This window comes from Danaus plexippus (assembly GCF_018135715.1).
Source record: "Danaus plexippus chromosome 3 unlocalized genomic scaffold, MEX_DaPlex mxdp_25, whole genome shotgun sequence".
In the NCBI taxonomy this organism is placed as follows: domain Eukaryota; kingdom Metazoa; phylum Arthropoda; class Insecta; order Lepidoptera; family Nymphalidae; genus Danaus; species Danaus plexippus.
In genome coordinates, this window is record NW_026869844.1 from 2004146 (window position 1) to 2148324 (window position 144179).

Here is a 144179-nt window from a genome sequence, read left to right on the forward strand (position 1 = left end):
GTAGTCATCAGAAGATCAAAATAAAAGTTAAGTCAGACAGCTGCTTAAAATATTTTCTTCCTCATGACAGAACGTAATTTGTTTGTGTATCGGTAAGTTATCCACATTAATACTTTTTGACGTTTGATAAAAATATTAATACTAAGATTTCTTGGGACAACAAAGTGACTTGTAATATTGATGTTTCAACAAAGTATTTCAAACATTTTCAAGGCAGATGAATAAATGTATATAAAATACCATCTACCATCCATCAAGTTTGGAATTTAAATATTTATAGGCTATGATAATCTCCAAAGGGGTTTACCGATTTTGTTTGAATTAAGTCATAACCACTTTGGACGACACCTTTTCTGAATCTTCTCTCTATTATCAATATTTAATATACTCTGTATATAGCAACGTTTATAAATGGTAAAGCTATATTTGGAAAATATTACTTTCAGTGCATTAACGGCTTTGGAAACATTGAATGGATTAATGATTATACAGCGGCGTGGAATAAACAAACTCTTAATACCAATTATTCACCCATCATTACATCTGTTACAAGATTATTTGTGATTTGGTTTTGCTATTGTGTTAGCTTTTATGGGTATAGAACCATTTTATTTAAAGATATAACAATATATATTAAATTATCTCGTAAGTTAATTTATAATTAGTAGATGTCCGTATATTTAGTAAGCGTTGTATTGACCCATGATTATTCTATAAATAATTTTAACAAGTTATTGTTTGCTTTGACTTTGGTGGGTCGTTGAAAAGTACTGGGGGTTCATTGGATGACATCTCCTTAAAATACATAATTAAAGTGTTAAATAGAGTGATTTTTATACACAAAAATTTTGTTTCATTATTGACTTTGATAACAATTGTTTTCAATGTTTCCCTCATAACTTGAAAGCAATTAATCTAAACAAATATAGATTAACAGAACTGTTTCAACTGTTGTGGCTTCTTATGTCAACTAAAAGTATTGCTAATAATTTGTTTACCTCGAAAACCGCCTCTCATATTAAATACGTTAATACATCAGCAAGAATACATAAAGTTATTAAGGGAACATAAACATCTATTTACGGTGAGAGGTTTTAATAATTTAGTAGCACGAAACAATTTTCCCCACTTAGTTTCGAACAATGTTACTTACAATAATAGGAAATGCATGTTCTTGGGAATCTAAACGCCACAAAGAATCCTAAAAGAAATATAGTTTTAATTAATTCGCACTCCTTTTATGAACTGAAGGCAGGAATGTTCCGAGTCCTAATCAATATTCATGCAAAAGTTTATTCACTGATATATTATGAAGTGAATAAAAGAAGTCGGGAAATTAAATTAAATAATTTTTAAATCTTAATACTTTAATAAGGTTTCTTGAAGTTATTGTAGAAATAGTAAAAAGTAATTGAAATACCTTTTGAAACACGATTACCTGAAAATGTCATAAAACTGTGTTGCCATGTTTATCTCCGGTTTTCAATTTAACTAAAATTTTAATACTTTTAATTGATGCAAGATAATTAAATTTGTTGTAGTAATATTTGTCAACCGATTGAAAATATTAAATTAATTATATAAGAAGTCCATCTTATTACATACTTTAATTTTTTGTTTTATCTTCAATATATTATACTAACGAACATTGAATGTTCTTCGTGTCTGCACATGATCATGTTTTATTATTATAAAATTAATATGTCAACAGTCATGTCTTTACAACCAAAGTACATTCGTTCCAGTTATATCTATGTAATACATGTAATTTAATAAGAAAATAGTTTCCATTAACACTGCCAACATTTTTTGAAGATTAACGGTTAACATCTCTATTACATTTACAACCTGACATCCAGCGGACATAGAGTCACGAAATATTTTATCTCTTTGGAATTTCTGTGATGACAGCGTAACTTGTATATATTATGACACAGGAAACGTAAAGGGGCTTGTCTTCAAAGCTTCTCAATTACATCACATTCACTTTTTCTTTTGACAATGAATCTTTGATTTCGTTGTCTTTGATGTAAAATGTTTTTTATCCTCAATTATTTTAGGGAAGAAATTTTTATTTTTATGAGAAAGGTGGCAAACGAGCAGACGGCCTACTTGATGGGCAATAGTGACCGTCGCCCGAGGACATCCGCAACATATTGCTGTGGTGGCGTTGCCAATTTTGATTGTTGAGGAAAAGGGAGGAGTGGGAATAAAGATATAGCAGGAAAGGGTGGGAACAGGGAAAGGGCAACCGGCTTTCTCACGGACGAGACGCAGCCGTTAAAGGCTACTTCACGCCGATCTTCTATAACTTGATCACAGCTAGGCTCTACCACCTAAAAAAGTAGGCAAATCCGTTGAAATATTTCTATATTCTCATTTTTATATAAACAAAAATAAATGCATTAAATATTTTTCATTTGTTTGTGAGTGTGGCATTCCTTAAATATTGGTTTTGTATTTGAATAGGTTTTGTTACGTACGCGCAACATATTAAAAAATAAATGAACATCGCCGGGGCAACAACGTTGTATGGATAAAATATCATATAACGAGTGACGCCACTGACTCCGCGGAACGAACACCAAGCCGTGTGAACCAGAAAATTCCTAATACCACACAAGCTATGGAATGGCATTGCTATCCTAACATCGGGGCAATCATGTAGCCTTAGGTATTGATTATAAGTTTTAATATGTAATTCTTATTATAATAAACATACTCGTATAAGTAAGATTCGCAGTTTTCCTGGAACCTCTGGTTGCCACCCTATGTAATTGGTTTATTTATTTTAATAACAAATTAAATGAATTATTGAGATATTTGGTTTACTTAATGTTTATCTTGTTATTAAATTAATTGTATTGGTTTATTTTTATTATTTACACTTTCCGTGCTTTAACATTAAACTGCAGATAAACAATATAAATATAGTGTATTAAAATGTTGTTGTCATTGTCCAAACACAAAAGCATTTGTGTGTCCCAAAAATAAAGAAGGTTTTTAATGATCATTAATTAACTATATCCCAAAACCTATTTATCTGCTTAACTCCATATTTTATTCTATGTTAATTAAACTCCTACCCACGGCCTTTAATAACAGGTGATTTAATGAATCAGTAATTTAACATTTGTTCCTCTCTTTACAAATGTATTAATTTATTGTTCCGTTACTTTTGCGATAATTTATCCTTCTATTAATAGTAATAACTATGAAGATTTTGTATTAACATCGCAATTTTATTGTAGAATACCTGAAAATTGTACACCGAATATATGAAGAAACTTAGTTGCGATAAAAACTTATCCAACGCAAGGAGAAATTAATTTTTATAATTACCAAAAAAATATTAAAATTTCAAAAAACCCCAACACGCATTGTCATGAAAAGATTGAAGTGGCTTGCTTAAAGCGCGTAATCAACTATTTTAATCAAATATGGATAAGAACCACCGCAAGAATACTGGCTTTCGAAAAAAAACAGCCAACGGTGCCCTATATGGACAAATACACACGGAGGGAGAAATAAAGAGAAACACAACACTCCAATTTATAAAAATGTTTTCGGTCAAAAATAAATATATCGGAAATTTTAGTTTGATGAAACTTTTATAGTTCATTTATTTTAACACCCTTTGTTAAAAAAAAAAAAACTACTCTTTCTATTTATCTGAAACATGAATAAACTAATAAATAAACAATTCTCCGATAGTGAGTTCTTAGAATTGATGTTATAGTAAAAACAGGTGTGTTTTATAAAACTTACATGAGTAAGGCTACGTACCATTGTGTTATATTATATACATGTATATATATAATTGGGTTTGGCCCGTGGTAAATTAATATTTGTGGACAGTTGTTATGATTTTTATTCATTCTTTTTTAATGTTCTGTCTCGTTTCTACACTTATATAGACAATACATCTGCACTGCACTAGCTATGAAAGAAAGAGGGAATGATAATGTGTGCTTGTACCTCTCAGCCTTGTCCCTCTTTACGATATTCTGTTCTTATCTATACTAACTTACATATATATATCTCAATTTCCATTCGCCCAGCCGGAGCACACTTTTTTGAATGGTATCTTTACATCTTCACAAGCTTATTCCCCAAGTTGAATAAAAAATAATAAAATAATAGTTATCCCTATAAAACTATAATCATGGAAGTAAGTATGGAATTAAGATAATGTAAACATATGTTTATCCAGATATATGGACAATTTAAAGTTAGCTGCTAAATCCAGAGCATTTATGGACTAAGTGCCGCTTTCTTTCAACTCTATTTAAATTTATATATTTTTTTATTATTTGTTAATTTCAATATCATAATTGATGCGATGAATGTAAATAACATATATATATTTATATTTAGTTGCACGGTTTTTTTATTTTAATATGACTAAAAAGGACATCATCATCATCACCATCAGCCTATCGGAGCCCACTGCTGAGAAAAGGCCTCTTCTCACATTGAGAAGGTTAGAGCATTAATCACCACGCTTGCTCAAGGCGGGTTGGTGATTTCAATCTTAAAATTTGAAATTATAAGACCAGGTTTCCTCACGATGTTTTCCTTCACCGTCTGCAAGTGGTTTCTAAACACTCTTCAAAAGTACATATGACTCGAAAAAGATCACATTGGTACATTGGCCAGGTTTCGAACCCGCGCCCTCACGTATGAGAGGCGGACCTTCAACTTCCAGGCCACCACGAATACAAAAAGAAAAACAAAAAAAAATCGACTTAATGTTTTTATTTTAATAAGCATCTTAAGATATGATACACGTATCATATGCAAATAAATAAAATAAAGTTACTAAACTACTAAAATGTCAATAATATCTATATATGTGTAAATTAGCATAACACAATGTACGAGAACTCTAGCGTAACTCGTCTCTAATGTCATATTAAGACGAAATTTATAGCCGTTGAGTCATATCTATGAAGTGTAAGAAACTTTTGTTCAGTTAAATTATCATCTGACGAGGTTGAAAGTCACATTTATCATTTGTACAACAAGGTAAACTAAGATAAACTAAGAGCAATTTCCATCTATTTAGTATTTCTGATAATACTACATACATATACACATAACAAGTACAGTTTCGTATTAAAAAAGTTAAGTATTGTTTTAAATCTTGTATTTTAAAATGTTGAATTTACGACATTAATAATTATAAATAACAAATTTCTTAAAAAGTGTAGCTAACTTTAAACTAAAAAAAGGAATAAAATCTAAATTAGTTCTCACATTTAAGGATTACAATGCCATTAACCGACTTACTATTAAACAGAAAATCTGTCTGTCTATGATTGATGATTACGTATGCTAATTTTGTAACACATAAGCGTCTAAAAGTAAGTATCTATGTTTAAATAACTTTTATCATATGTTTAAATTTTTCAACTTCCTGCAGAATAAATATTATTCCTACAGAATACTCAAAACTTTATTATTATGTTACACAAGTATGGAATTTTACATATAATGTATTTCGTTCACAAGTCAAAGAGACAATTTTCTCAAACATTTTCAGTGTTTTATATTTTGTAAGTTTTAAAAATTGTTTCCTTCTAAATTCACAGTGTTTCATGGGAGATAAGCTGAAATTGTTATATTTATAATCTGTTCAGCTTGGAATAGAAATATTAACAATCTATTTAGCACTTTAGTTTCACTATACGGTTTTAATAAATCAGCGTCGGTCGTGAGGGGCATAAATCAAAGGATGGTGGACGTGGGGATTGCAGGGCTTATTGGCCTTAAGAAATGTATCCGTTTGCCTTTCCCGAGTTTTAATAACGTTTTATAAACTTTTACATTTATAGTAAAATACATTTCGCAAGCAAATTTATATATTTGTCTCCTCTGTGTTTGTTAAGAAACTATTTCTTTGTTTATAAAACAATAAAGAGATATAACACAATGCAAAATTAATTTTCTCTTACTTAGTTTTAAGGAAAGTGATAATAATTAATTTTATAACCTGGTCGGTAAAACATCATTTCTATTGCAGATTTATGTCTCAACGCTGTCCGTTCATTGTCACTAAATGTGGAAATTTTCAGCTCAGTAATTGAGGAGTATTATTTTATATTGCAGTTCTATAATTTGAAAAGAACTAACAAGATCAGGAAATGATATTTCTAAAATATAATCTATAATATATTTATTTATTTCGAATTAAGTATTAAAAGTATTAAACTAACTAGATGTACAAGGACTTTGGACTTTAATTAGTCCTTTGTCTCAACGAATTAAAAAAAAAACTCTAACGAGCATAAATCTTTTCGAACTTGTCTCCACTAATGAGATGGAGTTCCGTAACTCAATTACTTAGAAGAATCGTTTTTAGAGTTAACATTTTTATATTTTATTTTACAAAAGTATTTAAGTAAAAGTTATTTATACACTATAACTGTATTAAAATGTATCATATGACTCTTGTATTTCTAAAGGAAACATTTTAATAAATAAGTATTTCTACTAAAACTTATCTTAGTAAGGTTTTAGTTTATTTTGTTTGAGGTTTTAAATTCATTGTATATTAAAATTTTTATTCGTTAGACACTGTTTTATCGAGTCGCGTTTATGAGAAAAAGTGGAAGCCTCTATTACGTCTTAAATTAAAACCTTTCATGTAATTTCTCATAATGTAGCTAAAATTGTTGCTGTTAACAAAAAACATCTTGACAAAAAATTTCAGTCTCAACTATAAGTATGCAAATAGGCGACACCTGCTCATGAATATAACCAGTTTATTTATAGAGAACTACACGAGAAATAAAGGGGATTTTGTAGTTAGTTTCTACGTAAAGGCTAGCATTATCGACACTAATAAATAAAATTTAAGAGTCTGTTTGTAATTTTAAATTAACAGCTTTTCACTACGCACACAAAAGTGTGATCACAACCGAAATAAAAAAAGCATTTTTAAAAAATATTTGTCTATGTCCCATTGTTTGTTTCAGCTAATCCCTAGAACGGCTGGACGGATTGTGGAAGAAGAGACTCACAATTCGACTTTGTTCAAAGATATCATTATGTTGGCTTTGTTTGTTACGCTACTACTGCTTTAAATCTGGGCTGATTTTCAACAACATTTCTTGAATCGGACCGAAAATAAACCTGAGGTAGTTCCTGTGTCACCGGATCAGGATCTGGTGAAAAGGTCTTCTAAAAAACGAATAAAATATAAGAATGACGACGGGATCAAAAGGGATTAAATTTGCGTGCAGAGGTATAGCCAATAAGAGGATTTATATTAAATTTGAGATTATGAAATTTAATTTCACATAAATACATTTCTAAATATTAAAGCCATGTTGAGTTGAAAGATTAATTTCAATTAAAAATCAAATAGACTATTATTCAAAGAAAATTTCATGGTCATGATCAAGATCTAGTAAGATCTGCAATTTCTGGAATATCGTATGCAATTTACTCTTCATTTAATAAATATAAGAAGAAAATATTAATGTCCTACCAATCATAAAATCAAAATGTTTTCGTTTCGTTTTTTTCTTCGACAACATTTACTTATTCCCTTAGTTGGTTGTATTTTAAAAATAAGTTTTCACTATCTATAGGCCTCTAAAATCAGGTACAGAATGTAATTCACCCATCACGCTGCTTAATCTAGGTAAATGTGTTCCATATCTCAGATTTCGGTGGCAAATTCAAAATTTTACTCAGTGTTTGTCCTCGACTATTCATAGCACTTATTTTCTCATCGTTCTTCTCTCATTTTGTTCTCTGTAAAACATGCTGTCTACATTCAACCTATAAATTTCCTGAAAACCAATTACAAAAAAAGAATTTGCTACCCCGACGCCAAGAATTTCAAGTTGCAATTTATGTAACCTGAAAAATCGGTGTTATCGCTTTAAACAATGTCTTCCCACACAAAATACAATCTGAGTTTTAATAACAATAGTACATGTTGAAGGAACACGAAAATAAATGTGAAATTGTTGAATTTAAATCAAACAGATACTTTTTAAGTATATTTAATACTTTAACAAAGTCGAGTCACGAATAAAGTCTGATGGAAATATATTTACGGAGTGTGAAAGCGTATTAAAACGTCCCACGATCATGTAGATAATGTTTTTAAATACGAGACAAGAAGTATTGTGTAACACACAAGGAAATACTGAATTACATCTGAATTAGGAGTTTGGAATTTTTTTGATTTAACTAGAATGTAAATATCTGTGAGTAATGTTAAATTACTAAATAATAAAGCAACTAAACCAGTTACATATCTTCAATATAAAATAATTAAAAGGCTATGTATAAATATGTTATTGCTTCACTAGGCCCTTGGTAGCAGGAGTCTCATTTATAATAAATAATAACTTACTACTGTCACGAATGTAAAAACCTGTACTCAGAAAACTTACAAAATACATTATCTAAGTTGCGAGATCTACCAAATTAAATCAACAAAATCATTCTTGTTCACACAAGGCTTATTATGTAGAAATAAAATATAATATCAAAGTGACTGATATGAAAACTATAAAGTGTAATAAAAAATTGAAAAAAAAAGTAATTAGGAAACCTTAAAGATTAGTATATTTAAAAAAATATTTATAAAACCCGAGTATTTGATTGGATATTTCTTTTTTTTATGGTATATAGTTCGTTTTTTGTTTCTTTATTTAAAAATGTATCACCCTTTGTACTTATCTCTTTGTATTGTATTACCAACATAAGTTTTGTAAAAAAAGTCTATGTATTATAAAACTGTTCCTCTTTTTGCACTGGTTTTATACACAGTATTTTTAAACCTCTGATAAATAAAGTATATAAAAGTTATAATGTTATAAAAGTTGTAAGAGTTTATTCTTGAAATTTTGTCTTGTCCGAAATATAAGGTTAAATTATAACCAACACAAAATGCGTCTTTTTAAATTTAAGTATTATATTTTCAGAATGCACATTATTTTATTAAAACTAAAAAACTTTTTTGCTTGTTCTAAACAAACTCCAATAACAGTTTAATATTATACAAACTAAAATTTTATTTCATAAGTTACATAAATATTTTCTATTGGGTTTATAGCTTATCCTTAATATATTGCGGAGTGACTTTAATATAGAAAAGATTGTTCTTACTTTCTAATTACATTCAGGTTTATTTGTTTATTTTTCTACTAGTATTTATTTTCTACATTGCCAAAAAAGTTACGTCAGGAAAGACATACATACATACATATGTACATACATACATACATATGTATGTTAATATATTCATATGAGAATTTACAAATACAAGGTTTTTTTTAATTAAAAACATTTTTATGATTGCCATTTTCTAACCCTATTTATTCCACACTAAGGAAATGTGTAAGTAAAAAAGAAAAAATAATACAATTCAAAAACTAAACCCGACGTATCTCACATTCGTCGCCATAGTAAAAAGTTCTCTATTCTAGTAGATCGTTCAAATGACATATGATTCTAATCTGTTGATTTGTGTGGATAATTCTTCCCATGGTCCTTTGTTACTACGCAACTTGAAAAACCATCTCCAAAACTATACGTGTGACATAAAAATCTAAATATATCAATCGTCTTTAGTTGAAATAGGAGTTTAAATTAAACTAATATTTTCAGTTTACTGCGCGGTATTTTATTATTTTTAAACCACATACCCCCGACGTTTCGGTTACTTTGCAGAAACCTTGATGACGGGCAGATGAGATGAGAATGTCTGCCCGAAGACAGTAATCCCAAAATATTAGTTTCATTTAAATTAATACTCGCGTAATAGGAGTTTTCTGCTAAATAAAGGAACAAAACTAAATTTAAACATTAAATATTTCCATCCTACAAAACGCGTTAGTCGAATAAAAATATGACACATTTATGATTTCAATATTAAGATTTCAGCCTGATGGAAGGTGAAGAGATTTAAGTTAAGAAAATATATCAAAATCAAACAGTTTCCGACGCCGTCGCATAGAACAAATAGAATTTCGAAACAAATAACGTTGAAATTGTTGTTATTCCATCAAATACAATTTTCGCCTGGACGATGTAGGAAACGCAGATTTTTCCTATCTCTTAAGATTTATATTTTATTCTTTTATATTGCCAAAATAAATTTATTTCATCATATTGTATTTGTGTAACAAAAGTAAAGTGCTACTTATATTATATAATGATCAAACACGTACATAAATGGCTTCAATTCCTAATCCTCTTTTAAATAGTTTGCTTGCTGATGGCATAAAACGCAATTTAAATAAGATTTTTCACTTTTGTTACTAAAAGTTTCAAACATTAATCTTAAAAGGACATTTTTTTGCCCAGACAAGATTAATTTCTAGATTAGCAGAAATTCACTTTTAAACTCCACACGTAGTCTTAAAAAATAAAAATCATATATTTTACTTTAAAATTCAATTAATAAATTTAAAATTAAGTCTAATTTTTCTATTAAAAAAAACAGTTAAATAGTAATTGTTCTAGCAGTAGCTGAGCTAATAAATCTAAGATAGGACTTACTGCCTTTGTTCTTCCTGCAACATATATTCTATTGAATTCTTCCTTGGTATCTAAAAACTTTCTTTGATTTCCTCATTACTTTACGTTCAGAGCTTCGTGTTTTCTAGTTACACGAGTAAGTTTTGTGTCTCCTCTGTCCATTGTAGTAATACAACTAATACAAACTATATAAACAACAAACTGTAATTACATTTCAGGTGACAATATTGTGAAATATTTTGTTTTTTGTATTTTGATACACTTAAATAAAGAGGTCAAAGTGATTAGGTCACTTTTTTGAAATAATTTAAATTATAGAAGAAAAAAACAACGAGAGGAGAGACATAAATTATTTTGCAATTAAATATTTGTAATATACATGATTTTGAAATAACTGTATACTATTCGTTTCATTTCTTTTACTTGTTTTTAACTTTTATAACATATTATAAGATCTTTTGTTTTTTTTTATAATATCTTATCTTAAAAGATACTATAAAAATTCAAAACAGTTGAAAGAAATGAAATTACTGGTAAACTATGACGATTGGGAATTAATTATTTGTAGTGATTTTATCAACTTTGATAATTTAATTAATAATAATAAAATATTTATGTATAAATACTTGAATGATTTAGATTTTTTCCTTACTTTGAATGTTGTATTGTATTTCTGAACTTTCAATGGTTAAAAAGTATTTATTGAAATGATTTTGGTAATATTGTTGCTAATTAATGATATCGTTAACCTAACTGATCTGTTTTAAGAAAAACAAGTACAGATAAAACTAATATATTCGGATTTTCTACTCAATTTTAAATATTTGACCTAATTACAACCGTCATCCCTTTTTGCTTGCTGCAAAGTAACCGAAACGTCCGGAGTAGGTAAAGTGATTAAAATCACGTAGTAATAAAAAGGACTGGTTCATAGAGATAGCAACCCGAATAGGTACTATGCCATTGTTGTCGTAAAATCGTTCGCAGTTGTGGTTTATGTCTGCACTTATTTGCATCGGATGCGCCTTGTTAAACTTTAGTAGAACAGGTAATTGTACAGGATTTTTTTTTATATATTTGTAGATCGGTTGACAAAATTGCATAGTATAATGGCAATCCAGGCGATTTTTAGTATTTTATTTTAAAAATCTACTAGCGTATTTCACATATTTATATTTATACCCAAAGTTTAAGCTTATATAAAAAAGGATATACTTTATGAGCGCTTGATAAATTCAGTGGTATTTTTAGTTAGAGTCACGAAAAATGCGGAATGGTAGGCAAAATAATGGTTTGGCAAAGAGGTTCTCAGCCCATGAAGGAACAGATACAGTTATTTTGATATATCGAAAGTCTGATCAATCAAACAATTATAGCTCCTTTTTTTTACGAAGCGAAAACTCAAGCCATCACCATTGTGGCTACAGGGGTCGGGATTGGATCACTCAAAAACCCCACAGCGTACCTGATCACCTGTATGATGGTGGTTGTGGTCTTGAAGGCTCGAGTTACCTCAGTACCGATGGCAGGATACCCGCTCTAACGTGGGTTGGTTCCTTCGGACGCTGCCCCTGTGATGACCCCAGGGTGACGTCCTCAAAAGGGCACATGCCGCCGGAAACCCGACAGATTAATCGCAACATGCAACGTATCGTTCTATGGTCAGCAGTTGCCTGCGTATTCCTTATTAAAGGCATACTCCTTGATTAACAGCTAAACTGCAGACCAACCGGCCTTTTGTATCCATCATCAGACCTAAGCACATGAGTTGCCCTAAATACCCACCCTGATACCATTGGTGTAAATATCGTTATACCTCCTATCCTATTGTAGGTATCGGTATGTCACCGATTCTAGTGCAACGAATCTAACATATCTTAAGGTCAGCGTTATCTTGAAATCATCAACTGTTGTAACTAACTATCAAAACTTTATAAAAAGCAAGAAAGCTATTGGTGCAAGTCTTGATAACACCACCCTAGACAACTGGGCTATCGCAAAAAAACCCGACTCGATCGGACATTCGCTTGTCGAGATCACCTCAGTGGATGAATGAACTGATTCGCCAGTATGGCGTTCCACTCGCTATACTCAGTCACTGAACACCAGAAAATATGTCATAATAAATGAAATACTTACCACCTTCGACAGCAGTCCCTTAATGTGTTACGAGATATTATATAAATAACTATGTCAACGATTGTATCACGCTCCTACTATTTCGAACTGAGACAGAGAAACAGCTTTATAGTTACTATAGAAATTTATACTTGGATTAATTTGAGCTCATATCGGATGTTTGATAATTATTTTCCCCTATTTCTTTATTGTGTAAGTGAGGCAACATCTATTATGATGACAGGCTGTCGTTGATCATCGACATATTATAATATTAACATACACTGGAATTATTGCATTTAATGAAAAAAATAGTGAACGGTGCTTAGTAAGAAATCCAAAATGTTATTTAAAATTACGTACACACATATAAATATCTGCAAAAGTTCTGCTTCAATGTGTGCCTTGTAATACACATTCAGAAACTTCTACGATCTGTGAAATTTAACCTCAGCGAAATATGATATTCAGTATTTTAAAATTTAGCGTTAAATTACTAAAAGTGTTCACATTAAAACTCTTATAATCGTAAGTCAAAGTCATTTTCATTAAGTAAAGTAACAGATTTAAGACTCTTCTGTAAAAGTTGGTCTTTAACAATTTTTTATGAACACTTCTGCGCCCTTTAAATAATTCAGAAAAATAAAATCATTTTTTAAACCCAGTTTTAAACTATATATTAACTGACTTATATCATTTCAATGACGATTTAAATAAAGCAGCAAGAATCCATTATGTCAAACATGTTCTTACGAGTATAAAACTCTTTTATTGTTAAATTCCATTAGAAAAGTCTCAATTAATAATATTGGCACATTATACAACTGCTGAACTTATCATTAGGTTTTCTTACAAATATAGCTAGATTGAGTAACAAAATTTTATTATAGTATTCACAAAAATATATCAAATTGATGGCACTACTACGCCATTAAATAGTTACTCTGTGCTTCAATTCCTAATACTGGAAGTCTTACTATTAAAAATATTATTTAATAATTTAAAGAATATCATCTTCAACCTATAGAAGTACAGCCGTAAACACTTCAAGTTAGTCTATTTAAGACTGGCTGCGCGTAAGAATCTATTAATATATACTGGTAGTGCACATATCTAGAAATGAAGATGGCAACGCATGCTGTGTTTAAAGCCATCATCAAATCATATGTAAGATTAGTGACACATGCAAACCATATGACTTTTATTTATATGAAAATTATATATTAAAAAGAGAACATTATTAAGCTGTTCGTAGATATCGACTTAAGTGGAATTGGGAATCAAATAAAAATAAGAATTTAGATAAAATGTCCCATTAGTTGGTAAATATAACGTTTATATTTCATTTTAATATCTAATATTATTTATATAAAATATATTTTAACATTTTTTCAGGTTACGTTTGAAAAATAACGAAATCACACAAATTTCTAAAATATCTTCTCCAACATGTAAATACTGTTTAGCTTATAGTCAACAAGAGCCGCTTCGGAATTGGATTAGCTATTTAGGTCAAATGTTATGTGATCCGGCGTTTGTGAGCAAAGTTGCTCTAATAAAATACTTAAGTAACATATTTATAATACCGCAATGTAATTATTCCTCTAATTTTTGGGATTTTATTAATAAATTAATTGTTATTATTACAATATTAAATTATAATTATGAAAAGTTATTTAGTAACTTTCAGTCACACTCTACTTTGAAACGATTTCAAAGTAATTGTCCACTTGATATAAAGGATGGTCGATATATTTGCGAACACCATATGAACGACTGTATTGATAGAAATTTCTTTCTCATTTAAATTTTAATAACTTCTTTAGCAATTTATTTAATTGTCAGTGTCTTCAGCTGACAAAAAATCTTCAAATGTTCAAGGGCGAATGGCCTTTGATCGTAATAGAATAGACAAGTTACTTTTATCACCACCAAATAACAATTAATATTGTTAAAAGTTTTTGTCTGTTATTTTATTTGGAAAGACTGATTGACAAACGTTTGCAGCAAAAACTAGTAATAGTTTCCTGTTGTTGACATTATTCATTACCAAAAGCCAATGATGCATGTAAATAAAAAATTAAACACAAATATAAATATAGAAGTTAAATACGCTATATATACATATGTACACAATATATATATTCTTATACACAAGATCATAATTGTTTTTTTTTTAAATAATATTGGATACAACTTCACTATAAATTTATTAAATTTACACAAAACTAAAAACAATTTTAAATTAACTACTTTCAACTGTATCGATTTAAACTTATCGTGAAATGAAATCTTAATATAACACAAGTGAAAGATTTAAACACACTCCGGAAATCTACGATCGATCAATCTATCTCACCAACGCGCGTTACGAACGAAAAAAAAAGCCCTGATGTTCTCTGACAACTGCTTATATGTCGTTCGAGTCTCTCCTACCCTCTCATATTCCCACTATATATAGTATATATAAATATATAAATCAATTATTGAAAGTATTAATGTTTTAAATTTCCTCTTTTTTACAATATTCCCATTGTTCTATAAAAAATTTGTAATTTTACATAGTATTTTTTAATGATACGAGTTTAACTTCAAATATTCTTGCAGTAAAAGAAATCTTCAAAATGACTTGCTATTATTGTATCCTTTGCTTTTCCTTAATGAGAGTACTTCGTTAAATTATTACAATTCGTCGCATTTCTTTTTCGTGTTTTTACATATTATAGTAAAAACGTGCACATTGACATTTTAATATTATTTTATTATAAACATATTACATTTTATGATTTATTTCCACTTGAAGAACATACGAATTAGACATAATAACAATAAAGTAAATTAAACAAACATTGCTAAAAACATAAAATAAAAGTTGTAACTTAAATTTTTATTTTTTGACATGTTGGTTGTAATTTATTATTGGCTTTAGTTAATAAATTACGATAACAAATCCAATGAAAAATTATCGCAATATAGCAAGGTGAAATTTTATCACCAGGGAGCGGAGGCTAGTCTTTTCAAAGACGGCAAATAATCTAAGTTCACGGTTGAAAAGCAAAAGCTGCCATGGCTAGACCTCTTCCGCTAATGCCACTTGCCTTAACCAGACCTCCCACAGTACAAAGAAAAGCTTGATCATCGGCTACGGAGCAAACAGTAGTGCCAACCGAGTAAAAAGAAAAGAGTTAAAACTTTCATAACAAAGACTCAGCCGTTTAATCGGTAAGCGTAGGAGGTCATTGAGGCCTAAAATTCCTGTCCAAAACTCTGCAACTTGATTCCCTTCAGTACCACATATTACATTTACAGGGTTTAGTAATACATCCGAAATACTAGCATTTGTAGACTACAAGAGTCTTCAACATTATCAAAATCTGTACTTTTTCAGTCTGTAAAAAGTGATAAATAAATTTGTGAAATGTTGATGTCTATAAAATTCAAATACAGAAAAACGAGATAAGGAAATTGAAATGGAAATAGGGAAGTCATGTCTCCAAACGATCATATAAGTTGTGAAGTGGAAACGTGTTATAATGAAGACCATGTTTTGGTAAAAGGAGTACAGAACGTTCTGCAGCGCTAATGTATTGAAGATCTTCGCAAGGTAGTGGCTCTGGTTAGAGGGGTCTGTCCAGAGCTTAGGTAGTTGTACAAATTTGGAGGATGTTCATGGTCGGTGCTGATATTATAACAAGCTGATTCACTTCTTATTAATCTACAATAAAATAATTCATATTCGTTGTCATTATTCAGGATGTGAACAATGATTATTCAAGCTTGAAATTGACATACAGAATATTGAGAACATAATTCAAAACTGTTAGGCATATAAAAATCTATATGACACATACATTTTTGATATTTTTCACGATACCAGGCATGAAAAAAATAATTATTTATAGCATCACAATTAACACTGAGTTTTTAAGACTTACTTTAAACATTCAGAGACCCTTATCATATGGACATCATCATAAAAAGTTTAAACTAACCTTTTGAGAAACATTAATAGGGTCGGTTTAAGCAATGTGCCAATTTACATTTTGTTTTTCGTACATTTATTAATATCTTGGACATGTGTGTACGTGTTTCGCTGGTTAAGTTATAATTGGTCTCTCTTAATATCAGTGAAACTCGACGAAAGTTATTTGCATGTAAATTCAAATGTTGATTACTTTAATATTATTTCGGTCATTTCGGTGACAGAGATTTAAAATGTCGCATGTAATTTTAATGCATGTATATGGTAGATAGGATCTATAAATTCTCTTTTTAATGCGCCACATACTAAAGAAACTTATGTAAAAATGTTTTATAATAAATAGCATTAGGACACATTAGTTATATACATTTTTACTAAAAATAAACACACTTAAAAATAAACATCCTTTGTTCTTAAACAGTTAAAATGATTATATATTATTAAATATTTTACTTACTTTAAACACGTGTCACATAAATACATATATATTTTTTTATATTTGAATAAATTTAAAAGTCAAAGGTTCAACTCTCGTTAGTGAATATTTCTTATATCCCTCGGTAATAGACTGGACCTTTTGACCAGATGGAACCTTTTCTGTTCCCTTGATATTTTTAGATAAAAGATATTTCATAGAATTTTCTGTATATTTCTTTCATGTTTAAAATTTTTGGAGTATTATGTGATTATATTGTTAAGTTTGATTATAGCACTCGTCTTATATAAATTTAATAAAAACTATTTAAAAGCACCTAAATTTACCGAATCCAAATACACTTAATGTAATATACTTATATATCATGTATCACACTACAAGCATAACAGGCTTACTCTTTGGTGTAGTCCCAGATGCAATAATCTCTTCCCGCCCAGCTATCACTGGTGGTGGACCTGGACGGCTGAGTGACTATCGCCTCGTCGGCTGCCAATGGCACCCCCGACCCTAGAGGGGCCTCAGAGGAGCAGGGATTGCGTTGCCCCACGGTTCGGAAATATCGCTGTGGTGGGCGTTTACTTTTCTCCGAAACGAACTCTTACCAAGATTCACAACTCCCTAACCCTCATTTTCATGCACCGATTATCAAGTTTTCACCACTCGATAGCGTGTTTCTCGAGGAAGGTTTTAGTGTATAATTTGTTAAGTTTTTCTATTTACTTGTGTGCACATTAACAATATTTGTTGAATATTTCGGGAAAACATGAACCTTCAGAGAGCTTTTAACGAAAACGCTGGCTAAAGTCTTTGAGAGATAACAAAATAATATATGGTGGAATTGTGTATCTTATATTGGTCTACAGAAAAGTCCGCGGTCCCATATTTCTATACCTTAAGGATAACATACTATATCCAGTTTACAACTTTTAAAAATTGGCATTCCTATAGCGTTTATTGGAAACATAGAAAATTACATAAATACGGTATTAAGTCTTATCAAATTAATAACTTCGTTTTCAAGCCTACATCAGTATCTGAAAATTACTTTTAAATCATTGAAATCAGGCGTACCATTTGAAAGTTATCATAATATAAGTTCAATATTCCTCAAAATTAAACAGTCTATTTTATATCTTTTGTAAAAAGCCCGTGTAAAGCCGGGGTTGGTAACTAGTTTATAATTTAATAACCAGCGGAAATATTTTATGTTTATCTAAATGAATTTCTGTTATTCCAAATAACTCGCACCAGCCTTGTATGTGATGACTTGAGAAAGAAATTTGTAACAACTTGTACATGTCTAGTATTTTTGGTAGTTTTCATATATGTTTCAGACGAAATAATACTACCTCAATCACATTAATAAATGAACATCGCCGGGTCAACATCGTTGTATGGATAAAATATCATATTACGAGTGACGTTGCCGACTTCGCGGAACGAACACTAAGCCGTGTGAACCAGAACATTCCTGATACCAAACAAGCTATGGAATGGGATTGCTATCCTAACATCGGGGCAATCGTGTAGTCTTGGGTATAGGATATGAGTTTTAATATGTAATTTTTATTATAATATACATACTCGTATAAGTAAGTTTCGTAGATTTCCTGGAACCTCCGGCTGCCTCTATATAATTCAGTAGTTTGTTCTTGTTTGAAGTTACCTTTTATCATTTGGATAGCGTAATACGTGTTACTTGAAAAATTATAAAGTTGAAGTGATAAGATTCTTTATTTGTATACACACAATATTATCAATTAGTGTACCATTTAAGAAAATACCAAAATTTTTTTTTTTTTTTAAGTTTATGAAAAACGAACACTAAGTATATGAAAACTGAACTAATGCAAATCTGAGTAGCCATCAGAGGTTTCCGTTCTGAAAAATGAGCAGAGGTTGGCTGTGATGATGAGATGATAACATAAATTTGTAATTACAAACGTTTATATTTAGAAATAAGTTTAAACTCAAAACCTCACTATAACTTTATAGTTTTCTTAAATTTTTAGCTGCAAAAAAAGAAAGTTGTCAATTAGATTATTATGTACGTAATATTTAGCTAGAAAAAAGCTAATTAATTAACAAAAAAGCTGTAAAACACCAATAAAGACATCTATAGCAAAGTTAAATTACTACTGTTAATACTATTAAGAAGAAACCAATAAAAAAAGACCTCACAACACCCGATCCCTTATTAAATTCACAGAAAACATTCGCTTTTGACAATTTGATAAAAGTATTGAATTTGACTAGTTGTCAAGTACTTAGCAAATTTCATTAGGTACCTACTCTTACTTTCCTATAAAAAGGGGCAGGCACCGACTTAAAAAAAATACATTGTTGGTATATCAAAGTTAGTTTCTTCAAGAAAGAAGTTATGTTTTTTATTTTTTACTTTTTGGTTCTTTTTTATTCTTTCTTAACATGCCTACATAGGTAAGTTATTAACGTACGATTTTCTAGTAGAATTTATTTCATTTTATACTTTTTGTTTGCTTCGATTGGGGTTCAAAACTCGAGAAAAGTGAAATACCCCTAAATTTCATCTCTCAGCACAATTTTCTCAATAAAGACAGTTTCTGGCGTAGACTCACTTACTTGATTAAAATATATAAAACCTTATATCAGACAACGTTCTAACAATACCTTTATTTTTTTTCTTATTTTTAAAAATAAATATCACATGGTTACTTCAACGTCATAAAGTTTTTTTTTTTTAATCTTGCTCACATCCAGAAAAACATGATACGATCACGATCTTAACCAGCTGGTTTGTGAAACCTACTAGCTCGGAGAGATGTCTCAATTACTACTCTAACCATCCTCTGAGTCAAAAAATTAATATCATCAAAGGATTCGTGTTTAATTCCCTGTCGTTGAGTAGCGAACAGTGCTACTCAGAAAATTAAAAAGTTTATAAGATTTCCCTTTATCGACTCAGTATCACATCAAATTAACAAATGCTTCATTAGAACAAATGTAAAACTTGTGTTTTAGAATTCAGTGAAATTGAATTCCATCTCCACGAGTTTAAAAGAAAGCTGATAAATGGGAACAGTCTCAAGTAGTTAACAAAGTACCTTGTGAGTATGGAAAGTTCTACATAGAACAAACTAAACAAAAATTTCAGAAAGACTAAATAAACATAGATATGATTGTAAGCCGATAACTATAGTGACAAAAAACTTGAAACTCTACTGAGCACCATTTCAGCACCGAACACAATTTTAAATTTAACGTGGCAACTATTTTGGACATCAAAGATAATTAATTGGTTTAAAAGAAACACTAGTGAATTGATTCGTATAAAAAGTAATACTACGATAAACCTAAGAACAGATACAAATAATTTAAGTTGCATTTATAATAACATTTTGAAAATTACAGCTAGAATTTGATTGCAGCTGATGTCATTGTGGATGTACTTCGTTATTCTGTGACAGTTGTAGAAAGTTAAATTGTTATAAGGATTTTTTTGTTTTAATTTTATAAGATTCTGAGGAAGTCCTAATAAAAGGACGAAACGTTCAACTAAAATCAACAAGTATATAGTTTAAAATTATTTGTCCCGAATTCCCGTGATCATTTTCACTTATGTTTGTGTTTATGCTTTAATGGACTTGCTTGTTTGATTTAATTTTTTGAGACTTTAATGCTCAAATTAATTTATCTCACCATAATAGGTTGATTCTTAGACCATGAATACATGTATACAGGAAAAATATTAATTAATTAATACAATTATCATGATATCTCTACAGAATTATTATCACTTATTATTTATTATTTTAGTTAACATTAGTAATCATCATTGGTTGTATAATACGTAATTTATTTATGAGTTTAGTGATTTACATTATACAATTTTCATATGCTATATACATATAGCATCGGTCCTCAAACCGACAATCTGGTAACATGTATGTTTGTAGACAGGAATGTGTTCTGTTTATTATTGTTAATTGCTTAATTAATCCTCACCGCAAGATTATGCGGCCAACATAGTGAAGCTCAAATCCCACATATCTACATTACAGGCTCGCGAACATCTGCAATGTATTATTATGATTTTTTCTGTATTTTCATCTAATATCTCTTTCATCTATAATATATTACAATTTTATATTTCTGACTCCATTGTTTGCCCAATTTTCCTACAGTATCAATTTTTAATACAAGCACATTATTAAGATGTCCTTAACAAGAGTGACTAATTTACATTACAGTCAAAAAATATCTTTTTCTGTAATTCAATTTATTCAGTTATTCCCCTTTTGTTAGTGTTTAATTTACTAATAAGTTTAGTGATGTGTGTTATAATTGTTTTTTTTTATGGACCCCTTTTAACGCTACCTTTTTTTCAAAACTATGGTCAGTAGCCGTTAGATAAGTTTGGTCAAAAATGCAAAATATACAAAGATAGCACCCACTAAACAATATTTCGTTGTGTTGAATAAATTAATCAGTATCTTTGTATTTCTAAATTTAAACTTCAATAATTTTTTTAAATTAAAAATATTAAGGCATAAAACTGACTGAATTTGAGACAAACAAAATTATTGTACTTTTATTTACTTTATAATATTAACTCCTTAATCCAGTTTCGCCAGTGATCACATATTTTATAAATAAGCCATATAATTTAAGATCAAATAGAATATGGCTGATGAATTATAGGAAATTCAAAATACCTATAAAGAAATTTTGCATGAAATTACAAATTTATAAAAAAAAAAAATTATAATATTTCAGCAGTAACACAAATAAACATGAAATCTCTCTCAAGTGGCGAATTTTATAGGTCGTTGCAAATAAAACACGTGTAATTCAATTCAACCCTCAATATTTCGTTCTTTTATCCTTATATCTAAGACGGAATAAAAATGAGAGACTGCTCTTAAAATTATCACACTCGATTTAATGTTCTTTAGAAACAAAAATATTTCACTTAAAAAGTTTGATATAATCGTCATATATAATACTACGATATTTACCTAAAAGGGTAAGAGCCACTTGCCATATTTATTCATGTGAATTTAATTCAAAACATTTAGCCTTTTGAATAAATTTCAATATCAACATGAAAAAGACTACAGTAATACATTTTCTTTCGAGAGCGCTACAATAATAACTGAATATGTTTATTTCTACATTTTTAGTTACTTAGGGATGTGTAGATTTTTTATTCCGAAACTTTTAAAAACACGATGATCAAATAAAGATAATAATAAATAAGTTATTATTTTTGGTGTAAAATATGTTGGTGTCGATTTAAGATTTTTTTAATAAAAGTTAATATTCAATTAGACAATAAATTCGGTCTAGACGATAAGCTCCTAAATATAATAAAACATCAGGAGAATTAGTAGAAAGTATAACGAGTAGCACATAAGCTAAATAACAGATACAACTGTAAGTAATTTAATTACTATTCGGAGTATAAAATTCAATGCATATACCAGATGAATGTACCTGAAAGAGAACACTCTCAAACAATTTGAGGAATGAGCAACGTTTGCCATAGAGAGAATAGATTATTTCGAGCTAACAATATGATTTCTCATCAGCCTATGATCTGAAATTTAGAAGTAAAGGTGGTAATTTGTCTGCAGATTACACTTATCACTTCTTCCAAATATAGGGGCTTCAAAGAGTAATAAACTCAATGAGGATATATTTTTTTATAAATGGTTAAATATCTACATGTTTTGGGCAACATATATATAGCTGAAACCTTTTTAAGAGCCCCATATTATCCTGATTCAAAATATTTTTCATACGTTTCTACAACATAATATTTTTTTCAACCATAAATTCTAATTTTATTACCTTCACAATATCTCACGTTCCAAAAATTTCCATTTAGCTGTAATGACATACCAGCTCAAAGCGTATTCACATATTCTGTGTATAACCCAGAGCAAAGTTGTACTTTCTCTGTTTATCATAGCAAACAGTACCTCTTAAGTATATTTTAAACCTGTTATAAATTCTGCATCTACACACAGAACAACTTTAAAAAGACCATATTCCCACGTATTTAAAATTAAATTTAACTTATTATCAACTCTTTTCGAACTGACAGTAAAAATATTTGTTTGAATATAAAAAAAATACGTTATACGCAAAGCCGTTTGTGTCAAGTTTTGTTTAAATATAATGAAGTAAAATTAACTCGGAAGCACTGATTTGGTGGTGATCGTTACTAATTCTAAAGTAGGGGCTTTGGAGCTCTCGAAGACATGGATTACAGAAACAAAACCACGCCTACTTTTCTAAAACTGGATTGAAAGTACATATATAACTAGTAACAATTAAGTCTCACATATTACGGAATAAGAAGATTAACCGATTTATCATTCATAGGTAAGCGTTAGGAACTAACAATATAACGTAACCTACACACAGTGTGATTGTGTCGAAATATATCATTTTAAATTTGATAATTGATGTGAAACTTAGTGGTATGGGAACGATATTTGACGTTAACTAGATTGTGATGGTATTTTGATTAAAAAGTATTATTTAGTACACTATTACTATTATATCTATCTTCCTTTTTCTTCCTTTTTTTATTTTTAGTTAATGGCGTTTCCTTATAGATCTCGCCAATGTCATATGTATTATAACTTAGATACTGTCATAGCTTTTTAATAAAATATTTTATGTACACTACCCAACGCTGCTGGTTTGCATTATTAGTTTTGAAATAGTTAAATTACTCAAATTTAACTTCGCTATCATCATACCAAACTGCAATTATCTAATACTTGGGATATCCTCTTTGAAAATATAGAATCCCATATCCGTGACCACACTGTCATATCCCAAAATGAAGTTCGCTCATAACGTGAGTAGTACGTGAAAAAATTAAGAAATCGTTGGCAGTAGATGACAAATAATAATCAGTTAGTCTAACTGATAGAAACCTTCAATCTTCATCTCGTCTGCTCGTGATCGAGGTGGCAGTAAAGTAACCGAAACGTTGAGTGAAATGCAAAATAATATAATAAATCCCGTAGTATCAAAAATTATAGTTTTACAAATTGAAGGACTAAATAATTATAGGATACGGTGAATCCTATTTACAGCAGAACTTAACTATTTCTTCGTAGTTTATTGAAGATCAACTGCTATTTTGCTATGTTTATTAATGTTAGTGTAATAAATCTGTTTTCATATAAATTTAGAAAACTTACATCTTAACTGAATACAAAAGGTAATTTAAATCAAAGGTTATTTAAAAAACAAACTTTTATATTATCTTTTTACAATGAAATTCACCAAAATGTAAGGAGACGACATGAATCAAAGTAAAGTAAAAAAAAGGAATATAATTATATCACTGTTATGATGAATTAAAAATATGCACCATCTTTATGATTGAAAGATGATTTTCCGGTGATTTCTGAAAGCCCTCCGTCCTTAAATAAATTTACACAAAGAGTCCAGAAGAACATTAACAAAATCCAACAATAGAAAATTACAGGAACCGTTTATCTTTAGAAATGTATTCCTTTCAACCTTGTGGTATCTTTGTTATCATTCACTTGACATGCAATAACATTTGTCACTTATTTTTAAATTAGTCACACAGCTTTTATATGTTGTTTTTACAACTTAAAACATATAAATTATAATCGCTTGCTAACTTTATAAGATAAATGTAAATAACGATATATTAAAATGACATCATACACACCCTTACCCGAGTAATGTACCAAATTTGTAACCCTGTTAAAGATTCGAAATATTTCCGAAATTTGTTTACCTCTATAACCTACCTTTAATAAATAACATATAATAACCTTCCTCTCTTTTTATTTTATCTAGATCTAAGTTCTCGAAAACTAATGTACACTTATTTTATGAGAATTCAAAATCAAAATTTAACCTCAATTTTTTACAACCGCTCGATATCTGTGGCTTTAACGAATACTCTAATAAAATAGTTGGTTTTATATTACTCAACTCAGCAGTCAGTTTTCGAAGTTGCCAATAACTATTTTTGAAATTCCGAACAATTTTCCATTAATAAATTCACTTTGATTTATATACTCAATGATAATAGATAGATAGTGGAGTGATTTTTCGAGAATCTAAATTATTTAATTCACTTGTTTATCTAAGAATAATTCTCTCCGACAACTATTTTATTCTAGATAAATTGTGTATTGTCTTTAAATGTTAAAGTAGTTTTTGTGTTTAAAAAGCAAAGGTTATTCTTAAATAATATTTATATAGAAGCTTAGTTTCAATATAATTTTTTTATGTATTTTAATAATTTTTTTACTGGTTCTTCACCATGATATGAACATTGCTATATCTCTTACTCAGGTATTAACTTTTATGTGACTATAGACCCTTTAATGGGACTTTTACTATATTATAGAGAAGATTTTAATAGGAATATTCTAAATCGAAGAGCCTTTAACATTACTTAAATATCACCTTGTCTTATCTTGACTAAACATAACGTGAAATGAAAGGGCAATAAAGATTTCTGTAATTTATTTAGTAACTTATATTGGAAAATCATTGTAATATAATATATAACGAAACTTAAGAACGTATTACGCTAGTCAGTCCGTAAAAAAAATTATTTAATAGTTTAAGATGAAATATAAAGTCAGAAGATTTTATGAAAACATTTTGTGAGATGAATTAGAAGAACCTGGATTTAAATTAAGGATCTGAATACCAAAATGAAATATGGCTTAATCAAAATTTTATGGCGCAAAACCTCCATAACGCTCTTAATGTCGGTTTTACGAGTGGAACGAATTTGACGTTATTTACCACCTCATCATGGCGCCTAAAAAACTTTCAAGCTGTAAAAGTATTTTGCCTTATTATATTAATTTAATGTGTGAACTTTCACTATCATTTATATACAAGTTATGTAATTTTAGGTAAGCTTCATATTTTAAAAAAATTATTCACTAAAAGGCTTTGAATGTTTCGGCATAGGTCTCTAAATAACTGAACCAAAGACCTTGATCAATAGGCTCGGAGTGAATAAAATTTCACAATACAACCTTTTTTTTGAACCACTGCCATCTGAAGACGCTGGCAGTATACATTCAGTAATTAGAAGTAAGAACCAGTGTTTGAAGATGGAGAACAGACAGTTAACTTATAACTCAATAGATGTCGCATATAAGTTTTGATTTACCCGGATATATATTTATTATTAACTCTGGCGTAGGAATTTCTATTTCTAACCTAAACTAATTATTCATACTAGACTCTATCCTAGAATTTTTTAACGTTTTTAAGAGATAAAATAGTTTCTGATTGTTTTGACGAAAGACCTTGCTTGGTAGCAGTGAAAACCAAATTATTTTAATATAAAAATATATAACAGATTTAAAAATATAAGTCAAATAATACCTGTTATCTTAATTTAAAACTAAGATGAAATTAAAAAAAAATATATATGAGTGTAACATGCTATTCCATTAAAATTAATATAACATATATATTTTTGATTTAAAGATAACTAACCTGGCACAAACAAACCTCCAAAAATACTATTTATCAAATGAAAACGTGGATAATGATCTTGTTTTTAACAAGTTTTAACTTACAAGTATAGACCTGTTAGGTATAATTTTCCATAGTTGAAAAAAATCCTAATTGCATGATATCATATATAATATAATAAATGGTTAAAAAGTTTTAATAACTTCAAATTAAATAATACCAGACGAATCGCTTTTCACACCGTACATGCATATGCTTTTACGTACACACCCAAATATGTTCTGCATAGAATACCAGTTAACGTAAATGTTTAATAAGTAGACTACAATTAGTACTGCTTAATACAGTTACATTGCCTTAAATCGGAGCTAGTAGCGGCCGTTTCAAAGAGTTTCATTATGAAATGTAAGTAGCAGTTCCGTTTACTTTCCATAGATGGCATTTTTGCTTTTCTTAACAAATATTGAATGTAATTATGAGAATATTTGAATACTCCTATTAAATTCATGTATGAGGAAAGTATTTAAGTGAATTAATTCTCATTAGCATGTATGCCATGCTACCATACTACTTGTTGTTAAATAGTTGAAGTCTTAAAATTTAAAAAATCTTTTACGCTAGTACCTTATTACCTTAAAATATAAAGAAGCCCAGCAAATTGTGTGGTAAGTTCTTGGTATAAGCAACTTAGTAATTGGGGCATACCTAAATGAGGCAGTATTCTGTGGTCACTGTGGTAAAGTTAGACCTCTTCGTGTCACGCCGCTTTAGTGGAAAACGTTTTAATTACCTTTAATATAAATTTAAATTATTATTATATTATTCTATGTTGAAATTATAGGTAATATTGTATTATTTACAATTTTAATCACCGTTTAAATAAACATTGAAAATGACATCTCCTTCAGACGGTAAAGCAATGTAAATAGGAAGATAATAAAATTACAAATATTATTATCTTCTTATTAACATGGGCATTATGATTAATTAATACTCAGGCAATAGCAACACTGAGACTATAAAATATTTTAACCAGTTTATACCAGTTTATTCTATATGAGTATATAGTGAAGAGTTGCTCAAATCGAGAAGATTTTTGGTAACAGATCCATATTTTTGCAGAAAATCTAAAAATATTCCCATGAATATATGTGTGTTTTCTACTGTATATAATTGCCGGAATTCGAAAATATTTCACTTGTCTGTCATTAGTTTTTGTATACAAAGCTTTTTGTAAAAGCTCTTGTTTTGTTTTTGTTTTTATATAAATAAATCAGTTTTTTTTTTAACATAGCAGTAAAATTTGTACCTAAACATATAAAATAAACCATTGTGGAAGTCCTGTGGTGGAATACAATACAAGGATCATCTCTTTCTAGACGTACATCGGATGAGAAATCCACAAATTTAAATTCTTCTATTATCTAATATCAGAGACGCGTCTTCAACTTAAGATGATAACGATTATTTAATTTTAAATAGAGTATGCATAAATTTCTGCTAATGTTAAAAATAAGATCTTATGGAAAGTGATGTATGGTTGAATGTAGATAAATAAATTAAATACGCAATAATTTCATACATGTATTTCTCTTTAATTTTTCAAAATTTTGATATTGAAGTTGACCTTGAAGTACGAAAATTAAGATGTTGGTATTAAATCACCAATATTCACTTCAGCCAATATTAAGTTTCCAACGAAAAGTACAACCAAACTCAGAGTATCCGCTATGTCTTTCTATAAAAATAAAGAAAACAATAGTAAATAAAGAATTAAGTCAGCTTTCGACATAAATATATTATAACGGTAATGTTTTATACATACTAACTTAGAAGTCCATAAAAAATCGATATATATTTTTTTGAGAACACCATAATTGTTGAAAATTTAGTTCCATCTTAAACGTATAAAAAAATATATATTACCTCAAAAAATTCTAACAGCTCCGGTATCAAATTTCTCAAGAAAGCAGCTATGAAATCACTAATCGCTTGATCCTCAAACATCCCAGTGATCATTGGCTAAAACAATACCAAAATAATACCATTAGTTAACAAAAATATAGAAAAAAGTAGGTTATGGACTATACATTTAAAATAGCCTAAATGAAAAAGACTTAGTTTTAATGTTTATTCTGTAATACTAATGTTTCATTCTGTAGTATTATAACATTTACCCGAAAAGCTTCTAATCCAATCTGAATACGACATTCTTCAATTCTTAAGAATATTCCTTTACCAGTGATCCTGAATCCTAGTATGAAGTAACCGAAAATCCTTGGTTTATCAATAACGAGTCTGTAAATAAAAGTTTTTGAAAGAAACAAAATGTGACCATAGTAACAAAGCTATGAGCATTCATAATAATAAAGAAGTGCCCAGTCCTGTTATTACAGGAGGCCATTACTTAGTATAGATAAGACTAAAATACAATATATTCTTAAAATTATCAAAAAAAAATATTTGGTTATGTGTATAGACTATATTAAAATATTTTTTGCATATGAATGCATGGTAACATCGAAATATTTAAGTTTTCCTAAATTAGTATTAAAACTAAAGTTCACTCACTGCATATCTCCTTTCCCATAAATATTTCCTCCGAATACATTAAAAAACAAATCGTAGCTGCCTGTAAAAAATTTAAAATAGTCAATATTCCTTCCCTGTACCTTTATAATTGATTCCTACATCTAATCTTTCTCTCAACTACAAACATTTGTTTATAGTGTATGAAATAATGGACTTTAAAGCTTGCCGCAACTTGAAACTGTTTATCTATAATTAATATATAGATGTAAATGAAAAGCCAGGAACTTTTTATTAACCAATAAGGATCTGGGTAAAGTTTTAGACCAACATTGACTTGATGCCATTGAAATATAACATAGGACTTCATAAGTCAATAATGCTTATTGGCATTCGATTATAAACAGTCAATGCTTATTATTTATTTAGATGTTAATTATATTTCTTACTTGTGTTTACGCTGGCAGCTGGAATTACGAAATTGAAATCCAGTCTTCGACGAAACAATAATACCTGAAGTCTCTCTACTTCAAATGTACTTATATCTTTAATTACTAAATCATTGATGAGCACGTAACTGAAAAATAAACAATTATATAATATGAAACTGTTTTATAATTAGGTTTTTCTTTTTCGCCCGAATAAAAAATTGACACATGTATGTTATCATACTGCATTTTACTATTTATTGACCGTTTTGGGATCAAGATTGAAACCAGAATCCGTTATTAAATTGATTTTATATAACTTATATAAGTTCTAATTACAAAGAATAAAGGAAAATTATCAAATCTCCGTCTCTAACTTAAGTAAACATTCTTTTTGTATTTCATAAAGCATTTCATATGTGTCTGTCTAGGCTTCGAGTAGTTTTTTTTTTCTTCTATTCAAATAATAAAGAAGGACGATGGAAAAATTTACTGCAATAATGTGATTTCAATATATATTTTTTTTATTTTCACATTAAATAATACTGACCCTGAATTAGGAATTGTCTTATCTCCTAAACTAATTTCTTTAATCACTATAGGATCCAAAACCGGAAGACTTTCCGTACCATTGCGCATTATCTGACGAAATCTCTCCAATAATTCCAAAATTATTGATTCTATTGGACCATTTTTTTCATAATCTGAAATAATATCTCAATGACTTACAATAGCTTTCCTCTTAATTTCACATATTGGATATAATGTATCAAATCAAAAATATAAGATTAACTATTAAGATATTTCAATTGATATAACGATTAGTTATTTTTACAAAGAACAAATATGAACACAATATTTTACTGTAAAACGAGTCCTAGAAAACTAAAAAATATGTTTAGTTATAAAATCCTTGTTAAATTAATCTATTTAACGTTATCAAACAGTATCAGAGCTATACATCACCTTGTTGTTATTCAGGTATTATAGACAATCAATAATCATTTATTAATCTGTCAACGGATTAAAAACCACTTGTTCATTAAAAAATAACCTTAATCACTTCACAGTGGAATGTTTGTTATTTAAGCCTGAGCCTTCAATTAATACCTAGTATATATTTTTAACAGTCTTAACATTAGGAATGATATTTACTGAGAGGAAATAATATATATATATCAGCAATAAACACATATACCCAAAGTATACGTACAAAAAAATGTATTTTTTTAACTATTTTGTTACTTTATTTGATTGTTAAGTTATTTATAGAACAAAAATAACAAAAATAAATAACATAAATCTGCTTATATATATATTTTTTTTTTGAGTGACGATATACATTTACTTACAGTTATTTAATTTTATATTTAATATTGAACACTTACTTGACGATGCCAGTTGTTCTTTTAAGTCGTCTGCATTATAGTGTGACAAAACGTCTTTAAGTTCTTCATTACAAAGCCTACTTAGACTGCTTTTTATTACGTTTAAATCTAATTTTTGGATGATCTCCTTGAATTTGACATCGTCGATACCTGTGACAAACTGTTGAGTCGAAGCTTTTGAAAAACCCAAAAATAACACAAAGAGGTAGAGTGTCCTCATTTCAACTAAAAACAGAAGAAGAGTGAGAGTAAATATATCTTTTATAAAACACACGTTTTAAAAGTACAACGTTAAACATATATCTACATTTAATACTATAATCTATTTAAAATCCTTTATTATATTACCTATTATTACCTTCAGTATAAGCGGTCAGCGAAGATGCTAAAAAATGAATTTCACTAATCACCTATCGGTGTGATTCCACGTCCTATCTTTTTAATACATTATTATCTTATATATAATATTGTACAATCGACATATATATGTACATACACACATTATCTGATTGAACATTGTTCGATTTATTTGATCAATGTAAAAAAACATTACAATATACTACATTTTACCCCGTCTTCACTGGCATATTTTAGGTCTACACTTCATTAATGTTTCTAATATTAATAGATGAAATTATTGTAGCTCTCAAATAATAAATTTTGTCTAAGTTGTTTAGTTTTGGATGATTAAAGCTGGATACATAAACACACACACACTCACACGTACATACTCACGCCCACAATCACGCACCAAGCTCTCTGGCTAGCATTCGCGCCCACAATCAGACACCACGCTCTCTCGCTAGCACTCACGCACGCATAAACACACAACACAAACTTTATTTATATATGTCACTCGTAATGACAAAAAAAATAATGTTTGCAAGGTTACATTTTCCAACCCGATCATATATAGTATATTATTTCTGCGATATAAATTCGAATGTATAATTAAATACTTTTTAAATCCCCCCCCCCTCCCCCTCTCGAATAATTTTAACATCGATGTAACTTAAAAAGCTGTGGTCATTTGCAAGAAAATTACAAATTTATTGTTTTATTCGAATTTAACAGTTTACAGAAATTAATATGTGATAAAAATAATCACGTGTGATATATTAGTCATAAAAAAGATTGTGGTTTATTTTAATAATAATATATATTTTTCCTTAATTTTTCTTTTTTAATAAACAATTTAAAAAATGTTTACTAGAATTTTCAATTTTGATTTATGATTTTTATAACAACCTATTTTTAAACGATGATATATATTACATGTATTATAATAAAAGAGATATGTATTATAATGTTCTATATAAAACACCGATTCAGATCTGTAAAAGGTACTATTTTTTATTTGAAATATAATTCGTGTACATATATATGGAAAGAGTGCAAATTAATTTTTTTTATCAAATAAACTGAATTAAGATTAACGACGCATTAAATTATTTTCAAGCAAAAAAAACAACATAGGAACACAAGAACTAAAAAGCAAAATATAATTTTACACTTATGTTCTATTTCCTAATCTACCCTACATATTTTATAATAAATTCGAATATCTGCATAAAATCGACTATACACCTTATATAAATAATCGAAAACAGTTTTCAGTTACTATAAATTCTTATAATATAATTTAATGCCAGATTAAATACAATTATATTTAATTTCTTAATATCTTCATTATACATAGTCGTGCATCTCGTATGAGAAAAATCGAACTTAAGAGTCTGAAATTGACAAAGATGATCGTCTAAAGCGTAAAAGAGATAGAAATACTTATATAAGAAGAAAATGATTTTTTAATTTCGTTTATAGCGGATTCTATTTTAAAAACGTGATTCAGTGACCTTAAGACCAAACAGGGGATGCAATCATTCAGATAAAAAAAGAATTTCTTAAATCGGTCCAGGAGCATTCGAGAAATCGGGGACCATACATAATAAAATCGGATGAATTGAGAACCTGATCCTCTTTTGAAGTCGGCTACTAACAAGACAAAAAAACTTTGTCTTCCGATAGTGAAGTTCGAACATAATAAACCTTATTTAAAGCCTTTACTTAATGTGTATTATGTATGCCTACACATTTTAGGGCTTCGCCTCCATTTTCTTAAGATTCCATAATCAAGTCTCATTGTTATCATTACGGGACCATTTGTGACATTCAACCCTTATAAATAAATAAATCGAAATTTTTTGAAGTTTTCATTCGTAGCACACATACTTAATTCTAATTTTAGACTTATATGGTTTTCTCATGGTTGCCTTTGTCAGAATTGGACCAAATTTAAATGAGATCAAACGGAAAAGACTAGCTTTCAAATAAAAAAAGAATCATTAGAGCCGCTTCGCCCAGTCGAAAGCTATGAAGTAACAAACAAAAAAAAATACACACGAATTGATAACCTCCTCCTTTCTTGAAGTAGGTTGAAAACTACATAGACGTACTTGTATTACATAAAGCACCACGTTTTGCCATTGAATGCTAATGCTTATTACAGCTATCCTGTGTTCTTCTATTGATCTCAATATGCTTTGCTGATATTAATTGTAGAATAAAAATCACATTTTTCAATTAAACAGTTATGGCATGTTCTTTTTATTGTAGGTACATACATGTTAATTTTAGTCATAGACGTGAATATATATGTTAATTCTGGTGTTAGATAATTTTCTTCGATAAATCATTTTATAATCCCAATCCCTCAAAGAGCCATGATAAAATAATATTGCATGCATTTGTACGTGCGTGATCATGTGAAATCAGTGTTATCATATCGCTCTGTTGAATTATTGACTTCATAAAATATATCACAGTAAACACTCCATCATAAGTAAATAAATCATCACTTGTTTTTTGTATCATATCATGAGTAAATAAATAGTTTAAGTGGTAAGGACCAAACACTTGCAATTGACATCTTCATTACTCTTGACGAAATGTTAACATAAGAAGTATATAATCCGATAACACATAGAAGCGTGTAGGATAAACATAATAATTTTTTTTCTAAAAACTGTTTTAAAAAATAAATTTTACAGTACATTTTTAGATGAAGCCATCTCATTAATATTTTATTTCAACGCTGAATACTAAATGAATTTGTAAAAACTCTTTATGACTGTAGTGAAAAATTTAAGAATGTGTTAAGGTTAATTTTTTTCACAGCTGTAATGCATTACTTACTATCCTGCAACATAAACAGTAAACTTGTATGGAGTGTTAAATAAGATAAACCTTAACAATATACATATTTTTATTGTTCTGTATACAAAACACGGTTTTGTTGTTACATAGTGTAAAATTATTGAAATAATTCAATTTATATAAACTTCACTGAGCATTGTATTATGACCATAACAATCCACTAACACAATAACTTGAAAATGTGGTCAAAAAGGTGTCTTACTGACTCCATATAGCGTTAAGAATGATGCTGACAACAGTTTCAAGAAAGTTGTTGATATCGTTCTGCAAAAATAAAAAAAAAATAAAAAAAAAATAAAAAAAAAATTGTCTATATAATGAGAAAATTATTATTAAAAGTTATTTGCAATATACCTTATTGTTCTCCAAAAAGTTAGGAATTCTATTGTTGAGAAAATCGTTGACAACTTCAGATCGATCAGAGCCCTGAAGAACTACGCCGAGATCAGACTGTAAATAAAATTCAAATTGTTGTATGGTTTGGTTACTTTTCATAGTTTTATAATATAGAATCATAATTCATTCAATGGCTTACCTCAATACCGCCTAGACTGAAATTCAGTGAGAGGCTGCGAAGGCTAATACCGCCGATAATGTTAACATTAACATAAAGCTCGCCAGCAAGTCGGATTGACTTTACAGACGCACTGAAAGTAAAGAAAAAATAATTGGCATTTAATTAAATGTCCTAATTAACACCATAATAAGAGATTTTATTTTAAATACTTCGAGGAAGTGTAAAACAGCGATGTGTAATAGGGTAATAGATAAAGCGTAAAAACATCCTGACACTATTTTTAATGAAATAAATAATAAAAAAAATACAATAAGTATAATACCTAGAAGTTATTAGGCAGGAAATGTAGGTTCGTTTTATAAAGTAATTACATCATCTGAACTCGCTTATTTTACATCGATTTTTTAAGTTAGAAATGAATTGAAGATCTTAGTTCTTCTTTAGTTTTTACATCAAATAAATACTTTGTATGTTGGTTCCGTTTTGTTTGACTATTTGATTTTTTTATGTGAACGTTAATTGTTTACTCAAATTGAAAAGCAGTAATTTAAACTCAATATTCAAGTAAATTTAATGGTACAAAGATATTCACCTGCCCTTCAGTCCAGCTTGAATTGGGAATCCAATTACCAGAGCATCGAGGTTTGAGTCACCTAAACAATACAATTATATTTTAACAATGTTGGAATAATTTTCACTTGGTTAGGCTTATTAAAGTGAAATAACTATAAATAATAACTGTGATTCATAAAATTAATAAACTTACCAATTGATAGACCTATTTCTGGAAGAGAAATGACGATGCGGAGTCTATTGAAGATGTAACTGTATTCTAAGACATCGATGTTAATGTCACTGAGACCATAGAATTGAAGATTTTCAATGAATCCCCTTATTACAAGATCACTGGAAAATAAAAACGTGAAGTTATTTTACCAGAAAGCGTAACGAAAATTTTTTAATGTGGCATATTAATATAAATGAAATATTTAGAAGTTACGCATCTAAACTTATTACATAATATTCAATCAATTTATAGTTTTAATTTAAATATAAACACAACTAACATTGTTATTGGAATAAATTCAAAGTCTTGACTTTGAATTTCCAATGGATCTAGGCCTGCACTTTGAATACCAGCTTTTATTCTTTCGACTGCTCTCTGGATCGAGTCTTCCACAGGATTCCTTTGGCTTAACTCATCATTTGATTCAACTAAAAGGAATATTTATTAATGTTACTATTTATTTTACTATTCATATTACAATTTTTGATATTTCAATTATGGCTTGTAGATATTTTTTACCTACAATAACGTTGTCTCCTTCGTAAGGGAGTGCAAAAGCACTTGCGACGACGAAAAAGACAGCGAAGGCTTGTAATTTCATATTTAATATTTACTGTAAAATAAAAAACAATATAATGAGATCTAAGATTTTCGCGAGTATTCATTTAAATGAAACTAGTATTATTCGGATTTACTACGCGGATTTTATTATTTAAAAACTACATAATCCCGACGTTTCGGTTACTTTGCAGCAACCGTGATCACGGGCAGACGGGACACGGGACGGATAAAATCCGCGTAGTAAATCCGAATAATACTAGTTTCATTTAAAAAGCAATATAGTTATAAAAGTCTTAAGATACAGATTTCCTTTTATTAAATACAAATATGAAATATAACACATGAAACAGCAATTGAAATAAGATGTATTTTAAGAAACACCATAACCTTTTATAACATATATTTAATTTAAATGAACATAGGAGGGTTAACTCACCTTAATGTTTAAATAAATGTTCGTGTAAGTGATTAATGTGTTCTATTTATAATAAAAAGTTATCAAATCCAGATAAAACCTCAATAAGTAAAAATACATTTATCTTAATCGTTACTTTTATCTGCTTTAAATAATAACTTAAAATTCCTTTAAATGGAAAACTTTAAATGAAAAAAGTGAACTTCTCTTAATGTCATTTTTCACGGTAGCATAGAACTTTTGTAAAACTGGATATAACTACGTAGGTGTGCATTTTCGTGTGCCAAAACTCTTGGGTTGTCTAAGGGCCTTTTGAGGTTTAACTTTAGTAAAATTTTTTGGTAATTAAAATTAAAGATGATTCATTTCTAACATACTAAAAAATGTAGTTTTTAATTTTTTATTGGTAGTAAGGATTTAAATAACCTAAATAAATGTTATTGAATTCGTCCTTTGTATATTTGCAAAGGTATTGTAGCGACAACTTAAAAATCAAACGGAAATCTAAAAATTAACGAATTTAAGATATCTATTTTTATTTTGAATGTTGTAAGCCTGATAGCATTATGGAGATAAGACTATTGACTTAAATGAAACTAGTATTATTCGGATTCACTACGCGGATTTTATTATTTAATAACTATATAATCCCGACGTTTCGGTTACTTTGCAGTAACCGTGATCACGGGCAGACGAGGTGTCGAGGTCGAGTAACCGAAACGTCGGGATTATGTAGTTTTTAAATAATAAAATCCACGTAGTAAATCCGAAAAATACTAGTTTCATTTAAATGAATACTCGCGAAAATCTTAGATCTCATTATAAGACTATTGACTGTTTACAAATAGAGTCAAAAAAAAGTGTTTTAATCATTTCCACAATAAAAAAATGCTATATTAACAACGCAGAAATCAGTTTAGATTTTGTAATTAATACTGTTCAGGTGCCATGAAATGCTTACTGGTAAAGAAACTTAAGAATTAGATAAAAAACGTAAGAAGTCCGTGCAAACATATTAAAATAAAATTTTATGTATGACAATATTTCGAAATAATTTGTATTAAGTTTCCTAAAAAAAATAAATGTTTATTTCCTTTTCAATAATCTAAGTTAATACCTAACTAAGTAATATACAATTTCTTAACTTGCGCTTGGAGGATGCAAACTTTCTAATAAAAATAAGCCTACACAGTTTAAGGATTTTCTTAATTTTTTTCTGAATTCCATATTCCGGTCTTATTATAATCATGATTAGACCATTTTTTGAAATCTACTCTTATAAATAAATAGATCGGAACTAGTTGTCGTTGAAGTTATCCGTTCATTTGACGCTCACAAACCTAATGTTAATTTTAGACTTATGTTTTTTTTTATGGTTGCCATTGTCAGAACTGGACCGAATTGAAATGGGATTAAATAGGAAGCACCAGCTTTCCGATAAAAAAATCATGAAATTCACTTCGCACAGTCGAAAGTTATCAGGTAACATAAATAAAAAAAAAATACAGACAAATGATAACCTCATCCTTTTTTGAAGTCGGTTGAAAAAGAAATCGAAATTTTTCTTATGTATCTCTGATTAAAACTGGCGTGACTTTCACGAAGAAGGATCAATTATGTATCTTATTAAATAGTGTGTTATATTATCTTTTTTCATTAAACACTGTGCCCTCGTTTTAAATTATATCGTTATCTGCCTGATTTTTTATTAAGACCCGATTGCTCGGTGCCAATCGCTTCATGCGTCATGCGTCATCTGACATTTTTAAATACTATCTATCTGATATCAGGACGTAACCTATATAATCTAGACCTTGGTATTGTTTAGAAAAGGTTTTGGGTCGTAAATTGTTCCATGTTTTTGCTAGTATCTCTTAACGGCTCTCAAAATGCATAATTAAAACCACCCAACATAATTTGTGCATATTAATTTCATACTAGGTATATTACTTTTGAATAATATGTGTTAGGGTAATTTTCGTCATCCTCTCTCATTAACATTACATCAGTTTATGAAGTAGGAATGATCTGAAAACTGCCCATCAGTAGAGTCTAAACTAACCTAGCACCATTTTTATTCTCAATCATTCTTGCGCTGGGGTTGGTCTGTGCTTTGACGATTGGTTTAAAATAATTATTATAGTCAACATTTCATTTCAATGCTAACCATCCAAAGGGATACTTATAATGCCACAATATTTTCCAATGAGTCTTAGGTTACAAGTTAATCCTTGAGTTAGTACAAGGTTCTAGGACAAGGTCCATCCAATCTTAATGACCCAAAGTGTAATTTATGAAATATTTTTTCTAGTTTAGCATTATATATCACAATAAGTTATGTTAATTTTAAAATCTGATTAAAACGGGTCTAGATTTATGTATTTGTGTATTCCATATCCGTGTCCACGTTCGTGTTCTTGTTATAAGCATGTTTATAAGTGATCTTTTTTGCCTGTGTTTGAGTGTCTTTAAAACACACTGTTTAATATCAGTCCTTTATTCTAGCAAAATCCTTTTTAATTTAAATTGATTTGATTGATATTTTATTTATGATGACTGGTGAAATCTTATATCTTTCATTATAAATGATAAATAAATAATTCAGATTCATACTAGGCTTATTAAAAGGGGTGTGTTGCGAAGGACAGTTTGATATGATTCTTACGACTTCAGTCTATCATGACCCCGTACGACGTTGGCAAGCGTCCATAAGATACAGTTTCAACTTTAAACCAGGAAAGCTGTTCGCTTGTAGGCCACTAAAGTGATACATAAAAAATAAATATATAATGGTTTTTCTCGATTTTCATACTTTCGCACATAGGCAGTAACATAGTACGGCCACTTGGTCGTACGGAGTACTGTACAGTTCACGCCACTGTTCTTTTGTAGCTCAAAAACGTTTGACAAACTGCCACCTTTCCTAGAGTCTCTGCGTATGGACCTGAGACAAAAAACAGCTTGCAACCAAACGTTCAGTTTACGCATTCACTCCTGTCTGTTCTCTTTGGACTAACGAAAAGGATAAAAGATCGGACAAAAGCAAAGATCGGACAAAAGCAAAGACACAGTGACTGGACTACGATAAAAAGACTCCAAACGTTACCCTTAAGATTTTTGACATTAAGTATTTATCTCACCACCGGTTGTGGATTGATATTATAACCGCCAAGATAAACCTTATGCACTATAATATGCTAGAGGTGAATAGTATTTGAACAAGTAAACACCCAAGCCCCCTGTACCAGGTTGGCCCATCAAATTAATTTGGTTATCAAGAGCTGGACCGCTGCGCACAAATAGCTGCCAGAAGCCACTAGGGAAAATTGCAGATATCCACAATAATTTAATCATGTGTTCCTACAAATAAAACGCCAAACGTCAATAAATCCAAAAATATATTTTTTTCATACAGGAGCTTTTGATTCTTTCTTATACTTGTTCTTTAATATTTTATGTAAAAATAAGTCTTACCGATCAACATAAAAACTGTAAACAGTGGAACATAAATACTTTAAGAAATGTTTATGAAGTATATTGTCCCTGTATAACTTTAATAGCAATGATTAGGATTTTCTTAAATTATTTCGAATTTAATGTTTAACCTTACAAATATTAGCTTACTTTCTTTTATTTTTCTACTTTCACTTCCTTACATCCCATCTAGTCCATTCTATGCATTTTTTTTTATTTTCATTCAGCACAAAAAAATAATTGTATAACAAGAGTATTTTCGTCCAGTAAAAATGATTTACTAAATTGATGTGCAAGAAAAGTAAGCAATGTTGCATGTTTGTTTCATTAATTTGCGCGAGTAACTATAGTTTTAAATATCCTAATGTTTCAAACCTTTTTGTACCTGGTATGTAAAATTACGCATCATGAGTCTATTTATCTTTGGAATGAAGAACGAACACAATACTGGTTTTTACTGCTTACGAATTAAATGACAATTTTAGCATATGAAACTTACATTTTGCAAACAATTATTTCGCACTTCTTCTTCGTCTTCCTTTATTTTTCTGGTTGGGACGCTACAGTACGTCAAGATTCTTGGTAAACTTTCTTACTATAACAATTTCCCTGTTCTCATTGACGGAATATCTGACTTTCTGAGGGACCGTGGTATACAACTGCTTGATAATGGCTGCTCTATTAGGGTTGGAAGGAAAGTTGTGTTAATTTCAGACTAAAGATTATCTCTGAATGGGGCCATGAGAATCTTATGAAATACAATGCTACCAAAACTCAAGCGTGTTTTTTCACCGCCAAGACTCCGTCAACGTTGACTCCAAATTTTAAAAAGATATCCATGGAATGCTCTGACAACCTTTATTTATTAGATATTGATGTATCCTCGAAGCTTTATCCTGGATTGTTTATTGAGTATAATTAATCTAAGGCAACTGCAAGAAAAAGCGGTAGATTTTTAATCATGCCCCAGTACCGCATGCCGCGATAGTTTCTTTGTCTACACAAAGAATAGATTTGGTGGTGTGAGGACACTGCTATCCCCCCTGAGCTGCCTAATGTCATCTCACTGATTGGGACTCTGTGGGGATGTTTGCAAAAGAACTTACTTACTTACTGTTAACCACAACTTGGCCATTATTAATATAGTCAGCATTCTAAACGCTGGCAAACGCTGGCCAAGCGGTCGCTATTCTCTAAGATATATTTTAAAAGTTGTGTGCAGGAATTGCACGCTTTAATTTCTACATCACCTACACATGAGAGTGTGTCCACCGCCTGGAGCCTTATTTTCACACACCAACAGGTATAGAGACAGTTAAATAATAAAAAATATATAATCAGATGGCTCGTCCAACAGTAGCCATCGTTTACAGTTACGAGAATGATCAGCTCACCTGCTCCCAGTGATTACGTACTTTTTTAATAAGTTCTGGAACGTGAGCCTCTTGCGCGTTAAAAACTCACATTAAAAACTCCCAAAATGTCCAGTTATCACTGTAGTCAAAATTCGGCTAGGAAGGCATCCAATCCTTTACTCTAATTTCCTTGCACAGGCGAAAATTTATTTTGGTTATTACTCCTTGTAAAATTTAATATTCTAAAAAAACAACATATTACGATATTGCTCAAGAAAATTATTAAATAGTGGTTTTCTATTTATGCAGACAAAGTGGAAAGTATTTTTTTTTCTTTGATAAGTAAGAATTTAGATTTCATGATCGAAAAAGAAAAGTAAAAAACAACAATGTAAGGACTTAGTGGCGTTCCGTTGGTGACTGAGGTAGAATTGAGAGCAGCAGTGCGGTGATTGAGCGCCGAGAAAACCGCCCCAGGACCGGCGGCCTGCTTGTTCACGCATGGGTCCTAACCTCGGAATCTTTCAAGCCTCGACTAGTTGGTCTCTTTAGTCCATGTTTCGAGAGGGGCCAGTTCCCACTTTCTTGGAAGACAGGTAAACTGGTCCTCGTGAGGAAGCCGGATCGCCCTGCGGTCTTTCCATCCGCATACCGCCCCATGGTGCTGCTGGATGAGGTGGGAAAGCTCTTCGAAAGAATACTATCGAACCGCCTCGTCGCGCACCCGACAGGCAGGGGGCCGGATCTAGCAGACAGCCAGTTCAGCTTCCGCATTAGGCGTTAGCATAGGACTCGAGGTCACGCTCCATAAGTCCGAGGCCATGAGCTTTTACGGCCAGCGGAATGCACCACCTCCTAAATAACGGCAGAAGGGGTTACCATCGGCGTCGAATCGACGATGACGTACCTAGATCTTGTCCTCGATAGCTACTGGAACTTCGCGGAACACTTCCGACGTTTGGCTCCTAAATTGGAACGGACAGCAATCCCATTCCATTGCTTGTGTGGTTAGTGGCGTAGGTAGCACATGTGTAGCATAGGTGGCACCCGGGGCGGATTTTGTAGGTGTCATCCCAAAACTCAATCAAAACTTGTAAAATAAAAATAAGTAATAATCATTTATGTTTTATTAAAATACAAGTATTACAAATATAAGTATATTATGTGAAAAAAAATAGTATGCTAAATATTAAAATTTCTTCCTTCTAGCTTTGACACTTGCGAAGTCCGAAATCACGTCTTCAAAATTTATACTTTGTGTTGCTTCATGTTCTATCGTTAAAAAACCAAGATTGTTTAATCTGGTTTCAGTCATTGTAGACCGCAAGTAATTTTTATTTAATTTTAATTTGCCGAAACTTCTCTCACATGAAGCAACTAATGCACATATTGTTATAAATCACTTTAGACCGTGACTTGTGACCGTTAGATTCGGAAGAGATTCTGTAAAATCCCATTCCACAATGAATTTAAATATTGCAGTGTCACCCAATTAGACACAGTAGTATTAGCCGCTTTTAAATATTTTCTCAATCTTGGTATTTCTAAAAGGAGTTCTGTTTCTGATACTTCATCGTAAAGGTTAGTAAATTTTGATGTAGCAAAATTTAACTGTTCAGTGTTTGCCGAAAGCAAGGTCTTCGACTACACAACCTCAAACAGTGAAGTTACGTCTTTAATGAACTTTACTCTTGTTTCGAGTTCAATATTGAATCTGTCAAGACATTCTAACATATCCTTTTGAAGTTCCGCTCTATTGCACATTGTTTTGTTTTTAAATATCAATTTATTATGCTCGTGGTACGATGTTATAATTACCTACCTAGATTATTTTATTAGTGGCGGTTATGCTCTCTGCCACAGATTTACGATTTTTTGTAGGTAGAAAGAACTACATCTGATGGTCATAGCCGGGCCCGGGTGTCACCCCTACACGGGTGACACCCGGGGCGGCCCGCCCCTGCCGCCCCCCCTCCCTAGCTACGCCACTGTGTGTGGTAACAGGAATCTTCTGGTTACACAGCTTGGTGTTCGTTCCGCGGAGTCAGCGGCGTCACTCGTTATATGATATTTTATGCATACAACAATGTTGCCCCGGTGATGTTCATTTATTTTATAATATGTAGCGCGTACATAACATGTAATAATAACAACAGTGATATTTTGTCAACAATAGAGATGTTCTATTTACTAAGAAATATTACCCATATAGCTGTAAATCTAAGGCACGGACTTCAAAGGTGATTAGATATAAAGAAATTGTGTATATACATATTTAGTTAGGTATTAAATAAATTTAGTGGAAAGTAAATAAAAATAGTATTCGTTTGTCTACATTAGGTGTTTAGTTTTTTTGTGCAGATATTTAGAATTTATTATTAGAAAATGGTATTTAAGCTAAAAAAAATAAATTGCTGTTTGGTTTTTTTAAGTCCGTTTTTTTCACTTAAAAATATTTTTATATCTTGCCTTGTAGTGTAATTATAAAGTAGGTAGAGTAACTGTTTCAAAACAGGAAGGCCTTCCTTATGTGCATCTCATAAGAGAAAATTTCTTATATCTGTCCAGGAGTATTCGAGAAATCAGGGAACATACATAAAAAAGAGTCCGATAAATTAAGAACCTCTTCCTCTTTTGAAGTCAGTTAATAACAAGGTAACGAAATCTGTCTTCCGACAATGAAGGTCAGGAGTCTGAAATTTACAAAAATGAGCGTCGAAAGCGTAATAGAGAATAAATACACCACAATGTCTTCAATAGTCATTCAGAAAGTGTGAAGAAAAAGTTTCTCAGATGCGCATTTATATAAAAAAAAAATATTTCCTTCAATTTTTTTTTCTAATTTTTTTTAGATTACCTTATTTTTTTAGGATTATAAAAACGTGACTTGGTGACCATAAAACAGCCTGGGAAAGGCAATCTTTCAGACAAAAAAATAATTTCTTAAATTGGTCCAAGCGTATTCGAGAAATTAGGGAAAATTCATAAGAAAAGATTCAAACGAATTGAGTACCTCCTCCTCTTTCGAAGTTGGTTATTTAGAGATTTCGAAATGTGCCTTCCGATATTGAACCACCTTAAGTAATTTCATTACTTAATGTGTATTATGGATGCCTACACATTTCGATGGTCGCTACGTGTAAAAAGAAAGTCGAAAATCAATATTTTTTATTGCATACAATGCTTTTAGACTAGAGAAGGTGTATAAAAATCCTTTTCTATTGCTGAAGTAAAATATAAAGACTTGTTTTGTCTGTGCGATACGTTGTTTATTCCGACTAAGTATCCTGACTTCTATAAAAACCTTAAGTATTAAATAAGTCGAGTCACGTTCTTAATACAACTGTAATGATTGTTAAATATCAGGTTCTAGAGAGATGATTAGGCTGAAACACATGCTTAAAATTAAAATGGTTAATTACTAACATAAGACAACAGAGATTTTTTATGAGGATCATCATAAGATCATTGATTTTCATGAAACAAGTGTACATAGTAGATCTTACAAGTAATAACAATTTTAGTAATCAACATGCCCTGCCATTACAGGCGTACAAATTATATAATTTTATTATTAAAATTTTTATTATATGTTAATTCTATTATTCTATTAAGTATATAGAAGTATTACAAGTATTAAAAAAATATAGATTCAGTTACTTCAGCGTGACAATGTTTCAGACCTATTAATCGGTTGCTAAGAAGCAATCTTCTCTTTTTATAAAAAATAACGTTGTATGTCTAAACCCTGTTTAGTTAACAAAACCCAAACCTGATCGTTTTGTTTACATTACATAGACAAAAGTCATACTCCAAAAGACTAAAACCACGTATGAAGTGATGCGTCTTCATTATAGTATTTTTATATCCATGGTTGTAGATTTCAAAATGTTTAACGTATTTATTTAAAAATAGTAATATAATCCTACATTTTATTTAAATTCTATGCCTAACAGATTTTTTGTTCTCTGCATATAAAAGGGTATCATTGACATGACCAACATGCTTTTATTTTATTATCGGTGTTGAACAGTTTCAATTTTTTTGTCGTATCTATTTTTTTCCAAGAAAATTCAAAAGAAAAAAAAACGGAAAAGCTTCTAAAAATTCATATGTTCCTAATATTGAGTATTCTCCCAAATTAACTTTCACACAACATTAAGAACAATTCTGTAACTGACAAAAATCAGCTATCTCTTAAAATCGATCATAATAATACCTAAACACATGATAGCAAGTCATTGTTGCTAATTACATTTCTTTGTAGATTAAACCAATCTTTATTAAATTATATTTTATAATGATAACTCTGCAACACAAGTTGTGTTACATTATTAACAAAGATAAACTCAATTCGAGTTATCACTGATTTTTCTGTAAAACAAAATATTATTTATAAATACATGTAGGAGAACATTATATTGATGAATGGAAAATGATAAATAATTAAAAATGTTGAAGACGACCATAGTAAATGGAACTGAAAATACAAAAACAAATTCTGGATTTCAAACTTTGGTCACTAAGGAGTGTTTTTAAACTTGACTTGTTTTTCAGTCACATTCATAGCCCTGTGACGATAGTCTTTGTTGATTAATCTTTCAATGAATTCCCCATCCATTTTTTTTGTTAGATTAAATGTCACGAAATGACCATAAAATAACAAAAAGCTGACAGGTCCAGGTGTTATACCAAAATTTGGTATCGTTTTTTATCATTTTTTTTTCATTCATTGAACAGTTGTTTCTGTTTCATTTGCTTCCAGCTACGTTATTTAAATACTGAATGAAGTTATTGATGTCTATTGAATTCATATTTTTATTTTTAATGCCACTTTAAGGGTTATGTTATGTTGAAGTACAACAAATATTTTTTTTTCATTTATTTAAGAATTTAATGTCCATTTCCTTGCCAATGCCATCAAGGATTTTAAGATGATACCTCAATACAATTAAATAAATAACAGAGACGAAACTTCTCATCATTCCATGAGTTTCACCGTGCGGTTACAAGGTTCATCGCGTTTAGGGAGAGAATATTTAACATTACCTGGGACTTAAAGACTCGTGTTAAAGATTCACTTTCATCTTCCAAGCTCCTCTTTCTACCTAACCAAATTTTGAAACGAACCTTCAGAAGGGACTACCATCGAAGTACGCTCTAAGAATGAATTTATGTTAGTTCTGGAAAGGTCCAAGTCTTTCAGTGCCCTGTAGAGAGATTTAGCTGTTATACCTCTCGCTCCTACTTCTATCCGTACAAACCATAAGATCTATTAACATAACGCACTTCAAAATTAGTGAATACAAAAATATGTCTGGTGTGGACGCCAACGCACAAATGGCCTTTGGCATTTTATATTGTTTCTCATACGTATGCATCATTATAGTCCAATCCAAAGTCGCTTTCGGGATAGAAGCTGCTTTAAGGCATTGCGTTTGATTTTATAACAATAAAAATTATAATATTTTCTGATATTTTTTTTTATATGTTTATAAGTATATTATAGTAAAGAGAAAATCTTAAAGGTAAGTAAAAAGAATGTTGTGTAATAACTCTGGTAACTGATACCTAACACTCAACGACATATATTGAAGCTTTTAATACAATACCTATATCAGTGCTATCGTTATTTAGTAAAAAAATAAATTAATTCTTTATTTATGTTCAAGGAAAACGTACAAATTAAATTCTAAGTGAAATGAGCCCAGATACTCTTTATCTGGAATAAAATCTGTTGGAAATAATTTTAAGCCGGATATCCAAACTGCAATGCTATCATCAAATTATTGTAGATTTAGATAATATAGTATCTTTGTTCACACATGGATCAAAATAATGATTTTTACTACTTAATATAAGTAACATTGAGATTCAAGTAAAATTTTTGGTTGAGTTTATATTGATTTCATGCGTGTTACGATTTTAACAGCTTTTCTATTTTTATTTATGTTTACGTGAATCCATAAAATGTAATTAAAATTGTGTTAGTTAAAATCCACCAATATTATTACATTATTAACAGCGTTAACACACATTAGTCGCCTGACCAAACACAGAATCCCTAAGACCTCATCGCATGTTATATAAGCTTCCATGTTAAATTTATATAATGTAAAAATATTTTGATTAATTATAATTAATTGTTAATTCATTAATGATTGTTACTTTTTTAACTTAACTTTCATATAAATTTTTCATGGTCTATATTCTATTTAATTTAATTCAAATGTCAGCATGACATTGCTTTTATGTCCAAAATATAAAATAAATATTTTAAAAATTATCAAAAGGCCGACACGATATTTAATTTTAAGATAACATATTTTAGTTTTAAATAACAGTATTGTTTTAGTGTAGCAATATATGTTGTTAATTATTATAAAATGTATATATCCTATATATATCTCCCACCTAACAATATCTCTCGTCTGAAACTAATATTACTATACTTCATATTTTAATCATAATCAGAAACATTATTTTTCTTATACTGTCTAGCTCTCAAGACTTAATGTTCTTGGGAAAGGATAGGATGGGTCAGCAAACGCGACTTCACAGTAGCATTTGGGGAAATAGAATCACCACATTTGTTGTTAAGAACTGTGACTTTTTCAAAAATTCAATAAATATGCTAGTTTTGTTTTATTCGTTTATTGTAATTTTCGTACCTTTTATTAAATATAAAGTTTATTAAAAAAATTAGTTCTATAATGTTTCACTGGTCATATCAGTAGCTATTAGATAATATAATTATACTGCCTGTCAAATGTTTCTTTGACGCAAATAGCAACAAGAGTAGATATGTGTAATACAGACAATTCTATGCATCACTTATTTTTCTAAGGTATCAAATAATTACTCAATCGCTTGTGCAGATTATCAGTTTTATTTAATCCGTTAAAAAATAAAGTAAAATTTATTTTGCATAAGCAAAAAAAAAAGAATTCAGAAATTATTGAGATTTTTTTATTTATATATCATATAAATATCTTATTAAAAAAGTTCTATAATGCAAATTATAATAAACAATGAAGTAATAGTTTAATTAATTTTAAGAAATTTGTTTAATTTATAAATAATTACAAACTAAAACGATAATTTTAAGCTGCAGGTAATAAAGTAAATGTGTTGTGTTTTGTATCAATTTTTATTTTTATGAATGTTGGGAATCAAATTAAACCAGATAACAATACAGTTTATATTATATATATATATATATAAATATATATATATATATATAATATGATATAATATGAATATATATATATATATATATATATATATATTCAATACAGTTACATATATACGAAGCCAACTTACTTATATAAACGAACCTTGTGTTGATAATGTAATTTTAATAAATTTTTAAATTTTTCTTACTTAATTTTAACAACGCAATTTATTTTAACAACGCAATTTATTTAGCCACACGTACTGAATGAGCTTAATTTTTTTTTTAAATATATGTCATTTAACTAATTTAACAACTATGTAGCTACTCTCAACATACAAGACTTTCTTAAAACTCGATTTAGTTAAAACATTACGCGCATTTTCTTACTGATATTCAACTATAGAAACAAAAGATAAATGAATCCATAAGCCACTAAGCTCTAATAAAAGAAACAAGTCAATTGTTAACGTCTCAAAGTGTTTCATTTCTCCCGGACATACCATTCAACAAATGCAAATAATATAATTGTTTTACATACTGTTATCCAATATTTTCACGTGTATTCATTTAAATAAAACTAAGGTTTTCAGATATACTAAGCTTTTTTTATTATTTTAAAACTAAATACTTTTCTTTTTTCGTTTTTTACGTTTCGGTTCCTTTGCAACAATAATTTTGTCTGGCAAGACCAACTGACACACAAGCAGGCAGAGCGACAGCATCGTGTGTGGGACTTAAGAATTTAAAAATTGATACGCCAAGATGAATGCTAAATTGAATCACCCTCTCTTAGAGGCCATAAATCTACACAGTCATCGCTATTTTATAACGTCATGCGTGAATCAACTGTATCCTTGCAGAATTAAAGTGTGTCGTAATATTCATATTCATCGTTATGCGATGATTTGATAAGACCTACTAAATCGGCACTGAATTCAAAACCGTCAAAGGTCCCTGAATCTAAGTTATTTGTAAAAACAATAGATCAATTTATTATTTTATTGCCTCCGTAATGGTAAAACGTATCCAATACCCCTTTATCGTGACTATTGTACTCAGAATCTTCTATGAACTTTGTAGGTTATTCATGTCCAGAAAAATAAAATTATTTTTAAGTAAAAAAAAATCCCTTCAGAAATACCATATAGGGAGGGACCTGCACTTAAAAAGAAAAAAATAATTTTGCACTTCAATACTGTTTCCTAACCTAACCTATTAAATAATAAATTCTAAATATTTATAAAAATATACTAAACACTATGAAGATAAACTAGCAATATATTTATTTACTTTCCAATAATTTAATTTTAACTGAATATGTATAATGTATATATAATTTCTTAATATCTAATCACCTCGTATTTAAGTGTAAAATTATGTTTCTTTCTTATAATCTTTTTTTTTATTTAATCATATATCGCGAGGTGTGTATGCGACTTTTTCCCTATCTGGTGGGGTCCAGAGCGAAGCCCCGGTGGGGTTTGGGGGATGGAGCCACCCACTAAAAAAAAAGAACGTTTATTTTCTTTTTCTTAGCTTACTTTATTATTTTGAAATATACATTGAATATTTGAAATATACATCTATGGCATTCTCACTGTCACCTACTGAAGTTTGACTTAATAGAATAGCCACTTTAGTCTGTAGTTTTTTTCATGTCCGTAGTCCATACAATAATATTATAAATGCGAAAGTAACTCTGTCTGTCTGTCTGTTACTCAATCACGCCTAAACTACTGAACCAATTTGCACGAAATTTGGTATGGAGATATTTTGATACCCGAGAAAGGACATAGGTTACTTTTTGGCCTGGGAAAAAATACGCATTTCCATGGGAAAATTCAGGTGGGTCGATCGCTTTTACGCTTAAACTACTGAACAGATTTAAATGAAATTTGGTAAGGAGATAGTTTGAGACTTAAAAAAGGACATGAGTTACTTTTGACCGCAGGAAAACAACGCATTCCTATGGGAAAAAATACTTTTCTGGCCAAGGAACGAAAAACAAAAAAACATCGTATATAAAAATGTATTGCAGTAACCTATCTTCTTCTTAAAATGTGTTAACCTTTTTTTTTTTGTTAACGCGGTGAAAGGTTTTATACCTACTCCTCCGTTTAGGGGAGACGGTGGATCTTATGTGGGATTCACGGGCCAGAAGGGCCCATGCTACCCACTAAAACACCAGCGGTCACTCTCCTCACCGCCTGGTGGAACGACGCGAGAATCGCTCAAGGCTTACATCCGTGACGATCCGGCGGCAGGCCGCGAATGGCCACCTTCCACGAGGGCTCACTCCACGTGACAAGGAGCGTCCCCCCGCCTGGTGGCCTTGCTTAATCGCGAGAGGGTAAACTCCTTACCCCTCCCACCCAAGCCCACGCGGATAGTCTCCAACTACCCACCGCCGAGCGCAAGCGTCCAACGACGAACCCCCCCTCCCTCGTGACTGATTGCACCGGTTACCGGGTGGGCGATGGGGTCGTCAAGTCCCGACACCAAACGCGGCAGCCGCGGACGGCCGCCTCCTCCATGGACTGACCCCCAGCCCTGGACCAAGACCCCACAAGGAGGTCAAGGTCCTCCCCCCCCCCCGTGACTGATTGCACCGGTTACCCGGTGGGCGATGGGGTCGTGACGTCCCGACGCCACAAAATGTGTTAACCTCACCTATGACAATCACACTTAGTATGGCCTCATCCCATCTCGGCACAATTCAAATATACGTACTAAAAAGTACAGCTCGGGTTTTTTCATACTACTACACAAAAACCTATCTTATGCTGACGAAGTCGCGGGTAAAAGCTATATATAACTAATTCTGAAATTTACGCGGAGGAAGTCGCAGGCAAAAACTAGTTATTTATAATGAGTTGTTTAATTTCGCAATTGCTAATCAGGATTAACTATCAGATATTCGATTACTTTATTATCGATTTCTACTTCTACATAAATGCACTGCAGAATTGTTTTTTTTTTTTTTTTGCATTAGTAGAAAGGCAAAAACTAAAACAAAATAATAATACATACCACAATAGACATAGATAAGTGAAGATAAATGAAAAATACGTGTTGTACGAGGGTACGATTATTTAATGTTTGTCTCTATTTTTATAAATTTGTTCCTCAAATTGAAAACTATTTCGAGAGCTTAAAAAAATTTTTTTTTTCTGTTAAACATAGTTCAAAAAATTGTAAAGACTAATACTACGATGTTTTAATATAATACAGTTGAAGGTTAAACATTAGATTACTGCAGAAAATTTTGAAATTACATTACCCATGCCTTGTGTTGTTTACTGGTTAAAAATATCTCCCCAGAAATAGCTTACGAAAACCTCCTTAATAAATAAAAGATGCAATCTTTTATTTTCAATATGAGATGAAAAATATATAATAAAAATAGTATATAAAAGTTCTTAGAAAAAAAATTGTTGGCCATCTCACCCGACACGTCAGACATAGTTGGCCTTAAGTGTACGGGATAGATGGCAATTACTAAATATCCCTTTTCTCTTGCCTTTCCTAATATTTTTTGTATGCTTGCTGCTTGCTTTTTTTTTTGATTAACGGATTTAGAAAGCATAACTTTTTAACTCTGTACAATTTTCGTGCAACCACATTTCACAAACTAGACACTGAAGCCAATCTTCAACAAAACGTCTTTGAAGTGACCGTCCAGCAACAATAAAACTTTACCAGGCGGTTAAGCAATATTTTTAAGACTGGTTCAAAATGAATATTGAGACAGTCTTAAACTACTGTTGAGGTTATGTAAGCAGATTTATCGTACATAAACACGCGAGACCCTGCAGGCATTCAATCTTCAAATCCGCTTTTTTTGTTCTTATCCTTCATTATACAGGCCGTTCTTATCCTTCATTATAGTTTATTTTTTTTTAACTTTTTAGGCAAGTACATATTAGGAAATCTAAAGATTTCTTCAAAACTATATTGGGATTTCTGCGTAAATTTTTTTGTAACCAATGATAGCCGGCCCTTCCTGTGCTGTATAGTTAGCTGTTGAGCAAACTGAAAAGCAATCATCCTTAATTCCGTCATTGTGAACGATAAACCACCAACTGGCCCCTTTTTATAGTTGTTATTTTTTCAAGGTATTTCATATATGATAGAAGATTGTATACTTACATACATTTCGCCAACTTTTATATAGTTAATAGCAGCTTTTAATGAATCTTTCTTTGAGCCTTTCTCTCATACTTATTTGGCATCTCTAACAAGAAAATATACCATTAAATTTAAAAGGAGATATGGCCATCTATGCCAAAGTGCATACGGGCATTTCTCCATTTGGTATGGGATATATGGCTATATTGATTATTAAAGTATTAAATAAAGAAATTTACGACCATTTTGAGGTTAGTACGAACACCTGTTTATATAAAGTACCCAACATTCATAAAAGCCACAAGTATTTCATTGAAAAATTACCATTTCAAGTTAATATGAGCCTTTTATAAAATTTTAGAAGTACGATGTAAATTGAATCATTATTTACTTAGATTTAATTTTGTGCGGGGTTTTGATGCCTAGGTGCTCCCAAACACTGCACGAAGCGAACTAATCGCATCACAACACTATCTAGCGAATTTTATTAGAAAATATTTCTACTGTTCACTTTCCTCTTATGGCTATTTCTAAAGATTTTACCTCATATAATAATGTCACTTTTGTTGGAAAACACCTAAAATAATAATAAAAATATACATCAAAATAACATCATGTTCCTTTTTTTAAGTGAAATCACTCAAAATTAAAAGAGAACCACGACATTCCAAATGCGGGACGTTTATGATCTACAAGAATGTTGAACCGTGTTCAAGAGCGATTCTTCTGCAAAAACATGAAAAGTAATATAGAAAACTACATTAAAATATACCCATCATTCCAAACCAACAAAGTTAAACAAATAGAACTCCAATGGTAGCAACATTTACTTCCAAATCTTCAATTCAAAAACTCACCCTTCATGACGTAGGTGCTCTGCCTCAATCTAGTACTGCACAACTTAAAAATATTTTCATCTAAAATTTTATATAAACAACAAATTAAGGCAATTGGTAGCTTTAAGCCCATACCTCCTTGGTGGCATATAATATTGAAGCACAATCCACAACAAACTATTGTCTTTTCAAACCTCATACACCAGATTTAACCCACGAGAACAATTCTAGGATGTAAAACTACTCTACCGACGTTTAAAATAAGCAGGTGGAAAGGCCTCAGGGTACCTCCACAGATCTAAGGAGACTTCAAAAACTTATTATGAGACGTGCTTACATCTCGCAGAATTGAAAGTACAACTATGACCTTTATCATGACTTCATCGACTACTCCAACGTATTTGATTGTGTCAGAGGGAAGGGGAGTAAGACAGGAAAGCATTCTATCCACAATTCTATATAATATCTGGAAAAATAGCAAGTTTTTAATGCCACCAAGATAAGAATTGTGTGAACATTGGTTTTCTCTATTTTCCTCTATAGATCAGAGTCATAGACGATCCGAGCATCATCATCATAATCATCATCATCAGCCTATCGGAAGCCCACTGCTGAGCATAAGCCTCTTCTCTCATGGAGAAGGTTTGAGCATTAATCGCCACGTTTGCTCAAGACGGGTTGGCGATTTCAAACTTATAATTTGATATTATAAGTCCAGGTTTCCTCACGATATTTTCCTTCACCGTCCGTCAGTGGCATCTAAATACTGTTAGAAAGTACATATGATTATGAAAAATCACATTGGTACTTGCCAGGTTTCGAACCCGCGCCCTCACGCATGAGAAGCGGTCCTTTAACCTCCAGGCCACCACGACGTTTTTTCGATCCGAGCCTCAGACAGTAAAAAGATAGATGCGCTGGAAATGTGGTGTTGGAGAAGGTTGCGCCGCATAAAATGGACTGCCTAAAGGAGCAACAAATCAATAATGGGCCAATAAGAGATACGTACGAGACTCTCATCTATATGCTACCGGAGAATTCCTGCATACTTTCATCACATCGCTCGCTCGCTCGCTCGAACCAGATAATCTAGAAAATTTTATTATCGTAGGCAAGGTCGAAGAAAAGACAACGTGGCAAACACCAAGCCGCTGGCATGACCAAATCACGGCTCTAGCGGATCTACCCATAAAAAGCGTTAAGTGAGGCAACTGACAAAAGAAAATGGAAAGATATAGTGAACAAAGTAAAGAGAACCGTTCAGGGACACAACCTTCAGTAATGAAGTAGACGACAGAAGAGAGAGAGCCAATTGAAAATTGAATCACCCAATATGATAATATACAATATCCAAAAAACTTCCACTCGATCGCATGTATCGCATATATTTCCAAAGATATATGCTATATAGCTATAACGAGTAAACATTGCCAAAACATTTATAGTAAAAAGGCTAGCCTTTTAGCTCTAGAGCTAAGATGGATGTAAAAATCATTTGACGGTTAACAAAGCAGTACTAGCCGATGCTCATAAGTGTAAAAGTAAATAAATCACCAACTCATGCCTAGATAAGCCTATGACAAAATATTATTATATTACCAGCAAAGGGATCTACTGACTCTTATACAACGGAATCCATTTTCATACACCGCGGCATGTTTTATGTATAACATTTGAATTCTTTCTTTTTATATAGAACACGATAATGCTGATGTTATGGATTGTATAAACACACGCAATTATGTTTCTAGGTTTATATGATTTCTTAATGTTTAAATGATTTAGTGTATATTTTCCAAATATTACATTTCTTACAAAATGTAATGTCTTAGTATAGATATTAATGGAATAATGTTAAAACTTGGTAAAAGTTCGTAAATGAAGGTAGTATTTCAAATTTTGTGTTGTCTTGTGATTTAAAATGTTTTTCTTATGTTTTTGGAGAAAAACGAATAAAAATAGGAGAAAACGGAAAACTGAACTTCTTTCGTTATTAATTATAACAACTCATCTTTTTAGTTTTTGGAAATGGTATTATACTTTTGGTTTTTGTTTTTTATGACAAAAATTCAAAATATTTTCAAAAATGATATATATCATTTAATATCAGGAATAACTTGAATTAAAAATGATTATTTTGATGCAGGAAATGTACATATATATTGCTAACAAGCAAGTTGTCCAAATGAGTTGAAAAAAAATAATAGATAAACAATAGTTTAGCTCCAAGTTTTAAATAATATTAAATTTGTATTTAATCATGAAATACTAACATTGAATACATTGTTTGCATTTGTATATTCGCAATATAGAATTCATATTTCTATATTCACAATTAGTTTAATCGTTATGTTGTCACGTTGTTTCAATTTAAATTGGAAGTACAAACTTTAAACGTAGATCAATAAAAGATGATTAACATAAAATTCATTTATTTGGTTGTTTTTATAAAGTAACGGAACATTAACAAATTAAAGTCACAAAATGTTGGTAGTTGTTAAGAAATAAAGTTATTAGAAAGCCCAGATGATACGGAGGATGATGCCGACAACAATTTCCAAGGATTTGTTGATCTGATCCTGAAAAAGGTTAAAAATTGCTTTTAATGATTACAATATAAAAAAGGTAATACCATTGTTCTAAGTTTGTCTTACTCGTGACTTATACAAAAATAATCAAAGTTTTGTTTTTCAAGTGGCCAAAGTCATAACCATCTTTACGCAAGTATCGACCAGAGAAAGTATTACCAGAGCTATTTTTCCTATTTCTCACATTCAGAAAATTTAAAAATAGAACCAATCCCCGGAGTGATACAATGTCATCAATGATATAAATTATTGTAATATATTTTTTAACTTTTCTATCGATACGTACCTCCTTTTCTTCGAAGAAATTGTTAACTGTTTCGTTAAAAAAGTCGTTGAACAGTTCGGAGAAGTCCAGATTATTTAATTTAAATGTTAGGTCGGACTGAAAGTAAAAAAATAATAATATTGTCATTACATATTTTACATAATCATAGTGTTTAATTATTATTACTCATTTGAATCAAAATATGGCATATGAAATGTGAAAGGGTTATTGTTGAAATAAAGTTTACAATATTTAAATACTCAAAAGATTAACTTTTCGGTACAGAGAACAAAATATTGGAACACATCGAATATAAACAAACCTCAACGCCACCAAGGCTGAAGTTGATTGAAAGGCTGCGGAGGGAAATACCGCCGATGATATTGATGTCAACGCTTACTTCAGCAGCGACACGGATCGACTTGAGGGATATACTGAAAAGAAAATGGAAGGTGTAAAAATATTAAGTTGTTATAAAGGATTTAAGACAGTAATTCAATAATAGGTATGATTCCTTTACCTGCCCCTGAATTCAGCATCGAGTATTTCGAAGAAGGATAAAACATTGATGTAGAGACCAGAGTCACCTGAAAATAAAAATAAGGTGAAAAATGGGATCATTCAATAATATGTGATTTTTTTATGTATGGTTTTCAACAACAAATATTTTCGTGGATAAATTTTTACAGATGAATAAATTTGGAGTGTTGGTATCGAAGAACAAAATAACTGCTTTTTATTAAATGGATATCGATGTAGATATTTATCGTGCATGAACTAATAACATTCTTTTTTAATTTTTGTCTATTTGTTCCGGCTAATATCTGAAATAGCTGAAATGATTCATACCACTTAGGTTGTCATTGTTCGCGATATATAATTTCTTTTTGTTAATACAAATATAAAAATATTAACTGTCATCTCTTTCACAGCTACTTATGATATGAAAGAGATGAAGATGCATATTAAAGATATTTTTAGGAGTTACAGGCATGCAAGGCATGCAGTGCGTGTTACTGACCGACTTCGAAAATGACTTCTGGGAGAGAAACGTCGAGGTCTAGTTTATTAATGAAGCGATCGTACTCCAGGTTGTGGATCTCGATGTTACTGATACCGGCGTAACGGAAGTTTTCAAGGAAAGCATTGAATTTCAGTCTGTAAGAGAAGAAACAATATAAAATTTATATGGTTTATGTGCGATCTTTTTCAACATCATTTGTAATAAGCCATATTTGTAGTATAAAAATACAAAATATATTCTTACAGAGTTGATTTTGTTGAAGTTTCAGGTAGATTAAGATAGAAAAATCAATTTTATAACATATGAGTCAAAAGTTTTCAAAACTCTAGTATGGATAAGAAAAAAATTGAGAATGATAATTACAAAAATGGTATTTCAATATTGAGTTCGCTGCCCTCCCATTCTACTGGATCCAAACCCAGACCCTGAAGGATGTTACTGATCAGCTCAATTGTCCATTTTATTTGATCAACAACTTGATTCTTCGGGGCCAATTGGTATTGGAATTCATCTGGAAACAAGGAAAATATACGGTTATTGAAAAAACATACGAAACCATAAGCTATAATCTGACAACGGGAGAGAATAGTTTACAAACCTACAACCACCACCTCACTAGCAGCAGGCAACGCAGAAGCGCCTGCGATCAAGAAGAGAACAGCGAAGACTTGAAGTTTCATTTTTATTTTGGTTACCTATTGGGATACAGGAATAAGCAATAAATAAATTATATCGATATATATACAATTAATGATAAAATATGAAGTAAAAACTTTCTAGGATAACAAATATATTAAGTATAACGTGATATGCGTATTGAATAACTTTATCCTTATATTATTAAATACATGTATCAAGTAATTTAACATAACTCACCTCCTGTATCGGTATGCGTTAAGACATAATTTCTTGGAGTTTTTATACGAAAAATTATCTTCTTTTGATAAAACAATACATCTGACAATAATCATCGCGTTGCTTATTAGAGATAACTAATAATAGTCAAAATCTTTATCCTATGATCGAAATGATTATCTAATAATCTTTGGCCTGGATAATATGTTTCTGAAGATTTTTTATGAATACTTTTAAAACTGATTTTTTTAGTTACAACTTACAAAAGAAACGGAGAAGATTGGTAACGGTCCATGGAATGGTAAATGAGTGTTGCAAATTTGTTTCAAACGTGTTGATGATATTTTTTTTAAAATAAGTATTTAGCTATTGCTGTTTGGTAATTGGTGAATATTCGTTATAAAAATGGCAATTCTTATACGTATTTCAAAGTATACCACTACAGATAAACTATAACTCAAAAAAAAATATTAAGTCTGTTATGTGTATATAACTCGCTACGGCAGAAATTGTTGTGATAAAAATCTGACAACAATTATAGTGAAAAAAAAAACTCAAATCGTCTAAATTTTATTTTGCCACTGACTTGGAGTTGACTATTCCTGAAGCATCAGGAATGACAGGGAGATGAATGCTTTACAGGTAAGTCAGAGTATAGAAATTTTCTGAAAAACCCAAATCGTTTTGATCTTCACAATTAGAATCAGAAATAAAAAAGCAAAGACATGACTTATGCCGCCATATGTTTACAAGGCCATAAAAGAACATGTGACTATATTGTATACAAAAATATATCACTGGGATTGGCTGTATCCACAAATGTGACTTTGTCAAGAAAAGTGAAACTAGTTTTGGTGAGAGATTTCCTATACCTTCGCTTTTTGTTTCAAAAACGTATATTAAAAATAATATCTCTTCTGGAGAGTTGTCTCACGTATAGGTTATATGGATTAAAAGCATTCTGTAGGATCAGGATTCTGTGCTATCAGGATGTTACCAGGTATGTATGTATACTGGAAAATTTATTTTTTAAGAAGAATCAACGATAAACTATCTAAACCAAGTTAAGAATTAAGAATTGATGTCTTGAATTTTCTAAGTTATAATATAATGTTATAAATATTTTAATGCCAATATTCATTAAGTATAGGAAGAAAAGAACACAAGCATATAGAAGGAATTGTCTTTCTGTTGAGATTTCGTTTTTTAACCGAAGTCAGAAAAACTGAGGTTATCACTTTGATCTGTATGTATAGTCTATATTAGCATCTGAACAAATGTGACAAATTACGAAGTGTATGTATCTATGTATGTTTTTATGTCTGATTACAACTACAAGTCTGATTTAAGTAATTCTTTTTTTATTATACTAGGTATTGTTTAACTTAGACAATAATTTAAGCGTCATTACAATCGGTTTTCAATATTTTTTGAGATAGGGAATTTTGGGGAAAGTTTTTGTAATTCCATTATCAATCATTATCAGTTACTTTTGGATCATTATACAAAAGTGACATTTCTTGGTATGCATGCGGATCATACAGTTTTAACAGTTTATCGGGATCTTGGTCATTAATTGCCAGGCAATATCCTGATATTGCCCTGGGCCACTTGCCACCTGACCACTTGCCAGGATCCTTTATTGACTGACCTAGACGTACCATACAACATACAACATACAAAAAAAAGTAATAAATAGGAAATGGAATAAATTTAAAAAGAAAATAAATAAAAACAACTTCAAAATTGTACGTAAATAACTAACCTATGTAGACATGTTTAGAAAGAATGTAACAGTATTAAAAAAATAATAGAAACTATAACTACTGTTTTAAATAAAATCATTTTGATATACCAACTCAGTATTTTTTGAGGTGGTTGCCTGCCGTTTTTTATAAGAAAGTAAGAGTAGGTACTTAATGAAACTGGGTACTTAACAACTAGTCAATTTTTTTTTTTGAATTGTCAAATATTTTTTTTAAGTAAAAAAAAAACCTAAAAACACAGGAACTAAAAAACTAAACATAATTTTATCCTTAAATAAAATTTCCTTACTGAACCTACCAAATAATACATTCAAAATATTTCTTCTAAATTTACATAAGGTATGTACATAAACAAACACTATCTTTATTTTCTTTCCAATAATATATTTTATTACCTAACTAAGTATATAAAGTTTATTAAAATCTTATCACTTTTTCAGCTATATGAGTAATATTTCTTAATAAATAGAAAAGTTGCCGGTATTGGTGACTTCTGAAACCCCCTTACTTATTTTTTTTTTTAAACCTTAGTGCAGTTCCTATTTATACTGCTCCATTCGAAGTTTTTCTATTGCAATGTCAATATTTAGCTAAATAATATTCGATCCTAAATCTCGTGGTCTTGTTTGTATGAAGACTAAACGCAATTTTGTATAAGTTTCATACCGATTACTTATTTATTAATTTATCGAGTTTGATCAGAATAAGTGTAGTCTAATTTGGTTTGAGGTCACTTTCAAGCTTTTCCAATTTATAATTCTACTACACTTCTACAGATTAACTAACTAAACACTGATATGTAAAAGAAACTATAAAATGGTAATTCCTTGTGTGATCATTTTCTGTTAGGTGCAGTGATTTATAGTTCAATTATATCCAGGAAATGTTAAGTAGCACTTTCGATATTCACGAGTCTCTTTGTGAGAGCTATAAGACTGTATACAAATAAATAACTAATATCATCTTTGGTACTATCAAGTGCTGCCATTCTTAATTTGTTAATACAATAGTCCAAGCGGGTTATCTCTCAAAACTTGTAAAAATATAGTATTATTATTATTTTATGTTAAAGGCGGCAAACCTACTTAATTATTTTATGTAAAAGACTTGCTTGATGGGGGGTAGTTACCAACCATTAGGTGAGGAGGACGATTGAAGGATAATAACCATCCTATCAAAGAGCACTGCTCTGGGTCTGAATTGAGACTTGAGTTTTGTGTATCGCTGGCACGAGGTCTGGAAGAGCCACCTATCCAACTCGCAGTTGCAAGGTCTCCCTGGACCCGATGCCAATGACACATACTCAATACCTTAAAACTGACTGATGACTCAAAACAGAATGATTAGGCTGATGCAGGACAGAAGGTCACTGTACACATCAACATCTCGCAGAGAATAAAGGGTGGGAAAAGAAAAGGGGCAACCAGAAACCTTTCGCCGAAAAGGGGCAACCGGCACACTCACTTCTCTCAATGGGAACCTTATACAGAAAGAGTTGTGACCAACAATCACTTTACTCAAAAAAAAACCTTGGAATGCTTAATAATTTATTTACACGTCCTTTAAGGAAAATTGAATTAGACTAAGGATAAATGAAATTGCGTAATGATAATTAATCGTTTTATTTTTCAAACATAATTTCAACTATCTAAATAGGTTGGGAATTACATAATACTTTTAATATTGATTAAATTAATAATTATCATCAATCATTGTGTTTCAAAAACAAAGATAACGATCATTCAGACACTTGGTGATAATAATATCTCGATAAATCAATGGACCAAAGGAAATTTCCAAGTTATACCAACAACAAATAATGAAATGCAAATATATTAAATTTTTCATAAAAAAAATACTTCTTACACATTTTTCTCTTAATTATTGACATTCATATGCGACATTTTAAATAATTAATTTGTTCGATTAACAATCTATGAAAAACAGTTACTGATAGTTATCATATTTTAAATCAAACTGATTTGATGCTAATTCCTTGTAATGTTAAACAATTTTATTATTTTATCAAAACACATTATATTGGATATCCGGTAAGAGGACCAGATAAGTTGCAGGGCTAAGCGACTTCATTTAAGTTGAGGTAAAAATACCAACGTGACTTAAATCGCCAGAGATATTGAGATAAGATTGCTCTTGTAAAGGTACCATTTATTTAAAAAAAAATATAAATGTATTATAATCCTTTATTAGGAATTTATATAACACAAACCAAAAAACTAGTTAAAATATTTTCGTTTCAAATATTTTTTTCTTTGTAAGTATTGAAAGCTAAAGTAAAGAACAAATAAAACCGGGCCCAATTATATTATTATTTGCCAATATATATTTAAGCAGAACTAAATTTATGCACCGTATATTAATCCCTTAGATTCTTATTTATTACCTTAACATTATACTTATACCTAATATTTTGTCACTTAACATTTACTACGCACTCCTACAAAATAAGTTTGTTAGGTGAGGTAAACGTACAAGAGGGATCATAAGAAGATTTTCCCGCTTTAAAAAAAAAAAATTAAAAAAAAAGGTTAGGTAAACGACTATCATTTATTTCTATTCTGATTGTTATTTTATTTAAACCGATAACTTATATAACACGGTGATAATAATCGATAACTCAGCAAGTTAGTGAATGAAAAATAAATTTTTGCTAAAAAAAAAACAAATAAGAGTGTTATAAAAACATAGAACTTTAATTATTAGCATGAACAAAAATTCTTTAATAAAATTTTTAATAAAATTAAAGATATTAAAAATTATCATCGCAATTTTCTGTTAATTTTATATACATCTAGATAATACAGTCTACAGTTATGAGCTTTTAGAGTTGTCAAAACTTAAAAAGCGTATTTAAGGGAAAAAGCTGTGTACTGATATAAATTATTTTTTTTTATTTTTAAAGAATCATTTTTTTATCATCTGTAAGTAAAATGGAAGATTGAATTGAAAAACTGTCCTTTAAGTGTATTAACAAGAATCATTTTAAACGTATTGGTCTTTATAGCATTAACCTCTCTGCTCTACCTTATAATAAAATCCTATCAGTCCTAACAACTGCCTCTTTCTAAGGCTGGTCGGAAATTAACTCAAGGAAAAGAAGAAAGCAGCACTCTTTGCTTTTATTTTCGAGTAAGATCCACTCAAATAGAGTAAAACAAAGGAAGCGGTATTACACCGCTTTAAATTGTTCAATTTTAATTACCACTCAATTTTTTTAGATTATTAACGCATGTTGATATGAAACGTGATAGCATACTTTGAAAACAATGATCTCCTTAGTTACCGATCAAGCAGATATCGCTGTAACCAGACCAGTAGAGATCTACTGGTGGTGGATTTACACTTTTGAGGGGAATATTTGAGAGAACAGCGGTGAAATGCTAGAAGTTCCACAGGTCTGGTCCTATTCTGTAATTATTAAATGAATCAATTCACCAGTTCAGTTCGCCTCAATTCGGTCGAAGTTGAAGGAAGCATTGATTATATAACTTTATGAGAAGGATTTAAAAAATCAAATGCACAATTGTAGCGAGAAAGCAGTAACTAATCGGATTTCAACTGCTATTCCTATACCGTTTGTCATGGTTTTGTAATTTAGATTATTTAGTTTAATTTTATAATGTTATTAACATGATCACATTTGGATTAACTCGAAAAAAACATAAAATTAACATTTCGAAGACTTGGTATATATTATAAATTTATTTTACCTTTTTAATATATCTACAACACGTGTTAAATTTATTTGACCGATAAACACACAAAACAAAGAATTCGAATTTGGGTCTGATTTTAAAAATTATCTATCAAGTTTCTTAATTACAAAATGCGATTTCCGGCTTTGCAATTAAAAAGATAAGATAATATTATTTTTCTTATTTCCACGATAGATAAAAGCTGAAACAAAATATAGGTACGTACGTTATGTCACACATATAATTTTTCTACTAATAAAAATTAAATATATGTATCATCATCATCATCATCTGCCTATCAGAGCCCACTGCTGAGCAAAGGCTTCTTCTCACATTGAGAAGGTTAGAGCATTAATCTCCACGTTTGCTCAAGACGGGTTGGCGATTTCAATCTTATGATTTGAAATTATAAGACCAGGTTTCCTCACGATGTTTTCCTTCACCATCTGTCAGTGGTGTCTAAATACTCTTAGAAAGTACATATAACTCGGAAGAGATCACATTGATACTTGCCAGGTTTCAAACCCGCGCCCTCACGTATGAGAGGCGGGCCTTTAACCTTCAGGCAACCACGACTTAATATATGTGTATATGTGTTTTGTGTAAGCGAAAATAATTTATCACCAAAACATTTCGTTTTTACTTGAAATTAACATCAAAAGACCAAATATCAATTTTCTCCTTTGTGTACTTTTTTCATAATATTTCGATTTTCGCATTATTCATTTTCTTTTTTTATTTTATTGTATCCCACTAGCCATTTATACTGTGTTATTAATTATTTATAAATGTATTTTTTACATACAACAGTGTTGTACCAATATAAGGAAAAAATAGTATTAATACTTAATTAACATGGTATAATAGTTTAATTTTAGTATTTTACATATCAATCATCATCCATACATAGTATAAAACAAAGTCCCTCGCCGCGTCTGTCTGTCTGTTCTCGATAAACGGAAAAACTACTGCACCGATTATCAAACAGTTACCACCACTTCATAGCGTGATTCTCGAGGAAGGTTTTAGTATATAATTTGTTACGTTTTTGTATTTACTTGTGTGTATATTAACGATATTTGTTGAAGATGTCGGGAAAACATGAGCTTTTAACGAAAACGCTGGCTAAAGTCTTTGAAATATAACAAAATAATATATGGTGGAATTGTGTATTTTATATAGGTCTACAGAAAATTCCGCCGTGGCATGTGTCTATACCTTAAGGACAACATACTATATACATTTTACAGCTTTTAAAAATTGGCATTCCTAAAGCGTTTATTGGAAAGTTATTTACATAAATACGGTACTGAGTCTTATCAAAATAAATTACTTCGTTTTTAAGCCTACACAAGTAAATTACTTTTTAAATCATTTAAGTCGGGCGGACCATTTGTAAGTTATCATAATATAATGAGATCTAAGACTTTAGCGAGTTTTATTCATTTAAATGAAACTAATATATTTCAAATACTCTACGCGGATTTTATTATTTTAAAACTACATAATCCCGACGTTTCGGTTACTTTTCAGCAGCCGTGATTACGGGCAGACGAGATGTGAATGTCTGTCAATTGGTTCTTGTTATTTATCATTTACCGCCATCGATTTCTTAATTTTCTGGCGTACCGCTCTGGCTTCCGGCAGAATGCGCTTACGGAGTCACGAGGTCCTGCGGTGTGGTCACGGACATGGGGTTTTATAATTTTAAGGAGGGGGTCCCAGGTGATGGATAGATTCCAGTCATCTTCTCTATTGAAATTCGGATGTTTTTTAATTTCAATAGCCTCGCGGATAAACCTCGGTATGTATTTGTCTTCATGAGCGAGGATTTATGGTTTATCAAACCGAATGTAGCGGCCTGGTTTGTCCATTGTGTGTGTACACTTGTACCTATGCTCCTCTTCGTTTGTCCAATATATGATAAGCCACAATCACAATCGATTTTGTATACACCCGCTTGTTACAAAGGAATGGTACTCTTGATTAGTCTCAAGAATTGGCTCACTTTTCTATGTGGTTTGTTAATAGTCTTGATCGAAACCTTCGTCAAGATGTTGCCTATTCTGTCAGTAACTCCCTCCACATATGGTAATATTGCAGGTTGTCGCTCAACTATGGGCTGCTTCAAGTGGTTCTTGCAATGCTGGCGAGGCACGGGCAGGTTGTTGGTGGTGAGAACATGTTTTACATGCTGCAGCTCAGCATCTAGATGGTCCCTAGTGTTTTATAAAGAGAACAGATGAGAAAACCCATGTTAATCACTTTGATCACGGATTTTTAATTCTTAAGTAATTGAAAATCTAATAAAGATAAAAATAAAACTACTGGAGGGTAAAAGAGATCACATTTTTATAAAACATCGAACCGAGTACGGTTTTGGGGTAATTATGTGTATTTGGTATAAGATAACAATCAATGAAATGTTTGCGGTTTGTAAGGAATAAGTAAACATATAGTTTATGACAAGGACAAAGTAGTCTTTAAGAGTCCCTTCCTGGATAAAAGATATCTTCGTTCAAAAACAAAACAATACGTGTCTGTCATAGATGGCCCTCTCATTACATAGGGGCATGAGGTGTTGTGTGTTCGTGTAAAAATGTTGATCGATTATTTACACAAACAGTGAAAATATATTTCATGCAAATTATACATGATTAGTTTATTTAATTTTGTTTTCAAAAATATTTTTTAAATATTTTAATATTTAAAGAGGAATTTCTATAGATTTTGAGAATATTCTGAGTGGCGAGATAAAAATTATCAAAAGTCTGTAATGTAATTAATTAATTATTAACCTTATCAAAAACATTTTTTTCAATAAGACAACATTGCATAGCATCCATCATTTAAATGATAAACTAGCTGATTGTAAAAATTAATTAAGCTCATAGTTGCTTTACATGTAACGCAAGCTTTTGCACTCAGATGTACTCGCGTAAATTATCAGTTATTTCAGCTTTATAGTGGATGTTTTTTTTTTATTTTTATCTAAAAATGTATGAGCCTCGTAACAAAAAAAGGAGTTAGTTTTATCGAACCTAAACCAGGCTAAAGTTTTTCACAGAGAAAGATGATAGCAGTTTTTTCAGACAATAACATAATTGGGTCTAGATTTCCTCAAAATAAACACAATGTTGACAGATGATGTATCCCTATAAAAACAGAGGTTTGAATGGGTTAGGTTGGGAAAAACCAAATTAAAACATCTACAATACTTTTTAAATTATGTCAACAAATTTTCGTTAACTCTTTTATCAATTTCCTGTATTCCTGTAACTAACAGCTTATAAAAATATATATATTTTTAAAAGGCTTTATTGATGTACACAAGATAACAACTGAAAAATACTCTGAAATTAAAATGGCTTACAGATTCCGAAAAGGACTTACTGTGTTTCAAAAGTTGCAATGCTTTCAATAAACTTTAACGCAAAGGGCCTGTCATTCATTTGATTGATGCTGACTTCTCTCAGATTTACATAAAACTTAACAGATAATTCAATTAGGTTATTCGAAGATTACATTGTTCGCAAAAAAATTTAATTTAATTTAAGTTATCACTAAAAGCGATCATTATTACCACCTAATAGATTTTTACTTTATCGGAGTAAGATAATAATTCATATAAAACGAAGAATAAACAATATCATTAGGCATATTGCTATACGGGTGAGTTAAGTTAAAAACACAATAATCATTTTTATAAACTTTGATTTGACGTTTCTATTTCATATTAATCAACAATTACTTTTTTATATCCCAAAAGGTAATTTTCGTACAAAATGAAACTCCAAATCTTCGCTGTTCTCTTCTTGATCGCAGGCTCCTACGCCTTGCCCTCTTATAACGAGGGTGTCATCGTAGGTGTGTAAACCTTATTTAACTTTTTATACCTTCATACTTTACATTCGAAGGAGTGGCACACATTTTAAAAAAAGAACAATTTCTTCCTTATTTAAAAATCCTGTTTTCTCATAAAATTTAAATGTGTTTCTTGAATTACAGTTGGCCAAAATGAGCTAGCACAAAAAAGTATCGTTGTTGATCAAATCAAATGGGTAATTGAACTGATCAGTAACATTATTAAGGGGGTTGGTTTGGACCCCATTCAAGTCGAAGAACAAAGGCTCGATATCGAAATACCATTCTTGTGAGTAATTTTCATAACATTTTCTTAGCCACGTGAGTGACTCTTAATTTGTGTAATTTGATAACAATTTTATCCAATTTACATATATTAAAAAACATATGGAATTTTCGGTTGCCAGCCCGGTATTTATGATACTTTTAATTATACAATATTTATTAAGTGAACTGATGTACGAGAACTATTTTTCTACTCTATCATTTGTAAGCAAGCGTACGGCCAGCCTCATGTGATCCTAAGGATTGATCCTACGACGACTGTGGACTCCTTCTTAAAAAGAGGATCACATGTTCGTGGCCACCCTTTAATATATATATTAAATTAAGTTAAGATGTTAATTTTTTTGGTTTACAGATTGAAATTCAATGCTTTTATTGAAAACTTCCGATTCGCCGGTACCAGTGACATCAAGATTCACAACCTAGAGTACGATCACATCATTAACAGACTGGACCTCGACGTTTCTCTTCCAGAGATCGTGTTTGAAGTTGGTTGGTAACATTATACTACATTTTTTTATTAAATATTTTTTCTGAAATGCCAAGGTAACTAAACATGGGAAACAAACACGTAACGGATTTTTTTTCCTTATAGGAAACTCTGGTCTGTACATCCAAGTCTTAAGCATTTACGAACTGCTTGATGCCGAATTCAAGGGCAGGTAAAGGAATCATAGTAATGACTTATTTCTTAAGCCTTTCAAAATTACTTGTTAACCGTCAATTTTCTTTTCAGAGTATCCATCAACTCGATCCGTCTCGCTGCTGAAGTCAATGTAGATGTCAGTATCATCAGCGGCATTTCCCTACGCAGCCTTTCAATCGACGTTAGCCTTGGTGGCATTGAGGTTTGTTTAAGTGTATTCCAAACCATTTACTTTTCTTCAGGCCCTGTATCCATTGGGAAATCATTTTAATTCCATACCCCTCTACATCCTTTTCTTCTATATCCTTCTTTTATGATTGTAATTTAAAATTGATTTCTAAACCATAAGCTATCTTTTTTACTCAATAATTATTTTATTCTTAAATGTTACTCTGTATTCACAGACTGTGAATATAATTCTCATCTGAGTCAGCTAGTTCTATAACAGGAGGATTGTTGAACAATATGCCGTGACAAATTTTTGATAAAATTTAAGCGCTCTTTATTGCTTACATTTCTTTTTTTTTTCAGTCTGACCTGACATTTATAGTGAACAACATTGACGGCTCCGGGATTCTCAACAATATTCTTAACGAAAGAATTCCCAATTACCTCAACGAAAACCGGGTATGTGTCAGCTACAGATCGAAACTAATAGCATATTTCATGTTACATCAAAATAACAGTCTTTTAAGGTTTTCTTTAATTATATAATAAATTAATATTTTTGCATACAAGATCTTATGACATTGGAACTTTCTTCAATTCAATTTTGTCATCAAGATAGGTTGGAAAAAGGCATTTAATTTTCAAGTATATTATACGTTTTAAAAACTCCTATTTCAGGAACGCATCAACGGATACCTGGAATTCGTTGTCAGCCTCATTCTCCGCATCGTCTGGGCCTAATGTTAATATTTTAAATTAATTTACAATCACTGTCTACAATCAAATATATCATTGACATCATGTATGTCGCTAAATTCTAATGTTTTATATTTTTATACAGAATAAAAGCTATTTAGTAAATGTATATCTTCTTATCAATCATTTAAACCACTTTAATGAAATTTCATAATGATAATTAAACAAAAAAACATTTAATTTATTTAAACTATGAACTGAGCTACATTAGTCTTTTAGATATTTTTCATGAGGAATTTTAAACAAGAGTATATTTTTAAGTCGAGTCCGTCAGACAAGAAGAAGTACAAAACCTTGTCTTCCCGTGGTTACTGTTGCTTGAAATTGTAATTATTTATTAAACCGAAATGTCCGCATAGTAACAGTAAAAGGTTTGATCAAATAACAAAAGTCAATTTCAATTATAATTATGAAAATATTTATTTATATAACCATCAACTAAAAGTGCCAATAAAGCAGTAAGTATAGATGTGTTTTTTCCTACACGTAAAAAATCTGCACTGATTTTAATGAAACATTTCAATAATATAGCTTAAACATCAGAATAACACATGAGAGCTAATTCATTCCTTCATTGCACGTTATAACTGTTGTATGTTGCATAAAATCACGTGATACCGACATTTAGTGACAAAAGTTAGATATTATTCTACAATTTTATCAGATACCTATTTAATTTAAGAATTTTGATGGATTTTAAATATCTTGAAAATTGTATTGCTTCGAAGGTTTATCGAATTCAATAATTTAATTAATACCTCATAATTGGCACTATTCACTGCTGTCTTACATGGGATAAATATATTTTTAGTGGGAAATAAATATATTTCCTCATCGGACATCAGTCTATATGATATGATTGTTGGTTGGTTGTTTTTAAGGACTTAAAGCGTACAATTCAATGAACCGTTCAAAGTTAAGCTTGACACTTCAATAGTAAAAGACGATCGGTGGACTCCAAGTTGAAGATAAGGTCTCTTGGCTTTGAAGAGACAAGTATGAGTTTTGATAGCGCAAAATATCAAAACATCAGCATTGACTTTTTCGGATATTTTTTTTTTTTTTTTGTACATAATAAAATATATTTTCACTGTCCAAATTCAGTCTATTAAATAAGAAAAACAATAAGAAAAATACTGCAATATAAGGTAGAAAAACAAATTACAGCAAAAATAATATTTAATATTCCTTATAAAATTAAAATGAGCGGTACCGAGATTTCTGTGTAATAAGTAATATTGTCGTTAAACCCGTTTCGCTCAGACCTATTTAAAAAATTATCCAAAATTTGTGTAGTGTAGTCTTTTTTTAAGCCATTTCATAAATCCATCCACGTTTTAATACTTTCTTATGTTTTTTACACGTATTGTTCCGTTTCACTAACTTATGCTACGAAAAACTTACCACAAACAGAGGAAATTAAAATAAACATTTAAGAGAACAGTGGTAAAATGCTAGAAGTTTTGTACTCTCTATTTATGCTTCATTTCAACGACCTCCTGGTTCGTCACACGATATTACATTTTTGATAACGAAGATAACAGTTAGATGTAAAGTGTATCAATCCAGCTCATGACTCGACCGGTATAAAATAGCTTTACAAATAATCGCTATATTCTTATGAACTTTATTTTACCTTGTTAATATAATATATTTTACAAACAACATCTACAAGACGTAAAACCTTTATTCGACCGAGCAACAAAGTACAACGAAAAATTCGAATTTTAATCAGATTAATTGATCAATTTATAAAATACGATTTCCGGCTTTGTAACCATGATTAAAAAGATAACATAATATTATTTCTCTTATTTCCACAATAGATAAATCCTCATCAAGTTGAAAAAATTTGTATATGGTTTTACTTATACAAAATAAATTTATATGTGTTTTGTGATATCGCATTTGGCACCTATACAACGTATTAATATGGGTAAAGGAATACATATCAGTTTTCTCCTTTACTTTGTTTATCAAACATAATAAGTTTACACAAATTGATATTGATCTATTTTGGCATTACTAATTTCCTTTAAATGAAACTAATATTTTTCAGATAAACTACGCGTGCTTTATTTTTGGTTAAAACTACATACTCCCGACGTTTCGGTTACTTTTCAGCAACCGTGCTCACGGGCAGACGAGATGTGAATATCATTATTGATTAATGTCATTATTAATTTCATTTGTTTTATTTTTTTGTATTCCACTAGCCGTTTACACTGTGTCATGTATAAATAAATGCATCTTTTACATCCAAAAGCGTTGTGCCATTATTAAGAAGAAAATTTATTATTTCTGAATAAGCATGACATAATAGTTTCATTTTAATATTTTACACGAGTTGGTTCAATTGCTAAAAATAGTTTTAGTACATTTTTCGATTAGCTGTCTGTATGTTTTATAAAGAGGACAGATGAGGAAACCCACGTTAATCACTTTGATCACGGGTTTTTAATTCTTAAGTAATTGAAAACTTTACTCAGTTGTAGATAGCATCTACAACTTTGTTAATATTGTCATATTATAAACTTAATAATTTAACTGGTCGGTAAAAGATATTACTATTTTAGAACACATCGAACCGAGAACTGTTTCGGGCTAATTATGTGTTTTTGGTTTAAGAGAACAATTAATGAAATGTTTACGGTTTGTAAGGAATAAGACAAACTAATCTTCAAGAGTCCCTTCCTGGATAAAAGATATCTTCATTCAAAAACAAAATAATACGTGTCTGTCATAGATGGCCCTCTCATTACATAGGGGCATGAGATGTTGTGTATTCGTGTAAAAATGTTGATCGATTATTTACATAAACAGCGAGAATATATTTCGTGCAAATTTTACATAATTAGTTTATTTAATTTTATTTTCAAAAATATTTTTTCAATATTTCAATATTTAAAGAGGAATTTCTAAAGATTTTGAATATATTCTGAGTGGCGAGATAAAGATTATCAAAAGTCTGTAATGTAGTTAATTAATTATTAACCTTATCAAAAATATTTTTTTTTTAATAAGACAACATTGCATAGCATCCATCATTTAAATGATAAACTAGCTGATTGTAAAAATTCATTAAGTTCATAGTAGCTTTACATGTAACGCAAGCTTTTGCGCACAGATAAACTCGCGTAAATTATCAGTTGTTTCAGCTTTATATTGTTTTTTTTCTTTTTTTTATTCAGAAGGATAATAATAGTTTTAAAAAAATGTTTTTATGGACTAGACCAAATCAAAATAAACACAGTGTTGACATATTTTGTCTCCCTTTAAAAACAGAGATTTGAAAGGGTTAGGTTAGGAAATAAGAAAATTATATGTTTTTTTTTGCCACTATTTATATTAATTTTCGCCTTAATATTTGTATGCCTTCTACTTTTTAATTATTGACACCCTAAAGGTTGGAAAATTCGGTGGGAGGTGAATTCTGAAAAAGTCCTATAGTTTAGGATCCTGTAGAGTGTAGATCACTCCCACAAGACCATTCCTACGGTCTTACTTTATTAAATACAATTATAAATGTTTAAAGCTTCCTGAATTCCTGTAAACAATAGCTTATAACATTATTATTTTTTATTTTCAAAGGCTTTATTGATGTACACAAGATAACAGCTGAAAAATACTCTGAAATTAAAATGGCTTACAGATTCCGAAAAGGACTTACTGTGTTTCAAAAGTTGCAATGCTTTCAATAAACTTTAACGCAAAGGGCCTGTCATTCATTTGGTTGATGCTGACTTCTCTCAGATTTACATAAAACTTAACAGATAATTCAATTAGGTGATTCGAAGATTACATTGTTCGCAAAAAAAATTAATTTAATGTTAGTTATCACTTAAAGCGATCATTATTACCTAATAGATTTTTACTTTATCGGAGTAAGATAATAATTCATATAAAACGAAGAATAAACAATATCATTAGGCATATTGCTATACGGGTGAGTTAAGTTAAAAACAAAATAATCATTTTTATAAATTTTGATTTGACGTTTCTATTTCATATTAATCCATAATTACTTTTTTATATCCCAAAAGGTAATTTTCGTACAAAATGAAACTCCAAATCTTCGCTGTTCTCTTCTTGATCGCAGGCTCCTACGCCTTGCCCTCTTATAACGAGGGTGTCATCGTAGGTGTGTAAACCTTATTTAACTTTTTATACCTTCATACTTTACATTCGAAGGAGTGGCATACATTTTAAAAAAAGAACAATTTCTTCCTTATTTAAAAATCCTGTTTTCTCATAAAATTTAAATGTGTTTCTTGAATTACAGTTGACCAAAATGAGCTAGCACAAAAAAGTGTCGTTGTTGATCAAATCAAATGGGTAATTGAACTGATCAGTAACATTATTAAGGGGGTTGGTTTGGACCCCATTCAAGTCGAAGAACAAAGGCTCGATATCGAAATACCATTCTTGTGAGTAATTTTCATAACATTTTGTTAGACACGTGAGTGACTCTTAATTTGTATAATTTGATAACAATTTTATCCAATTTACATATATTAAAAAACATATGGAATTTTCGGTTGCCAGCCCGGTATTTATGATACTTTTAATTATACAATATTTATTAAGTGAACTGATGTACGAGAACTATTTTTCTACTCTATCATTTGTAAGCAAGCGTACGGCCAGCCTCATGTTAAGGAGTGACCCTACGACGACAGTGGACTCCTTCTTAAAAAGAGGATCACATGTTCGTGGCCACCCTTTAATATATATATTAAATTAAGTTAAGATGTTAATTTTTTTTGTTTTACAGATTGAAATTCAATGCTTTTATTGAAAACTTCCGATTCGCCGGTACCAGTGACATCAAGATTCACAACCTAGAGTACGATCACATCATTAACAGACTGGACCTCGACGTTTCTCTTCCAGAGATCGTGTTTGAAGTTGGTTGGTAACATTATACTACATTTTTTTATTAAATATTTTTTCTGAAATGCCAAAGTAACTAAATATGGGAAACAAACACGTAACGGATTTTTTTTCCTTATAGGAAACTCTGGTCTCTACATCCAAGTCTTAAGCATTTACGAATTGCTTGATGCCGAATTCAAGGGCAGGTAAAGGAATCATAGTAATGTCTTATTTCTTAAGCCTTTCAAAATTACTTGTAAACCGTCAATTTTGTTTTCAGAGTATCCATCAACTCGATCCGTCTCGCTGCTGAAGTCAATGTAGATGTCAGTATCATCAGCGGCATTTCCCTACGCAGCCTTTCAATCGACCTTAGCCTTGGTGGCATTGAGGTTCGTTTAAGTGTATTCCAAACCATTTACTTTTCTTCAGGCCCTGTATCCATTGGGAAATCATTTTAATTCCACACCTCTCTATACCCTTTTCTTCTATATCATTCTTTTAGGATTGTATTTTAAAATTGATTACTAACCCTAAGCTATCAGTTTTACTCAATCATTATTTTATTCTTAAATGTTACTCTGTATTCACAGATTGTGAATATAATTCTCATCTGCGTCAGCTAGTTCTATAACAGGAGGATTGTTGAACACTGTGCCGTGACAAATTTTTGATAACCTTTAAGCGCTCTTTATTGCTTACATTTCTTTTTTTTTTCAGTCTGACCTGACATTTATAGTGAACAACATTGACGGCTCCGGGATTCTCAACAATATTCTTAACGAAAGAATTCCCAATTACCTCGACGAAAACCGGGTATGTGTCAGCTACAAATTGAAACTAATAGCATATTTCATGTTACATAAAAATAACAGTCTTTTAAGGTTTTCTTTAATTATATAATATATAAATATTTTTGCATAAAAGATCTTATAACATTGGAACTTTCTTCAATTCCATTTTTGCGTCAGAATTGGTTGGAAAAACAATTTGAAAAAGGCATTTAATCTTCAAGTATATTATACGTTTTATAAACTCCTATTTCAGGAACGCATCAACGGATACCTGGAATTCGTTGTCAGCCTCATTCTCCGCATCGTCTGGGCCTAATGTTAATATTTTAAATTCATTTACAATCACTGTCTACAATCAAACATATCATTGACATCATGTATGTCGCTAAATTCTAATATTTTATATTTTTATACAGAATAAAAGCTATTTAGTAAATGTATATTTTCTTACCAATCATTTAAACCACTTTAATGAAATTTCATAAACGTAATTGAACAAAAAAACATTTATTTTATTTAAACTATGAACTGAGCTACATAAGTCTTTTAGATATTTTTCACGAGGAATTTTAAACAAGAGTATATTTTTAAGTCGAGTCTGTCAGAAAAGAAGAAGTACAAAACCTTGTCTTCCCGTGATTACTGTTGCTTGAAATTGTAATTATTTATTAAACCGAAATGTCCGCATAGTAACAGTAAAAGGTTTGATCAAAAAACAAAAGTCAATTTCAATTATAATTATGAAAATAATTATTTATATAACTATCAACTAAAAGTGCCAATAAAGAAGTAAGTATAGATGTGTTTTTTCCTACACGTAAAAAATCTGCACTGATTTTAATGAAACATTTCAATAATATATCTTAAACATCAGAATAACGCATGAGAGCTAATTCAGTCCTTCATTGCACTTTATAACTGTTGTATGTTGCATAAAATCATGTGGTACCGACATTAGTGATAAAAGTTAGATATTATTATACAATTTTATCAGATACTTATTTAATTTAAGAATTTTGATGGATTTTAAATATCTTGAAAAGTTTATTGCTTCGACGGTTTATCGAATTACATAATTTAATTAATACCTCCTAATTGACACTATTCACTGCTGTATTACATGGGATAAATATATTTTTAGTGGGAAATAAACATATTTCATAATCGGACATCAGTCCATATGAGATGATTGTTGGTTGGTTGTTTTTAAAGACTTAAAGCGTACAACTCAATGAACCGTTCAAAGTTAAGCTTGACACTTCAATAGTAAAAGACGATCGGTGTACTCCAAGAATACATTGTAAGAAGTTAAAGATAAGGTCTCTTGGCTATGAAGAGACAAGTATGAGTTTTGATAGCGCAAATATCAAAACATCAGCATTGACTTTTTCGGATATTTTTTGAAGTGTGATTTTTTTTTTGTACATAATAAACTACATTTTCACTGTCCAAATTCAGTCTATTAAATAAGAATAACAATAAGAAAAATACTGCAATATAAGGTAGAAAAAACAATTTACAGCAAAAATAATATTTAATATTCCTTATAAAATTAAAATCTGCGGTACCAAGATTTCCGTGTAATAAGTAATATTGTCGTTAAACCCGTTTCGCTCAGATCTATTTAAAAAATTATCCAAAATTTCTGTAGTGTAGTCTTTTTATAACCCATTTCATAAATCCATCTACGTTTTAATACTTTCCTACGTTTTTTACACGTATTGTTCCGTTTCACTAACTTATGCTACGAAAAACTTACCACAAACAGAGGAAATTAAAATAAACATTTAAGAGAACAGTGGTAAAGTGCTAGAAGTTTTGTACTCTCTATTTATGCTTCATTTCAACGACCTCCTGGTTCGTCACACGATATTACATTTTTGATAACGAAGATAACAGCTCAGATGTATAGTGTATCAATCCAGTTCATGACTCAACCGGTATAAAATAATTGCTATATTCTTATGAACTTTATGTCACCTTGTTAATGTATACCTTACGTTGTTAATATAATGTATTTTACAAACAACATCTACAAGACGTGAAACCTTTATTCGACCGAGCAACAAAGAACAACAAAAAATTCGAATTTTAATCAGATTAATTGATCAATTTATAAAATACGATTTCCGGCTTTGTAACCATGATTAAAAAGATAACACAATATTATTTCTCTTATTTCCACAATAGATAAATCCTCATCACGTTGAAAAAATGTATATACGTTTTGAAACATATATATGTACATATATGTTTTTACTTATACAAAATAAATTTATATATGAATTGTAATATCGAATTTGGCACCTATATAACGTATTAATATGGGTAAAGGAATACATATCCGTTTTCTCCTTTACTTTGTGTATCAAACATAATAAGTTTACACAAATTGATGTTGATCTATTTTGGCATTATTAATTTTATTTAAATGAAACTACTATTTTTCGGATAAAATACGCGTGCTTTTTTTGGGTTAAAACTAATTACTCCCGACGTTTCAGCAACCGTGATCACGGGCAGACGAGATGTGAATATCATTATTAATTTCATTTTTTTATTTGTTTGTTTTTCAATAGCCATTTATACTGTGTTATGTATTAATAAATGCATCTTTTACATCCAAAAGCGTTGTGCCATTATTAAGAAGAAAATTTATTATTTCTGAATTAGCATGACATAATAGTTTAATTTTAATATTTTACAGGAGTTGGTTCAATAGCTAAAACTAGTTTTAGTACATTTTTCGATTAGCTGCCTGTATATTTTATAAAGAGGACAGATGAGGAAACCCATGTTAATCACTTTGATAACGGGATTTTGATTCTTAAGTAATTGAAAACTTTACAAAGTTGTAAATAACCTCTACAACTTTGTTAATATTGTCATATTTTAAAGTTAATAATTTAACTGGCCGGTAAAGGATATTACACTTTTATAACACATCGAACCGAGAACTGTTTCGGGGTAATTATGTATATTTGGTTTAAGATAACAATGAATGAAATGTTTGCGGTTTGTAAGGAATAAGTAAACATATAGTTTATGACTAGGACAAACTAATCTTTAAGAGTCCCTTCCTGGATAAAAGATATCTTCGTTCAAAAACAAAATAATACGTGTCTGTCATAGATGGCCCTCTCATTACATAGGGGCATGAGGCGTTGTGTATTCGTGTAAAAATGTTGATCGATTATTTACATAAACAGTAAAAAAATATTTCGTGCAAATTATACATAATTAATTTATTTAATTTTATTTTCAAAAATATATTTTTTTTATATTTTAATATTTAAAGAGGAATTTGTAAAGATTTTGAATATATTCTGAGTGGCGAGATAAAAATTATCAAAAGTCTGTAATGTAATTAATTAATTATTAACCTTATCAAAAATATTTTTTTTTTAATAAGACAACATTGCATAGCATCCATCATTTAAATGATAAACTAGCTGATTGTAAAAATTAATTAAGTTCATAGTAGCTTTACATGTAACGCTTTTGCGCACAGATGAACTCGCGTAAATTATCAGTTGTTTCAGCTTTATATTGTTTTCTTTTTCTTTTTGTTATTCAGAAGGAAAATAATAATTTTAAAAAAAGTTTTTTTTGGACTAGACCAATTCAAAATAAACACAGTGTTGACAAATTATTTTTCTCCCTTTAAAAACAGAAAGGGAGAAAAATTATATATATTTTTTTTGCCACTATTTATATTAATTTTCGCCTTAATATTTGTATGCCTTCTACTTTTTAATTATTGACACCCAAAAGGTTTTTGATTTTATGAGATAAAGTGAGCAGTGAGCTATTAGTTCTTCTTTAAATATGAAATTCGGTGGGAGGTGAATTTTGAAAAAGTCCTATAGTTTAGGATCCTGTAGAGTGTAGATCACTCCCACAAGACCATTCCTACGATCTTACTTTATTAAATACAATTATAAATGTATAAAGCTTCCTGAATTCCTGTAAATAATAGCTTAAAAAAATATTATTTTTTATTTTCAAAGGCTTTATTGATGTACACAAGATAACAGCTGAAAAATACTCTGAAATTAAAATGGCTTACAGATTCCGAAAAGGACTTACTGTGTTTCAAAAGTTGCAATGCTTTCAATAAACTTTAACGCAAAGGGCCTGTCATTCATTTGGTTGATGCTGACTTCTCTCAGATTTACATAAAACTTAACAGATAATTCAATTAGGTGATTCGAAGATTACATTGTTCGCAAAAAAAAAAAAATTTAATGTTAGTTATCACTAAAAAGCGATCATTATTACCTAATAGATTTTTACTTTATCGGAGTAAGATAATAATTCATATAAAACGAAGAATAAACAATATCATTAGGCATATTGCTATACGGGTGAGTTAAGTTAAAAACACAATAATAATTTTTATAATCTTTGATTTAACGTTTCTATTTCATATTAATCAACAACTACTTTTTTATATCCCAAAAGGTAATTTTCGTACAAAATGAAACTCCAAATCTTCGCTGTTCTCTTCTTGATCGCAGGCTCCTACGCCTTGCCCTCTTATAACGAGGGTGTCATCGTAGGTGTGTAAACCTTATTTAACTTTTTTACCTTAATACTTTACATTCGAAGGAGTGACATACATTTTAAAAAAAGAACAATTTCTTCCTTATTTAAAAATCCTGTTTTCTCATAAAATTTAAATGTGTTTCTTGAATTACAGTTGGCCAAAATGAGCTAGCACAAAAAAGTATCGTTGTTGATCAAATCAAATGGGTAATTGAACTGATCAGTAACATTATTAAGGGGGTTGGTTTGGACCCCATTCAAGTCGAAGAACAAAGGCTCGATATCCAAATACCATTCTTGTGAGTAATTTTCATAACATTTTGTTAGCCACGTGAGTGACTCTTAATTTGTATAATTTGATAAAAATTTTATCCAATTTACATATATTAAAAAACATATGGAATTTTCGGTTACCAGCCCGGTATTTATGATACTTTTAATTATACAATATTTATTAAGTGAACTGATGTACGTGAACTATTTTTCTACTATGTCATTTGTAAACAAGCGTACTGCCAGCCTCATGTGATCCTAAGGATTGATCCTACGACGACTGTGGACTCCTTCTTAAAAAGAGGATCGCATGTTCGTGGCCACCCTTTAATATATTTATATATATATATATATATATATATATATATATATATATATATATATATATATATATATATATAGAATTAGGCGTAGACAGTTATTTTTTTTTTGGTTTACAGATTGAAATTCAATGCTTTTATTGAAAACTTCCGATTCGCCGGTACCAGTGACATCAAGATTCACAACCTAGAGTACGATCACATCATTAACAGACTGGACCTCGACGTTTCTCTTCCAGAGATCGTGTTTGAAGTTGGTTGGTAACATTATACTACATTTTTTTATAAAGTATTTTTTCTAAAATGCCAAGGTAACTAAATATGGGGAACAAACTCGTAATGATTTTTTTTTTCTTTTAGGAAACTCTGGTCTCTACATCCAAGTCTTAAGCATTTACGAATTGCTTGATGCCGAATTCAAGGGCAGGTAAAGGAATCATAGTAATGACTTATTTCTTAAGACTTTCAAAATTACTTGTAAACCTTCAATTTTCTTTACAGAGTATCCATCAACTCGATCCGTCTCGCTGCTGAAGTCAACGTAGATGTCAGTATCATCAGCGGCATTTCCCTACGCAGCCTTTCAATCGACGTTAGCCTTGGTGGCATTGAGGTTCGTTTAAGTGTATTCCAAACCATTTACTTTTCTTCAGGCCCTGTATCCATTGGGAAATCATTTTAATTCCATACCCCTCTACATCCTTTTCTTCTATATCCTTCTTTTATGATTGTAATTTCAAATTGATTCCTAAACCATAAGCTACCTTTTTTACTCAATAATTATTTTATTCTTAAATGTTACTCTGTATTCACAGACTGTGAATATAATTCTCATCTGCGTCAGCTAGTTCTATAACAGGAGGATTGTTGAACACTGTGCCTTGACAAATTTTTGATAAAATTTAAACGCTCTTTATTGCTTACATTTCTTTTTTTTCAGTCTGACCTGACATTTATAGTGAACAACATTGACGGCTCCGGGATTCTCAACAATATTCTTAACGAAAGAATTCCCAATTACCTCAACGAAAACCGGGTATGTGTCAGCTACAGATTGAAACTAATAGCATATTTCATGTTACATCAAAATAACAGTCTTTTAACGTATTTTTTAATTATATAATATATAAATATTTTTGCATACAAAGTCTTATAACATTGGAACTTTCTTCAATTCCATTTTTGCGTCAGAATTGGTTGGAAAAACAATTTGAAAAAGGCATTTAATTTTCCAGTATATTATACGTTTTATAAACTCCTGTTTCAGGAACGCATCAACGGATACCTGGAATTCGTTGTCAGCCTCATTCTCCGCATCGTCTGGGCCTAATGTTAATATTTAAAATTCATTTACAATCACTGTCTACAATCAAACATATCATTGACATCATGTATGTCGCCAAATTCTAATATTTTATATTTTTATACAGAATAAAAGCTATTTAGTAAATGTATATTTTCTTACCAATCATTTAAACCACTTTAATGAAATTTCATAATCGTAATTGAACAAAAAAACATTTAATTTATTTAAACTATGAACTGAGCTACATTAGTCTTTTAGATATTTTTCATGAGGAATTTTAAATAAGAGTATATTTTTAAGTCGAGTCTGTCAGACAAGAAGAAGTACAAAACCTTGTCTTCCCGTGATTACTGTTGCTTGAAATTGTAATTATTTTTAAACCGAAATGTCCGCATAGTAACAGTAAAAGGTTTGATCAAATAACAAAAGTCAATTTCAATTATAATTACGAAAATATTTATTTATATAACTATCAACTAAAAGTGCCAATAAAGAAGTAAGTATAGATGTGTTTTTTCCTACGCGTAAAAAATCTGCACTGATTTTAATGAAACCTTTCAATAATATATCTTAAACATCAGAATAACGCATGAGAGCTAATTCATTCCTTCATTGCACGTTATAACTGTTGTATGTTGCTTAAAATCACGTGGTACCGAAATTAGTGATAAAAGTTAGATATTATTCTACAATTTTTATTAGATACCTATTTAATTTAAGAATTTTGATGGATTTTAAATATCTTGAAAAGTTTATTGCTTCGACGGTTTATCGAATTACATAATTTAATTAATACCTCTTAATAGACACTATTCACTGGTGTTTTACATGGGATAAATATATGTTTAGTGGGAAATAAACATATTTCATAATCGGACATCAGTCCATATGAGATGATTGTTGGTTGGTTGTTTTTAAAGACTTAAAGCGTACAATTCAATGAACCGTTCAAAGTTAAGCTTGACACTTCAATAGTAAAAGACGATCGGTGTACTCCAAGAATACATTGTAAGAAGTTGAAGATAAGGTCTCTTGGCTATGAAGAGACAGGTATGAGTTTTGATAGCGGAAAATATCAAAACATCAGCATTGACTTTTTCGGATATTTTTTGAAGTGTGATTTTTTTTTTGTACATAATAAACTACATTTTCACTGTCCAAATTCAGTCTATTAAATAAGAAAAATGCTGCAATATAAGGTTGAAAAAAAAAATTACAGCAAAAGTAATATTTAATATTCCTTATAAAATTAAAATGTGCGGTACCGAGATTTCTGTGTAATAAGTAATATTGTCGTTAAACCCTTTTCGCTCAGACCTATTTAAAAAATTATCCAAAATTTGTGTAGTGTAGTCTTTTTATAACCCATTTCATAAATCCATCTACGTTTTTTACACGTATTGTTCCGTTTCACAAACTTATGCTACGAAAAACTTACCACAAACAGAGAAACTTAAAATAAACATTTAAGAGAACAGTGGTAAAATGATAGAAGTTTTGTACTCTCTATTTATGCTTCATTTCAACGACCTCCTGGCTCGTCACACGATATTACATTTTTGATTACGAAGATAACAGCTCAGATGTAAAGTGTATCAATCCAGCTCATGACTCGACCGGTATGAAATTGCTTTAAAAATAATTGCTATATTCTTATGAACTTTATTTTATCTTGTTAATATAATATATTTTTCAAATAACATCTACAAGACGTGAAACCTTTATTCGACCGAGCAACAAAGAACAACAAAAAATTCGAATTTTAATCAGATTAATTGATCAATTTATAAAATACGATTTCCGGCTTTGTAACCATGATTAAAAAGATAACACAATATTATTTCTCTTATTTCCACAATAGATAAATCCTCATCACGTTGAAAAAATGTATATACGTTTTGAAACATATATACGTATGTATATGTTTTTACTTATACAAAATAAATTTATATGTGTTTTGTAATATCGAATTTGGCACCTATATAACGTATTAATATGGGTAAAGGAATACATATCAGTTTTCTCCTTTACTTTGTGTATCAAACATAATAAGTTTACACAAATTGATATTGATCTATTTTGGCATTATTAATTTTATTTAAATGAAACTTATATTTTTCTTGTGCTTTATTTTTGGTTAAAACTACATACTCCCAAAGTTTCGGTTACTTTTCAGCAACCGTGATCACGGGCAGACGAGATGTGAATATCATTATTAATTAATGTCATTATTAATTTCATTTTTTTATTTGTTTGTATTTCACTAGCCATTTACACTGTGTTATGTATAAATAAATGCATCTTTTACATCCAAAAGCGTTGTGCCATTATTAAGAAGAAAATTTATTATTTCTGAATTAGCATGACATAATAGTTTCATTTTAATATTTTACACGAGTTGGTTCAATTGCTAAAAATAGTTTTAGTACATTTTTCGATTAGCTGTCTGTATGTTTTATAAAGAGGACAGATGAGGAAACCCACGTTAATCACTTTGATCACGGGTTTTTAATTCTTAAGTAATTGAAAACTTTACTCAGTTGTAGATAGCATCTACAACTTTGTTAATATTGTCATATTATAAACTTAATAATTTAACTGGTCGGTAAAAGATATTACACTTTTAGAACACATCGAACCGAGAACTGTTTTGGGGTAATTATGTGTATTTGGTATAAGATAACAATCAATGAAATGTTTACGGTTTGTAAGGAATAAGTAAACATATACTTTATGACAAGGACAAAGTAGTCTTTAAGAGTCCCTTCCTGGATAAAAGATATCTTCGTTCAAAAACAAAACAATACGTGTCTGTCATAGATGGCCCTCTCATTACATAGGGGCATGAGGTGTTGTGTATTCGTGTCAAAATGTTGATCGATTATTTACATAAACAGCGAGAATATATTTCATGCAAATTTTACATAGTTAGTTTATTTAATTTTATTTTAAAAAATATTTTTTTTAATATTTCAATATTTAAAGAGGAATTTCTAAAGATTTTGAATATATTCTGAGCAGCGAGATAAAGATTATCAAAAGTCTGTAATGTAGTTAATTAATTATTAACCTTATCAAAAACAATTTTTTTTCAATGAGACAACATTGCATAGCATACATCATTTAAATGATAAACTAGCTGACTGTAAAAATTCATTAAGTTCATAGTAGCTTTACATGTAACGCAAGCTTTTGCACTCAGATGTACTCGCGTAAATTATCAGTTGTTTCAGCTTTATATTGTTTTTTTTCTTTTTTTTATTCAGAAGGATAATAATAGTTTAAAAAAAAAGTTTTTATGTACTAGACCAAATCAAAATAAACACAGTGTTGACATATTTTGTCTCCCTTTAAAAACAGAGATTTGAAAGGGTTAGGTTAGGAAATAAGAAAATTATATGTTTTTTTTTGCCACTATTTATATTAATTTTCGCCTTAATATTTGTATGCCTTCTACTTTTTAATTATTGACACCCTAAAGGTTGGAAAATTCGGTGGGAGGTGAATTCTGAAAAAGTCCTATAGTTTAGGATCCTGTAGAGTGTAGATCACTCACATAAGACCATTCCTGCGGACCTCGTGGAGTACTGGAATTAATTAAACTATTGCAAAGTAGATTTATTCTAATTAAATTTATGCCTTAATAAAGAGTATGAATATTATTATTTTAAATAAAAACACTTCTACAATAAACGATCTTACTTTATTAAATACAATTATAAATGTATAAAGCTTCCTGAATTCCTGTAAATAATAGCTTAAAAAAAATATAATTTTTTATTTTAAAAGCCTTTATTGATGTACACAAGATAACAGCTGAAAAATACTCTCAAATTAAAATGGCTTACAGATTCCGAAAAGGACTTACTGTGTTTCAAAAGTTGCAATGCTTTCAATAAACTTTAACGCAAAGGGCCTGTCATTCATTTGATTGATGCTGACTTCTCTCAGATTTACATAAAACTTAACAGATAATTCAATTAGGTTATTCGAAGATTACATTGTTCGCAAAAAAATTTAATTTAATTTAAGTTATCACTATAAGCGATCATTATTACCACCTAATAGATTTTTACTTTATCGGAGTAAGATAATAATTCATATAAAACGAAGAATAAACAATATCATTAGGCATATTGCTATACGGGTGAGTTAAGTTAAAAACACAATAATCATTTTTATAAATTTTGATTTGACGTTTCTATTTCATATTAATCAACAATTACTTTTTTATATCCCAAAAGGTAATTTTCGTACAAAATGAAACTCCAAATCTTCGCTGTTCTCTTCTTGATCGCAGGCTCCTACGCCTTGCCCTCTTATAACGAGGGTGTCATCGTAGGTGTGTAAATCTTATTTAACTTTTTATACCTTAATACCTTACATTCGAAGGAGTGACACACATTTTAAAAAAAGAACAATTTCTTCCTTATTTAAAAATCCTGTTTTCTCATAAAATTTTAATGTGTTTCTTGAATTACAGCTAGCACAAAAAAGTATCGTTGTTGATCAAATCAAATGGGTAATTGAACTGATCAGTAACATTATTAAGGGGGTTGGTTTGGACCCCATTCAAGTCGAAGAACAAAGGCTCGATATCGAAATACCATTCTTGTGAGTAATTTTCATAACATTTTGTTAGCCACGTGAGTGTCTCTTAATTTGTGTAATTTGATAACAATTTTATCCAATTTACATATATTAAAAAACATATGGAATTTTCGGTTGCCAGCCCGTTATTTATGATACTTTTACTTATACAATATTTATTAAGTGAACTGATGTACGAGAACTATTTTTCTACTCTATTATTTGTAAGCAAGCGTACGGCCAGCCTCATGTTAAGGATTGATCCTACGCCGACTGTGGACTCCTTCTTAAAAAGAGGATCACATGTTCGTGGCCACCCTTTAATATATTTTATATATATATATAGAATTAGGCGTAGACAGTTATTTTTTTTGTTTTACAGATTGAAATTCAATGCTTTTATTGAAAACTTCCGATTCGCCGGTACCAGTGACATCAAGATTCACAACCTAGAGTACAATCACATCATTAACAAACTGGACCTCGACGTTTCTCTTCCAGAGATCGTGTTTGAAGTTGGTTGGTAACATTATACTACATTTTTTTATAAAGTATTTTTTCTAAAATGCCAAGGTAACTAAATATGGGGACCAACCTCGTAATGATTTTTTTTTTCTTTTAGGAAACTCTGGTCTCTACATCCAAGTCTTAAGCATTTACGAATTGCTTGATGCCGAATTCAAGGGCAGGTAAAGGAATCATAGTAATGACTTATTTCTTAAGCCTTTCAAAATTACTTGTAAACCGTCAATTTTCTTTTCAGAGTATCCATCAACTAGATCCGTCTCGCTGCTGAAGTCAACGTAGATGTCAGTATCATCAGCGGCATTTCTCTACGCAGCCTTTCAATCGACGTTAGCCTTGGTGGCATTGAGGTTCGTTTAAGTGTATTCCAAACCATTTACTTTTCTTCAGGCCCTGTATCCAATGGGAAATCATTTTAATTCCATACCCCTCTACACCCTTTTCTTCTGTATCCTTCTTTTAGGATTGTAATTTAAAATTGATTACTAACCATAAGCTATCAGTTTTACTCGATCATTATTTTATTCTTAAATGTTACTCTGTATTCACAGACTGTGAATATAATTCTCATCTGCGTCAGCTAGTTATATAACAGGAGGATTGTTGAACAATGTGCCGTGACAAATTTTTGATAAAATTTAAACGCTCTTTATTGCTTACATTTCTTTTTTTTCAGTCTGACCTGACATTTATAGTGAACAACATTGACGGCTCCGGGATTCTCAACAATATTCTTAACGAAAGAATTCCCAATTACCTCGACGAAAACCGGGTATGTGTCAGCTACAGATCGAAACTAATAGCATATTTCATGTTACATCAAAATAACAGTCTTTTAATTATATAATATATAAATATTTTTGCATACAAAGTCTTATAACATTGGAACTTTCTTCAATTCCATTTTTGCGTCAGAATTGGTTGGAAAAACAATTTGAAAAAGGCATTTAATTTTCCAGTATATTATACGTTTTATAAACTCCTATTTCAGGAACGCATCAACGGATACCTGGAATTCGTTGTCAGCCTCATTCTCCGCATCGTCTGGGCCTAATGTTAATATTTTAAATTCATTTACAATCACTGTCTACAATCAAACATATCATTGACATCATGTATGTCGTTAAATTCTAATATTTTATATTTTTATACAGAATAAAAGCTATTTAGTAAATGTATATTTTCTTACCAATCAATTAAACCACTTTAATGAAATTTCATAATGATAATTAAACAAAAAAAACATTTAATTTATTTAAACTAAGAACTGAGCTACATTAGTCTTTTAGATATTTTTCACGAGGAATTTTAAACAAGAGTATATTTTTAAGTTGAGTCTGTCAGAAAAGAAGAAGTACAAAACCTTGTCTTCCCGTGATTACTGTTGCTTGAAATTGTAATTATTTATTAAACCGAAATGTCCGCATAGTAACAGTAAAAGGTTTGAATAAATAACAAAAGTCAATTTCAATTATAATTATGAAAATATTTATTTATATAACTATCAACTAAAAGTGCCAATAAAGAAGTAAGTATAGATGTGTTTTTTCCTACACGTAAAAAATCTGCACTGATTTTAATGAAACCTTTCAATAATATAGCTTAAACATCAGAATAACACATGAGAGCTAATTCATTCCTTCATTCCACATTATAACTGTTGTATGTTGCTTAAAATCACGTGGTACAGACATTTAGTGACAAAAGTTAGATATTATTCTACAATTTTATCAGATACTTATTTAATTTAAGAATTTTGATGGATTTTAAATATCTTGAAAAGTTTATTGCTTCGACGGTTTATCGAATTACATAATTTAATTAATACCTCCTAATTGACTCTATTCACTGCTGTCTTACATGGGATAAATATGTGTTTAGTGGGAAATAAACATATTTCATAATCGGACATCAGTCCATATGAGATGATTGTTGGTTGGTTGTTTTTAAGTACTTAAAGCGTACAATTCAATGAACCGTTCAAAGTTAAGCTTGACACTTCAATAGTAAAAGACGATCGGTGAACTCCAAGTTGAAGATAAGGTCTCTTGGCTTTGAAGAGACAAGTATGAGTTTTGATAGCGCAAAATATCAAAACATCAGCATTGACTTTTTCGGATATTTTTTGTTTTTTTTTTTGTACATAATAAAATATATTTTCACTGTCCAAATTCAGTCCATTAAATAAGAATAACAATAAGAAAAATACTGCAATATAAGGTAGAAAAAAAATTTACAGCAAAAATAATATTTAATATTCCTTATAAAATTAAAATGTGCGGTACCGAGATTTCTGTGTAATAAGTAATATTGTCGTTAAACCCGTTTCGCTCAGACCTATTTAAAAAATTATCCAAAATTTCTGTAGTGTACTCTTTTTATAACCCATTTCATAAATCCATCTACGTTTTAATACTTTCCTACGTTTTTTACACGTATTGTTCCGTTTCACTAACTTATGCTACGAAAAACTTACCACAAACAGAGAAACTTAAAATAAACATTTAAGAGAACAGTCGTAAAATGCTAGAAGTTTTGTACTATCTATTCATGCTTCATTTCAACGACCTCCTGGCTCGTCACACGATATTACATTTTTGATTACGAAGATAACAGCTCAGATGTAAAGTGTATCAATCCAGCTCATGACTCAACCGGTATGAAATTGCTTTAAAAATAATTGCTATATTCTTATGAACTTTATTTTATCTTGTTAATATAATATATTTTTCAAATAACATCTACAAGACGTGAAACCTTTATTCGACCGAGCAACAAAGAACAACAAAACATTCGAATTTTAATCAGATTAATTAATCAATTTATAAAATACGATTTCCGGCTTTGTAACCATGATTAAAAAGATAACACAATATTATTTCTCTTATTTCCACAATAGATAAATCCTCATCACGTTGAAAAAATGTATATACGTTTTGAAACATATATACGTATGTATATGTTTTTACTTATACAAAATAAATTTATATGTGTTTTGTAATATCGAATTTGGCACCTATATAACGTATTAATATGGGTAAAGGAATACATATCAGTTTTCTCCTTTACTTTGTGTATCAAACATAATAAGTTTACACAAATTGATATTGATCTATTTTGGCATTATTAATTTTATTTAAATGAAACTTATATTTTTCTTGTGCTTTATTTTTGGTTAAAACTACATACTCCCAAAGTTTCGGTTACTTTTCAGCAACCGTGATCACGGACAGACGAGATGTGAATATCATTATTAATTAATGTCATTATTAATTTAATTTTTTTATTTTTTTGTATTCCTCTAGCTATTTATACTGTGTTATGTATAAATAAATGCATCTTTTACATCCAAAAGCGTTGTGCCATTATTAAGATGAAAATTTATTATTTCTGAATGAGCATGACATAATAGTTTCATTTTAATATTTTACACGAGTTGGTTCAATTGCTAAAAATAGTTTTAGTACATTTTTCGATTAGCTGTCTGTATGTTTTATAAAGAGGACAGATGAGGAAACCCCTGTTAATCACTTTGATAACATGATTTTGATTCTTAAGTAATTGAAAACTTTACAAAGTTGTAAATAACCTCTACAACTTTGTTAATATTGTCATATTGTAAAGTTAATAATTTAACAGGCCGGTAAAAGATATTACACTTTTATAACACATCGAACCGAGAACTGTTTTGGGGTAATTATGTGTATTTGGTATAAGATAACAATGAATGAAATGTTTACGGTTTGTGAGGAATAAGTTAACATATAGTTTATGACTAGGATAAACTAATCTTCAAGAGTCCCTTCCTGGATAGAAGATATCTTCGTTCAAAAACAAAATAATATGTGTCTGTCATAGATGTCCCGCTCATTACATAGGGTCATGAGGTGTTGTCTATTCGCGTAAAAATGTTGATCGATTATTTACATAAACAGTGAAAAAATATTTCGTGCAAATTATACATAATTAATTTATTTAATTTTATTTTCAAAAATATTTTTTTTTTATATTTTAATATTTAAAGAGGAATTTGTAAAGATTTTGAATATATTCTGAGTGGCGAGATAAAGATTATCAAAAGTCTGTAATGTAATTAATTAATTATTAACCTTATCAAAAACATTTTTTTTCAATGAGACAACATTGCATAGCATCCATCATTTAAATGATAAACTAGCTGACTGTAAAAATTCATTAAGTTCATAGTAGCTTTACATATAACGCAAGCTTTTGCGCACAGATGAACTCGCATAATTATCAATTGTTTCAGCTTTATATTGTGTTTTTTTCTTCTTTAAGTATAAAATTCGATGGGATGTGAATTTTACGTCGAAAAAAGTCCTATAGTTTAGGATCCTGTAGAGTGTAGATCACTCTTAAGTACTTCTTACGTACCTCGCGGAGTATTGGATTAAATTTAACTATTGCAAAGTAGATTTATTGTAATTAAATTTTTGTTTTAATATAGACTACGAATATTATTATTTTAAATAAAAACACTTCTACAACGATTTTACTTTATTAAATACAATTATAAATGTATAAAGAGATGTTGAGTTGAAGCAACATGCCATAAAAATAGAATAATTATTGTTATTAAATCCCTTGTTTATATAATTTTTAATTCTTACTTAAACAAAGTAAATTCACATTTCAAAGCAAAAATGGAAATATCCAAACAAACTTGGTATTTCCATTAATTTTACTCAAATTATGTTTTCTGTTCTCAGAATTAAACATCTGCAACACTTTTTAAATTATGTCAATACATTTTTGTAAACTCATTTATCAACTTCCTGAATTCCTGTAAATAATAGCTTATAAAATTATTGTTTTTTATTTTAAAAGGCTTTATTGTGATGTACACAAGATAACAGCTGAAAAATACTCTGAAATTAAAATGGCTTACAGATTCCGAAAAGGACTTACTGTGTTTCAAAAGTTGCAATGCTTTCAATAAACTTTAACGCAAAGGGCCTGTCATTCATTTGATCGATGCTGACTTCTCTCAGATTTACATAAAACTTAACAGATAATTCAATTAGGTTATTCGAAGATTACATTGTTCGCAAAAAAAATTAATTTAATGTTAGTTATCACTAAAAGCGATCATTATTACCACCTAATAGATTTTTACTTTATCGGAGTAAGATAATAATTCATATAAAACGAAGAATAAACAATATCATTACGCATATTGCTATACGGGTGAGTTAAGTTAAAAACACAATAATAATTTTATAAATTTTGATTTTCTATTTTCTATTTCATATTAATCAACAATTACTTTTTTATATCCCAAAAGGTAATTTTCGTACAAAATGAAACTCCAAATCTTCGCTGTTCTCTTCTTGATCGCAGGCTCCTACGCCTTGCCCTCTTATAACGAGGGTGTCATCGTAGGTGTGTAAACCTTATTTAACTTTGTATACCTTCATACTTTACATTCGAAGGAGTGGCACACATTTTAAAAAAAGAACAATTTCTTCCTTATTTAAAAATCCTGTTTTCTCATAAAATTTAAATGTGTTTCTTGAATTACAGTTGACCAAAATGAGCTAGCACAAAAAAGTGTCGTTGTTGATCAAATCAAATGGGTAATTGAACTGATCAGTAACATTATTAAGGGGGTTGGTTTGGACCCCATTCAAGTCGAAGAACAAAGGCTCGATATCGAAATACCATTCTTGTGAGTAATTTTCATAACATTTTGTTAGCCACGTGAGTGACTCTTAATTTGTGTAATTTGATAACAATTTTATCCAATTTACATATATTAAAAAACATATGGAATTTTCGGTTGCCAGCCCGGTATTTATGATACTTTTAATTATACAATATTTATTAAGTGAACTGATGTACGAGAACTATTTTTCTACTCTATCATTTGTAAGCAAGCGTACGGCCAGCCTCATGTGATCCTAAGGATTGATCCTACGACGACTGTGGACTCCTTCTTAAAAAGAGGATCACATGTTCGTGGCCACCCTTTAATATTATATATATATATATATATATAGAATTAGGCTTAGACAGTTATTGTTTTTGTTTTACAGATTGAAATTCAATGCTTTTATTGAAAACTTCCGATTCGCCGGTACCAGTGACATCAAGATTCACAACCTAGAGTACGATCACATCATTAACAGACTGGACCTCGACGTTTCTCTTCCAGAGATCGTGTTTGAAGTTGGTTGGTAACATTATACTACATTTTTTTATTAAATATTTTTTCTGAAATGCCAAAGTAACTAAATATGGGAAACAAACACGTAACGGATTTTTTTTCCTTATAGGAAACTCTGGTCTCTACATCCAAGTCTTAAGCATTTACGAATTGCTTGATGCCGAATTCAAGGGCAGGTAAAGGAATCATAGTAATGTCTTATTTCTTAAGCCTTTCAAAATTACTTGTAAACCGTCAATTTTGTTTTCAGAGTATCCATCAACTCGATCCGTCTCGCTGCTGAAGTCAACGTAGATGTCAGTATCATCAGCGGCATTTCCCTACGCAGCCTTTCAATCGACGTTAGCCTTGGTGGCATTGAGGTTTGTTTAAGTGTATTCCAAACCATTTACTTTTCTTCAGGCCCTGTATCCATTGGGAAATCATTTTAATTCCATACCCCTCTCCATCCTTTTCTTCTATATCCTTCTTTTATGATTGTAATTTCAAATTGATTTCTAAACCATAAGCTACCTTGTTCACTCAATAATTATTTTATTATTAAATGTTACTCTGTATTCACAGATTGTGGATATAATTCACATCTGCGTCAGCTAGTTCTATAACAGGAGGATTGTTGAACACTGTGCCGTGACAAATTTTTGATAAAATTTAAGCGCTCTTTATTGCTTACATTTCTTTTTTTTTTCAGTCTGACCTGACATTTATAGTGAACAACATTGACGGCTCCGGGATTCTCAACAATATTCTTAACGAAAGAATTCCCAATTACCTCAACGAAAACCGGGTATGTGTCAGCTACAGATTGAAACTAATAGCATATTTCATGTTACATCAAAATAACAGTCTTTTAAGGTTTTCTTTAATTATATAATATATAAATATTTTTGCATACAAGATCTTATGACATTGAAACTTTCTTCAATTCAATTTTGTCATCAAGATAGGTTGGAAAAAGGCATTTAATTTTCAAGTATATTATACGTTTTAAAAACTCCTATTTCAGGAACGCATCAACGGATACCTGGAATTCGTTGTCAGCCTCATTCTCCGCATCGTCTGGGCCTAATGTTTATATTTTAAATTCATTTACAATCACTGTCTACAATCAAATATATCATTGACATCATGTATGTCGCTAAATTCTAATGTTTTATATTTTTATACAGAATAAAAGCAATTTAGTAAATGTATATTTTCTTACCAATCATTTAAACCACTTTAATGAAATTTCATAATGATAATTGAACAAAAAAACATTTAATTTATTTAAACTATGAACTCAGCTACATAAGTCTTTGAGATATTTTTCACGAGGAATTTTAAACAAGAGTATATTTTTAAGTCGAGTCTGTCAGACAAGAAGAAGTACAAAACCTTGTCTTCCCGTGATTACTGTTGCTTGAAATTGTAATTATTTATTAAACCGAAATGTCCGCATAGTAACAGTAAAAGGTTTGAATAAATAATAGGAGTCATATTAGCAGTATATACGATATGATTCCATTGAGCTATTTGGTTTGAAGTACTTAAAGCGTACAATGCAATGAACCGTTCAAAGTTAAGCTTGATACTTCAATACTTTATAGTAAAAGACGATCGGTGTGCTCCAAGTATACATTCTAAGAATATGAAGATAAGATCTCTTGGCTATGGAAATACATGCTTGAGTTTTTCAAAATTTCAAAAGATCAGCATCAACTTATTTGGATACTTTTTGAAGTGTGAAATTTTGTTGTACATAAAAAACTGTTATTCACTGTCAAAATAAATCTTTCAAATAACAATATGAGGAAAATATAGATTTAAATCAAGAATTAGATTTTCATCAAAAATTCGTTATTTAAATATACGTTGGGTCCCGAAGAGATGGTTATATCAGTAGTCCTATAAAAAGGGGGAGGTGGTGATTTAATATCCCTAGAAAAACATATCACAGGTGTCAAACAAATCATACAAGTCAGTTTATAAAAAAGTATAAAATTAAATAGGCAATATTTTTTGTTTACTTATCACTTACTTAGTTAAGGGCACTTTTCTTGAAAAATTGATCTAGAATTATTGAGCAATACAGTATAAATGAAAATTTTATGGTGGTAGAGCCTAGATGTAGTCAAACTGCTGCATCTCGAACATGGGCTGGCTCAACCGGGGAAATACCACCCTCTGATAGAAGATCGGCGTGAAGCAGTATTTAATGGCTGAGTTTCATCCGATGAGTGAGAGCCGGTTGCCCTTTCCTTTTTCCCATCCTTTCCATTTTCCCTTTTCCCAATCTTTTCTCTCTCTCTTTCCCAAACAAGGGTGGCAACGCATCCGCAAAATTATTATGCGGATGTCCATGGGCGACGCTACTACCTCCATCAGGTAGGCCGTCTCCTCGTTTCCCGCCCTTAATCATAAAAAAAAATTAAATAATAATTGGGTTTTACTCATTCGTGAATTTTGTATGTCTCATTTTTCTTGGTTAACAAACGCGCTCAGTCTAATAATGACGCCCTCGAACTTTCAAGACCATCCGCTGCAATGGACAATATCGAACGAGACTTTTTTTTCAACTTGACTGTAGCTGTTAGCCCTATTGGCTTTTACAGTGTCACCGGGAGGGGTGGGCGGCCCTATGGGACCTACCCGTTCAATTCGGGCCCGAAGGGCCTCGAACGAGAGAGGACAAAGCTGTCATATAAAAAAATTTGTTGCTACTTTAGGAGTTACCATGTGAAATACTTTTGTACCTCTTCAAACAAAACAGTGCCTGGGAAACAAGAGTAATGATTTGAATAAAAAAAAACATCTTTCCTTTGAACAACGTTTTACCTTAAAAAAAATACATTTGAGGAGACCAACTGCAAAATAACTAAAGGTATAATTTTTAAACAGTGAATGTGAGACTTTTTTGAAGTTAATAATTGTATTTGAAGATTTGTTCCCTGTTTTTAATTTTATGAATTCTTTTTTACGTAATTACTAAATATTCTCGAGAGTAATATAAAAAAAAACGGGAAGTGCCTTTCGATTATTATACTTCTTTCTGAAAACGGTAGTTTCAAATATTTTCTAGCGAACAATGCAATCATATGCATTAATTCTGTGTAGACTGTTAGGCTTACATATAATATGAACATTTTTGCCAAGTGTCATTGAGAAATTACATTATTTAAATGTAAGAAAATATTTTTAAAACACTTTAAACAGTTTTAATTTAAAACTAATTTAATAAAAAAAAATGTCTAAAGAAGTTGTGTGTATCTAAAAGTTATTAATACTTTTTATCGATAACTATTTTAATTTACAGTACATGTTATAATATATCCAGTAAAATTGACATTGCTTATATTGAGACTTAGGTGCGTTTTAAGAGAAAAAAGAAATAAATAAAGACAACAAGGTAATAAGTATAAGAAAAGGATTACAATATAAAGGTACAAGGTTGATATTTATGCGATAGACGAGGAACTATTGATAGATATTATATTTTACATACTCCAGAAACCTGAAAGGACATAGAAGTCGAAACCAGGATGACACTAGTGTATTTACATGAAACATAGTGAAATATTGTTTTAGAAATTGTAGAAATTGAGGTTTTTCTAAGATGCAATCAGTAAAAATTAAATGACTTTACATTCTTTCATCTCCTTACTCGACTGGTAGAAATTTTTAAATACACATTTAACACATTTTAATTAGCATTATATTTTATTTATTGATAAAAAAACAAACTTGTATGTATTCTTATATTTTTTTGTATTTAAATAAAATTTAATTTATCAGCATCATAAAACACCTCTAAAATATGGGGTAATATAGAACATAAAACATATATAATAAAGGCTTATTAAAATGTAATTAAGGTCCGTTACGATTGTTTTTCTTTGATATGCCAGATTTGCCTGACAATGCCCGAATTAATTAACATTAACAGAATTAGTAATCATAGAAATTATTGTATTTAATTTTGTATTTAACTTCCTTAAAAACATGCAGATTTACATTTCATTGATGTGTTTTTTTGTTACTAACATTTTAACGTGATAAATAATTTTACCTCATTTTCTCTGCAAATGCTCCTTTTTCAATACAACAATGCTTAATCCTTTTGTTCCAACACATATATTTAATACTTTTTTTTATTATTTATTATTACGTATTTATACGTGATAATTAAGTTGACTAAAAATATAAGAGCATATTTAGGAAGTGATTCTACGGCTGGCATATTTTCAACCAGTCTACTAAAACTAGGAAATGGAGAACATCCTACGAGATTAGAGATACATAGATATTGAAATTGGGATGTTTTATAATTTCAATGACCTCGCAGTGCGGTGAGTGAGGATCTGTGTTTTATCAAACTGCTGATTCCAACGCGGGCCTATTTTTAATGAGAGATCTGTTATTTTATCATTGTACTGATACTCCTCTTTGTCAGTCGAATGTACGACAATCACAAACAAGTTGGTACACACCCGCTCGTTGTAAAGAAATGGTATTCTTAAAAGGTCTCAAGAATTGGCTAAATTTCATGTGTAGTTTGTGTATAGCCTTGATATAAAGATCCTTCAAGATGTTTCCTATTCAGTCAGTAATTCCCTTCAGATATGATAATATCGCTGGTTATCGCTCAATTGTCGGTGGCTTCAAGTGTTTCTTGCAATGCTGGCGAGGCACGGACAAGTTGTTGGTGGTGAGAGCATGTTTTACAGGCTCCCGCTAGGCCTCTAAATAGTCAGCATCACAGAGGTATCGGGCTCTCTGAAACAAAGATTTGCTAACGGTAACTAACTGGATAGGGTGATGGTGTGAGTTATATGACATCCAGAGTGGGACGCCAGAAATTTAAGAAATCGTTGGCGGTAGATAATAAATAACAAAACCAACTGACAGAAATTCTCATCTCGTCTGCCCGTCATCACGGTTGCTGCAAAAGAAACCGAAAGAAACGTCCGGATCATGTAGTTAAAATAATTAAAATCGCCTCGTAAATCCGAAAATATTAGTTTTATTTCATTGCATCCTTGATTTTGTTATTTCAATGGACTGTAATTGTTGTTGCCTTACTGAAAAATAATAGCTTGCTTATCTGTATTATTACCGATAAGCAAGCCATGTCCTACTTACTGTAATATTATTACGATAATAATCTCCGGATGTATAATTTTTTTATCGAATTATGTATAAGTATTGGTATAAAAAGGTGTTGTCCTTTTTATTATGTTATCGTGAGCCAGATTACGTTTAATACGGGGATCCGGTATCGTTTAATTCCATTAAGTTTCTAACTTTTACAACATTTCACTCCACACTTTTTCAACTTCCCGTGAAGAGTAATGCTATTAAAAAATGTAACAATAAAGTGTACTTTAATTAATAATTCAAATGAAGTCGTTAAATTAAAACGCATTACCTAGAACCTTAATGAAAGTTGTGGCTCATATGAAAGCTTAATACCTAACACTCTTTTCTAGACTTAAATTCAAATACTATTTTATATTTAAAAAATAAGTGCTTTCTAGAACATTAACAAAATAAAATGTACAGCTGCAGATGAAATTATTATATATTTATTAATTATTAATTCCAAACAAACATTTAGTCCTTGAATATTAAAATTTTATAAGTCAAATATTAATTAGATTATATAAGTATTTATTTTCTTAATTCATATTCTTGTGTAAAAAATAATGCATTTCTTTAAATATATCGGGTTCTGTTTGCAGCTCATAACGTCTAGAGATAATGAGGTTCTGCGAGTCGTAAATTATATGTTGATTTCTCTCGATATGATAAGTTTTTAGAATAAATACTACAGATAAAATAGCAATTAACTGTAATTTTAAAAAACAAACAAGTATTTTATATGTCGGCTCGCGATTGGAGTATGGGCGAGCTATGTGGCTCTGAATTCTCACGGTTGAGAGAATTATCCTCCATTTTATAGTACTTATTAAAATAAGTAGATGATTCGAGGGATCCCTTGACCACAATTATGAGTTGTAAACAGGACGGCTGCCGAACCACCACTGGCTCATCGACGATTAGCCCTACTTATATAGGAGCCGTCCCCTCCCTTCACAACACACCTGATTCACTGATTGGTGGATGAAGTCTGAGTCGTTTTACTTCTAAATAAAACTCAAATTATTATTTACAATCAAAAGTTATTTAACGAAACCAACAAATCAATTGAGTAATAATTAGTATTATTTTAATTATTACATATTTATCATTAACGCCGACATATATGACAATTAACAGCCTTGATATTAAAATTTGTTATAATATATTATTTTTATCATTCGGTATTGAAATATTTTTATATAATATTTATAATCAACAGAGTCTTACAACAAACTCGGCCAAAGAAACTTCGTTGAAGATCAAATCAAATGGGTCATTGAACAGATCAGGAATGTAGTAAAACTAATTGGCCTCGACCCTGTTGAAGTTGAAGAGAAAAGTATTGAAATCGATGTTCCATTAGTGTAAGAGATGTACCTACTACCTATTCGTACAAACTCAGCGCAGTATGTTTAAACAGAGTGGAACCTAAAGCTTGTGAATTAATGATTTTCAATATCTTTTTAGAGATATTCAAATAGCTGCCATCCTCGAAGGCCTTAAGTTTGAAGGACTCAGTAACATACGCATCAATAACCTAGAGTACAACTTCATCTTCAGCAGACTTCGCCTTGACGTTTCCCTTCCAGAGATCAGTCTCGTTGTTGGTATGGAAAATTAATGAGTACTTACAGTAACTGATCTGCATCACGTGGTAATATATTTCTCCTATATTGTTTTAAAACTATATATAGATTTTTATTCAGTTGTCTTTATATTTTAAAGTATATATTACAGGGAAATTTTCATTCATTACGCTAAGTTTTAATGACATTACTGTGACGAACATAGTGTCAGCAATAAATTATTTTTTTTAAGTTCAAACTTATATTTAATTTGCTGTTAAATTTCATTTCATTCGTATAAATATGAGATCTAAAACTTTCGCGAGTATTCCTCTAAATAAAGTTTAGTGTAGTAAGAGTTTTTTATTATTTGAAACTACATACATCCGACGGATGATCATTGTTGCTATAAAGTAATGCAAGCGTCGGGAGCATGTAGTTTAAAATAATAAAAAAAAACGCGTAATAAAGCCTAAAATATTATTTAGATTCTTTTAATATTTGTATTTTATGATGTAAAATATTTAATTTTTAGGAAACTCTGAAATGAAAGTGACCTTCTTCGACAGAGTATTCCTATGTGTTTTTAAGGGCAAATAAGTCTGAAATAAGGTAATTCCGAAAGGTAATTGAAAAATACTCATATATGTAATTTAATTTGTTCATAATTTCTATTTCACTGTGTTTTAAAAATTATTTGAATTTTTAACTTCTTTATCACGTCAGTTCGCCTTGCAGCTGAGGTGTACGTCAATGCTGGTCTCGATGGAATTTCTCTACGCAGTCTCTCAATTAACTTCAGCCTTGGTGGAATTGAGGTAGAGCTATAATAACTATAATGCAAACTTTCGGTTCAAACAATACAAGAAAGTCAAATCTAAAAGCAACGTTCTGATAAATAATCAGATCTTTTAAATATTATTTCAGTCCGACTTGTTTTTGGAGATGCAAGGAAACGACCGCTCTGATGTCGTCAACAATTTCCTTAACAAGAGAATTCCTGAATTCCTGAAGGACAACGAGGTATTGTTTCATAAACGAATGAGTACATTATTTTCTTGTATAATCTCTTAGTAGTCAGAGATACAATACAAATTATTATATATCAGAGATACGATACAAATTATTTCTTTTTTTGTTTTACAGAGGGATATCAACAGGGTCCTTGAGGAGGTTGTCAGCTTCATTCTTAACGTCATTTGGAGCTCTTAAGAAATAGTGTTTTAGTTCTGAGTCGTGGAATTTATAAAATAAATATATTTTCTTAAGGGATATGTAGTTTCTATTACGACTATAAATATGTAGATGGAAGGAATATACAAATAATAACCAAAAATATACTCGTAGTTTCACGCCTCTTTGCAACTTCAACATATTTTTAATTAAATTATGTAATATAAAATGATAGTGCCACTATTTTGACTAAAATACTATATTTCATCCTGACATGTGTAAACATAGTAGGTTTTATAACGTAAAACTTAATTATCTTGTCATATAAAACTAGCTTTGGCCCGCGTCTCCGTCCGCGTGAACTTCAGGCTTATTGACTGCTATTACAACCACTGAAATCAAACTGCACTCCTTGGTTACATTCTTACGGTTCTGGGTTAGGGATTGGGGTAATAGTTAAAAATCTAACACAAAAGCCACTAAATCCGAACTGCACTTCATGTTTTCATCCGTGTGGTTTCGGGATTGGTTTTGGGATCGGGATTCGGAATCGGTGTAAAAGGTAGCCTACGTCTTTCTCCAAGGTTTGTTTATTCTCTATGCTCAAATTTATCAAAATTGGTTTAACGGTGTAACTTAATAGACAGACGGACAAAGTTACATTCGCAATTATAATATTAATAGCGACACTATATGAAGAACTTAATTAAAATTAAGTCATTTCATGATTTCAATGACAATTTTGTTCACAATGTAATACTAAATATTAATATTGGGTATATTATTTGATAAAACTCTTTGGCACATAATTTATTATTAGGTACCAATTATATTCGTATATAACGTATTATATTCGTGATAACTTTTAAACAAAACACACGATTGGGATGAAACACAAAATTATTTTGCTTCTACATGAAAACGCCCTTGATAACATAATGCTTAATTGGATAAGGTTTAACATTACCATAAAAAATTAACGTATTTTCTTACTTCAGACGAATTAATATATTTTTTTTTTGAACACAGAAGTGGATATTCTGACTAAACTATGATAATTAGATATGCTATCGCGGACAATGTCCTAGACCTTAATAGGACCTGCAAACCCGTTGTACATTTTGTTTTATTGTCAATAGATTTTGTTGCTCACGCATAAATAGGTTTTCGATTTTACACCTTGGATTAAAAAGTAGCAATGTTCTTAAAGATTGAAAATACTACTTTTTTGAAAATAAAGTCTTCGTACAGTCTCTTTCAATAAATGGACTATGCAACACTGAAAGAGTTTTTAAAAGAAGACCTGAAGAAGAAGAAGAAATGTAATAAGTTTCTGAAATTAGAGCGTTCAAATAAACAAACTTTGCACCTTTATAATGTTGTTATTGTTAGTAACGATGATTATTTACTATCATAGGAGTGTTCGCAAACTTAATAAAAAAATATTAAAAGAGATTGTATCACAGGAGTCAAGTTTAAATGGTTAAGCTCGTCAACGCATCCGCATCATTATTCCCGTCAGTTAAGCCTTTTGCTCGTTTGCCCCTTTGGGATATAAAAAGCATAATTACACCTTTTACATTTGTTCTAGTGGTCCAAAGTATTCCCGTGTATATAATTGAAGAACTTTAATTATCAGATGGTTCATTGATTCCTTATCATTTGTGTGTGTTTATAAGTTTTTGTAAATGTTGGCAGTTGTTGTCTTGAAGCTCAACTCACGATATTATGACTATCAATGAAGTGTCAACTCAGAAGACCTCTTAATTTTATTTCGAGCTTGGTATTGAAACCATTGGAGTATATTTGTTTTCCGACCTATCAATCAAAAGATCTAATATTTTAAGAATAGAAAATATTTTATTGTAAGTTAGCCTTGTATAAAGGTGCACTTAGTTTAAAAATAAATAAAAAACACTGACATTAACCCAAAAGTAATTGATGTTTTCGTCTCAGAACAATCATTCGCATAATTTAAAAAAAAGTCAAAAAAACATGTATCTCTCAGAAAATATTTTACAAGGATGAGTCTTTCGTAATCAGTCTATGCGCAAATGTTTTTCAAATAAACTTTGATTTTATTTATATCTACTTTCATAAAAATATAATGCCCGCGTTCTATAATCGCATTTATTTTCCAACAAATTTTCGTGTTTCAGACAAGCTTTTAAGGCCAAAATCTGGCCTCTCCGGTTGTTCCGATCAGTAAGCTTTTCAATTACCATGATACTACTGATTTATGACATTTTTTATTGTCTTGAAATTAAGCCGACATGAAATTTCCCCCAATTGAAACCTAAATTTTAAGCTTACACATATTAACAGCTTTGTTGTTATTAATTTATTTCTACACAATTTCCCCGAACTTATACACTTCGGTCTAGGTCCATAACCTTATGAAACAAATAAACGAATTACTAAAAAAAACATATTATTTGAACCATAAGAAATTGTGATAATTCACAATTTTTAAATTTTTTAGTAAAGAAACAACTTCGGGAGAGCCACACAAATATGTCATTGCCAAAGAGTATAAATGTGTATTTTTGCTCTTAAGCTACGACAGGAGATTGTTTATATTTAACATATTTCATGTCTTGAGTATATGTAGTTGTTATATCAATAGTCATGTATAAATTGTATTCTACATTATAACAGTGCAGTGTTCTTTGATAATTAATTTGTTTTCATTGTCTATTAGAAGAGCTGACACATGAGCAAGCAACATACTGTTGTCCATGAATGATTTATTTATTATCATTACAAATAAATCTTTCAGAACAAAGTGAAGGCGCTTAAATTCAAATGGAAGATCATTTGGTTTTAGAGGAGTGCGTGGAACGAACACCATCTCTGTATTTTTGTGTATTGCTTTGATTGACCAATTTTGTGTATTGCTTTAATTTGCAACCTGAGGCCGTTACACAACGTTTCAGGTTACGTAGCAACATCAGCGGTGTACTTTTTTGCAGTTCAAGTCTATGGATCACCCGTTGATATTAGGGACTTTAAGAATTATACCGGTTAATTTAGGGTCATCTACATGGCGTGGTGTGTGTATTGATTTATAAACATTTTTTCCCCGTCGAATGTCTTTAAAAGCATATAGTTAATAGACGCAGCTTGTTAATTGTTCGGAGTGAAAATAGTTCGTTTGCAATTCCATTCCACAGACTTGTTTTTTATGCCGGAAATTTTTACCACCATAATTATTACATATATTTCAAAATCCTAATGGACCTGACAATTGAGAAAACACTTGTAATATTACAAACAAATCTCCAATTAGAGAGGGTGTTTCAAAAAGTGCAGCATCTTGTAAGGCAGCATACAAGTGGTGAACATCTTCAAGCAAAACCCAAAACTTTTGCAAGCGGATTAAAAAATAGGATGTACTTCACCATATTAACCATTCTCAGAACTTCAAACAAAGTTGGCCTTTTTGCTTTAGGCAACAGCATACGCTCATAAAAACACTCCGGATTGCTGTGGTGCACAGCATATGCTCTGCCCAACTAACTTACTTTTTTATTCCAATCCACAATTACATCAGCCCCTCGTTTTCTTCTTTCCAAGTTTGTATAAAGATACATCAATGATTTATAAATATAGTCATCATTAGCGTGGTTAGATACACTTAGAAGTTTTTTTTTTAATATTCTAGAACCAAATAAATCATACAAACTTTCCAATGTCACTGTAGGAGGTCTTTAGGACGATAAAAAAAGATAGCCAGGGACGTTAAGAGTATTAGTGGATAATTTCGAAGATTATTGGATTTATGACTTAAAATTTCTATTTTTGTATGCCATGGTATCAATAAGATTACGAAACAAATAATATAAATACAGTGGAAGACGAGAGTAATGTTATTATTGCAGATACAAACAGGTGAGATAAACAAAAATACATTTGGTCATCGAAATTCAAATTTAACACAAAAAAAGGAAAACAAAAAAATTTGTCATATAAGATTTTTGTCTTGCTTTTACTCACAATAATTTTGATTTATATTCCATAGCGCAACTGGCAGACACCATGAAACTTCAACTCTTCGCCCTTGTCTTGCTCGTAGCGGGCACTTATGCCTTTCCCTCATTAGAGAACAGCTTTTTTGGTAATTATGTTATGTATAATGTATTATAAGATTAATAATTTATATCAACTACCTTGCTAACACTGACTTAAATCACCGGCAGACGATGAGCCGAGCCAAAGAAATCCTGCAGAAGATAGAGTTCGAAACATGATTGAGAGAATTATTAAAAGAATTCAAAGTGCCGGTGTCGATCCATTGAACGTAGAAAAGAGAGAATTCTCTCTTGACCCACCTTTTCTGTAAGTAATAGGCATAGTTTTGATTACAATTTAAAAAATGTCAAATGTATCATCTTTATAAAAAAAATCTAGTGTCTTTTTTGTAATAGTAAAATAACCGCTTTTTATTAATTGCGCATGGATGTACTCATGGTAAATATTTTTATTTTTTTGTTTGTATGTCTATCTTTGTTCCGGATTTCCGCTACAGCTAAAGTGAATTTAACGGAACTTTTACTCGTAGATTGAAAACGGTAAAAAAGGTACTTTTATATTAAATGGTGGTTTTATTAATGTAAATACGTATATATGTATATGACTGAACTCGCAGGTGGTAGTAGTGTGTATATATTAAAAGAATAAATTTAATGAATACTGTGAATGTATCAACAGAGACATAAGACTAATAGGGGTCATTGAAAAGCTACATTTCTCTGGTTTGAGTGACATCCGCATAAACCACCTAGAATACAGCTACATCTTCAACAGATTGCGCATTGATGTATCTATTCCTGAAATGAAAGTTTCGATTGGTACGTATTTCTACATCCTCTTTATTTTGCTATTTATTTGTTAAATTTGTTGTAAAAACACTTAATTTCATTTCTTTTATCAATGATTTTTTTATTTTAGGTAACAGCAACTTCCAAGGTATTATAGCTGGAAATGCAGTTAAAGGAGAATTGAGTGGCAGGTTTGAGAAATTTGAATATTGATTGCTTTAATATTAAAAAACACAATCCTTAACATTTTTATTCTAAGACACTAGGATAAATCGGTTAAATGCCTTTCAGCCTGTCCATCAACGAATTGCGCATCCAAGGTGTTGTCTACGTTGATGTCAATATCATCGGACAGCTCTACATACGCAGTATTTCATTAGACTCGAGCCTGAAAGGCATTGAGGTATGAGTTCATTTATTAGGAATATTTTTAAATTTTAATTGACGTTCAGTTCAGATTGATGACACGACTAATAATAAAATTGATATAATTGGTATGACGATAATTGCATAGTATAGTAAAATACAACACTCATGTTTGCTGCAAATATTGTTAAGTAGCGCTGTTTGTAACTATTGCATTTATCTTCAGGCCGACTTAAAAGCTATGGCTCAAGGAGTTGACCGTACTGAATATGTGAACAATCTCTTTAACGTGAGAATTCCTGCCTTCCTCCAGAACAACAAGGCAAGTAACTTACAAAATATATGTTGATAAGCAGACAAACAAAAGATATATTTAATTCTTTGTATATTTTATAGGATGACATCGACAGAATTCTTGGGGGTGTTGTTAAAACCATTCTCGAGTATTTCTGGAGCAATTAAAAGACAAATAGTCACGTTTCTTTGATGTATCAAAAACTTTCCGAGAAAATAAGTTATTTTTATAAATTATTTTGTCTTTGGAGATTTTGACAAAGATTAAAATGTTTTGGCACTATTTACTTTTTTTTTTTGTTTCTTTAAACCCTATTTCCTAAGACTATTTAACTCCTATTCAATTTCCTTACTATAAATGAATGAAGCAAAAGTGTTATTATTTTATCAATAACACAGTGATTACTAAATGAGAATATTTTTGAGAATCTATGAGATTAAATATAAACACATACATATAATTACTTTAATCTTTCTATATTCATTACAAGTAACATATTTCTTATTTTTAATAATACGTATTAATTTCATAATTTCTGTACAATATTAACAATTACAAAGCTAGTATTAGTAAGTATTTAGTACAATACTTTTAGAAAATATATGTGATTTTTTTCTTGCAAATATATTTTGTTGTAACATGTGGATCTGATTCTACGCAGGAGAATCGAAGTATCAAAAATAATGAATCAATAAAATGGCGATCGCCACGGATGAACTTCTATAATTACTACTACTTCTGGCCTGGCCTATGCACTCAACTTTTTATACTTCTCAAATTGTATACTTGGGGATACTTAAGGATATCATCAGGATCTCTTCTTGTAAGTGCGTGAAAAGAAGGGCCACGGTTCTTTCTTTATAGTACAGACTATGACTCGGAAATGAAATATAAATTATCTTTAAAGAATATTTGCAAGTTTAGGATTAACGCCGGACGCTATGTTTTGTGAATGTAGTTTAAGTTAAGAAAACGATATGAGAGTGAAGTTTACCGGGATAAGAAAAATTGCTTTCCAATTATCTCTATTTCTTTCAATGTAATGACCTTCAAAGGCTAAACATCTTCACCTATATACAGGCGAATATTTTGGACATTTAGAACAAGGGTAAAAGGTGTAGGCTTTTTTATATCCCTAAGAGGCAAAACAAGCAGACGGCCTACCTGATGGGAATAAGCCAACGTCGGTCATGGACATCTGCAACATAAGAGGCAGCCTGAAACATCCAAACTTGATTCCTGTATTAATGTGTTTTTTTTGTAGAAGTTAGTCCTAAGATAGTCAATATACTATACCAATAATAATAATATAAAGCTACAGAGTTTGTTTGTTTTTCTGAACGCAACAATCTCAAGAATTACTTTTTCGATTTTAAAAATTCTCTCAATGTTGGATATTCTATTTATCGAAAAAGACTATAAGATATATTTGGTTTAAAAAAAATAGTGATTTATAAGAAAATTGCTTCTTTTGTAACCCAAGGTGTAAAATTGAAAACCTATTTATGAGTGCACCACAAAAACTATTAACAATAAAACAAAATAATGTACTACCACTTTGCAGATCCTATAAGGGTCTAGAACAATGTCCGCGAGAGCATATCTAACTATCATAGTTTATTCAGAATTTCCGCTTGTGTGTTCAAAAAATTATTAAATCGTCTGAATTAAGAAAATAAGTTAAATATTTTTTGGTAATATTAATCCTTATTCAATTAAGCATTATTTTATTAAGGCCGTTTTCATATAGAAGTAAAATACTTTTTGTTTCATCCCAATCGGGTATTTTGTTTAGAAGTTATCACGAGTATAAGACGCTTAGGATTGGTATCCAATAATGAATTATTTGCCAAAGAGTTTTATTAGTTTATTATTATCTTTAGTATCTAATTGTGAAAAAAATTGACATTGAAATCATGCAATTGCGTAATTTCAATTACGGTCTTAGAATAGTGTCGCTATTAATATTATAATTGCGGAAGTAACTCTGTCCGTCTGCCTGTTACATTACCACGCCTACACCGCTAAACCAATTTTTGATTTTGAGTATAGAGATAGAGAGAACCCTAGAGAAAGGCGTAGGCTTATTTCTATTCCAATTCCGAATGAAGAATACTGAATCCCGAATCTCGATCCCAATCCCGACCTCGATCCCAAAATCACATGGGAGGAATCATGAAGTGCAGTTTGGATTCAGTACCCGTACTGGCACAGAACATTTCTGATGCTTACTTAATACTATGTGTTTTTTACAGAGTCGCTTTGAAAAACATATAGTATTAAGTAAGAATAAATTAAATTAGAATTCAAAAGTTCACTGCTTACTAAAGTTCTAAAAAAATTCACAAAAAAAAAAATAATTGAGCCTTCGGAGCTTTAACCTAAAAATACCAACTGTATCTTATTATAAATTATTAACGTTATACCGCGATTATAACATTACCTACCTGTCATTCTTAATTTATTCTTGTTTACATTTACTTTTTGATTACTTATAAATAGTATGTAAACTGTTTTACAAATTTTTATATCCTATGAAACCTAAAAAAAATAAATCGAATTCCAGCATTCCTTTTTATTATGTCTATTCATATATTGAACTTATGAAGTTTTCTCATAGTCGACATAAAACAAAATTATATAATGAGGTAATTATATATATAAATATATATACATATGTACATGTTGACAAGGAAATTCAAGACGAGTTTATTTATCTTTAAGTTTAAATCTCAAAGAAATTATAAATTGTAATAAAATAACTCTCGGATCGAATTATTGTAAAATAACAGTGTAGTATTATTTTTATACGTTTTAGGTACGTTAAACAAATTAACGTTAAATCTAAAAGATCTATTCCCAGACACAGACTTCTAGGTTTAATTCCAATCATGATATGACTTCATAAGTGCTTAGTTTTGATATAATCAATATAATTTCGTTTATTCATCTATTTTATTCAAATTTGCATTTTTAGGATAGCAAGCAAGTTTACTAAAAATGACATTAGTATACACATATAATATTTCTGCAAATACATATATAAAAGTTTATTAGATGGAATTACAAATATTTTGAATCGTTAGATTCATGATGCAAATTTTTCACTGTTATATATCACAAGTTCAGATCCTAGGAAATAAAATTTATGACAAAAATTCGCAGTTGGATATATCTTGCGAACTGAAAGATGTTGTTACAATTTTTATACTGACATCCGCAACATACTGTTGAATCGCCTCTAGCACGCGCTATATTATTGCTGATCATATATATAGTAAAAGTATTTAATTTATCCACGAAGCCCAATTATCTTATCTTAGTTTATAAATTATGACAGAGGGATTGGAACAATTATCATGGTAATATTTCCTGAACATCCTATTAATAAGTCTTTCAGAAATGCCACATGATGTGTATTTAGGGTAGAAACGTTTTTTTATTATATTTTGATACGTATTACAACAGAGATCGATTATACTTCCTAACGTATATATTATTGTGATCAGCTGAGATCAAATTTAGTTAACAAGGACTTTAATCGCTGAAATTTACTTCCACATAAAATACTGAATATAACACTTGTTATGATGAGTAACCCATACCACAGCTGTACAAGTTTTACCAAATTTGTAAAACAAAAGATTAATAATTGAAAAATTAAATAATAATTTATTTATTCCACGCAAATATCTTTGTAATTAAATTTGAACAAGGTTTCCTCATATATGGTCTTTTCTGTCTGGTTAAAAATAAATCCAATTTAAATAAATATTATGTTACTATGTATTGAAATTTTATTGTTTTACCTCGAAAGAATAAATAGGAGACTAAACCGAGAATCTTAATTAGAAAATCGTAATGTACATTTAAAGTAAACAGGTTTAATCGCATATCAGAAACACTTCTATTCTACTTCCTATACTTTAAATTTACATATTGTGCAATGTTTAAAAAATAGTATTTTGAAAATAATATTCCTCTCATTTGTAGCGAAAAACATATATATGAAAGTCTCTAAAAAGTTATTTTAATGTTTCAACTTATTTTGAAATTACAAAGTTTTTATTTTGTATCCACAAACGGGTTATAACTTTAGATTTTAGATTAGTTTTAAAAAGTTGATAAAAATTATATCGCATAAATGCAATAAAAATACATTAATAAATATTGAATTCGAGATTTTTATACGCTCAAAAATCTAATTTTTTTTATAAGAAAGGTTGCAAACGAGTAGTCGGCCTAATTGATGGACAGTAGTCACCGTCGCCCATAGACATCCGCAATATGTTTTATATTGCGGATGCGTGGCCAACCTTGGTTATTGAGGAAGAGGGAGGGATGAGAATAAGGAAATGGCAGGAAAGGGTGGGAATAGGAAAAAGGCAACCGGCTCTTTCATTCATCGGATGAAACGCGGCCATTTAAGGCTACTTTACGCCGATCTGCTTTGAGAGGGTGGTAGTTCCCCGATCGAGCCAGCTCATGTTAGAGCTGTAGTAACTGACCACAGCTAGGCTCTACCACCTTCATAAATCAATATACTATTTGAAACTAATCAATGCCTATCGGTGGTGAAGTGAGAGGAAGAAAGAGAAAAATATACATGTTTAAGACAATATATTGTTGCATAAGATTACACTATACAAATTAAACAACTCATTTAGTCTTGTGAAAATTTAAGTATCATTAATACCATTGAGACCATCGAGCGAATACTTTTGTTTCTGTAACTTATTAATAAATGAAATTATATAGGCATATAATATTTGACGTAGATTTCTTAGTCCCAACTAGTTACATTGATAATTATATAACAATCACTCTTTTGGTTCGAATGATTTTTTTAATGATCTAATACACATTATTCCACATATGTTTGTTCGAAATGTATTAATGATATAAGCCTGAGTTTCCTTAAGATGATAAAAAGATTAATTTAGTATTAAGATTAACGATTTAAATGAGATAATAGTAGTTACAGCAATTTTATCAGTTCTGTTTTTTTGATATAAATTGAGAATTACTGTATTTACCATTATTTCTTCCAAGCCAGTAAGTAATACTCGAACCAGTTAACAAAAACATTAAATATATATATTGAATTTTAGAGGAAAATCATTACAAAATTTATTTTGTTTTAAACACTCTCTAATTGCAATTACCAGTGCAATTTTAGTCGTTAGTTCGAAATAAAATACAAAATAATATAAAAAAGTAAATAATTCTTTTAATAAACTATTTATTTATTTAACAGAATCTTCAATCAACAATGAAACTTCATCTCTTCGCTCTTTTATTGGCAGTCACAGGCAGTTTCGCCTTGCCTCGGGCTGACGACTTTGGTATATATTTCAGAGTAATAATTAATCGGTTCAACTTCTTATAAAAATACTTACTTCATAACCATTCCGTAACAGAATTATCTGGTCAAAGAAATCCCGTGGAAGATGGTGTCTTAAGGGCGATTGAACGGATCATCGCCAGAATTCAAGCTGCCGGTGCCGACCCCTTTCAAGTTGACAGAAGAGACTTTGAATTTATTCCAATAACAATGTAATATTTATTTAACAATAATTATTAGAACTTTCAGCTAATCATCATTTATAACCATTCTTATCTTCGCAGTGACCTCGTATTAAGAGCTTTCATCGAGAACTTTGAATTCTCTGGAGCTAGCAACATTCGCATCCACAATCTAGAGTACAGCTATATTTTCAATAGATTACGCCTGGACGTTTCGCTTCCAGAAATCAAACTTTCAGTGGGTCAGTATTTAATTTTTTTTAAGAGCAAATATTACATAAATACTGTTTCAATTATTTAAGATTTTTAACTGGCTATCAAAACAACTACCAATCATTGTAACCTAATGATTTATTGTAAGTGCCCCGGTTCATCCTTTTGGTAGAATACTTTCAAAATTGTTATATTTCGTATATCACTTGATAGAACTGTACATATTATATGGAATACAAGATAAACTTACTAAACATAAAATAATGATAAATGTTACATAAACACTAACATACTTGCTATGTTTGACTTATGGAGTACTTATTTGTGATGTTTTTAGGTGATTCTGGTCTTGATCTTATGGTACTCGGCGGAAAAGTTGAAGCACAATTGCAGGGCAGGTAAATTTGTTTCCACAAAGATATTATTACATGTAATTTTTTATTAGGGAGAGCATTATAATAAATACTTATACATTTTCAGTCTATCCATCAAGGCAATCCGTTTAGCTGCTGTTGTCTACGTTGATGTCAATATCATTGACATTTCTCTTCGCAGTCTTTCAATAGACGCTAGCCTCGGTGGCATTGAGGTAAATTTTCTTTAGCAATTTTAATGTGAACGAATTTTATGTTGAAAATAAGGCGAATATCAACATACGTTCGAAATAATTTATTGATCATCATCAATTGTCTATGATCTAGTACTATTTTATACTCAATGTATAAAATGTTTAGTGACTGTTCCTATAGATCAGCCGGAATTTTTATGAAAAAATTTAAACCAATTTTGTTTTAATTTTTACAGTCTGACCTCAAAATTGTTGCTCAAGGAAGTGACAGATCCGAAGTCGTTAACAATTTATTCAATGTAAGAATCCCTGCTTTCCTCAAGAACAACAAGGTAAGTCGACTTATAATACATTTAGTTTAAAATATTCTCCGTATAACTTTTAAGCATATCGTTCTTTTTAGGCTGACATCGACAGAGTTCTTGAAAGTGTAATCAGCGCCATCCTTAACTACATCTGGAAATGAAAACTTTGAATTATGTAATTTTTTTTAAAAGGAACATGTAAAGGTGTTGTTGAATAAAAATTACTTCTAAACGATACGTTTTGTTTGAATTTGTACTCTGTATTATATTATAATCCAGTTAACTAAACAAGCTGAATAAAATAATATTATAAACCATTATGTTCTTAACTTAAAAATAAAACTGGTAAAAGAAATTTCATAAACAATATGATATGATGATAACTAAACAAATTATCAATACCTGCTTAATATAAGGAAAATAGAACCTCACTTCAAGTTACTTGAGAATACATTCTTAACTTAAAAATTAAAATTTTGAATACAAGTTTTACCTACTCGCTTTAAAATTAATAAAACAATGATTTTTTACAACTTAATACTCAAGGCTGTGTCAATAAAATGCCAATTCAAATTAAATACAAATAGAAAAAGTTTCCATGATAATTTGAACTGAAACCGATGTTTTTAAAAGCTTCACATTCACTGTCCCTCGATATTAAAAAGATTATTAAATTCCTTTTATTATAATAATCGTTAATATAATAATTATGACTGTCCATAATATGTTACATAAATAAATTCAAGGTTGACAGAACTATGATTAAAACTCCCATAAAGTTTGTTTTTTTTTTTTATTATTAATACTTTTTAATAATAAAGAACGCTTAGTACACCCGGAAGTCTTAGTTTTATTTAAATAAATACTCCGATATAAATAATTAACATCCGAAACTCTTAGATATCATCAAGGTTGACATTAATGGAATAATAAAAGATAAAGTAAAAATTTATTTTACAAGGACCCACTTATAGTTTAAGAAAAGTCAATACATTTATTTGCTGAAATTTTTGAAATTTGATTAAGATAATATTGCCATTGATGTAATATAACAGAAACGAAATCTGTTTTCTTGTTTTACAAATTACTATTTAAAACTGATGGTATACATACTTGTATGGTGAGTATTAAAAGTCTTGAAGTAATATAAATTTACTTATTGAGAAACAAAATAAATCATGTAACATCCTTTGTTGCTCACAATGTATAAGCGAGGAGAGTCGGACTCCCGCTTGAAGGGAGCCGCCATACAAATATTTATTCTAATGTTTTAGTATTTGATTGTTATAACGACAATAAAATACATTATCTGTGAAAAAAATTCTTCATCTATTGTAATTCATGATATACATCCTTGCAATAGATAGGTGGACATCGGAGTCTTAGCAACACGGTGATGTTTTACATTTTGGGTAAAGAATTCTCAGAGGAAAACAAAATAAAAAACCACAAACTGAGAAGAAGCTTCCACAATCATTTTCAGATAACTTAAGAGTTAGTCATTAGGCTTAACACGTAACATGCAAATCAGTAAATTTAATACTCGTGCGAGCAAGATCTCAGAGCGATCAGATAACAATTTTCTATGAAAGTGAACTTTCAAGTTTCATTAGCATCTCAACATCAGTAGCGTATTATAAATGTCATTAAATGTAAATATAAGTAAAGTAAATTTATTACATTTTCACTTTTGAAGTATCTAACAAAAGATTTAATCCACGGAAACTGTCTGACATTTATTATACCACCTTACATTCTACAAATTATATATTTGAATAAGCCATAAAAAAATTATTAGCTTAGTCCTATTTCAGTCGCCTTTCTCACATCGGACTTAACAAGAAGTCACAGGTCAATATCAGGAAACATGTGGCGAAAACAATAGCATGAGACGCTAATTAGATAGTAAGGGTTCATATTTGTAAAAGTAACTTATCTGATCGGTCGTGGATCTAAAAAACAATGTACCTATATGTAAAACTAGTTAAATCCAAATTTACGCAGGTATTTGGATTATGGAAACAAAATATGTTTATCTCTTATACGATAATTTTAATCACAAACTCAACATTCATCAAATTAAATTTTATATTTAAACCGATTTATCTCTTCAAACGATAAGTATAGCTATAAATATATCAAAAAACATTGACACGTAGCGGAGCGATGGCATTCGTGGCATACAGTATAGGTACTATGTAATGTCAATTGGCTAATGTCAATTTCTTATACACTTGTACCTAGTGTTGCGTGAGGGTGAACAAATTACTAAAATTGCATCTACCACCAATAAACAAACGATATTATATAACTACAAAAATACATAATAAATTAGAAATTTAACTAAACAGATGAAATACTTTAGTTAAAATGTACTAGTAATAAAATTAAAAGTCATGTTAATTTTTTTATAAAAAAATATCATTTAACAGGTTTATTAAGCGAAGCTATAAAATTTTGTAGTTTTGATTGATGAAAGAGCATCCAAAAATTTGAAAGCACCAACAGTGAGATATTGTTAGCAGCGTTTGTAGCATAATGAGGTAGCGATAGACTAATTTTTTTGTTTTAGATTTATTTGGACTTCAAGAAAAAATGTATATAAATCCTAACCGTCATAAAGGCAGTGCATATGACAATAACTTGAAATCACATCACAGATATAACTAAAGCTATGTTGCGATATAATAAAAATATAAAACATATAAGTGAAAAATACTATTTTACAAAACAATCTTTTTTCAACCCTACATGTACATCTTTAAAAATAAGTTCTTAAAATAATTTAAATATAATGTGGTCGTATGATTGGAACCTCAAAAAATTAAAGAGAAATCAAAAAAATTAAGGAAAATAAACAAATTAACTATATCAATTCTTTACATATACATAAATGCCGCATAATATGAGAGAGCATTTCTATACGTTTTTCAGTATGACTTGAAAACTCCGAGCTGTATTTCTGTCTCTGTTACGCTTAAGAGGCTCAGTTTTGTCAAATTCAGACTCCTGAGCTCGAATTTTCTCATAAGAGACGCACGTAAGGAAGGTCTCTCCATTTTTGTTTTAAGCCTGAGTGCAATATCTATTTATGTTGCTTCATACGACGTTTTTCTACTGCGGTATCGCTATTTCTCTAAGAAATATTCGATCGTATATCTCGTGGTCTTATTAGTATTAACAATGAAAGAAATTTAATTTAGGTTTCATACCAATTACTTGTTATTAATTGAATTTATCGAGTTATATGACAATAAGTGTTGGTTAATTTAGGCTTAGGTTACTTTTAGGTAGTTCTTATATAGTATATTAGTGTTTAGTTACCTAATCTGTAACCTAAGGTGGTCTTGGTGGCATGGAGATTAAAAGCCCACCTCTCATACGTGAGGGTGCTGGTTCGAAACCTGGAAGTACCGATGTGATATTTTCCGAGTCATATGTACTTTCTAAGAGTATTTAGACAACACTGACAGACAGACGGTAAAGGAAAACATCACGAGGAAACCTGGACTTATTGACCTGGACTTAAATTATAAGTTTGAAATCGCCAATCCGCCTTGTGCAAGCGTAGTGATTAGTGGTCCACCCTTCTCAACGTGAGAAGAGGCCTTTTACTCAGCAGTGGGCTCCGATAGGCTTATGATGGTGATGATGGTCTAATCTGTAAAAGGCACCGCCTTCAAATGGTATTGATGAATTGTGTTTATATAGTTATGTATCAAATTAGATTATTGGAAATTAAATAAAAATAGTATTCGTTTATCTAGATTAGATAGCTAGTCGATTTTTGTGAAGATATTTAAAATTTATTCTTAGATTGTTTATGTAAGGAAATAGTATTAAAGTGTTTAATTATTCTTTTGCTTTAAGGTTCCAGTGTTCCTAAATTTTTTTGTGAAATGTTTTTTTTATTTAAAGAATTTTATTCTTTTAGTTAATATGGCGACTTTAAAAAAAAAGGCGTTCCATGTATTTTATTTGTTGGAACAATCTTAGTAGATTTTTTGTTTATTGCTACATACTTGTATGTATAACAAAAATTAACGGATATTTTACATTTTTATAATAAAAAATTTCCGCACCATGGGATTTTCGTTAAGTTTATATATGACAAATTTTAAAGTTTAGCCTTACCATAAAAATGTTTCGTTTTTGGGTCGCTAAAAAAAACAAATGACAACCACTCTATGTTGTCCTGGAATCACGGTTAATATAACATAAGTAATATTGAATATGTCGCGTTGGATACAATGTACAATAAAAAACTAGATTCATGCCTGAATAATACAGTCTTTTTTGAATAACCTCACATTTTCCTAAATTTACTACGAGGCCATAACTTCACAAACTCAAGTGAAACAACAAACCACGGTTAAAGAAAATTATAAGAACAATAATATATATCATACAGATTGTGTTAAAAATATATAAATATACTTTATAATTTGATATAGCGAGGATCAATCTATTATGTTAATCGTGTTCCATATCGCTGGATTTGTTGAGCGATAATAATTGTGTTCTTCGAAAACATCAGATAATACGAACAATTTCACGTTATTGCCATGCCCACTCGCAGCTGTTCCTTGAAACCTGACATATATTTTTTCTTCTCCTTTTAAATCATTGTAAAATAACTAAGGGTTAATATATTCCTTCATATTAACTATACAAAAAATCTCAAAATATCTATACTAAATGCGAAAATTTTAAACACTGGGTGGAAATTATTTCGTTAAATTATGTTTTTCTGAAAACAAAGTTATCACCAGTACAATTGAAGCTTCGCTTACAAATTCTCTAAATTTACAACATTCAGTAATTCTAGACTAAACTAACGATAGTTTTACCTAAGTTAAAATATGTTTGGTAACACAATATAATTAAATATATGACAATAGTTAAGGCTTTTATGATGTATAATGAAATATTATTATCTTCTGCTTCCAATTATTGACCATTTTTATAACTTGTGATACACATATTGATTATATCATTAAAAGAAAATCCTAAATTAGAATGCCTTTTACCTCTTATAGTAGATACTTATTCATAAAATCATTGTTAAACCTACAAGAGCCATAACATAAAATGCCAGCCAGTTCATTTTGGACGTATTAGGTTACCCAATTCTTTAAAACTTTATTATAAAACACAATGATGATTTCATTGAACAAGAGTTTATAAAGGCCTTCTTTCCAATGCGGTTTAAGATATCCTTCCCAAGAGTCTACTTTATTTTCAAAAATTTTAGTGAGACACAATTTAATTTACATGTTTAATAACTTCCGGGATTTGGATCTCTAACAAATAAGATCATAATATTTATATAAATAAACAAAAGATAATTTAAAATATATTAAAATCTCGGTTGTTTGTTTCATATTCTTTAAGTTCTTCACCCACAGTTGTCCAGATAATTACACCAATTACACACCTTCCTGAGAAAAAGAAACTTTTCACTAGGTAGATTTTTGTTTTCTTAGTAACACCGTTTGTCTTAATAGTCGATGATTTTCTATTAGCACTGGTTGATAAATTTTCATCTTATTTTCTCTTTTTTATTTTTCTTATATCCCTGTTTCTCTTATTTCCTCCATATGTATGTTTGAATCCTGTTTCCACAAGTTTTCGTTTAGTCCCAGTAGTTTCTTCCGCAGGATGCTGGTCCTCTCGTACCCTCGGAAACTACTGAGAACAGAAACATTGTATTGTCACTAAAGTCCCCTTTATTCATCATTTCTCTAAATAAATTCAGACCTACCTACCATCCGAAGCATTTCACCGCTGACGTGTTACCAAATTCGGAAGACAGTCTTCTACCTTTCTTTCACTACATCAATTTCCCTTACATATGCAATATTCGAATTCTCTCTCTTTCTTCGAGGTTGTTATTATAAAACACCGAGATATCCTATGTGACCCCAATCTATCTAATCTAATTCTGAGTACTAGTCAACCTCACTATTGAGTGAGCGTATCTAGCACTTAAGACAGTCTATATTAATTCTGAGCAAATATGGTTACCGATACCTTTTTACAGGTCACTTTAGGAAGTCCACAACTATTGATAGCATTTACCCTAAGGTGTTGAAGTAATGCATTTACGATCAGACCTATGCTTTATCTCTATAAAGTATCCCGGTGTAAAGTAGTGCATTAAATTTGCAAGAGCACCGAATAGAAATGAGATATCTCAGGAAGATTAACATTTATGTGACCTTATTTTGTTGTCGTTGCCGGGATTTCAACTTTTCTTATCTTGTATACCTACTATGTGTTAATTGATTCTAAATTGAAAGTTACCCTATTTCTTATGGAAAACCTGGAGTTCTTGTTTTTGTCAGAGGACACAAGAGATAAGAATTTGATAACTTTGTCTGCCTTGGTTTACAAGACTAAATATTATAAACAACCTTATATTAAAAATTAATTAATTAATAACCAAAAACAATATTTTCGAAGGTATCTTTACAAAATGTAATTTTATTTTATCCTTGTACATTTAATGTCAAAGATACTTTTGTTTGTTCATATAAATGATTATTATAGAGCACTTCCATTATATTTTTATGAAAGCAGAAATAAATAAAAGCAAATAAAAATAAAAACAAATTGCGTATAGCGTATCTACAAAAGACTCATCCGTGTAAAAAAATACTGAGAGAAACATGATTTATTAAAAATCGTTTCGAATGAATTTTAATATACGCGTATTATTGTTCTGGAACAAAAACACAAATTATTATTTTTTAAATTTTTACACCAAGTGAACCTCAATATGAGAATAGCTTACAATTAAATATTTTATTCTAATCTATTTCCTTTTCTTAAAATGTTAGACCATTTGGTTGATAGGCTGGAAAAAAAATATTCTCCAAATATTTTAATACTAAAACGAACTTAAAAAAAATCTACTGAGTCGACACTTCATTGATATTCATACTGAGAGTTGCGCTTAAAAGTTACAGCCGACGAAATTTAGAACGACTTATAAACCAATACAAGTAAATAAGCGATAAAGGAAAGACCTGAAAAATAATAACCGTGATTTTATTGGATATTAATATTTTAAGTAGTATAATATGAAGTGTAACGTCTACCTCTATCTTGGTATATGTAAATAAAATTAATTACAACTGCGTTTCGGAAACACTAGATAAAACTATACTCCTGTCATTATGTTGTATGTCATCTACTACTAATGATATCTTTTATGATAGAATAAAAATAAGTAGTTTATAATTGTTACTTTTAACACTTTTCGCACAACTGCAAAATTAACATCTAAGTTTACATACTTACTACATACTATACGTATACTACTTCGTATTTATTATAATTTAATAATAGTATCAACACAATAATTCACAATAATCTATTAGCGCTATGGAATAATAAAAAAGATAGGATTGGTGAAATATATCAAATTAACTAATTTCCATATCGCAAAAGATGGTGGTATTTTTGGTAGACATGGAAACATATTCGTAAGCGACTAGTGCCAAAACGTAATTGAGATTGAGACGTGGTCAATATATAAATATTAAATAATAGCAGCATATTTCTATTTACAAAAAAAAAAACCGAAGCAAGGTGAGAATAAGGTTAAATATAAAATATATTTTGTCCTTGCATATATAAAAATTAATAACTAATCATATTATTACAACAGAGTCATATTTTAATCACAATAAGTTAATTTTATACTTTTTAAAGCTATTTTCAGGGAAAGTGAAACTTCAATTCTTTGCTCTTCTTTCGCTCTTAGCAAGCATTTAAGCCTTCCCTTCAATGGAGGGCAACGTTTATGGTAATTATAAACATAATTTATGAAAATGAAATGCTTACAAATGACTTATATATATATATATATATAACAGAGTTAGGCAGTCAGTCCATAAAAAATATGCGGAAGACAGAGTCAGAGAAGGATCTTGAAAACTTATTGAAAGTGAGGGGTTTGCGTTTCCGCCTCATCCAACGCTCTAGGACCGGACGGAGCGCAGCCGTTGTACGTTTACCGTACGGCTGGCCCGCCAGGTCCTCCCCCCACTCCCGCATAAGGCGCGACTCCACCTGCCGGCGAACCGCCCGGATCTCCTCTGACGAAGGGTTCTCTCCGAGAGCTCTCCTACCCGAGATGTAAGAGAACACCTCGGCGAGAACCGACGCCACAAGATCCCAAGGCGGATCGCCGGCAAGAGCCATCGCTGCGGCCCAGGAGACCGTACGGTACCCCCTAACCACCCTCACCGCGGGCGCCCTTTGCGCCGAGCGCAGAAGGGCCTTGACCCCGCGGCTCATCGGGCGATCAGCCCAAACGGGAGCACCGTACGTGGCTATACTCCGACAGACCCCAGAGTATAGCCGCCTGCAAGCTGCGCTGGGAGCTCCGAGGTTCGGGAGGAATTTCCCCAGCGACCTTCATAACCACCTGCGTAGTCACTTGTGCAAGTGAAGTCACAACAATGAGTCTTGGTTGGTATAAAAAGAGGCGAAGGTACAGATTAATACCATTCTCCCTGAGTCTGTTGAAGGGAACGGACCTTTTTGAAATAAAGAATTCGTCAAACCTTCTACGAGTTTACCTTCAAGCGCCTGAGACCCGGATGACAATCAAAAATATAGGCATGTTTAAAAAAAAAAAAGACAAGTTGGAGATTCTTCTCCGTCAAGTAAAATTGTATATAATTGTAAAAAAAAAATTTTAACGTGTGCAAATAAAAATACGAAGGCAAATAATATAGCAAACACTACTTTTCATTTTGAAGCCTTGGTTATCTTACATATGCAATATATAAGTGAAATATATATTCTTGAAACATAAATTATTGAGAAACATCTTTTATTGGCACTAGCTTCATGAAGAATATGTTACAATCTGAAAATAATACGATAATAGTAACTAGTAGTCTTAATGTATGATTTTGAGCTTGTATCAGTTCCATATATGACTATACGATCAAAAGTTTGTCAACTAAGGAATACTTTTCATTCACAGAACCTAAAATGATTGTGTCAATTGTATTTTGATTAATTTTGCTTATAAATATCTAGACATTTTCCGACTTATCTATCAAACTCTGTTGGATTTGGTTCCCACCATATAGATTTTCCACTTATATGGTTAAAATAAATTCATAATTCCAATCACTTTTTGAACGTGATTTTAATTATCATATTGATGGAGTAGAAAGTACAGTAGAATGTATTTATGGGTAACTTTATTTTGACACATTAAAATCCTTTTTTAGATTTTTCTGAATCCCCTTGCTTCTGATTGATTTTTCATGAGTGGCTAATTAAAAACTACGTTGCAACTTTATTATCTTAATAAATAAATGTATAATTCTACAATTTTACTCTTTTTTTTTTTGTTTAACCCCTAAATAATTATTCACGTATTTCTCCTGGAACTTTTATGTTACTCGTTTCCTAAATTATCCTCTAAAAGAAACCTTAAATATGCAAGGGGTTGAGTTTAGATTCGAATCATTAAGATTTTTCGTTTGTGTTAACATATGTATTATGTTCCACCTATTAGCTGTGAACTTCGATTACACTTATGAAGAGGGACTTATTGATTACTAAGATGTATTTTTTTTTTGGTTGAAAATTTATAGGATACACTTCAGAGAGTATTCAGGAATTACAGAAAATTATTCCTCCATCCCCCTTTCATCAGCAGACAGCAAGGCACACGACCAGTCTCCAACTTTTCGTTATATATCTTCCCCATATCTTCAAGATGATATCCAAGCACTATGCTATTCTGATTAAAAAATAAAAATTAAAATAAAACGAACCGTTAATCATAGGTTTCTTTTATATGCACATCTTTTATTTCCTTGTGTTTATTTTTTAATTCCTTGGTTATAGTTTATTTGTTATTCATCTTCTTGCACACGACCTTAAAGATATAATCAGTAGTCCTAGTTCAGGGGAAATTTCTGTGTAAGATAAAATTTATCATAATTATTCATGTTACTAAAAGAGGTTTTCTCCATATATTTTTCTATAATTTTTTCGAACTATAATATATAATTCAAGAATTTACTCACCATCGAAAATGTTTACGATATAATGGGAATGAGAAAAGGGTATATTATGGGTAATTTATCTTCGATGTCATGAACTGCGTTAAATTTTAATATTTTCATGATATTACTGCAAGTGACTTAAAATAATGAGTTAAATATTCTGTAATAACACTTAATTCAATAGTTTCCCTTGCAGGATCTCCTGAAAATTTATTTCAAAAGTTTGAGGAATACTAGAGGCCATTAAGTTTGTATTGGTTAATAAATTTAAATACATGACCAACCTAAATGATTATTCCTATTTGAAAATAATGGCAAAGATCTAATCCCGAAGATAGCATAACTTTCAGTAGGTGCAGTAAGACATTTACAAGTGTCGGATAAATGGAGGCTGTGTTTTTCTCTTCAACGATATATCTCTACATAAAGCCAGTTTATATGCGTTTCTTCTTTGTTATTCATATTGGAATAGCAATTATCTCGACAGACAATAACAGCACTAAGATGCTCTTGAAACTATGATACTATGACGATAAAGCATAAAAAAAAAACAGAAAAATTTTGATGAAATATGAACCAAATATGGGTTTTAAATTGTCTAAAATAAACACCTAATTGAAATGTAGGAAACAGCAATGGTATTAAAAAACAGAACGTAGTACTGAATAAAAGTGTACATAAAATTTAAGCCAACTTGTACTGGAGAAACAGCATCGAACACTTACAATAAAATTACTTTAAATATTTTTGAAACATCTACTATACTTAATGAACCTTTTGGAAAGATTTATTTAATTATGGATAATGATACTGAATACATACGGACATACGAACACCAATATTGATGATACATGCATACATACGAATACATACGAATACATAAATGACACATGAATACATACGAACACCAGTATTGATGCTGGTATTTTTAATCAAAATTATTTATTGAAAGATCACGATTTCTCAAAGAGTGCTTTATACCATAAGAAAATGAAATGGTGATGTGGTATTTTAACAGACCTACAAAGACATAGCTGATAGAAAAAAATAGATAGCTGATAGAAAAAAATGCCTTGGGACAGTTGATTTAGGTATTTATAGAAAGGAGTAAAATTAAAACAGACTACTTAAAATTCACTTAATTCCTTATTATCTTCCATCTGACTTTTAGGCCACTTCCCTTAACAAATTGATGTAGTATAAATAATATATAGAAAATAAAAAAAAATAACTTTTATTCATTCGTCATTTTAATACGCTCATTTAACATGGTCCACAAATGCTCACAATCTAATAATGAAAGGATTAAATCCTCAAGATCGAGTATCTGCTCCCCAGAACGGCACCGGACCGGCCGGGAAGAAGTTGTCTTTACAAGCAAAGTTGCTACTTTAAGAATTAGCATGTGAAATCATTTTTGGGTTTTATGTCGAAGATAGTGTTTGGAAGATAAGAGTAATGATTTGAATTTAAGCTTTCATTTAACTTCCCTGCCCTTTAAAAAAAAGTTCTTTTGAACAACGTAATACCTTAAAAAATTATATTATACACAACCAAACGAAAAGGAAAAATGGTATAATTTGTCAACAGTGTATGGGGAATTTTTTTCATTGAATAATTGTATTTGAAGATTTATTATCTTTTTTTCATTTTATTAATGTTTTTTGAAGTAATAACTAAAAATGAATAAAATATTCAATAGAATAATATAGTAAAAATCTGGAAGTGCCCTACGTATACTGTACTTATTTTTGAAAACATTAGTTTCAAATAAATGTAACTAGTATTATTCGGATTTACTACGCGGATTTTATTATTTAAAAACTACATAATCCCGACGTTTCGGTTACTTTGCAGCAACCGTGATCACGGACAGACGAGGTGAACATAGATATTACAGTCTACATACTACTGAAACCTGAAAGAAGATTGAATTTAAAACCAAGATCAGACTATGTATTTAGATGAAAACATATTGCAATAAGATGCAGTAAAAAGTAAATCACTTGTATATTATTTTATTTCATTACTCGACTATTAGAAATTATTAATTACATGTCTAAAATGTTTTTATTAACAATGCAATGCAAAAGTCCTCCAAAATAGGATTGTAATAAGAGGATATTAATTTATAAATAGGGTCCGTTACGATTGTTTTTCATTGATATGTATTTTTACCAGACAATGCCCTAATTAATTAAAGATTAACACAATAGTAATCTGTGCATGTATTATATTATTATCAAATTGATTATCAACATCGCTTTTAAAGGTTTTTCCCCTCCGGACATGGAAAAATTTTAAGCTGGATTAGTATTCAAAAATAATTCAATTTTGAGTGTTGATTTAATGTTTAATTCTATTTAAATTCTTAAATGTTAAATAAACATTCATAATAAGGTGTTATAACATTATGAGCTTCGTAACATCTTCAAACTTTTATGATATCTTTTCTATTTTAGCAAGATTATCATATAATAATATAAGATTTCTTCAAAATAAATAAATATCTTTAAGTAAATGTAATATACTTTAATTATCATTACGCATATGACAATAAGTTTGCACTTGACTACATGAAAAAAGTTAAAAAAAAACACATATGAATAATATAATACCATTTTTTACTTTTAATTTACTTGAATAAATTGAAAGTTAATAAAAAAGGTTTTCGTTTATAAATTAAAAAAAAAATATAATGTTTTAATTTGTAAAGTGTCTTCACATAAAATTTTACAAAATAAATGTTAATCGAACAAACTTTTGGTAATTTTTTCGTAAAATATAAAATGGATTTTAAATGGAACCGAGTTAGGATATTTTACGAATGGAATAATTATAATTACAATGAGTGAAGTAGATGAAACGGTAAACTGGCAACTCAGGTCAGCCATGGCAACTGAATGTCCGATCGAGTCGAGGTTTTTTTTCTTCGATAGTCCATATAATTTGGGGTGGTTATTATCGAAAGAGAAAATTGATTGGACATCTAATTTCATTACTAGGGACGGAAAACGAAACCTATGTTCAAAAATACAATATGCACCAAGAGTTTTTATTTCGAAAGGGGAGTGAAAAAATTGCAAAGGTGCATCTCCTAGTAATTCAAACAGTAGACGCATAAGACGATAAGATTACAGAAGATATAGGATTTTATGTAGATTCTCAGCACAGCATGAATTGAATATCAATTAGTAATTCCATCCATTATAGATATATACATTCTTTATTCTCTTCATTCATCAGTAATTCTTTCTTTGATAAGTTTATATTTACGGATGGTTTTTGAAAAAAGGAAGGGATTTCTTTTATCATCGCATTACTCACTGTAGGGTACGATTAGATCTACATCACCTAGATGAATTTTGTTAAAAGACTGTACGAGCGTCGCGGTTATATTTATCACGCACTTGCAGGATGTGAAACGATCTTCCGTCTGAGGTTCGCCATATTGGTAAAAAAAAAATCTATCCGTAATATAAAAATATTAAAACATCGAAGTATATTTTTGCAGAAATATAGATCTTAACTTGTTAAGAATCAAGCCTTGTAAAAATAGGCTTTTAAAAAAATATGAGTGAAAATCTTGAAGCGGCTCACATAGTGTAAAACAAACATTCTGAAAGTATCAAAAGAGATGATTTTAAAACAAAAAGTATACAAAATTATATGAAAAACACACTGAATTTAATTAGCGGTGACTTATGGGTTCGAGGAAAACTTTAAGGAAATAGATGGTATTTTGTTGTTTTTATAACAATAAAATTTTATTGCTTTCAATTTGATGAACAGGCAATCCTACAACGAGAATAATAACAATTTGTCAAAAAACTTTTCTAAATATATGTAATAAGGTACAATTTATAATGATCCCCAGAGTGAAAATTTTTTGCTGATAGATTGATTATATCTTATCAATACAACAAATAGGTAGGTAAGATTAAGGCAAATTTTTATATTAAAGCTTAATTTATTGTTTAAAATGAACCTGGCAACAAAAATTCTTACGTATTTGGAAAATCAGTACGGTTATTATCGATAAATAAACTGCAACAAGATAAAAAAGGTTTGATATAACGAAAAACAATATATATTACTACAGGTATTTTGACCAAAAATCTGTGAAGATTTCTTTTCGGGTACCTGGAAGTCTGTCTGAAATACTTAACAAATGTATTAAAAAGGTTTGTGGAATTAAAAATCAGTTCAATTAAAGAATATCGTGGATTCATTTGGTCTATGAAATGCTGTACGAAATAATTCAATTTTTAAAAAGTAATACAAATATTTTTATTAATCCCATTTAAATTCTAGAATATTATTTATCGGTTTTTATCATGAATACAAAGTTTAAAATTGAATAAATATAAAATCGTATTTTAGTTTCTTATTTCATTCAGTGCATTTTCCACACTTTTGCTTTATTCCCAAGGATTTTAAATGATCATAAGTTATTTGTTGCGCAACATTTAATAATGTTGACATTTGATTTTGTCTTAATACCTAATCCTCATTCGCAATTGCTAGGAATTAGGTGTCTTTAAAGTTTTTATCTCTTAAAACATATACTTAGTTTTCATATCTAAGTGTTTAAAGCGCGTTACATCCCTTAAACCTACACCTAGGTCGCAAGTCCCAGGCACTGTTGAAGCTCCTCTCCCTACAAGGCGATGGACCTGACACCGCACGATGAATCTATGGAATACCGAGAAGCTTTGATCTCTATTCATTTTTTCTGAAAAATCAAGATCACTTCATGTCTTGACATCCATTCATGTGAGCACTTATTCGACAAACGAAAAAAATTTTTAGCTCTTTGCAAATCATAACTTTCAGGTTAAAAATTCGAAATGTTTAACACGATGGAAATTCTGTTATTTTTGGTAAATAATTGTGTGTTTTATTATACAAAATATATTTCAATACTAAAAAAACCGCTCAGTAATGGGGAAGAGTGAAAGACAGATATTTCTTCTTCTATAATTTTGTTTTCGCATTCTCGTTTTCTAATTTTAAAGTTACAGTTAAAATTTTGAATTCTAAAGCCTAAATCGAGGGATGATTCGAACGCTTTAAAAGCGAAAAACATGCGGATATAGAAACAAAAATCGATCTCATATATACATATATTGAACATGATATGCTTAAAACTCTGGCTTCGCTAATATTGGTTAGAGATAAAGTAACTTGACGTAATTTATAATTTTGTTTGTGGATGTGATAAGTTTTAGTATAAATACTGCGTGTGAAATTGCAATCAATCGTAGTCGCTCAAAAACAAGCAGGTAATCCGTAATAGAATATTATCACTAAAATGATATTTTTAATAATACACCTTCATTTATTACTAGATATTATTCGATTACTATAATAATAAATTTAAATAAATATCGTTGACAATAGACAAAAAAAAGTAACTCAAGTACTATTTTTTGATTTACAGCTTTCAGTGAAAATGAAATTCCCCGTGTTCGCTATCCTTCTCGTTGTCGCGGGCGCTAACGCCTTGCCTCCGTCGAGTGATGTTCTTGTAAACGGTAGGTGGTAAACTTGTAATTCATTGTTAGATATAAACAAAAGATTTTTATCAATATCACAAGAAAATATGTTTGTAACTGTTATAATATTTCTAATCAACAGAGTCTTACAACAAACTCGGCCAAAGAAACTTCGTTGAAGATCAAATCAAATGGGTCATTGAACAGATCAGGAATGTAGTAAAACTAATTGGCCTCGACCCTGTTGAAGTTGAAGAGAAAAGTATTGAAATCGATGTTCCATTAGTGTAAGAGATGTACCTACTACCTATTCGTACAAACTCAGCGCAGTATGTTTAAACAGAGTGGAACCTAAAGCTTGTGAATTAATGATTTTCAATATCTTTTTAGAGATATTCAAATAGCTGCCATCCTCGAAGGCCTTAAGTTTGAAGGACTCAGTAACATACGCATCAATAACCTAGAGTACAGCTTCATCTTCAGCAGACTTCGCCTTGACGTTTCCCTTCCAGAGATCAGTCTCGTTGTTGGTATGGAAAATTAATGAGTACTTACAGTAAATGATCTGCATCACGTGTTAATATATTTCCTCTAAATTTCTTTTGAAACTATATATAGATTTTGTTGTCTTTATATTTTAAAGTATATTTTACAGGAAAACTTTCAGTATTCATTACACTAAGTTTTAATGATATTACTCTAACGAACATAAATAGTTACACCATTAAATTAATGTTCTAAGTTTGAAGTATCTTCAATTTGCTGTTAAATTCTATACCATCCTCAGAATATTTGTGTTGTGTTATTTAGAATATTGTTTTTTTAGGAAACTCTGCACTGGAGGTGAACTTCTTCGACAGAGAATTTTTAGGTGTTTTCAAGGGCAGGCAAGTACGATATGAACTTTATCCAAAAGTTCATTGTAAGATGTTCATATATGTAAGTTAATTTGTTCATAATTTATATTTAATTGTTTTTTTAATTTCAGCCTCGACATCAGGTCAGTTCGTCTGGCAGCTGAGGTGTACGTCAATGCTGGTCTCGAAGGAATTTCTCTACGCGGTCTTTCAATTAACTTCAGCCTTGGTGGAATTGAGGTAGAGCTATAACAACTATAATACAATCTTTCGGTTCAAACAAAACAAGAAAGTCAAATCTAAAAGCATCGTTCTGATAAATAATCAGATCTTTTAAATATTATTTCAGTCCGACTTGTTTTTGGAGATGCAAGGAAACGACCGCTCTGATGTCGTCAACAATTTCCTTAACAAGAGAATTCCTGAATTCCTGAAGGACAACGAGGTATTGTTTCATAAACGAATGAGTACATTATTTTCTTGTATAATCTCTTAGTAGTCAGAGATACAATTTATTTCTTTTTTTGTTTTACAGAGGGATATCAACAGGGTCCTTGAGGAGGTTGTCAGCTTCATTCTTAACGTCATTTGGAGCTCTTAAGAAATAGTGTTTTAGTTCAGAGTCGTGGAATTTATAAAATAAATATATTTTCTTAAGGAAAATGTAGTTTCTATTACGACTATCAAAATGTAGATGGAAGGAATATACAAATAATAAACAAAAATATTCGCGTAGTTTCATGCCACTTTGCAACACCAACATATTTTTAATTAAATTATGTAATGCAAAAAGATAGCGTCATTATTTTATCTAAAATATTATACTTTTATCATTATATGACATTATAATGTCTCGACATAGTAGGTTTTAAATTATGCAATAATTATCTAGTTATATAAAATAAAATGTCTTAAATAAATTTTATAAGAGGCATTTCAATCAATTCCATAAACGAAAGTGAGACTTTGTTACCTATTTTCACAATTGCCTTGAATCAGAATAATTATTAATTTATTACCTTGAATAGAGGTGCTCTGAGCTTCCAAAAATGCAAAACAATTATATTGAATGTAAAGTTATCGGATTTTCTTTTCATATCAATGTGTTTTTTAATAATAGCAGTTAAGTGACAATATAATGATTTAATGAGGTCTAAGAATTTCGAGAGTATTCATTTAAATGAAACTAATGTGTCCGGATTACTACGCGTCATTATTTTAATTTTTTAAATCTACATCCTCTTGAAGTTTCAACGACTAGCCAACGGTAGCTAACTGGATAACCATTGAATTGCGGCAATGATAAATAACAAGACTAACTGACAGACATTCTCGACTCGTCTGCCCGTGATCACGGTTGCTGCAAAGTAAAATAAAATTTACATCTTCAGATGAATGTAGTCACTGAACTATTGTAAAATAGACTAAAAAATAAAATTTTTATAGCGATTTCAAGACCTCTGTCTGAAAGTGGCTTTGCGAACATCAGATCGTAATGCTATAGATAACATGTCCCGACCTGCCGGTTGGATATTTATAAAGCATACTTATTTCACCGATATCAAACAAAACACTATACCTCAATTGGTCAAGCAACTAGCATTTTTTTATGATAAAGGGGGAATACGAACAGACGGCCTACCTGATGGAAGTAGTATCGTCGCCCATGGACATTCGCAAAATAATTCTGCGGATGCGTTGCTACCCTTGTTTGGGGAAAAGAGAGAGGAAAGGTTGGAAAAAGGGAAAAGGGTGGAAAAAAAAGGAATGGGCAACCTGCTCTCTCACTCATCGGTTGAAACGCAGCCATTAAAGACTGCTTCACGCCGATCTTCTGTGAGAGGGTGGTACTTCCCCGGTTGAGCCAGCCCATGTTCGAGCTGCAGCAATTTGACCACAGCTAGGCTCTACCACCATAAAATTATACATTATTAACGTTATATTTAGAACCTGCAGATCCTGCTAGAGTCGTAGAATTTTTCATTCAATATTTTTCTGAACTAAAAACTAAGCAGAGTTTGACAAGGAGATAAGAACTTTATGAAGCCGTATTACATTCGCTTATTACATCCACTGGCAACCGGCTGGATGTTGGAATAACGTGTTCCGGCTTCGATATTGAATATAAGTTTCTGAATCGTGGTGGTGCATGCATGTATGATTAATAGGATTTATAATAACTTCATCACCTTCATTTTGAAGACTGAGACCTGTCAGTCTTATGTGTGCGTTTGTATAGTGGCAGCCACATCACTATATCTACTTATCTATATGGATCCTTTAGCGGTAGCAGGCAGGAAACTCGTTTTTTCTTACACCACGAATTAACGACTGCCAAAATAATAAAACAGTACCCGTCTTGCTGTTTATAGCTCATCAACAACAGCATATTGGTTCTCTAGTTAATTCCTGAGACTTAGACGGGCTTAAGTGATATTGACGGTGTGGTCTAGCATTGCATCAATGTAATTAATCAATCTATATCCAACACTTGGTAAATAAATATTTATTGTTATAAATATTAATATAATAAAACAGTAGACAAAGTTAAGCTTATTGGCGATTACAAAACGGTCTCCTAATTATCAAAACCACGACAGATATCTCCGGATTTATTATTATTTACAACGACTTGTGTATCGGTATCACCAATAAAGATATTGCACCTGTTCGTGCTTAAAATATGATCTTGTTATCCTAATATTAATATTTTGAGCTTGATTATAATATTGGAATTCGGTTTGCTATAAAAGTCTATTAGCTTAATTGGCTTTTTAAAGTTTTCCGCAGAGAAATTTGAATGTCAGTAAAACGAATATAGGAACGCACTGTGGTGGAAATAATTTACAGCTTAAGTAGAATAAGTGGATTACACACATACATAATATGTAGGTATTTATACAGATAATACGTAAGTTATACAGTGAAACCTCTTTAAGTGGGACCTAGATAAGTGAGAAACCTCTATTATTGACATGTGCAATGAGGTGAAAAACGTGATTCTTTTTTTTCTATTTTTTTTTTAAAGAGTGAAGTTCAACAATGCCTTGCATATACCTTTACACGCCTATCGGCACAAGGAAGCCACTCAGGTATTATAAGGATTTGGCTTAACGCCCTTTTGTATGTGCCACATCCACCCTTTAGATCCCTTTGGATTCCTTATATACCGATAAGCCAACGTAGTAACTATCTGATGATACTACAATATTCCATGAAACAACGAAAAACTATTTAAGTTTCTATTTAACGTCATTACAAAAATCATGGTGACTAACTTGTCCTTTATATATTTTGTAATATTTTTTCTTTATATTTAAAAATATTCATCTCATTTTCTCTGACAATATTGCAAATACTATTTTTTTCAGTACAACAACGCTTAATGCGTTCAGCCATTTATTTAACACTTTTTAATCTCTGTGTATGTTTTTGGAAAACAAATACTACCAAAAAAAAATATAATATGTTTTACTGCATACTGTATTGTTTTTTATTCAATGTAGCGCAGAAAAAGCTTTAAAAGCGTTTTAAATATTCACACTAGCATATTTTCTTCGTACCTTGTATAAAGCAATATGGTTTAAAAAAAATATTTTTGATTCAATAACTAAAATTAATGTAAATTAATTAAATAAATATCTAATATAGCACAAACAGGAATCCGTTGTATTAGACTAATTTAATTATTTATATTGATTCTGCACTTCACTATACCCAAGCAGCTGTTTAATCACATACTCTAATTCAATACTAATTTATTTTGCACTTTTCATCTCGAAATGTTTTAAATATTCATAATATGATATTCTTGCATTAATTTGATATAGAATTATAAATATTATTTTAGTTTGATTTTCCTCGACTTCAATTTTTTACATTATTTGATCAAAAATGTACTTTTTTTATTTGATAGCATTCTTAATATAGTTCTTATGATAGTTTTTGTAATTTTTGCTTTCGATTTCGTTGTGTAAAAATCAAAAGATAACTTAGTATTTAAAATGAAAATAAAAAATTACATATTTTAATATAAACAATATTATCGTATAGCGAATACTACTTTAAGTATATTTTTTTATATACGTAATTCATAAACTTGTTACATTAGAACTTAATTTAAGGCATGGTTTACTTTAGAAGACATACTCGTAGAGGTAGAGTTTTTGTCATTTGATCCACCGATTGTATAAACACATAACCATCATTAAAATTTTGTGAAACAATATCGCAGTTTAAATGAAACTAATACTTTTCGGATATACTACGCGTGATTTATATATTGTTAAAACTACAAACTCCCGACGTTTCGGTTACTTTTCAGCAACCGTGATCACGGGAAGAAGAGATGTGGATCGCAGTTCCCAAACACTTCCAAAGTTAGCGTGGGATCACTTATTTTCATTGTTATATATTATTCAATATATTAATTTTTACTAATTTTGATATTTTTACTTGTGCTTGATGACGTCAAATGTGATAAGTTGCTGTTATCTTATTAAATTTAATATACCTAAAACAATTTGAAAATATGTATATCTTTATATAATCTTTATTATTTTTATGCTATTTATAGTACTTGGAATGTTATTTCCTCTATTCGCTGTAACCATTCACATCTTCCTCTAGTATTATTTCAATGTAATGCGCTTCATTTTATTTCAATTAAAAGTGACTCAAAAACATAAGGTCTTTTAAAATTATGCAACTTTTAAAGTCCAGAACATATTTGTTTTAAACGTAAAATGTTACGGTACAAATTGTGGGTACTGGTATTTTTCCTAGTATAACATGGAGCCCGCAAATCTGGGTGTATTTAAAACAATCTAAGAATAGAATAAATATTATTAGGCCAATCAATTTTCGTTATTAGGAACTAAAAAAAGTGATAGGTAAGGTTTACTATAAAGAAGTTACCTACAAACTTAAATGACAGAAAACAATGGAGAGACCTCAACCTAGAGGTGGAAGCAACAGATACAGGAAGATACTCTACAGCTTTAGATTATAAAACAAGTAGATGTGCAATAAAAATCTATCAGCGTGTCTTTTTATACAAAACTGTTAATAAAACAATTAACTGCAAGAAATTTGTTATCCATATCATTCTTGAGATTTATATATTTTTCTTTTATATTATAGTATATTACAGTATTTGAGACTGTTAAGAGACGAAATTTCTTAGCATTCAAAGCATTTCAGTGCGGGTGCTGGGTCTATTGCGTTGCAGGGAGAGGAGCTTCAACAGTGCTTGGGACTTACGATCCAGGTGTAGGTTTAAAGCCCCCCTATCTAAAGCGCGTTAAACGCTCACCTCAACCGTCCAAGCTCCTCTCTCTACCCAACCAAATTTGAAAAGAACCTACTAGGGCTGCCTTCGAAGTACGTTCCAAGAATGAATTGATATTAGTTCTGTACAGGCTCAAGTCTTTTAGTAGGTTGTAGAGAGATTTAGCCATTTTACCTTTCGCTCCCACTTCTACTGCGTACAAATCCACGACGAACCTATTTCTAATGAGTTCGTTAGTGAGCTCGTAATATTTATTGACCTAGATGGTATACTCTTTGGAGATGCTGATTTCCCAAGCAACCATAAGCGCTTTAAAATTCCCAAATATATAAATTTGTCTGGTCTAGAAGCCGACCCACAAATATCCTGTGGGATTTTGTATGAAATAAAAAAAACCTTAAAGCGAACAAACATCTTATATGTAAAATTTTTAATGTAACTTCTAATATTGATTTAAATTAATTGGTGACTCAGTAACTTCAAATGAATTGTTAATACAAAAACAATTTGTTGTAAAAGATCTTCTGAAAATAAAGTATAAGTCGCCTATCATAATGCCAATTTAAACTTCCTTAAAAAAATTATATCGTGCCTTTAAAATATAATTATTTAAAAACACACTAGGCTGATTAGAATCTGAAAAATTGATGAAGTTGTCTCATTCTTTAGATTTAGAGATTTTTATAAGGTTTTGTGATATTTATCATGGGTCCTAAATATTACTATAGAAGTCCAGCTTTAAAAACAATAAATTTCATAAAATATTTGCTCTTTAATTGTTCTTTTAACTTATGTGATCCATATATTAAACAGAAGGTTGCGTGTTCAGACCACGTCGGGGTCACCACTGTGCTTACGGTATAGCACCTTATTTAGTAGGCGTGAAATAACAAGACTTTAATAGCAAGAGTATGTTTAATTGAGTGTCTATTACAATACTGAATAATAAAATCACGTGACATAGTATTTATACTCGACACAAACTCTGGTGGAAAACAATCAGAATGAGCTATAAACGAGACGCTCGTAGTTTTAGATTGAAATGATATCATTATTAGATAAATATTACATAGTAACACTTAACATATGATTATATGACCCCCACATAGGGTAATACTTACATATTTGTAGACTTCATGCCACTGCGATATTATAGATGTTATAAATGTATTATTGATAATTGAAAGTGATAAGGAATAATGATATGTCGTGTATGAGAAGTAATACTAAAAAACACTAGTATGTTAAGATCCAATTTGAAGTAGTGGAGAGTGTGGTTACGTAAAATTTTGCATTAATACCTTTTAGTGTTGCAAACAATGTCAGATTTTGATTCCTTCCATCTCCTAACCAGGGACATTAAATACAAAAACAGTTGAATAAACAATGAAATAGAATAATAACAAAAATATACATCTTTTTATTTTTGCGTTGTCTTGCATTTTGAGAAATATATAACGTTATATAAGAAACACATTGCATTCATTGATTTTATTATATAATTAAATGTAATTGTTGTTTCCATAAAACCGATAAGCAAGCATTGCCCTAATTACTTTAAGATTATGACTATAATAATCTCCGGATGTATTAATTTTTTATCAAATGATGTATAAGTATGGCTATAAATAGGTATTGCCCCTTTTATTATGTTATCATGAGCCAGATTATGTTTAATACGGGGATCCGGTAGGGTTTAAAATTCCATTAGGTTTCTAGCTTTTACAACATTTCACTCCACACTTTTTCAACTGCCCGTTAAGAGTAATGCTATTAAATAAATAATAGTTTAAAAAAACTAAAAAACACGCTTTTTATTGAAAACCGAACTAAAAAATAGAAAAATAATTTTATTAAAATTTAAATTAAGTAAATAGTGTTAAAAATTTCAATAAATATAAATTAATAATAGTGTGAATAAAAAAAAATGTATTTTATTTTAAAAAAGCGTGGGGTGCTTGGTGTCAATAGTTATAAATATTTTATTGACAGATATGAGTAGAGTGATTATCATTTCGATAATATCTTAAAAAGCACCCCACGCTTTTTTTAAAAAAAAATACATTTTTTTTATTCACACTATTATTAATTTATATTTATTCAAATTTTTAACACTATTTTCTTAATTTAAATTTATTAAAATTATTTTTCTATTTTTAAGTTCTGTTATCAATAAAAAGCGTGTTTTTATAGTTTTTTTAAACTATTATTTATTTTCTACTTTTCAGTTTGGTTTATTTATAATAGCTTGTTTTTTTAATTTTAATTAAGTTTCTTACCTTATCGACTATAGATGAAAATTATATAAATTAAAAAAAAACATATTTTGCAAATTGAAAAATGGAATAATTTTATCAAATTAGTGTATTGTCATCGGTCCTCGATAAATCTACAAAGTTTGAACGAAATCTGGCCATTTAAAGTGGGTCAAAATCGCGCCCAAAGAAGTCGGTTACAAACAAACATACATGTGAAGCTAATAAAAAGCTAATAAAAATGTGACAATAAATTGACATCAAAGCAGTATGAGGTTTGATTAATGATTCAAAATGAAGTCTTTTAATAAAACGAATTACCTACTAATTTAATTAATTTTATACTTTACAATAAAACGAAGTGCGTATTCTTTTTTGTCCAAAATTTTATGATGCTAAATACCCAAATGTTACATTTAAAAACTGTGAATTCTACAATATTAACAATATAAAATGTAAAGCTGCAAATGAAATTATTATATATTTATTATTAATTCCAAATAACTTTTAATCCTGTAATATTTAAAGTGAAATTAGTCAAATATTAATTTGATTATAAAGTATATATTTTCTTAATTCGTATTCTTTTATTAAACAATCTACAAAAAAATAATGCATTTTATCTAATATATCGCGCTGTTTGCAGCTTATACTATCCAGAGATAATGAAGTTCTATGTGACGTAAATTATATTTTGGTTTCTCTCGATATGATAAGTTTTTAGTATAAATACTGCAGGTGAATTAGCAATTAACAGTAATTAGGAAAAGAAACAGGTAAGTTGTATTACATTTACAGCCTTGATTTTAAAATTTGTAATAAACCATCATTCGGTATTTAAATATTTTTGTTGATGAAAATAGCTCACGGATTTTTTTACATTAACAGTCCTGAGTGAAAATGAAATTCCCCGTGTTAGCTATCCTTCTCGTTGTCGCAGGCGCTAACGCCTTGCCTCCGTCGAGTGATGTTCTTATAAACGGTAGGTGGCGAACTTGTAATGCATTGTTAGATATAAACAAAAGATTTTTATCAATATAACAAGAAAATAAGTTGCTAACTGTTATAATATTTCTAATAAACAGAGTCTTACAACAAACTCGGCCAAAGAAACTTCGTTGAAGATCAAATCAAATGGGTCATTGAACAGATCAGGAATGTAGTAAAACTAATTGGCCTCGACCCTGTTGAAGTTGAAGAGAAAAGTATTGAAATCGATGTTCCATTAGTGTAAGAGATGTACCTACTACCTATTCGTACAAACTCAGCGCACTATGTTTATACAGAATGGAACCTAAAGCTTGTGAATTAATGATTTTCAATATCTTTTTAGAGATATTCAAATAGCTGCCATCCTCGAAGGCCTTAAGTTTGAAGGACTCAGTAACATACGCATCAATAACCTAGAGTACAACTTCATCTTCAGCAGACTTCGCCTTGACGTTTCCCTTCCAGAGATCAGTCTCGTTGTTGGTATGGAAAATTAATGAGTACTTACAGTAACTGATCTGCATCACGTGTTAATATATTTCCTCTAAATTCTTTTGAAACTATATATAGATTTTGTTGTCTTTATATTTTAAAGTATATTTTACAGGAAAACTTTTAGTATTCATTACACTAAGTTTTAATGACATTACTCTGACGAACATAGTCTCACCACTAAATTAATGTTCTAAGTTTGAAGTATCTTCAATTTGCTGTTAAATTCTATACCATCCTCAGAATATTTGTGTTGTGTTATTTAGAATATTGTTTTTTTAGGAAACTCTGCACTGGAGGTGAACTTCTTCGACAGAGAATTTCTAGGTGTTTTCAAGGGCAGGCAAGTACGATATGAACTTTATCCAAAAGTTCATTGTAAGACGTTCATATATGTAAGTTAATTTGTTCATAATTTATATTTAATTGTTTTTTTAATTTCAGCCTCGACATCAGGTCAGTTCGCCTTGCAGCTGAGGTGTACGTCAATGCTGGTCTCGAAGGAATTTCTCTACGCAGTCTCTCAATTAACTTCAGCCTTGGTGGAATTGAGGTAGAGCTATAATAACTGTAATACAATCTTTCGGTTCAAACAATACAAGAAAGTCAAATCTAAAAGCAACGTTCTGATAAATAATCAGATCTTTTAAATATTATTTCAGTCGGACTTGTTTTTGGAGATGCAAGGAAACGACCGTTCTGATGTCGTCAACAATTTCCTTAACAAGAGAATTCCTGCATTCCTGAAGGACAACGAGGTATTGTTTCATAAACGAATGAGTACATTATTTTCTTGTATAATCTCTTAGTAGTCAGAGATACAATTTATTTCTTTTTTTGTTTTACAGAGGGATATCAACAGGGTCCTTGAGGAGGTTGTCAGCTTCATTCTTAACGTCATTTGGAGCTCTTAAGAAATAGTGTTTTAGTTCAGAGTCGTGGAATTTATGAAATAAATATATTTTCTTAAGGAATATGTAGTTTCTATTACGACTATCTATATGTAGATGGAAGGAATATACAAATAATAAACAAAACTATTCGCGTAGTTTCATGCCTCTTTACAACAACAACATATTTTTAATTAAATTATGTAATGCAAAAAGATAGCGTCATTATTTTATCTAAAATATTATACTTTTATCATTATATGACATTATAATGTCTCAACATAGTAGGTTTAAAATTATGCAATAATTATCTAGTTATATAAATTAAAATGTCTTAAATAAATTCTATAAGAGGCATTTCAATCAATTCCATAAACGAAAGTGAGACTTTGTGACCTATTTTCACAATTGCCTTGAATCAGAATAATTATTAATTTATTACCTTGAATAGAGGTGCTCTGAGCTTCCAAAAATGCAAAACAATTATATTGAATGTAAAGCTATCGGATTTTCTTTTCATATCAATGTGTTTTTTAATAATAGCAGTTAAGTGACAATATAATGATTTAATGAGATCTAAGACTTTCGCGAGTATTCATTTAAATGAAACTAATATTTTTGGATAACTACTCGTCAGTTTTTTTATTTTTTTAAATCTAAATACTCTCGAAGTTTCAACGACGAGCCAACGGTAGCTAACTGGATTACCATTGAATTACGGCAATGATAAATAACAAGACCAACTGACAGACATTCTCAACTCGTCTGCCCGTGATCACGGTTGCTGCAAAGTAACCGAAACGTCAGGAGTATGTAGTTTTTAAAAATAATAAAAAAACGCGTAGTAATCTGAAAACATTAGTTTCATTTAAATCTAATGTTTCTTTAAAAATTATTTAAATATAATATAAATAATTTGTAACCAAAAATATGTAGTTTCACACTGTGTCACCATAAAGTTATATGTGAGTTATTAAAAGTGGGTCCCACGGCCAGCTCAGGTTTCAGAAATTTTGTTATTTAATTTTATAATTTCGGTACCTTAATTATCAGATGATCCTAAGTAATTTTTTGGAGATAACTTTAGACGTTGTGTTATTGGGTTATAATTTGAATACCTCCTTAAAATTTAAATCTTCAGATGAATGTAGTCACAGAACTATTGTAAAATAAACTAAAATAATAAAAAATTTATAGCGGTTTCAAGACCTCTGTCTGAAAGTGGCTTTACACGAACATCAGATCGTAATGCTATAGATAACATGTCCCGACATGCCGGTAATATATTTATAAAGCATACTTATTTCACCGATTTCAAACAAAACACTATACCTTTATTGGTAAAGCAACTAGCACTTTTTTATGATAAAGGGGGAAAACGAACAGACGGCCTACCTGATGGAGGTAGTATCGTCGCCCATGGACATCCGCAAAATAATTTTGCGCATGCGTTGCCACCCTTGTTTGGGGAAGAGAGAGAGGAAAGGTTGGGATAAGGGAAAAGGAAAAGGGTGGAAAAAGGGATTGGACAACCGGCTATCACACTCATCGGACGAATCCAGCCATTAAAGACTGCTTCACGCCGATCTTCTGTGAGAGGGTGGTACTTCCCTGGTTGAGCCAGCCCATGTTCGAGCTGCAGCAATTTGACCACAGCTAGGCTCTACCACCATAAAATTATACCTTATTAACGTTATATTTAGAACCTGCAGATCCTGCTAGAGTCGTAGAATTTTTCATTCAATATTTTTCTGAACTAAAAACTAAACAGAATTTGACAAGGAGATAAGAGCTTTATGAAGCCGTATTACATTCGCTTATTACATCCACTGGCAACCGGCTGGATGTTGGAATAACGTGTCCGGAACACTTCGATATTGAATATAAGTTTCTGAATCGTGGTGGTGCATGCATGTATGACTGCATCACCTTCATTTTGAAGACTGAGACCTGTCAGTCTTATGTGTGCGTTTGTATAGTGGCAGCCACATCACTATGTCTACTTATCTATATGGATCCTTTAGCGGTAGCAGGCAGGAAACTCGTTTTTTCTTACACCACGAATTGACGACTGCCAAAATAATAAAACAGTACCCGTCTTGCTGTTCATAGCTCATCAACAACAGCATATTGGTTCTCTAGTTAATGCCTGAGACTTAGACGGGCTTAAGTGATTTTGACGGTGTGGTCTAGCATTGCATCAATGTAATTAATCAATCTATATCCAACACTTGGTAAATAAATATTTATTGTTATAAATATTAATATAATAAAACAGTAGACAAAGTTAAGCTTATTGGCGATTAAAAACGGTCTCCTAATTATCAAAACCACGACAGATATCTCCGGATTTATTATTATTTACAACGACTTGTGTATCGGTATCACCAATAAAGATATTGCACCTGTTCGTGCTTAAAATATGATCTTGTTATCCTAATATTAATATTTTGAGCTTGATTATAATATTGGAATTTGGTTTGCTATAAAAGTCTATTAGCTTAATTGGCTTTTTAAAGTTTTCCGCAGAGAAATTTGAATGTCAGTAAAACGAATATAGGAACGAACTGTGGTGGAAATAATTTACAGCTTAAGTAGAATAAGTGGATTACACACACATACATAATATGTAGGTATTTATACAGATAATACGTAAGTTATACAGTGAAACCTCTTTAAGTGGGACCTAGATAAGTGAGAAACCTCTATTATTGACATGTGCAATGAGGTGAAAAACGTGATTCTTTTTTTTCAATTTTTTTTTTAAAGAGTAAAGTTCAACAATGCCTTGCATATACCTTTACACACCTATTGACACAAGAGAGCCACTCAGGAATTATAAGAATTTGGCTTAACGCCCTTTTGTATGTGCCACATCCACCCTTTAGACCCCTTTGGATTCCTTGTGATACCGAGAAGCCAACGTAGTAACTATCTGATGATACTACAATATTCCATGAAACAACGAAAAACTATTTAACTTTCTATTTAACGTCATTACAAAAATCATTAACCACGCTTAATGCGTTCAACCATTTATTTAACACTTTTTTAATCTTTGTGTATGTTTTTGGAAAACAAATACTACCAAAAAAAAATATTATTTGTTTTACTGCATGCTGTATTGTTTTTTATTCAATGTAGCGCAGAAAAACCTTTTTAAATATTCACACTAGCATATTTTCTTCGTACCTTGTATAAAGCAATGGTCATTTTGAATAATGTAAAATGTATACTTTCATCCCTTGGAGCGTCGGACGTAATAACTACTAATAATTAAGACTAAAAAAATTACATTCCGCTTTTGCAATTAAATTTGAGTTCATATGAATTTAGTTTAACAGCTACTTGATATGTTTCAAAAAAATTATTTTTAATTCAATTACAAAAAAATTAATTTAAATTAATTAAATAAATATTTAATATAGCACAAACAGAAATCCGTTGTATTAGACTAATTTAGTTATTTATATTGATTCTGTACTTCACTATACGCAAGCAGCTGTTTAATCACATGCTCTCATTCAATACTAATTTATTTTGCACTTTTCATCTCCAAATGTTTCAAATATTCATAATATAATATTCTTGCTTTAATTTGATATAGAATTATAAATATTATTTTAGTTTGATTTTCCTCGACTTCAAATTTTTATATTATTTGATCAAAAATGTACATTTTTCATTTGATAGCACTCTTAATATAGTTCTTGTGATAGTTTTTATAGTTTTTGCTTTCGATTTCGTTGTGTAAAAATCAAAAGATAACTTAGTATTTAAAATTAAAATAAAAAATTACATATTTTAATATAAACAATATTATCGTATAGCGAATACTACTTTAAGTATATTTTTTCACATATGTAATTCATAAACTTGTTACATTAGAACTTAATTTAAGGCATGGTTTACTTTAGAAGGCATACTCGTAGAGGTAGAGTTTTTGTCATTTGATCCACCGCTTGTATAAATACATAACCATCATTAAAATTTTGTGAAACAATATCGCAGTTTAAATGAAACTAATACTTTTCGGATATACTACGCGTGATTTATTTATTGTTAAAACTACAAACTCCCGACGTTTCGGTTACTTTTCAGCAACCGTGATCACGGGAAGAAGAGATGTAGATCGCAGTTGCCAAACACTTCCAAAGTTCGCGTGGGATCACTTATTTTCATTATTATATATTATTCAATATATTAATTTTAACTAATTTTGATATTTTTACTTGTGCTTGATGACGTCAAATGTGATAAGTTGCTGTTATCTTATTAAATTTAATATACCTAAAACAATTTGAAAATATGTATATCTTTATATAATCTTTATTATTTTTATGCTATTTATAGTACTTGGAATGTTATTTCCTCTATTCGCTGTAACCATTCACATCTTCCTCTAGTATTATTTCAATGTAATGCGCTTCATTTTATTTCAATTAAAAGTGACTCAAAAACATAAGGTCTTTTAAAATTATGCAACTTTTAAAGTCCAGAACATATTTATTTTAAACGTAAAATGTTACGGTACAAATAGTGGGTAATGGTATCTTTCCTAGTATAACATGGGGCCCGCAAATCTGGGTGTATTTAAAAGAATCTAAGAATAGAATAAATATGTTAGGCCAATCAATTTTCGTTATTAGGAAATAAAAAAAGTGATAGGTAAGGTTTACTATAAAGAAGTTACCTACAAACTTAAATGACAGAAAACAATGGAGAGACCTCATCCTACAGGTGGAAGCAACAGATAAAGGAAGATACTCTACAGCTTTAGATTATAAAACAAGTAAATGTGCAATAAAAATCTATCAGCGTGTCTTTTTATACAAAACTGTTAATAAAACAATTAACTGCAAGAAATTTGTTATCCATATCATTCTTGAGATTTATATATTTTTCTTTTATATTATAGTATATTACAGTATTTGAGACTGTTAAGAGACGAAATTTCTTAGCATTCAAAGCATTTCAATGCGGGTGCTGGGTCTATTGCGTTGCAGGGAGAGGAGCTTCAACAGTGCTTGGGACTTACGATCCAGGTGTAGGTTTAAAGCCCCCCTATCTAAAGCGCGTTAAACGCTCACCTCAACCGTCCAAGCTCCTCTCTCTACCCAACCAAATTTGAAAAGAACCTACTAGGGCTGCCTTCGAAGTACGTTCCAAGAATGAATTGATATTAGTTCTGTACAGGCTCAAGTCTTTTAGTAGGTTGT

General features: G+C 30.3%; 11 protein-coding genes and 2 long non-coding RNA genes across 14 annotated transcripts; 10 read left to right on the plus strand and 3 right to left on the minus strand.

The window, feature by feature from the left end:
• Positions 1-28101: 28101 nt before the first annotated feature.
• LOC116767013 (uncharacterized) lies at positions 28102-31391 on the minus strand. 2 transcript variants are annotated; one of them, XM_032657159.2, is made up of 8 exons: positions 31235-31391; positions 30877-31101; positions 30039-30192; positions 29510-29637; positions 29103-29163; positions 28709-28829; positions 28458-28553; positions 28102-28269 (listed from the first exon to the last, which is right to left on the minus strand). In XM_032657159.2, the coding sequence occupies exons 2-8, from the start codon at positions 31094-31096 to the stop codon at positions 28174-28176; spliced, it is 876 nt and encodes a 291-aa protein (XP_032513050.2). In that variant the 5' UTR covers positions 31097-31101; positions 31235-31391; the 3' UTR covers positions 28102-28173. The 2 variants fall into 2 exon arrangements, with proteins under 2 accessions (XP_032513050.2, XP_032513057.2); XM_032657166.2 differs by having other exon boundaries at positions 31225-31339.
• A 2732-nt stretch (positions 31392-34123) lies between these two features.
• LOC116769176 (uncharacterized) lies at positions 34124-36068 on the minus strand. The gene is made up of 7 exons (XM_032660208.2): positions 35916-36068; positions 35677-35824; positions 35376-35515; positions 35202-35262; positions 34628-34739; positions 34447-34542; positions 34124-34356 (listed from the first exon to the last, which is right to left on the minus strand). The coding sequence occupies exons 1-7, from the start codon at positions 35995-35997 to the stop codon at positions 34291-34293; spliced, it is 705 nt and encodes a 234-aa protein (XP_032516099.2). The 5' UTR covers positions 35998-36068; the 3' UTR covers positions 34124-34290.
• A 19689-nt stretch (positions 36069-55757) lies between these two features.
• LOC116769166 (uncharacterized) lies at positions 55758-57976 on the minus strand. The gene is made up of 7 exons (XM_032660196.2): positions 57818-57976; positions 57583-57730; positions 57217-57353; positions 56716-56782; positions 56518-56629; positions 56217-56312; positions 55758-55921 (listed from the first exon to the last, which is right to left on the minus strand). The coding sequence occupies exons 1-7, from the start codon at positions 57897-57899 to the stop codon at positions 55856-55858; spliced, it is 708 nt and encodes a 235-aa protein (XP_032516087.2). The 5' UTR covers positions 57900-57976; the 3' UTR covers positions 55758-55855.
• A 9285-nt stretch (positions 57977-67261) lies between these two features.
• Positions 67262-69384, plus strand: LOC133320046 (uncharacterized). Its single transcript, XM_061526732.1, has 7 exons — positions 67262-67423; positions 67565-67709; positions 68061-68197; positions 68301-68367; positions 68442-68553; positions 68883-68978; positions 69198-69384. Exons 1-7 carry the CDS (start codon positions 67342-67344, stop codon positions 69258-69260), a joined length of 702 nt encoding a protein of 233 aa, XP_061382716.1. The 5' UTR covers positions 67262-67341; the 3' UTR covers positions 69261-69384.
• Positions 69385-73254: 3870 nt separating this feature from the next.
• Positions 73255-75384, plus strand: LOC133320049 (uncharacterized). The gene is made up of 7 exons (XM_061526736.1): positions 73255-73416; positions 73558-73702; positions 74050-74186; positions 74290-74356; positions 74431-74542; positions 74871-74966; positions 75198-75384. Exons 1-7 carry the CDS (start codon positions 73335-73337, stop codon positions 75258-75260), a joined length of 702 nt encoding a protein of 233 aa, XP_061382720.1. The 5' UTR covers positions 73255-73334; the 3' UTR covers positions 75261-75384.
• A 3961-nt stretch (positions 75385-79345) lies between these two features.
• On the plus strand, positions 79346-81539 carry LOC133320050 (uncharacterized). The gene is made up of 7 exons (XM_061526744.1): positions 79346-79506; positions 79647-79791; positions 80206-80342; positions 80446-80512; positions 80587-80698; positions 81026-81121; positions 81353-81539. The coding sequence occupies exons 1-7, from the start codon at positions 79425-79427 to the stop codon at positions 81413-81415; spliced, it is 702 nt and encodes a 233-aa protein (XP_061382728.1). The 5' UTR covers positions 79346-79424; the 3' UTR covers positions 81416-81539.
• A 4333-nt stretch (positions 81540-85872) lies between these two features.
• LOC133320053 (uncharacterized) lies at positions 85873-87684 on the plus strand. Its single transcript, XR_009753507.1, has 6 exons — positions 85873-86005; positions 86364-86500; positions 86604-86670; positions 86745-86856; positions 87183-87278; positions 87498-87684. It is a non-coding gene; the product is annotated as an uncharacterized LOC133320053 (long non-coding RNA).
• A 4064-nt stretch (positions 87685-91748) lies between these two features.
• On the plus strand, positions 91749-93886 carry LOC133320045 (uncharacterized). The gene is made up of 7 exons (XM_061526731.1): positions 91749-91909; positions 92051-92195; positions 92563-92699; positions 92803-92869; positions 92944-93055; positions 93385-93480; positions 93700-93886. Exons 1-7 carry the CDS (start codon positions 91828-91830, stop codon positions 93760-93762), a joined length of 702 nt encoding a protein of 233 aa, XP_061382715.1. The 5' UTR covers positions 91749-91827; the 3' UTR covers positions 93763-93886.
• A 6209-nt stretch (positions 93887-100095) lies between these two features.
• Positions 100096-100717, plus strand: LOC133320063 (uncharacterized). Its single transcript, XR_009753513.1, has 3 exons — positions 100096-100197; positions 100307-100402; positions 100526-100717. It is a non-coding gene; the product is annotated as an uncharacterized LOC133320063 (long non-coding RNA).
• A 3812-nt stretch (positions 100718-104529) lies between these two features.
• On the plus strand, positions 104530-106319 carry LOC116767041 (uncharacterized). Its single transcript, XM_032657197.2, has 7 exons — positions 104530-104669; positions 104752-104890; positions 105263-105402; positions 105503-105563; positions 105664-105775; positions 105965-106060; positions 106135-106319. The coding sequence occupies exons 1-7, from the start codon at positions 104591-104593 to the stop codon at positions 106198-106200; spliced, it is 693 nt and encodes a 230-aa protein (XP_032513088.2). The 5' UTR covers positions 104530-104590; the 3' UTR covers positions 106201-106319.
• Positions 106320-111218: 4899 nt separating this feature from the next.
• On the plus strand, positions 111219-112880 carry LOC116768989 (uncharacterized). Its single transcript, XM_032659945.2, has 7 exons — positions 111219-111378; positions 111454-111589; positions 111662-111801; positions 112110-112170; positions 112253-112361; positions 112577-112672; positions 112744-112880. The coding sequence occupies exons 1-7, from the start codon at positions 111306-111308 to the stop codon at positions 112804-112806; spliced, it is 678 nt and encodes a 225-aa protein (XP_032515836.2). The 5' UTR covers positions 111219-111305; the 3' UTR covers positions 112807-112880.
• Positions 112881-127915: 15035 nt separating this feature from the next.
• On the plus strand, positions 127916-129706 carry LOC133320061 (uncharacterized). The gene is made up of 8 exons (XM_061526783.1): positions 127916-127973; positions 128132-128225; positions 128329-128473; positions 128577-128716; positions 129013-129073; positions 129175-129283; positions 129393-129488; positions 129579-129706. Exons 2-8 carry the CDS (start codon positions 128144-128146, stop codon positions 129642-129644), a joined length of 699 nt encoding a protein of 232 aa, XP_061382767.1. The 5' UTR covers positions 127916-127973; positions 128132-128143; the 3' UTR covers positions 129645-129706.
• Positions 129707-137412: 7706 nt separating this feature from the next.
• Positions 137413-139044, plus strand: LOC133320062 (uncharacterized). Its single transcript, XM_061526784.1, has 7 exons — positions 137413-137570; positions 137674-137818; positions 137922-138061; positions 138353-138413; positions 138515-138623; positions 138733-138828; positions 138919-139044. Exons 1-7 carry the CDS (start codon positions 137489-137491, stop codon positions 138982-138984), a joined length of 699 nt encoding a protein of 232 aa, XP_061382768.1. The 5' UTR covers positions 137413-137488; the 3' UTR covers positions 138985-139044.
• Positions 139045-144179: the final 5135 nt, after the last annotated feature.

Bases quoted from the DNA above. Each gene is read 5' to 3' on its own strand.
- LOC116767041 (XM_032657197.2), top strand. From the start codon at position 104,591: ATGAAACTTCAACTCTTCGCCCTTGTCTTGCTCGTAGCGGGCACTTAT. The intron at 105,403-105,502 runs GTACGTATTTCT...TTTTTATTTTAG, and splicing joins TGAAATGAAAGTTTCGATTG to GTAACAGCAACTTCCAAGGT. The intron at 105,776-105,964 runs GTATGAGTTCAT...ATTTATCTTCAG, and splicing joins CGAGCCTGAAAGGCATTGAG to GCCGACTTAAAAGCTATGGC.
- LOC116769166 (XM_032660196.2), bottom strand. From the start codon at position 57,899: ATGAAACTTCAAGTCTTCGCTGTTCTCTTCTTGATCGCAGGCGCTTCT. The intron at 56,313-56,517 runs GTTTGTTTATAT...TTTTACTTTCAG, and splicing joins TCAGCCTTGGTGGCGTTGAG to TCCGACCTAACATTTAAATT. The intron at 55,922-56,216 runs GTACGTATCGAT...AACCTTTTTCAG, and splicing joins ATTTCTTCGAAGAAAAGGAG to GATCAGATCAACAAATCCTT.
- LOC133320045 (XM_061526731.1), top strand. From the start codon at position 91,828: ATGAAACTCCAAATCTTCGCTGTTCTCTTCTTGATCGCAGGCTCCTAC. The intron at 92,196-92,562 runs GTGAGTAATTTT...TTTGTTTTACAG, and splicing joins GATATCGAAATACCATTCTT to ATTGAAATTCAATGCTTTTA. The intron at 92,870-92,943 runs GTAAAGGAATCA...TTTTGTTTTCAG, and splicing joins GATGCCGAATTCAAGGGCAG to AGTATCCATCAACTCGATCC.
- LOC133320050 (XM_061526744.1), top strand. From the start codon at position 79,425: ATGAAACTCCAAATCTTCGCTGTTCTCTTCTTGATCGCAGGCTCCTAC. The intron at 80,343-80,445 runs GTTGGTAACATT...TTTTTCTTTTAG, and splicing joins AGAGATCGTGTTTGAAGTTG to GAAACTCTGGTCTCTACATC. The intron at 80,699-81,025 runs GTTCGTTTAAGT...CTTTTTTTTCAG, and splicing joins TTAGCCTTGGTGGCATTGAG to TCTGACCTGACATTTATAGT.
- LOC116769176 (XM_032660208.2), bottom strand. From the start codon at position 35,997: ATGAAATTACAAGCCTTCGCTGTCTTTTTCGTCGTCGCAAGTGCTTTT. The intron at 35,263-35,375 runs GTAAGTTTATTA...TGTATTGTTTAG, and splicing joins AGAAATAGGTCTATCAATTG to GTGACTCAAACCTCGATGCT. The intron at 34,543-34,627 runs GTAAGCCATTGA...TTTTATTTACAG, and splicing joins TCAGTCTAGGCGGTATTGAG to TCTGATCTCGGCGTAGTTCT.
- LOC116767013 (XM_032657159.2), bottom strand. From the start codon at position 31,096: ATGAGGACACTCTACCTCTTTGTGTTATTTTTGGGTTTTTCAAAAGCT. The intron at 29,638-30,038 runs GTCAGTATTATT...TTTATTTTTCAG, and splicing joins AAGACAATTCCTAATTCAGG to TTACGTGCTCATCAATGATT. The intron at 28,830-29,102 runs GTGAGTGAACTT...TTTTATTTACAG, and splicing joins TATGGGAAAGGAGATATGCA to ACTCGTTATTGATAAACCAA.
- LOC116768989 (XM_032659945.2), top strand. From the start codon at position 111,306: ATGAAACTTCATCTCTTCGCTCTTTTATTGGCAGTCACAGGCAGTTTC. The intron at 111,802-112,109 runs GTCAGTATTTAA...TGATGTTTTTAG, and splicing joins AGAAATCAAACTTTCAGTGG to GTGATTCTGGTCTTGATCTT. The intron at 112,362-112,576 runs GTAAATTTTCTT...TAATTTTTACAG, and splicing joins CTAGCCTCGGTGGCATTGAG to TCTGACCTCAAAATTGTTGC.
- LOC133320062 (XM_061526784.1), top strand. From the start codon at position 137,489: ATGAAATTCCCCGTGTTAGCTATCCTTCTCGTTGTCGCAGGCGCTAAC. The intron at 137,819-137,921 runs GTAAGAGATGTA...ATATCTTTTTAG, and splicing joins GAAATCGATGTTCCATTAGT to AGATATTCAAATAGCTGCCA. The intron at 138,062-138,352 runs GTATGGAAAATT...TTGTTTTTTTAG, and splicing joins AGAGATCAGTCTCGTTGTTG to GAAACTCTGCACTGGAGGTG.
- LOC133320049 (XM_061526736.1), top strand. From the start codon at position 73,335: ATGAAACTCCAAATCTTCGCTGTTCTCTTCTTGATCGCAGGCTCCTAC. The intron at 74,357-74,430 runs GTAAAGGAATCA...TTTTGTTTTCAG, and splicing joins GATGCCGAATTCAAGGGCAG to AGTATCCATCAACTCGATCC. The intron at 74,543-74,870 runs GTTCGTTTAAGT...TTTTTTTTTCAG, and splicing joins TTAGCCTTGGTGGCATTGAG to TCTGACCTGACATTTATAGT.
- LOC133320046 (XM_061526732.1), top strand. From the start codon at position 67,342: ATGAAACTCCAAATCTTCGCTGTTCTCTTCTTGATCGCAGGCTCCTAC. The intron at 68,198-68,300 runs GTTGGTAACATT...TTTTCCTTATAG, and splicing joins AGAGATCGTGTTTGAAGTTG to GAAACTCTGGTCTGTACATC. The intron at 68,554-68,882 runs GTTTGTTTAAGT...TTTTTTTTTCAG, and splicing joins TTAGCCTTGGTGGCATTGAG to TCTGACCTGACATTTATAGT.
- LOC133320061 (XM_061526783.1), top strand. From the start codon at position 128,144: ATGAAATTCCCCGTGTTCGCTATCCTTCTCGTTGTCGCGGGCGCTAAC. The intron at 128,474-128,576 runs GTAAGAGATGTA...ATATCTTTTTAG, and splicing joins GAAATCGATGTTCCATTAGT to AGATATTCAAATAGCTGCCA. The intron at 129,489-129,578 runs GTATTGTTTCAT...TTTGTTTTACAG, and splicing joins AATTCCTGAAGGACAACGAG to AGGGATATCAACAGGGTCCT.